The sequence below is a fragment of the Chroicocephalus ridibundus genome, chromosome 9, assembly GCF_963924245.1.
Source record: "Chroicocephalus ridibundus chromosome 9, bChrRid1.1, whole genome shotgun sequence".
Taxonomy (NCBI): Eukaryota; Metazoa; Chordata; class Aves; order Charadriiformes; family Laridae; genus Chroicocephalus; species Chroicocephalus ridibundus.
Genome location: NC_086292.1, coordinates 21,043,326 through 21,184,074, shown reverse-complemented (window position 1 = coordinate 21,184,074; position 140,749 = coordinate 21,043,326). Strand labels below are relative to the sequence as shown.

General features: G+C 51.3%; 1 protein-coding gene and 1 long non-coding RNA gene across 4 annotated transcripts; both read left to right on the top strand.

Annotated features, from left to right (window-relative positions):
* The first annotated feature begins 24,653 nt into the window (after positions 1-24,653).
* LOC134520637 (uncharacterized) lies at positions 24,654-118,172 on the top strand. 2 transcript variants are annotated; one of them, XR_010072484.1, is made up of 4 exons: positions 24,654-24,842; positions 113,623-113,719; positions 114,861-115,037; positions 117,808-118,172. It is a non-coding gene; the product is annotated as an uncharacterized LOC134520637 (long non-coding RNA). The 2 variants fall into 2 exon arrangements; XR_010072483.1 differs by having other exon boundaries at positions 113,623-115,037.
* Positions 118,173-132,901: 14,729 nt separating this feature from the next.
* Positions 132,902-137,783, top strand: ZIC3 (Zic family member 3). 2 transcript variants are annotated; one of them, XR_010072618.1, is made up of 4 exons: positions 132,902-134,021; positions 134,674-134,786; positions 135,334-137,292; positions 137,674-137,783. XR_010072618.1 is itself a non-coding variant. In XM_063347184.1 (3 exons), exons 1-3 carry the CDS (start codon positions 132,980-132,982, stop codon positions 135,514-135,516), a joined length of 1,389 nt encoding a protein of 462 aa, XP_063203254.1. In that variant the 5' UTR covers positions 132,902-132,979; the 3' UTR covers positions 135,517-137,174. The 2 variants fall into 2 exon arrangements, 1 of the variants encoding a protein (XP_063203254.1); XM_063347184.1 differs by lacking the exon at positions 137,674-137,783 and having other exon boundaries at positions 134,674-134,837; positions 135,334-137,174.
* Positions 137,784-140,749: the final 2,966 nt, after the last annotated feature.

Here is a 140,749-nt window from a genome sequence, read left to right as displayed (position 1 = left end):
GCATTTTCCCAACTAATTTCCTACTGATGCTGGCACCGGGCACCTCGGGATGATCCCCATCCTGCCTGCTGGAGCTACTCAGCTCCTGGTCTGTCTTGGCCAGTCTCCTGTTTGCCGTGGACACGTGGGGTGCATTGAGTAGATGTTCCCTGATGCCCCCAGACAGCAGCAGGAGCCACCCTCTGGGTTTCTCCCTGGTCTGTGAGCAGAAAGAGAAGGGTTGTTAGTGTCGGGTGGGCCCTGTGGGGGGCAAGCAGGGTGAAGTGGCTGTGTGTGGTCACTGGGTGCGGGTGGGGTGGCAGTGGGGAGCCCCCAGCCAGGCTGGGGGAATGTGGGGTCACGGAGGCGGCCGCGAGTCCTTCAGGCTCCACACAGGCTCAGCTGGCTTCCAGCTTTCTCCCATCTCTGCTCTCCAAACACCACCTTTGGAGGCTGCATCAGCTGGGGAGCTTCGGTTAAGGGGGAAGGAGAGAGGAAAAAAAAAAAAAGGCAGATGCTTCAGCTGAAACAGCTGCCCATCATCCTTCCTGTGTTGCAGGGTGGGAGCTCGTGCTGCAGGATGAAGTCCCCTGGGAATTAAGGAAGCCAAACAGAGGAAAAGCAGGTAAAATGGTCTCACAGGAGTCTCGGGGGGCTCCTTTGTGCAGGAGCAGGCTGGGGGAGCTGAGCTAGCTCCAGCATTGGAGAGGCAAGTGGTGAACTGATGTTAACTGGGCAGCTGAGGGTGGTTAAGTGGCAACACCCACAAGACCCCGTGACCTTCTGAAGTGGTTTGGGCTCTCAGGTGTGGGGGGGTGGAGTTGGGGAAGGATGGGGGTGTTGGGTTGGAGCTTCTGCTGGTCCTCAGCCCAAGCAGCAGGATGAGAGGTGAGCTAAACAAACCATAGTTGTTGAATTTTCTCTTTCTGAAGGGAGTTGCAAGGGGAAAAGGGGCGTTCGTGGCAGTAGCTGTGGTGATGTTGCCTTGGGCTGGGGGTTTCCTGGGCAGAAGTGGGCTGTGTGGTCAGCTGGGAGGTGGGAGCTGGTTTCTGAGGCTCTCTGGGAGCAGGGAGAGTCCCTGGGTGGGAGAGGTGGCTGCGCTGTGGTGTGTCCCACCCAGCAGGGTGTCCTCGGGCTGCAGTGCCACTGTCACAGCAAGCCTGGGGACCCCCCAGGCCAGGTACCTCCCCAGGAGCTGGCAAACACGTGCTTTCTGGAAAACAGCAGGGCCCTGGTGCTGCAGGACCTGTGGGGGGGGCAAAAGGATTGTCCTGGGCTCAGCCAAGAACAAATGGCTACTTAGAGAAGTGTCCAAAATAAGAAATTTAGAGCAGGGAGTGAAACCCTGCAAGTGTCCTCTGCCGGCTGGGGTGTTTCTGTGCCTTAGGTACGAAACCAGGAGGATGACGCTTGTTGTGTAGTGGCAATGGGAGAAGGTGCTTGGCTCTCAGATGGCAGGACAGGCTGTCCCTGCCGTGGGTGGCTGAATATTGCAGGTGGCACCAGTCTTTGGTTGCACAGGAGGGGCCCTCAGGACATGTGTCACGCTTGGGACCTGTGCTTGGGTCTCTGGCACTATAGGTCTGTGCTGTGGCGGGTGAGATACGTCTGTAACGTGTTTAGGGCTTGCACTTTGTGGGCATGGAGAACTCCTACAGGCTTTGTAGGACAACGTTGTGTTGGGAGATGTGGGGAGGAGGGTACCTTTTACCTCCCAAACTTCTGACTCCACCCCAAAGCAGGCTGTGAGAAGGTCCCTTTGAGGACCTGGAAGAGGTCCATAGCCACCCAGCGGGTGGCTGTTATCTCCAGCTCCCTCCTCCCATGGCAGATCCTGTGGCTTGTGCTTTGCAGGAGCAGCCGCGCAGGTATCCTTCGGGAAGCGCAGGTGCCTTCCCATGCACTGCATCATCAGTAAATTTAAACCGCTGTTCCTGCATACTGTGTGTACTTCTCTTTAGTAGTAACTAGAGGTGTCCAGGCTTCAGAAACGTGCTCGCCATCTACGACATCCCACGCCGACGGCGATCTCATTAACCAGCTCCTTGGGCCCTTGCCGTGGGGCGCATGGGACCGGGCCTTTTTATTCCCCCCTTCTTCCAGCTTTGAATGACTCCCAAGTTTCCTCCTGCTTTTTCCCTTAATGAGTTGCGCTGTGCCGGGACAGACCTCTCGCTTGAAAGAGTCTAATTGCTGGAGTAAGGATGAAATAGCCATTAGAGTCTTTGCTACTAGTTAATTATTGCCTGTTGCTGCTGAGAAGTGGAAGGGCACAATTGCGATGTAACAGGCTTACTGGTGCTAAATAACTCCTGTTTACAGCTACGGGGACCTGAGGGCTGGTGGTTACTTGCTGCTTGTCGCATCGGTCTTCTGGGGACTTGGGAAGGGCTGAGCCCCCTTGTCTGTGTTACACCTTTTTTTTTTTTTGGCAAATTCTTGTGGCTTCTTGCTCATCCTGAACGTTTTCAGTTGGTTTAAAACGGATGGCGTCTCCCTCACCAGTCCAACCTTGCGCTCTAGGAAATATCAAAGAACTAATTAACCTGCCAGATTGCTGAACAACATTACAAAAAGATTTCTTGTAACTAAATACGGGACGTATCTGCCGCTGACTTCGCTCGTTTTTAATTTAGAAAAGGTGGAAAGCTGGTGGGGAAAAGAGGAGGGATCCGCGCGTCCAACTGGAGGATTGATGGTTGGCAACTGAGCGGCGGTGATTTACGGCTGGGTAATTTTCCAGCTGCCGTAGTTTGTGTTAGCGCAAATGAGAATTGATGGCAGTTGGAGTTAATAGCCGATGCAGTGAGGAGCTGGCACATGCTGGCTTTGATCTCCTCTGCCACGGGAGCTGCTGCTTCTCAAACCACCCAGGCTCGTCCGCCGAAACCCGGAGGAAGGCGTGGATGCCTGGGAGAAAGGGGGAAGATGCCAATGGATGGGGACAGGCCCTGGAGAGGGCTGGGAGCTGGGCAGCGCTGTGGGAGCAGAGCCCAGCCCATGTCTGGGATGGCTGGGAGGAAATTTGGATTTCTCTCTTTGTTCCCCCTTTCCAACGCCTTGCTCCTCCGCTTGTCAGGGCACCCCAAACCCTGTCTGCGCTGTGCCCAGCCTTAAACACAGAATCACAGAATGTGTTGGGTTGGAAGGGACCTCTAAAGGCCATCTAGTCCAACCCCCCTGCAGTCAGCAGGGACATCTTTAACCAGATCAGGTTGCTCGGAGCCTCATCCAGCCTGGCCTTGAATGTCTCCAGGGATGGGGCCTCCACCATCTCTCTGGGCAACCTCTTCCAGTGTCTCACCACCCTCATTGTAAAGAACTTCTTCCTAATGTCATCTCATGCTGCTCCTCCAAGTACTGATAAAACAGCCAAGGACCGTATTGCCTACTAAGGTGTGATGGGCCATGCCACCAGGCATCATGATGATGCTGAGAGTACTGGTGTGCTGAGTTCCTATCTTCAAACTGCAGAACATCTCTATCTGCAGGAGGCCATGGGCTAGGTAGCCACAAAGCTAAATGAGAATTACTCCTGAGGTGATAGGAGCCAAGAGGGATACACCAGTGAAACATCCCAAAGGAATTAAGGGATGTTCCTCTAAGAGGGTGACGTGCCCAATGGCCTGGCTGAGGTGCTACAGCATGGGCAACAAACGGGAGAAGCTGGAAGCCACCGTGCTGCTAGAAAGCTCTGACCTGGTTGCCATTGCTGAAACCTGGTGGGACAAATCCCATGACTGGAGTGGGGCTGTCAATGGCTCCAGGCTGTTTGGAAGGGGCAGGCGAGGAAGGGGTGGTAGGGGTGTTGCCAGGGTGTTTGAGCATGATTAAAAAAAAAACCCAGGAGGTTTCCCCTCCTTTCCCTTGCTAATAATATTTGGGAGCCCTCTACCCGGCCCAGTCTCCATCGTGCTCCTCTCCAGAGGGATGCAGAGGCTGGGGCAGGAGCATCGTTCCTGTGGGACAGGAGCAGGGCTGGTCCCAAGGTGACTGGAGCAGGGTGTCAGCGTGGCGGCGGGGGCAGGACCGCTGCTGGCACCATGGTGGTGGCCACCCTGCGTGCACAGGGCTTGCCTGGTCTCAGGGAGATGCCAGTGGCCATCGGAGCAGTGGAGAGGGGTTAGTAGAGCAATAATGTGGTGCACGGAGAGAGCTTTCACCAAACACGAGGACTCCTGGGGCTGCCCCATGCCAGAGCATCCCCAGCAGCAGCCCGGCCCCAGGCTTGTGCAAATGCATTGGTGTGTCCCCAAACCAGGCGTTACACTCTCTATAAGGCCTTTCTAATTTTTCACTGAATTATTCTCTCAGCTCTAGTGGTGATAGAAAGAGGGTTGTATTCCAATGTGGTGTGTTTGCAATAATTAAGGGGGATATTAAGACAATTGCTGGCAAAGTGCATTGCTTGGAGCATAAATACTCTTTGTTTTAAGGTTTTCCCCAGTGTCAAAGTTCTTCAGTGGCTTCCCATCAGGAAATATAACGCACGCCAGTCTCTGGCAAGCGGCAGAGAGGGACACGTAGCCTAGTGGGAAGTATCTAAAATATTGAAATATATATTATTTACCTCCGGAGTTGACTCTCTGAATGTTTCTTGCTGCGGTACCTGGCTAATTATCATGTTATCAAAGGAGTGTGCAAACCTGTAAGCCTCGGCATTTGGAGTGGTTTGAGAGATAAGCCTTCCTGATGGAAAGAAATGTAACTTCGGTGTTATCGGTCTGGTTCGCTTTTGGATTTTGAATTACTTTTTTTTAAAAAAAAAAAAAAAACAAACAAAAAAAATCAACCCACCCTAATAGTCTGTTTTATGTAAACCGCTCAGAGATTAGGAGTTGATTTCAAAGATCATCCTCCATAAAGTCTCTTGATCATATTTTATGGTTCCTGTGACTCACGGGTGTAATCTTGTATCCCTGGGATATTCATGACATGTTCGCCTAATTCCCCATGGTAGCTAATCTCACTTCTGTACCTTAAAAAAAAAAAAAAAATTAAAATATCTTTAAAGCAGGACTGGTAAAAAGGCAACTTTACAGCCAGTCTTCAGCTCCAATTGCTCCTGCTGGGGAAGTCATAATGATGAATTTATGACATAATTTCTGCGGCAACATGCTGGGATTTCATAAATGGGGATGGTGATTATAGAGCAGGATCAGGTGAAGCTGGATTGTGATGGAAAAAGCCCCGATTCAAATGCAAATTGTTCAATAATGGCATAGGGGATACCAGAAATTACTGGCAATTTATTTTATTTGGGTTAAGCTCCTCATTCAGTCTTCTCCAGTTGGAAAGTCACTCTTCTTAAGGACGTAAGCGAAAGAAACGGCTGGAAAACATATCTTTTCCCCTCTCAAGAGGACAAAATTGTCCTAATTTAATAATAATTAATCAGTTAGTGTAATTAATAACAATGTTCTGTATTTCTGTGGTTCCTCCTAGCCAAGAGTCTCCAAGAGCTTCACAAACCCTAATTGATTCCACTTTCCCCCTCCCTGCGGCAGAACCCCATCATTTACCCCATTTTCTGGAGGCGTGTGGGCCAGGAAAATCATTTTAACCAGGATAAATGATTTGGCCAAGGTCAGATGAGGAGCCGAAGTCGGGACAGATCTGCATTTCAAAGATCAGCCTCTACCCAGTTGGGTTTTGGCTGCGGGACAGAGTGCGCAGCTATTTCTTGGCCAGTTGAGTGGCAACCACCCAGTTCAGGCCTCAGAATAAAGCTGGCAGTTTTCTGGTGTCCAGCACAAGGAGTTGAGAGTGAGAACAAGCCCCAGGGGCACATATCGGTGGTGAAACCAGCAAAAATTGGCTTTTCGTTACTTATTCCCATTGAAATTGGAAGCGAGTTGTTTTGGTTTTGTGGTTCAGTTTTCTTTTCCTTTTTTTTTTTTTTTTCCCCCCTTTTCTCCAAATCGCTTGGAATTTAAACTGTTTAGCCGAGGATTAAACTAATTGCTTCTGTAAAATGCTGTTCCCACACCATCTAGTGTACATCTGTTAACTGGGGAGGGATAACTGAACCAGTTGCCAGATGGCCTCTTGGATTTGGGTGGCCGGGAGCCAAGGAGCTGCCAGTTGGCGGTTTGCGGGGTTCTAGCAAAGAAGTCACGCTACGTGCGCATTCCCCTCGGTTACTCTTCTCCGCCTTAATGAAGATACTCTCTAATGCAATAAAGCGGCCGTTAGCCCCCTCCTCGCGCTCTCCCCTCCCCAAAAAAAGGCGAGTTTATAAGTCCGATTTGTCGGACCGAAGCTGGCTTTTCCAGGAGCTGGGGTTCTCCGCACGCTATGTCTGCGAAGGCGCTTTCTGGAGTACGGGGGTCGCTCGGTTCCGTGCCCACCAGCTGCCTCTTTCCCTGCAGCTGTGGAAAGATGCTGCTCTTTGAAAGGGGTTTCACCTGTGCTCCCAGCAACTCATTTGACTTCAGCCTCTTCGCCTTGATTGTTGAATGACGGGTCCGTAACACACACTGGCTCACACCATGCTGTACCATTTTGATAACCCCAACCTGAGGGCGAGATGCTGTGCTTTGTATTTAAAAAAGCGTGCAATATTTACCGGGGCTTGGAGGAGGACACAGCTCTACCCTGTTAGGTCAGACTCCAAATACCTGAAAGGGGCCTACAGGAAGGATGGGGAGGGGCTGTTGGCAAGGGCATGTAGCGATAGGACGAGGGGCAATGGTTTTAAACTAGAGCAGGGTGGGTTTAGATGAGACATTAGGAAGAAGTTCTTTCCAATGAGGGTGGTGATCCCCTGGCCCAGGTTGCCCAGAGAGGTGGTGGAGGCCCCATCCCTGGAGACGTTCAAGGCCAGGCTGGATGAGGCTCTGAGCAACCTGATCTAGTTGAAGATGTCTCTGCTGACTGCAGGGGGGTTGGACTAGATGGCCTTTAGAGGTCCCTTCCAACCCAACACATTCTAGGATTCTATGAACAATGGGTCCATAGTAGGGTAACACCTGCCCAAAACTCGGAGCATCTTTCCCAAGGCTGTGCCAGTGCTTGGGATCCTCAGAGGTGACAACTAGGCAGTGTGTTTTGTGTGGGACTGCTGATGGGGGACAGCTGTGGCATCTGGAACCCGGCCTGGGCCTTGCTCTGTTTCTCTGGTGCTAGGCAGGGGTGGGAATCGCATCTGGTGGGTGGTGGAGTGACATCCAGGTGTGGGAAAGCCATGTCCCGGGCTGGTTTGGAGCGAGAAGGGGCACCCCATGCTGCAGGTGGAGTACAGAGGAGGCAGAGAGCAGTACCGGAGCTGGTGGCCAGCTTGGCCTGAATTCCTACTTAGACTTTGTGCTGGTGAGGTTTCTCTTCAGGGCACACGTCCTTGATAGCCATGAGAAGCTATTGTAGGAAAGGACAGAGCTGGGAGCAAATCCAGCTTTACCGCAGTGTTTTCTTTTTGGCAGAGAGTGGATTTATTGAGAAATATTAGGCTTATGTGACCTACACTCAACGCTGCAGCATAAATACTTTGCTGGATCCTCCGTGGTGTAAGTGCTTCCTAAGCCATGGTGCAGCTACTCTCCCACCTGGGCCGGAGCTTGCACGCAGTAACGTGCATGTGGCTGTCCAGGTGAAGCACCGCACGGTAAAAATAACTAATAAAAGCACTTGGAGGTGACGATACAACCAAATCCAACTGTTCTTGACATCCAGAGCGTCATCCAGAGCCTTCTGTAGCCTGTGGGAAGATTCCCACTCAAGCGGGTGGATTTGGAGGTGGAAATTTCCTGCATCTGGAGGGGTTTGTCTGCACGCCTTGGCACAGGGCTGTGGTGCCCATAGCTGTCTCAATGGGTTGTGGAGTGGAAACCACCTACCTTGAGTTAGTGACAATGGGGCCTTCTTCTAGTTGAGGGGATCTGGGGTGGTGTAATGTGGAACTCTTCCCCCGCCCCATCTTACATCACAAACCCTTTCTTCCTTGGCTTGATGAGCTCTCTGGCTTGAATGCTGCAGCTCTTACAGAGCTCTCCTCGGAGGTGGACCCCAGCAGCAGCATGAGGGGAACTCAAAGGAGGGGGAATTTATGGCTTCACCTTTTAAAAACCCACTTTGGCAGCTGAAAACTTGGTGTTTGGTTCACTGTCAGAAAGGTGGTGGACGTGGACAGGTTCCAACTGAAACCATTTGTCGGGGGGAAGTCAAGTCAGCAATGGCTTCCTCTCCCTTCTGTAAGTGAGATGGAACGACAGCACCCCCAAACCTGGGGTCAGACCCTGGGGCTGCGCTCCCGTCCCACCCCAGCCTGTGACCTGATCCAGCAGCAGACCCTTGCTCTCTCCTAGCGTTATGAGAGGAAGCTCAGCTTGACAAGGATGTTGGGGTCTTAGGCTTTGGGGGATGATTTACCACCTTGCAGGAGCCCATGCCCATGGGGTCTTTGGGATTTCCCTCTCGGCTGTGCACGAGTGATTCCCTCCCATGCCTGGGGCAGGCGATGGGGCCTTCTCTGATGGCAGGGCAGCATGGATGGAAGTGGTGGTTGCACCTCTGGGTCTGCATCACCTGGAGGGTGATGGAGCCTACTTCCATTCATTTCTGGAAAATAATCTTTTTTCTTAACTGTTAGAGTTAAAAACTACTTTCCAAAGTCAATGATCGACAACTTATGGAGTTTTTCTGCTGTGCAACACAAAGCAAATAACATAAAGGCTAATGAATCTTGCCCTCTGCCATACCCTGACTCTTCTTCACCCAGGATGGACTGAACCCTTTGGCTCCATTAATGATGATGTTAAACGGACTGCTTAGCAGTTGCTGTTTCTTTAAGAGTTGAATTTATTTCTTTTTCTTAAAAGGAGGAGTTTGGCAAGGGGCAAAAGTGGTGTGTGCCCCCGCTGTTGGCCTTGCACAGCTTGCAAACCTCCCCAGGGTGGGGAATCTCCTGCCGTTGCAAAGCAGCGGCTGTCTCCAGATGCGGTCTGTGCTGACGGGGAGAGCTGATACCCTGTCTGGGGGGAGCTGGGAGCTGCCCTGGGCACGAGGAGGTCAAAAACCCCTTTGCTGTGTGCATGGAGAGATGCTTGGGAGGACCACGAAGATGATCCGAGGGCTGGAGCCCCTCTGCTGTGAGGACAGGCTGAGAGAGCTGGGGGGGTTCAGCCTGGAGAAGAGAAGGCTCCGGGGAGACCTTCCAGCCCCTTCCAGTCCCTGAAGGGAGCCTACAGGAAAGCCGGGGAGGGGCTGTTGGCAAGGGCATGTAGTGACAGGACGAGGGGCAATGGTTTTAAACTAGAGCAGGGTGGGTTCAGATGAGACATGAGGAAGAAGCTCTTTACAGTGAGGGTGGTGTGACACTGGAACAGGTTGCCCAGAGAGGTGGTGGAGGCCCCATCCCTGGAGACATTCAAGGCCAGGCTGGATGAGGCTCTGAGCAACCTGATCTAGTTGAAGATGTCCCTGCTGACTGCAGGGGGGGTGGACTAGATGGCCTTTAGAGGTCCCTTCCAACCCAACACATTCTTTGATTCTATGAAGTTGTGCCCAACCTTTGGTGGGGCAATGCTTGCGTGGGGGCTCTCTGGGGACGTGGCATCGCTTGGTGAACGTTTGCAGAGCTCCTGGTGGAAGCAGGGCTGGGATCTGCGAGGAGCCCTGCATGGGCATGGGGAACAGCCCTGGCCCCATGGAGCTTTCTCCCGGTGGCACGCTCCTGGCGAACCCGTGCCTCTCCTGCGGCACATCAGGCCAGCGCGGGCAGGGGCTGCCTGCCATGAGCATAACACACAGCTATATACGGACATGTCTGTGCCGCTGTTCAAACCCCCGCCCTTTTGTTCCTCCTCTGGAGGAACGGGGACAATCCCTGCTAAAGCGCCATTCCCTGGAGGAATGACACCCCATCCTGGAGGCCCTGTGCCAGAAGCAGGCAGCTGCCTGTGCTGCTCCCTGCCAGGCAGAGCCTCCGGAGATGTGGGGCATCTGTGTCTTTTCCTTTTGCTCCAGCTTCAGGGTGAAATGCCTTCTAGGAAAAAAATATGCCTGGGCTTTGGGCCGGGACCTAGGGAGGAGAGGGGTCTCTGGTGGATATTTGTTATCATCTTGGGATGCTCCTGCTCCGCTTGAGCTCCTTCATCCTCCCCATCCCCGGGAGTACCACGGAGCTGGCTTATGGATGCAACCACCACCACTGTCCATGTGTTGCAGGCTTCCCTCCCCAGCAGCCCCGCACGGCGCTGGATCTGTCGCTGGAGCTCTGGGCAGCTCATGGTTTATGCAGTCAATGATGCAGCTTCACGGCGAGGAAATAAATAAAATTTTTAAAAGAGGCATTTCTGTTCCTGGCAGAAACCTGGGAGGCTGCGGGTGCCTTGACACACCCCCTTTGCCTGTGTTTCCAGAGGTGTTTTGCTGAGCAGGCGGTCCCACAGGAGGAGTAAGTAGCGGTGGGGACTGGATGCAGGAGACCTGTTGGGGCTGGGACCCCTCCTGCGGCTGCCAGGGCTGGGGACAGGCAGGAGAGCACCGTTTCAGCTGGACTTTTCAGCCGTCCCAGCAAGGAAGGGTGTCGGATGGGTGCGTGACGGTGCTGGGGGGCAGATGACTTGAGTCGCTTGTCTTCTCCGCTGGCAGTGGGTCGGGGCTGGGCTGCAGGAGGACCTGCCAGGTCAGACCCATCGCTGTCTGCAGCTCTCCTGGGACCATGCAGTGCCAGCCCTGCTCCCAGCCCTCCCGCTGAGCTCCACCTTGCCCCTTTGTCTTGTGCCTCCTCAGCTTCTGCTCATGTACGTGCAACACTGAGGGAGGACAAAATGGGCCTGTGGCACTGCAAGAAGGAGGAGGCGGCGAGTGGAAATTTGGGCTCAGAAGGGAGTTTTGTCTGCTGTCTGCATACAGGAATGTAGGTGATGCCTTGGGGCTGGGATTCCCAAGGAATATAAAGTAGAAAATGGCATGTTTTCTCGGGAGTGGAGAAAGCAAAGCAAAACATCCTGAGCAGGACCCACCAAGAGCGTAGTGTTGTTGCTTGGATGTTCGGGGCCCGGAGGCTGCCCTTGGAGCAATATTAGACATATCACCAAGTCAAGATACGTGGATGTACCAACTCCGTCAGTGCAGTCGCGCTCTGCCCTGCCCATCCCCAAGGAGCTGCTGCATCTCCGTCCTTGGAAAATTTCTCCGTCCTGAGAAGTAGAGGATGAAATGTGGAGCAAGCCTTTGTGGCTGTTTTTAAGGATGAATCAAAGAGATAAAGGCAAACCGGGATGCTGAGAAGGTGCACATATGGAAGAAGCTCCTTTATTGAAATTACAGGCCCACAAATCCAGAAAAGCCTCGTGGGTTGGGTCTAAGAAGCTTACCAAAATCAGCACCTAATCAGCATGATCCCTCCTTGCCCGGGCTACGGGGAAACTGACCTTTAGAAACCTGGGTCCGGGATGAGCGTGGCAATCCCTGAGGCTGCGTGGTGGCACGCGAGGGGCCCCTGCTCCATGGGGCTGTGACACAGGGCAGAAGAGTGAAGGAAATGGTCAAGGGCAGAAGACAAACCCCCCAGCTCCTCAGAGTTCCAGTTTCCCGAGACAGTGCTGAGCTGCAATGCTTAGAGAGGTCCTTTGGAAATGACTGACGGCGAAATGTCGGCTTTGGTTTCTGTACCCATCAGTTGCTTTTTTACCTGGTCCAGAATCACAGAATGGTTTGGGTTGGAAGGGACCTTAAAGACCATCCAGTGCCACCCCCTGCCCTGGGCAGGGACACCTCCCACCACACCAGGCTGCTCCAAGCCCTGTCCAGCCTGGCCTTGAACCCCTCCAGGGATGGGGCAGCCACAGCTGCTCTGGGCAACCTGGGCCAGGGGCTCACCAACCTCACAGCAAAGAATTTCTTCCTGATATCCCATCTAAATCTCCCCTCTTCCAGTTTAAAACTGTCCCCCTTCATCCTATGGCTCCCCTCCCTGATCCAGAGTCCCTCCCCAGCTTTCCTGGAGCCCCTTTAGGGACTGGAAGGGGCTGGAAGGTCTCCCCGGAGCCTTCTCTTCTCCAGGCTGAACACCCCCAACTCTCTCAGCCTGTCCGCACAGCAGAGGTGCAGAAGCTCAGGTTTACCGCAGCCCTTGGGCAGAGAGGATCCCTGGAGGCTGCAAAAGCCATGGGCAGCTCAGAAAGACCAGCCTGGCTTTAGGACGGTGCGTGGCTTTGCAGGGAGCCACCCTGCTGTGCCGAGCTGCGTCACTCCTTTGCTCCTCCAAGCCGTTAACGTGCAAGGAAATTTGGGACAGCATCATTCAAAACTCCGTGTCTTCCCCCTAATGGCCTTGATTTCCCCGAGCTTGTTTGGAACGTGTCTGGGGGTCAGATGAGAAATGAAGCGGGATCAGAGCTAGCCTGAGGGAAGCTCCCATTTACGTGCACTTCTCTCTTTCCAAAAAGAGGTCTCCAGCAGATGCATGTGCAGCAGAGAGTGGTCTGGGCAAAGAACGCGCCCTCAAAGCAATTCCAGTTCTGTCTTGGGGATGTGCCTTGCGTTTCACACAGGCTGAACTCGATCCAATACGCTCTGCATGTTCGATTATGGCTTCGCGAGCACGTTCAAACGCGAGACTAGCATTAGTAGGCACTCGCGCTTCAATTTATGCTAAAAGCCAACAGATGGGGAAAGTAAATGCCAGGAACCCAGGCCCCGATCAGGTGGCTGGAGCTGTGCTCATACTGTATTTAGACAATAGGCCGTATTGCATATTTGGAGGCTGATCTTGTGAAAATGAAACCCTGCTGGTGCTAACCCACAGAGGCTTTGCACACTGGGAAAATGGCCAAATTCCTCTGGAAAATGGTGAACCTCCAGCTGGGGGAATTAATGAAAATTCACTTTTGCCAAAGAGCAGAGTTTCATCTTTTTTTGCATGACAAAGATTGGCTCTGGCTGGCGGAGATCCCTCTCTCCTGCCACCCCACCTCGCACACATGCAGGAGGAAACATGTGGCCGTCAAATACCCAAAACTGCTGCAAGGGAGTGCGAGTAATTTGTTCCCCGTATCTGCTAGGGCTAAGGCAAGAAGTTGGGACCTTGGGCTGCAGTAGCAATGAGTAGGCTTCGTGCTCAGAAACCCTTCCTAGATGTAAGGAGTCACCAGGGATGGGGTTGCCCAGGGCACCTGTGGCACCGGAGGGTTTGGGAACAGCACGGTGAGTGTGTTTGCAGACGTGCAGGCTTACACAGCCTGTCTTGAAGTGGGGGAACAGAGTAGGGCATCTCTTCTAGCTCCGTTTCCTATGATTTCTGACACCTGCTCCTCAAGCTGTTGGGCAGCTTGAGCTCAGTTGGTGGAGGAGATGGCTGGTTGCACAGCTCTCCTGAGTCTAGCGCTGGCCTTGTCCTGGAGTTTCCTTGCTTTCTGTAAAGCTCTGTAGTCGTTTGGCTGTTCATCGGTTGAATCTGGCTTCACTGGGATGCTTCCCTAACTCTTTTTCTCTGTCCAAAGCGAGTCCAGGCTTTTCCTCTTTGTACCAGCGGTGGAAGTGAGCTCCCAAAAATCCCCTGCTCAGTCCTATCCCCTTGCCCAGGCTGACTTCAAGCAGATCAAGTTCACACACAACATGTGCTTGAGGCAAGATCTCTAGAGGGCAACACCTCCTCAGTCCTCCACAGGTCGAGACTTCCAGGGAATTTTGGCCTGGATAATTTTCGAGACCAGTTTTCTCAAGTTTTCTTGTCCGATCTCCAACACCTGGTTTCCGAGGTGGGTGTGCGGTTCCCCTCCTCACTATCTCAGCTCCTCTTCTTCCCAGCACAGACCCAATCCCTGCTGGTGGCACAGGCGAGATAACCGAGAACCTCATACTGACACCGATCCAGGCAGTATTTCAGTTTTTAAAGCGCAGTAAAGAGTGTTTCACAGATTTTGCACTTCTAGCAGAGCTGTCTGCCTGTTTCTGGGTGGAAACCTCATCCTTGTAAAGCCTCGTGCTATTTTCTTCAGTAGCTCAGTGGTTCAGTTTCTTGACAATATCTCTTAGCCAAACTGCCTGATAATCACAAATGGAATAAGCGAGAAGGCCAGTTTATCTCCAAATGCAGTAATTCAGACTAGGTGACCTTTAAAGGTCCCTTTCAACCCAACTCATTCTGTGATTCTGTGTTGCTGTGGTGGATCTCGCTGCCCTGCCGAAGGAGAACAGGCAGCAGAGTGAGCCGAGTGCTGCTGCGTGGAGGAGGGCTGGTTTTCCTCTTGAAATCCAGCCTTTGGCCTTGCCGCTGGATTTTAGCTTATGATGGGGTGGGGGGGGGGAAGGGGGAAATTCAGGATCTTTTGTCGTTTCTAACGTGAAGGGGAACAAAATGGTCTGGGATCGCTGATCGCCAGTCTGTCTTGGAGGACCTACAACGGGTTGCGTTTAGGGAAGTCTGTCTAACTTTAAAAGAAAAACAACATCTGGGCCTAAACTCTTAATCTCCTTGAACAACATTGCTGGGCTCCCTGAAGAGTAACCCGTAGAGGGGTTTCTTTTCTTTAGGGAAAGGCACATCGCAGTGCTGTTGTAGCCAGGGTAAAAGAATTAATTGCTTCTCGTGCAGGTACGTAACCATCGCCCACTCCTTGCATGGCTCCAGCAGATGAGGTTCCCCAGCCACATGGTTTTTTGCCTGCTGTAATATAAGTCTGTTGACTCCTCTTAAAAGCCAAAGGCTGGGGACTTCTGGCAAGTGATGGAAAGGACTGTTTGGAGCCTGGTGCCCATTGGCACATGGAGAAACGGAGGATGGGTGCAGCATCCTTGGGGCATCAGGGTGGCCAGGTTGGGATCTCCTTCTGCACGGAAGAGGCTTCCAAGCCGCTGGCTGGGGTGGCCTGGGTGGATGTACAGCACCTCGCTCTGGGGTTCCCTTGCAGGTCCCCAGACAGGGAGGGCTTTTCTGGGGTCATGGTGTATGCCTAGCCCCAACCCTGGTCCCCCGGGGGCTGGCACCCCGCTTACAACCCTTGGGAACCATCTCCCCGCGTCTGACAAATATGGGCTGTAGGGGGAGATGAGAACATCTTTAACCACCCCAGAGAGATTTGGGTCGTGCTTATGAGTTGGAATGTTTACTTGATGAAGGGTGAATTGATGTGGTCCCCCCCCAGCCCCCGCGCCGCCCCTGCCCCCTCGCAGCCCTTGGGAACCACTTGTGAAATGAATAGCAATTGTTCTCTGCTCAATTAGTCATATATAAGTGAATGCCTCGTGGTGGCCCTCCCCAGAATGGTGCGTAATTGATGCATTTCACCGACGGTTACACCAGAAGGATCTCACTTTCTTTGCATGGCAAAGGATGGGGAAAAGATACGATGACGGCAGCGTTGTCCTTGGCCTCTGGAGAGGAAGCGTGGGGATGCTGTACGGGATGCTATTGAGCCCAGCGCGGTGCTCTCGAAACATATTGAGCTTATTAGAAGTGCATGTTGACTCCGGGACTTCAGTCTGACTGCGTGGCAAAACAGTTAGGCCAAGGAATATGTGATAATGTTTTTTATAAATGTGATAATTAGATAAAAGGAGGGGGAGTTGGAGTTTAGACTCGAAGACACTAATTAAATTCACATTGACAAATCAACATATTGGTCTCATATGGATTAAAGCAGCCCTGAAATGCTTCTTTTGTTTAGATTACACTAATTAAATTCACACATTTTGCCAATCCACAACAGTTACCTTGAAACGCAGAAGGCTGATGCTTCGACATGCATGCCGGTGAACGTGCCGAAGCCGGAGCCTTTTTACAGGGCTAATAACTGGGAATTTTAAGAAATTTTGGGGCTAAGGTTTGGGAAATTTTTATACCCTCGCAACCGAATGCTGTCAGAATGATGCATGCTTTTACTTAAACGCTGAGTGCTTAACTGCAGTTTTAAATTATGCTCAGTGATGAGGTAATAAAGTATTTCAGTAAATATGTCTCGGAGGAGAACTTGAGGAGGAAAAAAACACATCTATTCCCAGTAGCCAGTCTGTTCAGGTCAGTATTTAAAAACCCTAGGTCAGCCGTCGGAGAATTACGGCCTGCTGCTGGCAGTATTTTTGGAAGTTAAGACTTCATAAATATCTCAACTACTCGACGCAGGGCTGCCCCACCGCAGCCGCCGCCGCCGAGCAAAAGCCAGGGAACAGGAGTTCAAAAAGGGCGGGGGGGGAAGCTAATATTTGTGTGTTTGGTAGTGAGTTTCTATTGGGTTAAATCTTGAAAACTGAGCTCACCGATGTGCGCATCGCCCAGAAATGGGAGAGGTGGTGTCAACCCCGCGTTGAGCTGCGGGTGACCCTGGTCCCCACGGGGCAGGGAGGGGCCTCGGGAAGATGCTTTTAGGGTGGCAGGTCGCCTTTGCAGCCCCCCCACCCCCTGGCTGGAGGGGACCCCAGCAGCATCACAGGGTTGTGTTTTCATGCCGAACAATCCGGTCGAACCCCGTCTTTCATCTTTTAAGGACAAAAAAATCCCAGCGCAACCGTTCCTGCCTCATCTCCAAAGCCTGAGGTGCAAGACCCCCCACCCCCGCAACAGTCCTGAGTCATCACCGTCATTAGCGAAATATTCTATTTTCTGTCAGTAAACACAATTTAAGCACTTAGCAGTTAAGCTTCTTAAGATTCATAGCTGATGAGGGAGCAATTAGGACAGGATTTTAATGAATACACACAAACTGGGGGGTTCCTGCCGGGGGGGAAAGGAGAGGTTCAAGCTCGGTCTGGAAAAATGTTCAGACACACGGCAGTAAAACATACTTAAATGATAGCTCTTTACTTTGGGGCTAATTATACTAATCTTTGCCATGTTATCTGGTTAAAATCTGGCTGTCAAACAGGCAGCTGGCCCCGTAGCTGTCCGAGTTGAGGGGGGGCGGTGCGTGTGTGTGTTCCACTGCAAGCGGTGCTGCGTTATCGCAATAATTTACTCTATTTCCTCGGTTAGAGGAACGCTTTTTGTCTGTCCTCCTCCCAGAAGGTTTGCTAGTTGACGGTTTGGTCGCTAGTCCAAGGAGGGATTTGGGCTTTATTTCAACACAGGCCGGGCTTTAAGCGTTTCCAGCCGCAGGTGGAAGGTGAGGGCGTGTGGGAAAGCCAAGGCAAAGGGCTCTGCCAGGAGGAGGGGGGGCTGCGGAGGCTGCCAGGGCTTTTTACCAGCGGGGTTTCATCTCTACTGTGTGCTCTTGTAGGTTTTTTTGTGGTTTTTCTTGTTGCTGTTTTTTTGTTGTTTTTTTTTTTTTTTAATCAAAGCGTTGCGATGCTGGTGCTACATAAATGCAGACTTCATTCCCTCGGCCGGGGTGCAGGTGAATCGCTGTTGCCGGGTTGGGGAGGGGTGCGGGCGCGTGGGGATGGATGAGCATCGTGGGGAGTAAAACCAGCGTCTCTGGAGCTCTGCTCTCCCTGCTCCGCTTTAAACAGCCGGCGGGGTGGCACTGTGCCCCGGGAGCCCTCCCAGCCCCAGCTTGGCTCGTATCCGCAGGAGGCAAAGGGGATGGCGTGGTGGCTTTCCGTGGAGTGACCTTGAAGGTGCGCTGGAATCCAACAGCAAATCCTTGTCCTCTTCAAACTCCTTTACAGATGTTAATTAATTAATCCTGCCTAATTTGATCGGTTTGTCAACGATTCGAACTTGATCCTCGCCAGGCAGGTTTGGTTGCTGCTGCGTGGGTGAGGGCCAGTAGCGGCCAGGGCTGGCTGCCAGGAATTGCCTGATAGCAGTCCTTGTTTTGGGGGGGAAATATTGGTTTATTACAATACTGGGTTCCTGACGTCTATCTTCGCCCCGGGTGGGATTTCTGGGTTGCTCCTGCCCTGCAGTTGGGATGCTGGTGCAGAGGCTCGGGCTTGCAGGGCGCCCAGTGAGGAGGTGGCACTGGGTCCCCGCGTTGGACCCAGCGGGGGACAGTCCCTGCGCACAGCTCTCGCTTCTCCGGGGCGGGTGAAAGTTTCTGTGTGAGCACTGAAAGCTCCTTAAAGCCTCCGGCTTTGTCCCTGCGCACCGCGGGGCTGCTGCTGGAGCTGCAGTTCTTGCTTAGCTCTGCTGGTGACAGTGTCGTCTGAGCAAAAACCCGCTGCGGCTCTCGAGGGGGGCGAAGCGCTTGGTGCCCTTGTCCCAGCCCCGTCGGGATGGGGGGGCCACATCCCTGGGATGCAAGTGGCTATGGACAGACGGATGGCAAGGGTGAGGGCCTGGGACACGGGAGGAGAGGAGGTTGAGTTGGGATGGGAGGAAGCCAGCGAGGAGGAGGGATGAAGTGCAGGAGGCTCGGCTGAGTGTTGCCTAACTCTCCAGACACTCAAGCTAGCCAAGGTTCAGACTAATGCTGCGGTGAGTGGTTTAAAAATGCCCCTTGCCCTGGAGGGTGCTCAGGTCCTCAGCCCACCTCCAGTGATGTCCCCGGGGAGCTGGGCTGGTTTAGACCTCTGATTGCAGGGACTTTTGTGGGGATGCACTAAACAACCGCCCAGAGATGGTCATACGATGGAAATAGGAGGTGGCGACTGTCCATGGCAGCTGCAGGTCTGGATGTCTGGAGCCATCCGAACTCTGGAGAGCACGAAAGCAGTTTTGGTTCTTCTGTTAGATCGTAGCAGAGCCCTGTACAAAACCGGGCACTTGGACAAGCCCATGCCTTGCCATGCCCGCTGACCTCAGCTGTGTCATTACGTTTGCAGAGGATGTGTCAACCGCCGTGTCCCAGCCTGTAGCCCGTCTGTAGGAGACCGAATTTCTCCACCGCTGGAGAAACGAGCTGTGCTTTTAGGCCAGTGGTGGCCAGTGTCCTTGAGAAGAGAAACGCTCGGCTGTGTGTGAGATGCATCAGAAAATTGCACAGTAAATGAAGCCAAGTGGAAACTTGGATGGGAAGGGATTAGTTGATGAGCCAAATAATTACACACTGCCAGTCTCCCGTCACGTGAGCGTAATGAGTGGGTAATTCAGGTAATGAGCAGAAACCATGGGCCCACCCTGCCTGCTGGTGGGCTGCAAGAGCAGAGGAGTCCTCGGGGCTCCATCTGACCCCGGTGTCATTCAGGTTGTTGGTGTCACCTGGTGCTTCCAGACGTCTGGAAAACTAGCTGCTCTTAATTGTAACCTGCACCATCCCAGGGCAAGTGACCCCTCCTTCTGATTACCCCCCGATTTTAAAAATAAAGAGCATCCACTGTTTGATATGAAGATGATGGGCCTTGTTGCACTTCCAACCTCTGTTGCTCTTGGTGAACCGCTCACACCTTGTGGGAATCTGGTGGCCGTGATGTCCCCAGGCTGTGTGGGGGCCAGGGATGCCACTTATTCCACAAGTCCCTACTGGTGGAGAGGGGCTGGGCGCGCTTCCATGCAAAACTCATTTTTTCCTGGAGCTTTTCAGCTTCAGTGTGGCTCTGGAGATAAGTTTTCCCACCCTAAAGGAGCCTGGCAGGTATCTCAGATGTCTTTGGTGGGGGCACAGCAACTCTTTTTTGGGGGGGCTTCTTGCAGGCTTCCAATCCCAAAGCTGTCTTTTCTTTTTCAAAACAAGCTATTCTCTGAAGGGTGGCGGGGGGGTGAGACCAACGGAATAATTTGCTTAAGACTCAGATTCACAGCAGCAAGTAAGATATAATTGCACCCTTTGATCTTCAAAGATCTCATCCAGTGTCTGCTGAAGTCAGTGAAAGCCACTCTGTTTGACTTCAATGAACGTTTTATAATATACAACTCGGAAATATCCTTCCATTTTATCTATACGTGTCTGCTGCCTCTCCGGTGAAAATAAACTTCAGTGTGTAAGTTTGGGCATTTTAACATAATTTTATGTGGCATGAAAGTGTTTCATATTTGAACATGAAAAGAATAAAATTTGTTTGCCCAAAAAAACCCACACAACTGCTATTAAAGAAGCGTGTGGCATCAAGCCCGGATCACTTAAGGGGAGTTTATGCAACACTTGTAGCTGCATCAGCATTGCCGAAACAAGCGCTTGGTTGCTAATGAGCTGCCAGCCGAAGCAGCGATGCTGCCATCTGAAAACCTGTCCGGTCCTCAGCGTCTGCCCGTAAAAGAGACGTGCAAGCCCAGAAAATTATCTTCGTTATGCCAGATTAATTCTGCGCGCAGGCCGGTGGTTTAGCCCGCCGTAAAACTGGAACTATCTCTATGTAAATGCACCAAATAATTATCTGAGATTTGCCTCTATGGTGGGGGTTTGGTGTTTTCCATCCTACGTACATCCTCAGCAGCAAATGTTACGGACTAGTCCGGAGGGGAGGGTTTTAGCAGCATGAGGAATTTGTAATAGAAATCAAATATTAGTACAAGCAAGATGATATCTTGCCCAAATGAGACTTGATTACATAATTAATCTTGATAGTTATACATGATTTTGTGTGCGTGTGATTTGAATACTGGATTAAAAAGTCACTGAGATGATTTGGTTTCTCGGGGAAAACCAGGCGAAAAGGTGGATTTACCACCGAGGAAAATCTGCACGGGCTGTGGGATAAGTTTGCAGGATTTTATCCTGCTTGGATGCTGACGGAGGCCTTTCCCTGCAGAAATCCCGGACCGGAGCTACCCACCGTCCAGGTCACACCCAGCAAAGCAGTTCAGCAGGTGCTCGAGCACCCCGGCCACCGAGGGGAACTAAGCCCCTTGTGCTTCTGACAAACAGGAGCGGCTTTAATGATGCACTAATGATTGCCAGCATCACCGTGTCAACGCATTTTCTTCAAACGTGTCATCACCTAATGATGACAGCTCTGCAGAGAGGGACCTGGGAGTCCTGGTGGACCACAAGTTACCCATGAGCCAGCAATGTGCCCTTGTGGCCAAGAAGGCCAATGGCATCCTGGGGGGCATCAAGAAGAGTGTGGCCAGCAGGTGGAGGGAGGTCATCCTCCCCCTCTGCTCTGCCCTGGGGAGGCCACGTCTGGAGTGCTGTGTCCAGTGCTGGGCTCCCCGGTTCAAGAAAGACAGGGAACTGCTGGAGGGCTACAAGGGGTCTGGAGGGCTATGAAGGGTCAAGGGCTACTGGAGAGTCCAGTGGAGGGCTATGAAGATGATGAAGGAACTGGAGCACCTCTCTGCTGAGGAAAGGCTGAGAGCCCTGGGGCTGTTCAGCCTGGAGAAGAGCAGGCTGAGAGGGGATCTCATCAATGCTCAGCAATATCTAATGGGAGGGTGTCAGGAGGATGGGGCCAGGCTCTTCTCAGTGGTGCCCAGCAACAGGACAAGGGGTAACGGGCACAAACTCGAGCATGGGAAGTTCCACCTCAACATGAGGAGGAACTTCTTTCCTGTGAGGGTGGCAGAGCCCTGGCACAGGCTGCCCAGAGAGGTGGTGGAGTCTCCGTCTCTGGAGACATTCCAAACCCGCCTGGAGGCGTTCCTGTGCCACCTGCTCTGGGTGACCCTGCTCTGGCAGGGGGTTGGACTGGATCATCTCCAGAGGTCCCTGCCAACCCATTCTGTGATTCTCTAATGGGACATACCCTTCTGTGCGCAGCCATCGCTACAGTACCACATCTTTTCTTTTTCCCAGCCTAGCTTGTGTCTCATCCTCTTCCTCTGCCATTATTGTTGCCTACACCCCTCTCTGTCTTACAGAGTTTTCGGTCAAGGGAGCACCAGCCTGTGGTCCTGCTCCTGGGATGATGCACCCCATGGGGTGGGTGTTGTGGGAACGTTCTCTCACCAACATCGGTCTCTGCAAGCTCAGCCAGGGCTCCACCAGCAGGGAAACCCGGAGCATCTCCAGCAGCAGAGATGTGTGTATTAAGGATCTGGCAGACCATATCCCAGACGTTTCAGAGACCTAATATCTCATACTTGGGGTGTTTGACATCTGATATATTTTTTTTTTAATAGCCTTTTTATTATGTATTTTCTTGTATGGACTAGTTGTAATGGGGGGCAAGCCCGCTGTTTGGTCCTTAGATTTACTTTTCAGTGGGATCACTCTAGTTCTCCCACCTGCTTTTTGAACATCATAGAGTGTGTTGTTCAGCAAAGCAGAACATTGCAAGAAAAGGTAAATCCTGTAAAAAAAAAAAAAAAAAAATCACTTGGCAGGCTGATTTTTTTAATTTTTTTTTTTTTTTTTTTAATTACAGCAGGATAGTTGTTACTCCTCCTTAAGTCCCCTAGAGTCTGATAGGAATCTGCTGTGAATGGGGAAAAAGCCTCTAGAGAGTCCTTGGAAAAGCAAACACATGCCTGTGTTCAGTGCGTACGAGCGGAGTATGATAGAACATAGCAGCTGTTGGAATAGGAATTACCAGCGTTTCTAAAGAGGCTGAGGTTTTGGACCATGCAGAGGGAATAGTGAGTCCTAATCATTATCATCACCTTTGAATTTTCACAGAATGGGTTTTGCTATTGAAGGTATCTGCTAACTGTTAATTTTGATGTAGAAATGGTATGAATTTAACCATGTCCCTACCCGGGATGTGATGCAGCAACGCTTTGGAGAGCTGAGCCCGAGCCTTCCATGGGACCAAACTTTAAAAAGATGACTGCAAGCAATTATTTTCACTTGTTTTAAATCCCTGAGAGTTATTCCACTCTTTCCCCACTCTTTAAAACCCAAGCCCGTCTCGGTGCATCCCACAGGGACGCTGGCCCTCTGACAGTTCCTGCCTGCCTTGAGGACAGATGCTGCGCACACGATTACCCCACCAGAAAGGTGCGGGCAGGAGAGGGGATGTGGAAAAGCCCAGAAGATAAAGAAAGCTGGTGAGAAACCATGAGCACAGGCACTACAGGTCAGCGGCGGGGTATGTAGAGCTGAGCGGGATGGATTTGGTCCTTACCGAAGGTTTTGTGGATGAGAGATTGTTATCGCATGGGCTGGAGTCGGAGCAAGGCGAGAGGAGAGAAGAGGACGGAGCAGGAGGCGCACAGGGGACAGTGCTCGCCATGGTGTTGGAGATGAACGGAGCAGGGAAAGGAGCCTGTGTGGATGGAGTAGCTTGCAAAATTTAGGTGACTTCTGTAAAGCTTGCTATTATCACCACACGTGTGAGACTTCCTTATGTTAGGAGAAACCTTAGGAGCTGGATGCAACCATGGTGAGAGATGGAGGTTGTGCCCATTGGCGTCTCTGGTGTTGTATGTTAGGATCAGTTCAAGACACAGACACCTGATCCAGCATCGTAATAACCCAAGAGTGTAAATGCCACCATGTTCCCAGGAATGCTTTTGAGCTCCTGCCATCAAGATTGCCGTAGGTACAGCTGGGATCAAGTGGACGTAGCTCAATTTTAATGGTGCAACAGTGACAACCAGTGGCCAGCTGGGCTAATCCGGGACAAGTGCCATCCCTCCAAACCAGGGCTGGGCACCCTGGGGTGCTCAGTCCCAGAGGGCGCTGGGATCACCGTGGCACAGGTCTGCCCGAGTGGTGGGAGACACCCCACTAGAGAGGCTCCCGAAAGCAGCAGGCTTTCATGTTTCCTTCTGCAGGGTCGGGATCCTGTGCTGCTAACGGGTGAAGCGTCAGCGTAGTGGTTTTGGGCTGGATTTCTGGTGCCAGGTACACAACTGCTGTAACACAGTAAGAGGACAATGTTTGGTGTAAATGGTCATTGAGGGCAGAGCATGCCCCCCGTGCTTCAGGAAGAAGGGCTCAGGTTAAGCCTCTGATGCTTATACATTTCGAGATGTGCTTGCCTCCAAAGCCTTTATTTCCTTATCGCATCCCTGTGTGCTGCAAATGGACATGACCTCATGGTATGTGGTTGAACATCTCATATAAGACTTTGCTTTGTCTACCCAGGAGGGAGGGAGGGAAGCAGCAAATGCCTGTTCCCCAAAGGTCTGTTTGTAACCCAGCAGCTCCATCAGCCCCCGGTGAGATTCGTATCCTGTAGATTTACAGAGTATGCTGGTTCAAGTGGCCTCTCCTGGGGCATCTTCCTTCTGGGGAGGTGAGGGTCCTTGGGGCCAAGTGGGTCCTGCACTAGAAGGCGTAGTCAGGTCTTGTCCAACATGTGACCAACTCTGCTGGCAACACCCCTCCAGAGGCGGTATGTTGGCTCCCTGTGCCTGCTTTGTGCTGGCCCACCAGGGTCCATGAGCACTGGGACATCCCAAGTGATGTACCCACCAGAGCCTTCACACTGGGACATCCCAGAGCAAAGCTACTCTCCAAAAGCTCAGTTTTGACTCAAACTTGAAGAGCATCAACCCCTTTTCTGTTGGTGCGAGTGCGATGGTTTTGGGCAGGGGCGAAGCAGCCGCATCCCGCCTGTGCTGTGGCTCGGAGCAGCTTCTCCACAGCCTCAGTTCACTCTTTGTTTGCTCATTTTGGTTTTCCCTCCCTTCAACCTCAAAGTAGTCATTTAGACCCCAAAGTGCTTGTCTTGCTCTTTGCGCGCGGAGGATCCTGCCATTGACCAAAGGCTTTTATCCCGGGAAAAGCAGAAATCCCACCGCCTGCCTCCACCTGGGAGCTGCAGCATCCCCGAGGACTCGGTGCCGTGTCTAGAACACCACCTTACTGCAGCCTTTCTCCTCCCGAGAGAAGTTTGGGGCTGCGTGGGAGCCGGCGGGGCTCGAGATCCTCCTGCTCCGCATTTGCCATCTGTTCAGGGCAGGCCTTGGTCCCTTTCCCAGGGAGGTGGCAGCATCCGCTCCCGGGGCCACCGCAGGGCGGGCACATGGGGGAGGGCAGCCTTTGCTTCCCCCCCGCCACCAGCACGTTTGGCAGTTCAAAGGCTGCTGGTCTCCTCGTTGCTGCTCGCGAATGGGTAGATAAATGCGGAGGTGCATCCCTGGTTGTATCGCAGAGGAAACCGCGGTTCCGTAAGCGAGGGTTTGCACGGCTCGAGGGATCTGGCCGAGTCACGGGACTGCCAGTAAGTTGCCATTTGCAAGATCTGGACCGATTTTTGAGAATTTTGGGACGAAGGTAAGCCCCTTGTGAGCTGGCACGCGCCACCCAAGGGTACTGACCCTTCCTGGGTGGCGGCTAGTGCTGGAGCAAGCCGCCCCGCGGTCATCTGTGATGCCCCTGAGATACCAGGCACCACTTCGGGCCCTCGGCAGGCAAATTTTGCTGAAATCCCAAAAACTCTAGGGAAAGCACTTTGGTCTTCCTTGGCCCAATGCAAAACGCGTTGTGCATCCCAGTTTGGGGTTTCTCGGGTGAGTTGCAGCTCCCAGTGAAGCGGCGCTGCCTTCCAGCCCCGCTGCTGGTCTACTTAACTAAGACTAACCTGTCTGATCGGAGTTTAATAGCTTGTCAGATCTTAAATTCTCGCCCCGTTAGCCGTTGGGACCTCTGGGGCCATTCGAAACAATTCTGTTTGGAATTTAAAAAAACCTTAATAATTGATTTAAAAATGTAAGAGTTTGGGGCATAAGAGCACCCGAGCGTGAACGGGGAGGGCCGGGATGGAGCCGAGGTCGCGGCAGCGCGGCGGCGTCCTCTCCTCCGGGCGCCCTGGGCTGGGATCCGCTCTCCTCCCGCGCCTTGTTTCCCTGACCAGATTGGGCTAAATGTAAAAAGTAAAACAGGAGGTGAAACCCTTTACTTCTGTTTGTTAATCTTTCTTCTTCTATCTTTCTTTCTCCTTTTCCCCCCCCCCTTCCTTTCTTTCTTTCTTTCTTTCTTTTTTTTTTTTTTTTTTTTATTAGCAGGGCTCCTTTTTTCTCTCTCTTTTGCCTCAATGGAAAGAAAAAAAGTTTTGTCAGCACTCCTGTTTCTTTTGTTGTTTTCTTTTTCTCAGAAGTCTTTTCTGCTTTTATCCTAATCCCAGGCATGCATGAGGGAACAGTTGTGCTCTGTTGTTTGTCTGTTCTGCTAGTTTTGAACCAGTAGGGCTCCCGCTTTGTTCTCTTTATTTTCTGAACACAGAAAGGTAAAAGAGTAGGAATAGCGATTGAAACTCTTAAGAAGAGAAACCTTCGATATTTATTTAGATTTAATTCTTTTTTTTTTTTTTTTTTTGGCCGTGTTGGTAATAATTAAGGGATGATGACAAATAAAAAAATAAAAAAAAAAAAGTGGGGGGGGTGGCCAAAAAAGGAAGGGAAAAGGAAAGAATCCTCTTTTCACCCCTCTGAGATCAGAGTTTTGCTACCCGGAACATTTTAAACTTGTAGCCCTCAAGAGGCTGCGTTTTCAACTGTGTTGTCCAATTTATTCCCTCTCTGGAACCAGACAACGACTTAACATATGCCGGGCTTGTTGGTTTTTTGTTTTTTTTTTCCCCCCTACCCGCAGAATTGCTCCTTTATAGAGACGGTTTTTACGATTGAAGCGCGTGTTTGAAAAGCGGCGTTAGGCTGCTTTACCTGATGCGGCGTCAGCCTAATTTTCAACCCCGACCTGGGTTTTAAGCTTTACATTTACGGCTTTAAATCTACTCTGGCGCTTCTCAGCTTTTTTGCGGGGGTGTGTTGCAGAACTGTTGACGAAGCTTGTGCAGGTTTTATATATACTTTTTTAGGTGTTTCTCTAGTAGTTGGGCATTCCGTCTGATAAATTGCCTGAAACGTTTTAACAAATTAAACTAAAACTAAGCACGGATCCATCTGTTTCTGTTTCATCCCTGCAAAACAAACCTTTTATGATTTTGGTATCCAACATGTGCTTGTTCTCTGTTGCCATGGAGATGCTGTAGGCCCGAAATTTATTTTTTTTTTTTTCCACAGGCTCTTACGATGAAGTTTTTTTGTTGTTGTTTTTTTTTTTTTTTCCTGGAAAACTGTTTTGATTAATTTTTCCTCCACTTCAACTTCTCCCTCGCTTAAACTGTTTTCCCCTTTTGTTTCCCGCTTGATTTATGGCAGGTCGCTGTCATTTAAATAGATGCGCGTTTTGAAATTCCTTCTTTCTGTTCGAATGCAAAGGGGGGGAAAAAAAAAAGGGGGGGGGGAGAGTGGGGGGAGGAAAAAAAAAAAAAATAACCCATGCAAGTCATGCTCAAAGACTTGGTTATTGTTGCTTGTTGGATTTCTGCTCTCTGTGGTTGTCGGGCCTAATTCAAAGTAATTCAGGCTACTCAGTGGGGGCAGTGCATAGCTCCACAGGAAATTATGATAGCAAAAGTCTTCCTGTAGAGCTCTACACTTGGCACTACAAAGTGCCTCGGGCTGCGGTTACCTGAATAGGGTTGAATTAGACCAGACAACCGCATCATCCCACTTCTTAATCTATTAGAGCGATATACAAGTGGCAATTGTTGATTGCAAAAATGGGATTAAGAGGCTCTTCAAGTGAATTGATTTTCTTGTGAGAACAAAAAGAGGAAAAGAGAAGGCTGGGTTTTTGAATCACACAGCCAGAAAGTTTCGTGAATGGGTTCCACTCCAAATGTTAGAATTAAAGCAATCAGTGTTTCCCCATGGAGCACGCAGGTGAGAGGAATAAACTGCTGAAAAATAGAAAATGATGTCTAAAACTCAAAAGTTTGCGGTGCTCCGGCCAAATCGTGGCTCTCCCCCCCGCCACCCCTCCCTCCCCCCCCGCTCCCGGCAGCAACAACAAATCCTTGTTTCAGCCAAAGACTTTGTTGCTCTTCGTCAGCCTCTGCTTATTATTCTTTAATCTTGATTTTTACCAACACGTTTCATTCATTTATTTTGCTTTCACTCGGGGGAGAAAAGGGAAGAAAAGCTGCTTCGACGACTTCTGCTTTTCCCTGAATCTTTCCTTCCCCCGTGGAGATCAAAGCAGCGCCGTGTCTCTCCCAAGGGACCTCCAAAACGTGCTCCTGGGGTAGCTCCTCGGGGGTTTCACCCAGCTCCACTGGTGCTTGCTTTTCCCCTCGGGGCTACTATTTTCACTGCAACTACAAGTTTTGCGTGGTCAAGTGTCGTAAATCTCCTCTTAACCTCGGTGCATCATCCATTGGGAAGAGCAGAGCCCGGTGTTCGAGCCTCACTGAGATGGGTCCTGCTGTTTGTTTTCAGATGCCTCTCAGTGATGCTGGAGCCCGTTCTGCCTCGGCTGAAAGACAAGGGGCTGAGCGTACGCGTGGTGGCTATTGAGCCGCGCGGGCGAAGTCGTGTTCCACGCTGGGCGTACCGGAGGACGACGCTCGGGCAGGGCTAGCTGTCAGCGGTGTGGAGAATAGAAGTGACACCCAGCGGGGAAAAGGAGCTGCTGGAGCAGATGGAGGGAGCCTGGCGGTGGGACTGGCCAGGAGGAGGTAGCAAGGAAGGGATGAGAAACCTTCTCTCCCACCATAAGAGCATGAGAGCTCACCCCGGGAGCAGGCGCTGGGGCAGGGATGGAGGGGGTGAGCCACTTGCAAGAGGCTTCAAAGACTGGGAAGGGGAAGAAGTGAGTGAACTAGACCTTCCTGCATGCATTGGAAGAGATGTGTCCATCCTCATCACGTCATCGCCAACGTGGCTGCTCAGGGTTTATCATGGGGGACGCTTCCATCCTCATCACATTGTGGCCAGCCTGGCTGCTCAGGGCTTGTCGTGGGATTGGTTTGCGCTTCTTTAAATTTGTTGTTGTAGGCTTGTTTTCTCACCTGGCCCCCGCTCAGCAAGCAGCTTGATGAGGAGCATCTTGGAGCAGAAAGGGCTGATGGAGTCATTGCTGTGAATTGCCATGGTGCCTCACCTCCAGTGAGGCTTTTGCCTCGCCGCTTTGGGAAGGGGCAGAAGCAAATCTGGGGCAAAAGCACCACCTCGACGCTTTACTTGGTAACTCTTTATTTCAAAAGGTAGTTACGTTCTTGAAAAACCCTTTCATTTTGGGTAGATGGTGGTTGGAGAGGGCTGAGTTTCTGTGGCACCAGCGACCCCTCATACAGCCAAAGCACCCTACGTGCCCTGTCCGCAAGTGCCACGAACCCAAATGGAACAGTAAGACAAAATGTGCCTCCTGTGGAAGGTTGCATTCCTCCTTCCCCGAAGCCTCCTCCGGGGGCAGCCACCTTAAGCCTCTTCCCAGCAAATTCCAGACCTCCCTGCGTCTCTCTCAGCTCCAACAGTTTTACAGGGTGTAATTTCCAAGGACTCAGTCGTGCGGATTTTCCCTTTTCCTCTCTTCTCCCCCGTGGGAGGATTTTTCCCAAAATCTCAGTCGCGGGATGCCAGGAGCACCCACCAGGCGCCAGCGTCCACGGGCAGCAAGCGGGCGCAAATTCCCCCTTTTTGCAACAACGTCGCTTTCTTTAACTGCAACCCGTTAATTGCTCCGCATTTAATTACCCCAGATTGCATCAGGTCCGCGGAGCGTCTTTGCGTGCCCGCTATCAATTATGTCATAATAAATGAATTTCCTTTTCAGGATTCCCTCGCAGCCGATGGCCGGGCTTCTGTTCCTCCTTGACTGTTCTGACTTTGAACAGGTTTATTCAGCTGTTGTCTGCTAAGCCCTACAGAAAAGAACAATAGCTTCTGATCTGCCTTTTATGGGTTATTGGGAACTGGTGGTCCGCACTACAGCTTTGGTCAGTGATTAACCAGAGTGAAAACAAACTACACAAGGCTAAGTTGATGTTGGAGGAGGAATGAACCCACTTCATTAAGGCTTTAAGAGGAAACCTTTTCTTCTTCAGTGCTTGTTCACAACTTTTCAGGTCTCTATTTAATCACGTAATTCTCTCTAAGTAGGAAGAGAAGCTTGCCTCACAGCGAGAGGTCTTTTGCCACATGACAACTTAGAAAGATAAATTATATATAAATATCTTCATGGTTTTGTGGAGAGGAAGCCAAATTCAGTTTTACTGCGTGCAGCTAATTTACCGGTGCCGTGGGCTTCCCGACGTTCTGTTGCAGGAGGGGAAATCTTTGCTGCTGTCGCCTTAACTTTTAGCGGGGGGTGTGTGTAGGGTAAGTAAATCATATCTGGCCAGCGCCAGACGCGGGCGGCTGATGGGGTCCAAGGGCAGATGAAGAGTTAGCAATAACAGCAACCCTCCTTCACAACACCACGGAGCCCCGATGGACGTGCTCCTTAGGATGGGGGTTTTTTATTCCATCGCCCGGAGAAGTCGCACCCTCCTGCCTCCCGGGGTTCTCCTTGAGGTTGGCACCCCTGGGGAGCTCAAACAAAGGGCAGGAGATTTGGGGTGGGTGAATTTGGTGCTGTTGATCATGGCGAGCGTCTCCGGCCTGCGAGGTCCGAGCAATCGCACAAAGCGCATCACGATGGGGCGGCCCTCGTGCTTTTGTTTAGTGTAATTTATTATTTTTTTTTATATATATATATATAATATTTTTTTTTAGTATGGCAGTTAATTATGGTTTGGGGAGCGTATGACTTTGACCCAAAGCACAGCAGTAATAAATCAACCCGCCGGCTCTTCTGGGGGTATGCCGCAGCAGAGAAGCCTGTTGTTCCCGCAGCTCCTGCTCTTCCGACGGTGCAGGCGGCAGCCCCTCCTGGCTCTCGGTGCGTGGACAGGCAGGGATAACATGGATACCTTGGGAAAAGCCAGGGAGATGCTTGCTGGGCACTTTTGGCATCCCTGCTGAGCCCCAGGTGGACAGCAGAGCTCTTTGTTGGGCAGATGCCCGAAATGCGAAGGGGTTGTGTGAATCTGGTGATGTGGGACGGGCATGGCTGGTCCAGGCTCCTGCTGGGATAAAGGGGGGTTGGCTTCGGGGCCAGGATGGAGAGGGGTGTTGCTGGGTGGATGGAGGTCACCTGGTTTTCTCATTTTGCCCTCTGAGGGCTGCAGCGGGGACATGTAGGAGATCCCACTCAGCAGAGGTGACTGTACCACTGGGCACCTTCTGCTGGCAGGGCTGTCTCCTGACCCACCTGGGTACAGCAGCCGACTTTCACTGCAGTTCACTCAACGCTCTGAAAGTCCCTGCCCAATACCCCAAATTCGTCATGGAACCTGAATCTGAGCTGTCAAAATTGTCAGCTGCGGTTGTGGGGAGACCAAGGGTGGCTTCCCGAGAGCAAGGCGCACGCAGCACCAGGAGAGTCCCTGCCTGCACCCCACCACCCACAGCTTCTCCAGGGCTCTCCCCTCTCCTGCTGACCCCAAGCCACAGCCTGGTTCCTAAATACCCTTCCCAGCTACCAGGAGGGGATGTGCGTTCCTTTCTCCACCTGCCCCGAGTGATCTAAACCCCTCCTCTGCACCCATCTGTTAAACTTCATGGGTAAAGCATGGACCTTGATGAAAGGACATTTGAGGAGAAGCAATTTCTAGTCCCAGTAAGGCAGGAGGGGAGGAAGAAAGTGGGTCTTGCCTGGAGGCCTCTCCACACTGCAGAAGCCATGGATAAGGCTTGGCTCCGCTTCTGGTGCCACATTGCACCGAGGAGGGATGGACCCACCTGGGGTGGGAGCAGAAAACCCATTCCTCTTGGGGGAACGGGGGCTGCAGCTAAACAGGTTGGGAGATACGGGGGGGAAGAGAGGGTAAAACATCTGCAGAGGAGATCTCCCACTTCTCATAAAGGCCAGAAAAGCAACAGTTGATGGTTTCCTCGTTAAATTGAACAGAGAGGACACAATTTTTGGAACAGGGTGCCCAGGGAAGGGGTTGAGGCACCATGCCTGGAGGTATTTAAAAGATGAGTAGACATAGTGCTGAGAGATATGGTTTAGTGATGGGTTTTGTCAGCGTTCAGCTGATGGTTGGACTCGGATGATCTGAAAGGTCCCTTCCAGCCTAGGCGATTCGATGATTCTAATTTTCCCTCCAGCGATGCACTGCGAAGCGTGAGTTTTGCATGAAACCGTCGTTTGGTTTTCTCCGGGTGTTTTGTAGATTGATTGATTTGGGGTACAAAAATGTTTAAATACTTCATTAGCCAAATTCTTTGAACTCGAATTAGAGGAGCTTGTTGAAATACTTTAATGAAGTGCTTTGGTAGGAGTGGAGGGCAGGGGGGCCGGGGCGGGAGCAGCGCGGGATTGCAGCAGGTGAGGATCTGGCCCAGTGCAGGGTTTGGCTATTAAATGACAGCACTAAGCTGTCTCAATTAATAATTAAAATGTATGTTTAAATAATGCATCAAAGGAAATTGCTTAAATTGCAAACTTGAGATTTTGGGGGTAAGTTCATGTTCAGACTCAGGCTTCAAATGTGGGAGGAATTCAGATATCTAATGTACCGACATGAAACGGGGATTTCAAAAGCTTTGGCTTTTGTGTTAAAATGATGAAAAGCGAGTGGTAGGAAAAGAGACTGCCGAGCTCCTCAGAGTGTTTGTGAACAAAATAGCACCTTTTTGGGGAAACAAAGGCAACCCTTCAGAGTCTATCAAACAGTTTATGCCCCAACTGCTGCAAAAACGGGGCAGCAAAAAGTATGAGAGATCCTTTAGATGATTCCTCCGGAGGGAAGGCTAAGCTACAGATTGAACAGAGAGAAAAGAAAGGCAGATGTGCCTTGGAAAAAAGGATTATCAGACTAGTGTCCATTTAGGAGTCTGCAGCTGAATGAGGAGAAGAAACTGAAGCCCGGTGAGACTTCCCACGATGTTTTCTGTCTGGCGTGGAGCTGTCCTGGGAGACAGCGCCGGGTCTCGCGGCATCAGCTCGGGATGCGCCGCGTTCCCTGGAGCTGCGGGGACCCTTGTGCATCCTTCCTGCTACTGTGGTAGCCGACACCGCTCGGTGCATGGCTGCAATTGGCTGTTCTTGGCTTTTTCCAATGCGTGTGGGAACTGGCTGCTCCAGCCCATCCTGGGCCCCTCGTCTGCTGGGTCCGGCCCCGGAGAAATGTGACTTTGCACTTGGAAATGTGGCATCTTCATGGCAGCGCGGCGGGACAGGAAGCGCGGGGGAAGAGCCCCATCCAACGCAGCATTGCTCCAGCATGATGGCATCTCTCTTGCATCGTCACCGGACTGTCCCCATCCCCTCGAGGCTTCTTGACGGTGGAGAAGGGCCATGGGAAGCCTTTTCAGCAAAAAAGCTGGAGACCAGGAGAAGCCACCGACTCCTTAATCGCTCTCTGTGCCCTGGTGCAGGGGATCTATCCCGCTCCTAAGCAGAAAGTTTGTCTGAGTGACAGCTTGTCAAAGCCTCGCCGGTGCTCCCGGACACGCAGCCAAATACCCGCGCATCTTTCTTTTTCAGTGAGTGCTTTGGGGCCGAGGGAAGCAGAGCCCCCATTGTAACCATTGCCATCCCAGGGAAGGGATGCTGCCCACGGGGATGCGATGGACACAGCCGCGCTCCTGGCTTAAAGTCCTGGGGTGGGAAGGATAAACTGGGACACCAGGGTCACTACCTTTCCAGACCTTGCAGAGTGGTGAGGATTATATCATCCCATAGCAAATGGGCCAGTTTGGATCTCCTTAGGAAAATCTGCCCTAAGGGAAGTTGGCACTCAACCGAAATAGCGATGGATCCATGTGCTTTGTCCTGTTGGCATCAGGCTGTGTCCAGGGCTGGTTTGGGGAGGAGAAATTGGGCGGTGCTGGATGGTTTGTGCTCTCAGCTGTCTTGTCTGCACCAGGGCGGTGGCAGAGCTGCTTTGAGCAGCCTGGAGAAGCAGCAAGGTTGGGCTTTCCCAACACCTCGTCCCAACACCATGGATGGCACAGGTTTCACCCATCCTGCATGAGCCTGGGTGGGCTCCTTCCCCTTTGGGTGCTTGCAGGGAGGCAAACCCACCTCCCGCTGCCAAACCCCAAATCCTTCTCTCCCCACGCCCCCCAGGGATGGGGCTGGGTGGCAGTGGTGTGTTCTGGCTGGTTGTCACCATTGTTTCGCTCCCACAGTGGTAGGGTTTGGCCGTGTTGACGTTTGTCTGGTTTGACTCCAAACATAAACGTCTGCCGGGCTGAATAGCGAGGATTCCATGGTGCAAAAGGCCGGCTTTCCCTTCACACATGAGGGGTTTGCTCCATTATGCTTTGACGTCCTGCAAAGAAGCTGCCTCGGCATCAATGGCATCTAACACGGTGACACATGTAGGGTCCGAGGGCTCCGGGAGCAGGTTTAAATAGGACTATTGAATCCGTCCTCCCGTGTGACTGTCGGTGGCAGGAGCCCAGCCATCAATTGAGCTGTCAGTGCGTGCCGATGGACCAAAGTTTGGACTTTCCGGCCCATGCGAAATGACTGGTCTTGATGCATCGGGTCCGATTCGAGCCTTGGAGCAATATTTGGCTCCTCGGGAAGGGACTGTGAGGTACAGGACCCGTACAGCGTGTGTAATTACTGCACCGTGGCTGTCTCAAACCTGTGGAAAGGAAATAATTTAAACTGCAAATTGTTTCCCTCCATAGCTGAGCGCTGCACAAAGGACAAAGTCTCTGTTCAGGGTTGTTATGAGCCGCCGGGGCATTGGAGATGTTCTGTCTAATGGAGAGAGAAGTAGGTAGTGTTTAACCAACAGAGGAAATCGTGTTTAACCATAAGCATGTCTCTCTAATTTCTGCTTACAGTTCTAATCGTGAGTGGGTCTGAGCATCAAAGGCGATTTTGCTGGTGCCGACGCCGCAGGGATTTCACCCTTTTTACCAGGGGATGAGAAAAGGCCCTGATTACCAGACCGTTGCTGCTGGTCCAGACTTCTCCAGCCGGAGGTGGCCTCGGAGGCTGTGGTCCAGCACTGGAGCACAAGGGCTGCGCCCAGGCATCTCTCCCTCCAGCTCGCACCCGCTGCCACGCTTTCCAGCAGCTGCCCAAGTGCCACCATAGCCTTTTCGTACAGCAGGCATCTGAGCAGGCCTGGCTGCTCCAAAGGCGCCTCTTCCAGGTGGGGACGTGAGTTTGTGTATGACACAGCAATGGTGCTGATGCTTTTTTCTCCCGTATGCCGGTGTTTGTCCCTCTGCGAGGCGCCCATCAGCACTTTCTGGAGCACACAGATGTGATGTTTGGAAAACAGGACCCATGTGCTCAATCTGTGAAATGACGTCCACGCATGCCTATGGGGGGGATGTGGTTATGACCCAGATTTATTAAGGTCGTCAAGTGTCTATTGATTTTGGCTGCTCTCTGTGGCTTCAGGACCTCACTCTTCAACGGGGAAGAGCTGGATGGAGGATCCCGAAGAAGAGGGGTTTTCTGCATCGAGCAGCTCTCTGCGTCTCTCCAGAAGCGTGTCCTGCAAGTATGGTGGAGCTGCTGGTCTAGGACGTTGTGGCTGTGACTCTCTCCGGGATGGAGAACGAGAAAGAGCGTATGGCAGCTTTGAACCACGCTGGGTCAATGAGGTAAAGGGCAAGCTCTATTTCCTTGTGAGCAGGAGCACTTTTTACTCAAAATCTGCCTTTGCACAACTTTAGCAAACGTACACAGTGGACCGTGTTTGGGGAATGGTTTGGACGACGCTTGTCCGAGAGGTGATCGGTGATGTTGGGCTTTCCTCACCCTTGCGGGAAGCCTTGAACCTTGCCGGGGTGCTGCTGAGGTGCGGCCTGGAGGGTGACGCCGTGGTCTGTGGGACTCCCATCGTCCCTTACGGTGGGAACAGCGTGCCAGGGAGCCTCAGGAGGGACGACCAGAGCGCTGCCTTGGCAGCGCAACCCCTCCATGTGCAACTAGTTGCGACCCCTGCGGCGAAGCACGGGCTCCCACAGCAGCTCCCTGCCCAGCAGGTTTAATCCTGGCCAAGGGCTTGGATTTTGGCCTCGGGCTGATCCTGGCCAAGGAGAGCTAGCCCAGGGTGTCAGCACCCCGAGGAACCCCCGTCAAAACCCACCGCCTGCGCTGGGATCCATGGCTCCGATGGAGGGGATGCTGCGGGGAGACCCTGCCCAGGGCTGGATTAACTCCAAACCCAAGAAGCAGGGGCGGAGGGGGGGGAATAAAGAAAAAAACCAAAAATAATCGCGTCTCTGGCCATGCAAGGCGAGTTTCGGGCTCCGGTGACTCAGGATTAGTGCTCCACAAAGGGAGGGTAGGAGCATTATAGTGAAATGTAGACTCTCCATAGGAGGCACCCATACATCCCAGCGGTGCAGGGAGGGGAGAAGGAGGGGGAAAGGCATCTGTGGCCCGGCCAAGTTTGCCGAGGGAGCCAGATCGGCCTCGCCGCTGCTCAGACGCAGGTGTCAAACTTGAATAAAGCGGGTGGAACGCGCGGCGTGGGTACCTGCAGGTAACATCCCTCCCGGCTGCATCCCAGGGGATGCCCAGCCCCGCTACCCCACGGCACAGAGGGAAGGACTGGAAAGAGGGGATGTGTGGGAGGGAGGTGGGAAGAGAAAACCGTGTTTGCGTGCGTGTCGGTGTGTAGGGGTAATGTCTGCTGGGAACCGTAGTTAGCGGGTGCACGGTTAAGTGTGAAAGAAGTGCCGAGGTTAATGCTGGAAAAGCTGGCGCTGTTTTCTCCGCACCCGACGTGAAGGCGCAGCGTGACGTAGGGTGGTCCCGTGGGCACAGCGCCTGCAGGAACCCACCCGCAGCCTCCGCGCGGGCTGGGGGAGAGGAGCCTGTCGCGGGAGTGGGTTTTTCCCCACGTTCTCGGCGTTCGATTTCATCACGAGAGCGCTTTTCTTCCAAAAGCAAAGTGGGAAGCTCTCCTGCTGGGTCGAATGCTGTTGCTCCTCTGCCACTGCTCCTTGCAGGTTAAGTTTCTATCAGCCTCTGGCATCAACACGGCGTTCCCTAAGGAGATGCTTCATGCTGGCAGTGCCTTGCTGTGGGAGCCAGCACCTAAATAAAATCTCTGTCTTTCTGGAGGATGTTAAAGGGGGTGAGGGCTCTGGGGGCACAGAGATGTGTAGGATGCACAGCTTTGCAGCTGGGATGGGAAGAAAACACCTGCGAGTGCTGGTGATGCCTCCTTGGGTGCCTCTTTGCACCCACTGCCTCCTCCCAGGGCTCTGGGGACACTGGGAAGCAGTGGTGGGGCTCTGGGGAATTAGTTAATTGGGTTTAACTCCCTTCATCTTCCGCTGGGAAAATGGCACGCACAAGCACGTATGTAATTATCTATATAATTATATACGTATATGTATATAAAGTCTGAAGACTTTTTGTGAATAGGGATCTTGGAGGGTAAATACAGGACTGAGACCCAAGAATCTTAATTTTGCCTCAAATTTTGGCTATACTGTTTCTATAGAGACCAAAAGGAAGCTTTGGCTCCCCCACTCAGCTATTAAAGTTTAGTGCATTGAAAACTGTCTTCATGCTGTGATACCCTTTCACGGAGTAGAATAGGGTCTGAGCTAATCCATGAAAGTTGTCATGCTATGAACTAGTAGTCAAGCTTTTTCCTTTCAATTGAGTCTAAAACTATACTGTACTTCACACTTGATTGGCCCTTCAGATGGCAGGACTCAATATCCCTGCTGGAAATAAGCTCGTCTTCACACAGTGATGTTGAACGTGGAAATCTCTTGTTTCTGGGGCATAATTACTAGTGCCGCGAGTTGAAAGTCATCAGGATGAGGTTTAATTTTTTGGTGTTTTTTTTTTTTTGGTTTTTTTTTTTTTGGGAGGGGGGGTGTCTAATCGATAGTTATCAAACCTTTGCTTTCCTCTTCCTAAAGATCGTCGGGGTCGAGGCGCGATGCTAGCCGCACGCGGTCCGCCGACAACCTGGACCTGAGCGAAGGGTCCCGCTCGCTCGGGAGTTTTTTCACTCCTCAATGTTGCACGCACAAACGTAGCGAGGCAAAGTTATCATCCGCACACCAGCCTTCCCCCACTGAGTGTGCTGTAGCAAAGGTAATGAATGGGTCGTCTTTTTTTTTTTTTCTTTTTTTTTTTTTTTCTTTTCTTCTTCCCCTCTATCAAGATAACTGTATACAGCAGGATTTTGGCGCTGGGGCAATTTTTTCTAATGGAAATCAACCCCTTCCTTTGACCTTCGCCGCTACTCGTGCGTGTTCCCAGGGGCTAAATCGATAGCGGGGACACCGGACCCGTCACTATAGGTGGAACAGCCACGATGGTCTCGATTAAGACTTCACCAGTGAAAAGTTACTGGATTTTTATGATTAAGTTTTGAAGCGGGGGGAAAAAAAAAAAAATTGCCTTGAACTGTACAGACCAAAAGGGGGCACCAAGGTATTAAAAAAAAAAAAAAAAAAAAAGTGATGCTGGTTTTGGTAGTTTACCTATATAAACTGCGACGGTTTCTCCTGTAGCTTTCTCAGCGTAGTTACTAAACAACCAAAAAAATCTCCTCCAAGTTTATGCGAATCTCCAGGATTTTCGCTGTGCCAATGTGACGCTTTGATTCAGCTGGGGAGGCTGCTTTGGGGATTTCTTTTGGTCTTTTTTTTTTTTTTTTTTTTTTTTTTCTGGTTACTCTTCGTCAGTTACTTTTTTTAAGATTTGGAGAGTTTTTGTAAATGTAGGGTTGGGTTGTTGCGGGGCTTTGCGGGGGGGGGCTTGCTTAATTTAGGAGTGATGCTTTTAGAGCAAGAGCACCAGGTTCATTTAATGATATAAATCTTAAAGTGCTATTTGCCTTTTCTGGAGTATATTCAGTATCGCCTCTGCCATCACCTTTAAGCACAAGTTTGCTGTTTCTTTTTGGCTGCATTTACCCCCTTTTCTGGCTGTAAGAGGGTTTCTCCTTAGCCGGCCGTGGGATGAAGCGGAGGGCACAGGTAGGGCCAGCGTTTAGCCCCCTCTCTCCGCTTGGCAAAGCAGCTTTAATTACAAACAGCCTCATTTATGGGTCGCTCAGCCCAGCGTCGTGCTCGGGACAAGGCACAGACCTTGGAAGAAATTCTGGCTAACGCAGCCCCCCGAGTAGCTCTTCTCCCACCGCCGCGAGAACGGGACCAAAGAGCAGAATAAACATCTATTTTGGGTGTTTTTCTATCCCCGTCCTGTCGCCAGATTTGGTTAAAAACCCTCTGGGTGGGAACAGCTGCAACGCAGGGAGGGCGCGGAGGAATTGTGCTCTCCAGGCTGGGGGTTTTTTCTTCCCCCTTCTCTCGACTACGCGGGGTTTTATGGTGCGCGGTGCATGTTTATAATCTCCATTTTTTACAAGCCCCTCGCACGTAAAACGCCAGTCGGACGATTATAGCTATTTTGTGATCGCGGGGTTTTTATTTGCGCCTCTGTAGCTCTGCTCCCACGAAGTCCTTTCGTAAAATTGTCAGATTCAATTATTTTTTTTTTCCCCCACCAAATTGGAACAAGTTTGTTTTCCTCATTTTATGGAACCGCTTTTATTGGTTTTGAAATTATAATTTAGAAATGAAAGATGAGGTGTTTTCAAGCACCGAATATGATGTTTTATAGTTTAATTTGTACCGAGACGTAAGCCTTATTTTTAGTTTTGTTATGTTACCTAATTTATTGGATCGTATATTATATAGCGCAAGGCAACTGGATAGCTGAGGTTACATTAATAATTTTGATACATGCGGCTAATTACTTTGCATGTTCTATGGATCTCAATTTAAAAGAAAAAACACAACTTACATATCTGTTTTAGATTTCAGCAAGAATGTTAAAGGCAGCAGGTACCTAAATAGAACTACTTATAGGAAAATTGTGCAATTTACTTTTTAAGTATAAGCGAGTGGACATTTTTAAGAAGCGAGTGTCGATGTGGTATCTCACAATTTGCTCGCAAAGGGGATACGGTCGTCTCATCCTGCCCACCGTTTATTAATGACCCCTTCGATGCTGCCCGGCAGGACCCGGGTTTATTCGGTGGTTTAAAAAAACAGCGGTTTTGATCCCACCGGCTGCCTGGCAAGGAACGAAAAGTCGTTGCTGTTTTGGTCGCAAGGGCTTTACGAGAAAGCGTGGAAAGGAGGAGAGAGACTTGAAATAGCACGAACCAGCCTCAGTAATTCCCTTGAAAAAGTCGTTTGTTGAATATCTAATTTTCCTCTTTCCGTTTTGTTGCAGTTTTAAATTACTCCGTGCTTTGAGTCTGTTTTGGCTGTGTTATTCTAATTCAGCTTCTCCAGCTAACTGGCTCAAAATAGTTGCTGGATTTAAACCAGTTTCCTTCTGTTTCTGCATTTTACTTTGAGAAGCGATCACTAAAAAGTGTTAGACTTCGGCTGTTCTTTTGATACAATTAATAATAATCATAAAAAGGGTCCTCCTACCGACAGCACTGAAATATTGTGGCTTTCCCTTCCGCTGGGCTGTTTGGCTGGTCGTAAATCTGCCCCGTACAGCTCCGATCGGGTTTTAAAGGTCTGTCATAATTTATTAAACCAGTTAACAAAAATGTGTAGGTAAAGAAAACCCATTCAAATGGCAACGTGAACTGCTTCCAGCGCTATCTGCAGAAAACTGATTTATCAGGTTAAATTCCCTTTCTGCGGTGAAGAGAGTTTTGCTCTGGAATGGACTTGCGAACTGAAATATTTTTTTTGCCTTTTTTATTTTTTTTTTGCAGGGAAGTAGAGAAAGGGAAAAAAAAAACCAGGCAACATAGTTTTGCCTGCGTTATCATGCCATAATTGCGAAAAAAGGTTTTCTTTCTTCGTTTCAGAGGCGAGGAGGTAAACGTTACCTCTGTTGCGCCCGTGCAACTCGGATTAATCGAAAGCGCGGATGGAGAAAATGTGCACGCAGAATTTGAAATACAGATTTCCCCGCCTTGATTTACAATTATAACCTATGGGGGGGGGGAAAAAAAAGAAAAAAAAAAAAGGAAAAAAAAAAAAAGATTTGAAAATTGACTCTTAACAAATGCCTCAGATTTTATTTTTTTGCCTTTTTTTCCTTATCCCACGTGTGTGCGCGTGCGTTACGAGGGACAGGAGGACCCGTGCTGCTGCTTGGGGTGCTGCGCTGCGGAGCGAGTTGTTACCCAAATTTCTGTTTCTTGTAGCCCAGAAAAAGGGTAAAAAAAAAAAAGAAAAAATAATAATCTGCCTGTGTGGTACTTTCCGGGCATTGCCATTTCGCTCACCCCGGCTTCCCTGCCGATGGATATATACCGGCAGATGGATTCACTGCGTGCTCTGCGTGAACGGGAGCAGGGTTTGGTGTAGTTTTTTTGGTTTGGTTTTTTGGGGGTTTTTTTTGGGTTTTTTTTTGTTTTTTTTTTGCTTTGTTAAAAAGCAAACCAAGGAGCAAAAAGCCAAGCAAACCATTTCCAACTCCCCGTTGGGTGAAACGCTGAGGGTGCGAGTTCCCCGCGCCCGCGGGGGTGCGTCGGGAGGCTGCGAACCCCGGACGAGCCGGCAGAGCTCATCGCTAGGGCAGCGATCCAGCCGTAGGTGAATTTTCAGGGTACAGCAGAGCACTCCTGTGCCGTCTCTCTCTCTCCCTCCCTCCCTAACGTTAGCGCAGAAAAGGAAACTTAATCTCTCCAATGACCCCGCTTCTGTTCTTCAGCTCATAAAAGCCAAAAAAAGTCAAGCGGGAGACTCCGAAACGTTGGCAGATCCTGTAAATTACCCTGTGGCACCCACAGGATAACACCTTCCAGGGAGCAGATTTTTTTTTTTCCCCCCGGCTCCGAGTTTTATTCCCTTCTGTGAGTTTAAGAGACGCTCTCGACACCGCTTCGACACACAGGATTTGATCTATAACAAATTGTTTTATTGCGCACAACGACTGCAGATAATTGTGACGGAATACAAATTCTTAAATGAATTCCAGGGCGTCGGATGCCTCATTGCCTTCGCTTAGAGGGAAGCTGCTGTATTTCTGGCTGCGGAAGCAGGGACACAATTTAATCAACACATTTAGAAATAAAAACCCAAATGTCTCCTCCCAAAAGTGGCCAAATGAAATGCTCAACAGAGGAACAGTTTTAACGTTGCCACGTGTAATTAGCGACTCAAATGTAGGCAGATATCGTTATATTGTTTTGCTTACCGCTGTATTATCGCCAGGGAAGAAGGGAAGACATGGTTTTTTGCGGGGGGAGGTAGGACAGAGGGAGCCTCAAGGACGAGCTGGATTTGGTGGTTTTATAAAAATGTGCGAAGGAAAAAAAAAACCAAAAAAACCCAAACCCAAACCCCACCATTCCTTTCTTGCTCCTTGCTTTGACGCTGCCTAAATTAAATGCAGAGTTGCGTTGGCTTTGCACGTTGTTTTTCGCTCGTTTGACATTTAATACTGTTGTATCGGGACCGCTCATCTTAGCTGAGATACCGGGGGCAGGGGGCGGGGGGGGGTGGAAAAATACCCAATTTAGACCAAATGTGAGAGGGACTGGCTGAAGGCAGTGTCTGGGCGAGCTGCTGAGCGGGGAGGGAGGTGGTGGGACGCAAGAGGCCAGTTGTCCCCAAAACGGGGCTGGGGGGAGCGTTGGGGACAACGCTGGTCCCCAGCACCACCGCCGGCGAAGGCTCCTCGTTTGGGAATCGCTGATTCCCATGGCAGAGGGCTAAAACGTGCCTTCCTCATAAAACTCGCATTAATCCGGTGTATAAAGTGTATTTTTAAAGTTGGTTGTAAACAACCCGGTTCTCCGGGCTTTTTAACCATGGCTGCGGCTGCAACGCCAGCGCGTTCAATAAATGTCATGTTATTGTATGTCTGAAGTTCAAAAAAAAAAAAAAAAAAGAAGGGGGGGGGTTTAGTTGCAATCTGTAATTAAATCCAGCGGGAAGTATTTCCTGAATGGCAGAGACCTTTCACACTCTGTTACCTAATTCTTTACAGGTGATTTCCCCCCCCTCCGCACTTTCCCCCACCCCCCCTCCTCTTTTTTTGGCGCTGGGAAGTGGTAGTCATAGCAAAACCCGTTGGATTTCGGAGCGAGAAAATGCCCTCTGTGTAGTGAAACTGGTAAACGCAGTGGCTGGTCCTCAGAGCGAGGAAGAAGTAACTTCACATATTATATTTTTCCTCCTTAAGAAGGAAAATGTGATTGCAGGGACTGGAAGGTAATAATAATGATGATGATAATAATAAAGACAACAACAGCAACAACAATAATAATAATTTTTATTTTAAAGAAACCCAACCAAAACCTCTTTTGGTTGAAAACGAGCTCGATGCAAGGCTCTATTTTCCCCTTTTGTGTTGGAAATGACGGCGGGGGGCGCAGGGAAGGGGCTGCCCCCTTGGAGATGCTCCCTCTGCCTCCGTCTCCCCACCCTTGGGTCCCTCCAGCCCCTCGGGACCTGGGGGGGGCTCGGGGCCGGATGGGGCTCTCGCCCTGCGCCGGCGGCTGTGTAAACCCTCGCAGCGGCACGACGGGGAGCAGCCCGCGCACAAGATGGGCCTTTTCTCTCCCGAGGAAGAGTCCGCCTCTCCCCTCCAACCTGCTTTGCCGGAAAAAAAAAAGGGCTTTCCCAGGCGAAATAACTTACTTACATTGGGAGGAGCCTTTTGTGGCCGAGCTCGCGTATTGTTCTTTGAAAAAGTGGCCCTTTTTCACTCCCCCCGCTTCCCCGCTCCCTGAAGAATAAAGAGATGCAAAGAAATAGAAATGGCAGAGCAATGACTCGGGCTGTTACATGCAGGCCTGATTTGATATACGAGACCAGTTCCTATAGTATAAATCTCTGGTTTCCTTCCGAGCTTTGTGCTGAGATTCTCGCCCGATGTTTTGATAATACTTTCTGAAAAGCGAGCGACTCGAGAGTCACTTAAAACCATGTTTCTTCCGGGCAAATAAACGTATAAATGCTCCCCAAACGCGCTTGCAAGCCGAAATGCCAGCGAGCGCTCTCCAGATATTTTGATGCCAATGGAATAACATTTTGCATTGACAAAGACGGAAATGTGAAGTAACGACTTGGTGCAGCAGCCCTCAAAACGGCAGATAAAAATACGGCAACATTTCCTTCCTGTTGGTCAAATAGGTTGCTTTAATTTTAAAGTATCTAAATAAAATAGTGGTCGCAATCAGTTTGGCGACGTTCCTGGCCTCTTGGCAACATCCCTTGTGGCAGGGTTTCACCACCAGGCCTTTGAGATGTTGGTTGCCCCAAATGATGCTCCTCTTGTTTCGTGTTGGCCACCCAAAGCCCCTCTCATGGAGGTTACCGCAGCTCCCTGGCTCGGGTGCCTCAGAGCAAACTTGGGAGCAAAACTGCCTCTTTGAAGTCAACAGCTCCTGGGGAAACCAAGTCAAAGTATTTTTTCATAAGAAATGGCGCAGAAATTCCCTCCTGCCTCAACACCGGCGTTACCACTCGCTCCGTGGCTGTGGATGGTGATGCTAAAACCAGGGCCAGGGGTTCTCAGGCGGGGAAGGACTGATGTTCATCATGTCCCGCACGGAAACCAGGAGAGCCGCCGCTCTGGCATAGCTGTAGTTGAATTGATGAGTAGGTTTGCCCCTTGCGATGCTGGGGATGCCCAGAGCTTTGCAAGATTGTGGGAGGAAGGGGACAGTGGTGCCTAGCAAGGGAGCTGCTTTGTCTTGACCAGTCCATGGGCAGAGCATCATCTCGCTCGTACAAACCATGGCATTCGTGTGTGCGCAGGAGGTTCTGGGGAGGACTCTCACGCGGTGGGAAGGGGACGGACACCGCCTCTCCTGCTCTTGCAGCTGTGGGATGGTTATAGCGGTGTGCAGGAGTGAAACTCACAGTGCGCATCACGTCCGGGGGTTGTCCTGCAGACATGTCACCAACTGCTCCATCATGGCCACGTGCTTCCCGGAGGGTTATGTGTATGTCAAAGCTGCTGGGTGATGTTTTGCACTGTGAGTGGCCCCGTGCCCCGCAGGAGGCTTTGCCTGCAGCTTGCGTTGAAGATCAATTGATAACAAACACCATTGGTAAAATATGGATGGAAAAAATGATGGTCACAATGCTCTCGTGAAGGTGGCTTGTCTGGACTTAACCACAGCTGGGGTATGCGGTACTTCCTCCTGGTCCCCCAAAATGCAGCCACTTCCCACCCCTTTGGTGGCTCCAGACCAGAGTGTCTGCTCTCTGGGGAGCAGCAGATCTCTTCGTGGTAAGTGCAGAGCCCAAGCGTCCCAAACCTAGGATCGGAAAAGACAATCAAGCCGGTTGGGGACTTTGCTATTATTATCTGTTCTCGGCACAAAGAAGTACCTCGTCTACACCAAGCCCCCATCATTTACACTTTGCTTATCTGCAAATCCCATAATCTGCATACACAAAACAGCGCTTTTTCCACATTTATTAGCACTGATTAGTAGCAGAACGCTGCGGCGAGCCCTCCTGTTACTCCAACTTCATTACTTCTACAAAGTAGACTACAGCCCACTTAAACGAAGACGCTTTGCTCGGAAGAATTATCGATGATTAAAACCAAGCTACACTTGTCAAAATAAATTACCCGAGTACGTTTTGAGAGGCAGCAGCCTTCCCCCATTCGGCAGTTGCCTGCCTGGCTAATTTGCACCGCGCGGGGACTTGCGGTGGGACGGCGGGGCTGGCGGAGGCCGCGTGATGCCACGTGGCAGCTCCCTGGCGTGGGAGGGGGTTTGTGGAAGCGATTTGGATTCTCTTGTATTTCCTCAGACGTTACCGATATTATGCCAGCCGCGGGCGTAATCAAACTCCGCCGGTCGAGGAAGGTAATTTGTTCGTTGGTTTGCAGAGCTTGGGTTCCCCGGGATTGCCCCCGACCCGTGTGGCGTCTCTGGCTGCTGGAGATGATGCGGGAGTCAGCTGGGAGCCGGATGGAGATGCAGGGAGCTCCCCATTGGCTGTAAGATGAGGTGGCACAGAAGTGCCTTTATTTTCATCAGTGGTGTGTAATGAATTATACTCATGAAATTTGCTCCAGCTCTTCCTTCCAATACATAAACAAATGGGGCGGAGTGCCGAAATGTCCTACGTTTCCTCCCAGGGGAGACCTTGGCGCGGTGGTAGGAGACAAGATGCAATGTGGCAAGTGCCTTCTGCTCTCCTGTTCAATGGGGCAGAGGGGGGACCCTCCTGCGCTGCTGCTGGGCAACACAAGTCTATAGGAGAAAATATTGAGGCTTCTAGTGAGAACTCTTTGATGCCAGGGCAGGAGGGAGGTCTGAGCGATGGTGTGCTGCTCGTCTGCTCACCACAGTGCTGGGGTCACTGCCTGTGCGAGGACCGGTGGGGACAAATGTCCCTTCAGCCTCTCTGGGCAGCAAAGGGGTTGCGTTGAGGTCTTGTGAACATGGTCCGGCTGCTTCACGTGCTCGGCGAGGGACTGTCGGTGGTGCTCGTTGATGCTGCTCTCGGGGGTTTCTGGAGGGGTTGGGGAGGATGCTGATGGCTGTGGTCTTCCAAAGGACTCGCTAGAGCAAAGCAGTGCTGTGGGTTGGTTCCTGCTGTGCACCATGACCACGTGCATGGTGCCTATAAGGGGTTTCTCTTGGTAAGTGGATAAGGCTGGGAAATATTTGTCCCCAGAGGCAGCGCTGGGAGCCGTGGGCTCTAACGTGGGGCTCGGTGCCATGCAGCAGGTGCCACTTGTGTCCAGGCATGGTCTGACCTGGTACCAAGGAGGACTTGCGTCCTATGGAGAAGCAGAAAGGAACTGGAGACAGCTGGTGAGGGGGCGATGCAGGGACATGGAGATGGAAACATGTCCTGTAGAGCCGTGTCTGGGGACATCCCTCAATTCCTGTTGTGGGTGTAACCAGCTCGCTCACTTCGCTTGGCGTGGGATAGTCCCTGCCACACCTGAGAACATGCCACCTTCCATCTACAGCATGGCTTGTCAGAGGCGGGTTTTGGATGAGCATTCGTCTTGACTCCCAGACGCGGTGGTGGTGATACGGAGATGGGTATGAAAAGGACTTGTTTTTCAAGTGCCAGCATTAGGGTGTTTGCAGCGTATCTGGGGATGATATTATAGGCAAAGTAGAACTTTCCAGACCAAGCTGCCCTTTTGGACTAATGCAAGGGAAGATGCATTAACACAGGTATTAATTATGCTTTCAGTGGCTTTCAGAGGGCTGGAGCCCCTCTGCTGTGAGGACAGGCTGAGAGAGTTGGGGGGGTTCAGCCTGGAGAAGAGAAGGCTCCGGGGAGACCTTCCAGCCCCTTCCAGTCCCTAAAGGGGCTCCAGGAAAGCTGGGGAGGGACTTTGGATCAGGGAGGGGAGCCATAGGATGAGGGGGAACGGTTTTTAACTGAAAGAGGGGAGATTTAGATTGGATATTAGGAAGGAATTCTTGCCTGTGAGGGTGGTGAGGCGGTGGAACAAGTTGCCCAGGGAGGTTGTGGCTGCCCCATCCCTGGAGGGGTTCAAGGCCAGGCTGGACGGGGCTTGGAGCAACCTGGTGTGGTGGGAGGTGTCGCTGCCCAGGGCAGGGGGTGGCACTGGATGGGCTTGAAAATCCCTTCCAACCCAAACCATTCCGTGATTCTATAATCTCACAACCTGACTCAGGCAGGCAGGAAAGAGGGGGCAAATCCGAAATATCTTCTGGCACTTATGGCTTCAAAGTGGGGGTGGAGGAGGAAGAGGGTAAAAATCACCAGTGCCTTCACTGAAGGAATCGGAAAGGGTGTAGGCAGAGAGATATTTTGGCATTTCCTCTTTGTGCATGGAACTGGTACAACGCTGCGGAAGGCTGCCACGGGATAGCAGCAGGCTGGAGAAGCGGAGCTTGGCTTTCTGCTGTGGATTAGATCCTCGCCCAAAGTGCTGTTCCTCATTATCGGGCTTGCAGGAGGTGAGGGGCTGTTTCCCAACCGCCCCAGAAACTCGCTGTCGGGCTGGATGGCGTTTCCGTGAGAAAGGCGTCTGTCGCAGGCAGCGAATCCTCGGCCGTGGGCTCTTGGGGGAGCCCAGCGCTGGGAAATCATGGCAGGGGTTCATATCTTGACTCAGTTACAGCGACTCTCGGGGTCCGACTTCCCTGGCTGGAGCGGCAGCGGGAATCCTCAGAGGGAGGGGAACAGGACGAGGAGCCTCTCCTTGAGGCTCCTCTGGAGGGGCGGATGGGATTTGGCAGCCCCCGTGTTGCTGCAAGGTGATGCAAACCCCGAGGAATTCAAATTGCCCATCTTGGCGTAGGGTACCTAAAAAGATGGGTGCGCTAACTGTAAATACGAAGAAACAATAAATTGCAAGTGTTTAGAGGAACCGTATTTTATCAGGCAAAATTAAGCCTTTTTTTTAAAAAAAATAAAAATAAATAAAAGAGCAGAGCAAACGGCATGGGGAATGGAGGAGAGGTAATGGAATAGCTTAATTGAAAAATTAACTGGAGTTGGTGGAGATATGACTGCTGCTCTCTGGATTGAAAACTGGCCGGAGGAATGTAAACAAAAGACAACGAGAAACAGGATTTGGGTGGAGGGAGGCTCTGCGTTGCTGCAGGCGCGTGGGTGGCGTGTCCCCTCCCAGCGGCACCCCGAGGGTGGCACGGGATGGCGAGCTGGGGGGGGTACCCCATCAGCAGTCACAAAAATATTTGAAAAAGACCGCGGAAGCGTAGAAATTGGCATAAACCTTCCCCGTATTATTGGGAAAACCCTGGCTAAAGAAAAGCAGCCCTTCCTGGGTGCGCTCGGTGGGAGGGGAGCTTTGGGAGACCATGGGCAGGACCGGGATGCTGGAGGTGATGCTGAGCACAGGTGCTAGGGGTGGCCGGAGCCCTCCCGAAATCCCCACCCTGGCCAGCTGGCCTCTCGGGGACCCTTCCTCTCGTCCAGGTGGGGTTTCCCTGAAATGCCAGTCATGCCCAGGGACCACCAGATCAAACAGATCCTTTCATTTCCCCCCCTCCCAAACCCCGGTTATCTATTGGAACCAGATGCACGTTGCTCGGCAGGAATTTCCAAGCGGGGAATGCCGGGCTACCTTATTGCCATCAGAGAGGTGACGGGGTCTCCCTCTGAGTTTTGGCTGTTCCAGGCACACGGCCTTTTTCCTTGCGAGGAGAAGGGTTTGCCAGGAGCCCCGTTGGAAGCGCTCGGCGGACACTTGTTGTCGAGCAGAGGGGGCTGCAGCCTTGCGAACTTCACCCACCCTACTTAACGAGACGTTGCAGATTAATTCCCCTTTGTGTACCTTAGTAGCATTTATTTTAATTTTTTTTTTTAATCACGTCGAACGTGTGGGTTTGTTTTCCTTTCCTTTTTTTTTTTTTTTTTAATATATGGCGTTTATTTCATTTAGAGCCGTTTTGAAGTGACAGACACCTTTCTAGGTAGCGGCTTCTTACAACATATAAGCCCGTTTATCAAAGGCAGGATTTGCTGCTGTTGTTTTTCTATTAGGGAGGAATTACACTAAGCCTGTAGCAGACATTTTGTGTTACCATGGCAGCCCATATTTCCTACAGGGTTGTGACCTCTAATGACTACAGTGGAAAGCTAGGAAAAATGGGGACTCTTTGAAGATTAGTAAATAAATGCATACTTATGCAAACTATCCGGGAGATGACTAAACTATAGAGGGGGAACGGCACGATGCCGAACGCTGAGTAAATGGCTCTATGTAAATACCTGTGTGGGTTGTTTTTTTTTTTAAAAAAATCACCTTTCATTTCACCGTGCTTTTAAAAGGCTGTTTTGTTTCCATCAAAGTGGTACAGCGAACACATTTTCTGCATAGGGCCTGTGTTATTCTTCGTGTAATGAAACAGAACTACAGAGTTCAGGATTTCAGCGCAAGATGTTTCTTACCACCTAAATCATTCTTTTTTTTTTTATAGCCTTTTCAAATATTATTGCCGTCATGATTGAATTTTCAGCGTTCTTTTAGTTCATCATTGCTAGATAAAATAAGGCAGCAGAATGTACTGAACTTTTAAACAGACGTCTCAGTGGGAGCTGTCTTTATTCTTTTAAAATAGCGTAGTAAAAAAAAAAAATAAAAAGTCTCTGTTTTTAAAAAGAACAGATTGATTTTTACGCATGGAATTTAGCAAAAAGGAAAAATTGCACCTATCGAGTAGTACACGGTACTTGTTTTGGACCGTTAAAATACCTGCAAAGGTATTTTATAGGATTTGTTTGTGAATTTTAAATGATCCTGCATTGTAGTCTGCAGTGATCTCCTAAATTGTATAAAGCCTCTGTAGACATGCTGCTACTCCGTGCATCTTCAGTTAATGGCCCTTTTCATGTAAGCACAGCTGTTGCAATGTAAAAAAAACCCAAATTAGCAAAATGTGCCTCTCCTCCCTGCATCTTTCCTTCACTTTTCTGTGGATTTCAGCGTTTTTCCCCCCTCAGTCAGTAACTTTCCAGACTCCTGCAGCCCAGATACGTGGTACGAAACTCTCCCATCGATGCTGTCAGCAGAAAAGGAGCAGATCAAGGTCTTACAAAACAAAACCGACATCGGCCGGATCCTGGATATCTTCCTCTCGCGTCAGAAACAGTGCTACTGCTCCTTACAATGGAGGTCATTTTAACCCTTTTCTTTTCTTTTAGAGAACAAAGCGAGACCCTGTGCAGGTAACCCCACAGCACTGGCTTTCGGGGAGAGCGCTGGAGTCCCTTGTGTTGGAGCCACATCTCATGAAGGTTGCAGTGCTGCCAAATTGATGTGGGTCCTCCCACTCCAGGGTGGGATGCACTGGGGATACATCGCCCCGGTGCTGAGTTTATCCGCTGTGGGAAGTCCTCTTTCCATGGAAATCATGGAATCGGGATGGGACGGGGAGTGGTTTTATTGTGCCCCGGAAGGCACAAGCCCAATATCCACAGGGATATTCCCTGCTCCCTGCAGACTCCCCGACATGTTGTGTGCCCGCATAGCATGGGGTACCCTGGGTGGTTTTGTGACCCACCCTCACATCGGCGTCTAATATTGTACTGAAAATGAGTGAGTTTTTGGGATGGCTGCTGGGCAGGGGTACGTACCATGCTCTCGGATGGCCTGCTTATAGCTCTTACTATGTCTTAAAGGTCCTTCTCCTGGGAAGCACTCAGATAAGTCACTATTTTCTCTAGCTTAAGCAGCAGTGCGAGGTGTGTTGCCAATCCCTGAGGCAGCTCAGAAGGCCACAAAACCCATGCCACAAGGTGTGCGGTGTGGGGAAAGGCCGTGCTTTCTGGTGCATGGGCAAATAGTGGAGACTGGAGGCAGAAGGAGATAAAGCATCAGTTTTGGTGTTGGCTTTGATTTCTTTGCAGATGATTTTGCTTCTTGATGACCACGCTGGCAGTACAAACTTACAGGCTCTTTCTAGGGATGTGGGACACCAGATGCCTTCTGGGCTTGTTCGTGTCACCAATCACTTGGCCTTATTAATCTTCTTGGAATTGGGAAATCTAATTCAAAATGAGAGGCTCCTGATGCCACCAACCCTACTTTTCTTGCGCAGTTTCACAACATGCTTCCGAGCCAGGCTCTTTTATGTTCCTCTTTCTTCAACTCTTGGTACCTTTGAGTTTTGAGAGCGACCTGACAAGGGCCTCCTGGGGAAGTGCCCTCTCCTCGGGCTCTCCTCCCCTCTGGTGTCAGTAAGGGACCTAGATGATCTCAAAGGTCCCTTCCAACCTAGGCGTTTCTATGATTCTAATGAACCACCCCCTGGAGCAGGGATGGGGGTGTGCGGTCCCACCTCCCAGACTCCTGCCCTCCTCATGTAGGGACGGTCCTGCTCCTCTTGCTCTCTGCGTGGCCCTTAAAGCTGTCTGTAGCAACTGGAGATCTTACAATGCGCAGGTCTGCTTGCTGAGCAGCCTTGCCTGAGGTGTGGGCTATGCACAGATCTGCCCTTTACCTGATCTCAGGCTCTCTGGAAACCCTGCCGTTGGCTTCCTGGGCTCCCACAGGACCTGTTCTACTTTTTCAAGCTCAAAAAAAAGCTCGGAGCGAGAGGGGCCGAGTGCGTGGCCTCCATCTGTGTGTTGTGGGGCGCTTGCCTCAAACGTGAAGCAACCCTATCCCCCTCCCTCCCCATCCTTGAACGCATAGTTTCCAGCCCAAACTATTTGACAAATCTGACCCAGACTAGCTAATAGTTTCAGGGTGACCAAAACCGCGTATCTGATGAATTTACGATTCAACTGAAAATTCTTGCTTTGCTGAAGTCCAAACATAGAGAGGAAGCTGGTGGTTAAGGCGGCTGGGAGGAAGAGAGGGAAAGCAAGCTGGGGAGGAATGCTGGGGAGGCTGGAAGGGGATCCCGACGTGAGCTGCGGGGCTGGCAGAGCCCTTCGGAAAGGGGGTGTCCCTGGTGGAGGACCCGACCTTCACTTTGCACATGCTGGTTGGGGGGCCCCAGGTCCTGGCTAAGGGGAGAGCCCTCCCCTCCCTTCCAGTGGGTCTCAGTGAAACTGCCCTGCGCTTCCTCAGGTTAATATTCTTCTTGGTTTTTTTTGTTTCGGAAGGAATTTTTCACTGCTCCTTGAAAGCAGAATTTTTTGGCCCCTGCTGATGTGAGGACGGAGGGACGCCCGGCATTCAGTGAAACGGAGAGCGTGCGCTTCCGAGGAGGAAAGCGGAAGGGTTCTACATCTGCTGGGGTGGAGCAGCGCTAAATCGCTACTGGTTTTGTAGTGCGGCAGCTGGCTCTGTGTTTTCCCAGTCCCGCTCCCAAGCCACCGTCACTTATAGAGCCACTGCAGTCCCCAGCCCCCTCGTGGACTCCCACCTTCGCAGAGCTCCCCAACTTGCCGGCTGGGCGGTCGCGGTTCGCAAACGCGGTGGGACCGGCAGGAGAGGACAGTGAGAAAATTTGGGAAACGCCATGATTTCTGGATATCTCGCTCCGTGCTTCTGCTCGCTTAGAGCCTGCAGAGTGAAGGTAAAACAGGTGGGTTTTGGCCCGGCCCCGAGCTGAGCATCCCCCGCTGCAGGCAACGGAACAAGCCCAAACGCCACCAAAGTCGCACCTTCTGCGTGTGGCTGGGAGAGCCTTCGGGAGCCTAAATTTCTGCCTCTCCCAGGGCAAGCTGGGCTGCTCTTGGCCTCCTCCAAGAGAGCACTGTGGTGCCACCAGCCTTTAAACCGAACCGCGCAGGAAAGCCCCGCATCTGAGCGGAGTGGCGCTGCCCGTGCTGTATTTCTCCTGTCGAAGCTGGTTGTCATGGAGCCAGTTCCAAACAGGACTTAGAAGTTCAGGTGAGGAATGGATGGGCCGGTGGTTTTGCAAGGCTCAAATATAAAGGAAAACAGGGGAGAATGATAGCTCCAAACCAGGCTACTCGCAAAGAAAATACTTCTCATGGCTTTTCCCCGTGGCTCTGTGGCAGCAGAGATGAACCCTTGGCATTCCCGGTCACGATTGGAGGGGTTCTGGAAGTCGGCAAATACACCGCATTCCTCATCCCAAATTCAAAGGGTTTTTTCTTTTTCTTTTTTTTTTAAGATTGAACGTAAACGTAGTGTGCTTTATTGCCCAGAGTACAGAGGAGACCACAGTGCGGCTGTGACAAAGCTTTCTGCTTTCCAAAGTACGGCAGTGATTAAGGAGAGCGAGTCTCTGAACACCGATGGGAGTTAGGTGCTTCATTGCCATTTCAGCCTTTGAAAAATCTCTCTCTGATTTAGCCAAGTAAACTCCTGTGCCAATTATCTCGCACAAGTTTAAAAAGCCTGTCTGTCTGAGCTGCAGAAAACTCAACATATCCAGGGACTTTCGCTGCTGTGAGGACAAATCTATATGTCTCTTTAAAACAAACAAACAAAGGAAATGGATTAAGAATGAGCTTGGAAGATATATATATTATTTTTTATATATATGCGTGTGTGTGTATATATGTGTGTGTGTATATATATAAAAACTTCTATCATACATATGAAATGGACATATAAAATATATACAAATTATACCCGACTTGCATTCCAATTACCTCCACTTAGATCTCGTAGGAAACCAGGGAGCGGGGCTGGCTGGTGATTCCCCGCTCACATCCCCCATACCGCGGTCCCCTCGCAGTTTTGCATCTAACATTTTGTTAAGGAAGTTCTCATTTAGGGAAGGACCATGACTTTTAACTGGGACCATGGCTTCTAACTGGAGCCGCCTTGCGTCTGGAGAGCTGAAGGTGCCGGAGGAGAGCCGTCTCTGTGGAGGGTGGAGTGATGCCCGTGGGGGAAGGGAAATGCCTTCCTTGCGTTTGCTGCTCCGTTTCCGTACAAAGTGCTTCAGGAGGCTGCTGGCATCCCTGTGCTTCCAGAGGTGAGAAGCATTAAAAAAAACCCAAATGAGAATACAATCATTCCACGACAAACCCCAGCTTCTCAATCCAACCTTCTGCTTGGCCATGGCCACGCACCCCTTTCCCACCCCGGCTGGCTCCGATGCCGCAGCCGGTGCTGGCCCGTGCTGCTGCTGGGGGTGACGCGTCTGCTTCTCCTTTGCTTTGAGACTTACTGGTTTGTCAGGTCTCAAAATCAAATATGTACGTCCAGTGTGCTTTTTATCTAGTTAACTAAACACAAATAACGTGTTCTGCCTCTTCACTTTGAAAGCTTTCAACCCTTTCTCTTTTATCTCTGCCTGAATTGTTCTCTCGCAGCCTGACAGTTGAGTATTAAATGGTTTCTCTTTTTCCTTTATCCTCTGCCCGTAATTTTCAGTGATTTTTCGCTGGGCATCACTTCCCAAAGCGCCTTTGTGTACTCAGAGCTAGGTAACGTTGGACATTGATATCTACATTATCCTAATTTGGGCCACGTCTAGATATCTAGACATTGATCTAGACTTCTGAAACAACGCAGGAACTTCCAGACGGTGTTTCTTCTTCTCTGGGGCAGTTAATTTGGTCCAGTGACTTGAGATTTACCTCCAAGCCTGCTGGAGAGGAGTTTTGGAGAAATGTCATTGAGTTGAAGTGGCACGTGCTTACTCCCAGCCCGGTTTTGGGCATATTGTACTTTCTGCTCCTTGTTGTGCTGCTCCTTCAACCCCCGTTGTGACCTGTGCTTCCTGATGAGTAGGGGCAACCTCTTTGAGATTTAAATTGCTTTTACATGGCTTATTAGCTGCTGTGGGGGGTGTCTTTGCCTGCCGGTACCTATGTTGGACCTGTCCCCATGCATGAAGTCGCCATGTGTACACCAATGTTCTGATATAAGATGCTGCAGAGGGCATTTCTGGAGCTCCACTTTCCAACTCGGGAGTTTTGACCAAAAATGCTGATATGCCTCCTAGACCTGTGCGCCCGCTCACGCCGCAGGTTGGTGCGTTGCTTTTTGCTTATTTGCCCAAATTAGGGTAAAAGCCAAGCTTTCTGCCTGAAATACTTGTGAATCTTGCAAAATATTTTTCTTTCTCTCTTTTGGATATTTTGGTGATCTTATTTTTCTTTGTACACCCGTGTCACCAGTCTCCGTGACTTTTGCTGCTGTGTTGGGCCCGTTGATTTCAACAGTTGTTTCTTGCCTTTCATTCCCAGTGAATAGTTGTGCTTTAGTTATTAGTTTTCTGGGAAAAGTAGGATTTTGATGACTGCGATAGCCATTTCCACATTAGGTCTTGAATTTGCACTGAGAAGCAACGGTCAGAAGAAACAACTTTGTGAAAATCACGCTTTTTTTTTCCAGCCGTCTCCTTGTACAGAAGTTACTACCACAACTGCTGCATAGCTGCGTGTCAAATGTGGACAGAAGTATTTGTAGCAACCATGCGAGCTGGAATGATGTTATGGAATTCCTGCTATGCTGAGACACTGAAACATGGTTTAAATTAAAACTGAGGCTAAGCGTATTATTTACTTGATGAGGTTTGTTCCACTCCTTCTCTTGGGATACCTAAAAGCAGGCTGCTATTTCCTTTTTTTTTTAATTCCTCTGAGGTGACTGATGTCCCCTTAAATCAAAATGACACTGAATATTTGAAAGTGACCTTCATTTGGTTGCATTTGGTCATGTAAATAAGCACGGTGGTGTTACTTCTGGTCCTTAAATGGCCATGGGTTGTTTCTTATAAGAGGGAAAGGGCAAGAAGAACCAACGGGGAAGTTCAGCCTCCCAGGGAGATGCGGTGCAGAGAGAAGAACAGGGTCTTTAGCAAACATCAGCTTTTCCCCCCTTGCTGGGGCACTGCATCCTTCCTAGAGGCATCGTGCGTGCCAGAAGGGACTGGCGGTTTGAGAGTTCCTAACCTGAAGGTGGGATCTGGATTTAATTTTCTCTCCCTCCAAATGTATGCGGTAATTGGGTGTTTGTAAGTGCCTTGGGTAGTAAAAAGTATTGTTGCATCTCTGTCTGCCTTCTTTAGGAGGGTTTTTTTAAGGCTGGGAATGGATCTTTTGAGTATCCGGTCTGGTACGTGGCACAGGCTTCACCCAGGAGACTTCATCAGCTTTGGCTCCGAGAAGAGCCACTGTCTTAAAAGGGACGTGGTCCTTAGTCACCGTTACAAATAACTTCGCGTGGCCCCTCCAGAAGCTGATTCACTGCCCAGTTGCCCTCGCTTGCAGATGAGCAGTGTTTTCTCCAGTTTACAACTGCGTTGACCTCCAGGGCTGGGCTGCCCATGCAGGACTTCCCAGGCAGAGATGGGTGGGTGTGCAGGGTGGACCACGGGTGCAAGGAGCCGGGGCAGCCGTGGGCTTTGCTGCGCATGGATTTTGTGCAGTAGCTTCAACTCTTCCTGGCTGTTAGATCCAAGAACCTTGCTGGATTCACTCTTGCTGGGTTCCTATGTGTGCAGGAACCATCTCCAGGACTTCCCAATGTCTACTGCCTTGGCGTTGTGTCTTGACAAAAATTTTAAGTGCATAAATAGGTCATGTTGGCAAACTCATGCGCACCATGCCCTCGCTCCACCTAATGAATTAACTCTTTTTCCTGGCTCTTGCAAAGGTTGGGCCTATGGAAACATTGCTGGCATGAAAGGATTTTATGGGCAAGGGTGAACCAGCCTTACATTATTATTTCACCATTTTCTCAGCCCAGAAATGGTGCCAATTTCTGCCTGCATGAAGCCGTTGTGCAGCAATGTTTATGAACTCGCTGTGCTGAACATCTCCCCGGTGCACGATTAGGCTTTCTTTTGGATGGTACTGCGTGTCCTCCTTCACTTTCTGGGCTCAGACCAAGCAAGGGAAAAAATATGGCTTTCTTCTGCTTGTTGTTAGAGAAAAAAGTTCAACAGGTTTGACGTGAAATCACTGGACTATTGAAAAACAAAGCAGGAGATTCTGATCTTGCCAAATCATATGGCTTTTAAATAGAAACTATCGCTGTCTTTCCTGTAGTTGTAGGGCAGGGAGAAGGCAATCCAAGTTGTAAATAAATTATGACTAACCTGGGGTATAAGCGGGACTCGATACATAAGGACTCGCTGTTCTTGGCCAACCCCGAGCCCTGTCAGAAGCTCCAAAACAAACCCGCTGGAAAACCCCGACGGGAGATTTCAGCACGTGCCCTGCCGTAGCAACCCGCGGGCTCTGGGCTCTCTTTCTGTGAGAGGTAGAAAAGGTCACGCCAGAGTGTCCAAAATGCCTGGCTGATGTGTTTCTGGGCAGGGGAAGGGCCAGGGGCTGAGGCTGAGCTCTGCTGCTGGCAGCGGAGTTGGGGTCCCCTGAACCCCTCCAGCCCCACGGTGCTCCATTCCCAGGATGTATTTCTCACGGCTTTCGATGATGTTTCTAAGCCACTGATTGCCAATTATCGGTTAATAATGAAACTTTCCGAATGAGGTCAGGATAGTGTTTCTTTTTTTATTTCCTTCTTTTATTTTCGCACACCTTCGTGCCCAGTGGGGCTCTCTCCTGCCCGCGCTGCTTGCGGCGAAGGTGACAAACCTGCGCCTTGAACAACGTGGAAGTGGTTGTTGTGGAGGGCAAATCTGTACCAAGGGACAACGGGCCTGATTGCAAACTACTTACTCTGGAACAAACTCAGAATTATCATCGGTAGGACCAGGGAGAAGAAAAATAACTAGAAATCTTTCCCTGCTAAGCTAAAACTTGTTTCCAGACTTGATAATTTTGCAAGGAGATACATTTGTAATTCTACCTGCAAGCCAAAGAAGAAGTTAGTGCACACGCATCATCAAACCCAAAGCTGCAGAAAAAGGAATTCCTGAGATCAAGAAAAATGAATATCAAAGAAACATAAGGGTTATGCCCAGGGGTGCTGTTCTAGGTCAGAATACTCGTTGTTTGGGTGCAGGGCACAGTTGCTCTTCTCCCCTCTGCCCACTGCTCCCCAGTACGTACCCTGTACTGGGTCCCCGTGGTGGGGGGACCCAGTCCCTGCTCCTGCCTGGGCAGCAGCGGCAGGGTAGCCAGCACGGAGCCACAGCGCAGGTGTGGGGGGGAAGGTTTTGCCCAAAATGTGGAAGAAAAGAGGCAAGCGTTAGAACGAAGACTCTTTTTTGCAGGTTGACCACAACTTCTTGTCAATGAATTCCAGGATGCAAACTGGTTGTGGGAAGCAGGCTGACATGGGTACTTATTTTCTGGAGCACTTCATTTATTTTCCATAACCTTGTACCACTGACTGTCTTCAGTGGCTGGGGCTTTTGAGTCCATAAAGGTGATGTGTTATCCAGCCCTCCTTGACTTTTCATGTGGAAGGAAAAATGTCCATCTCTGGACTGATGGAGGCTGATTCACGTAATCAATTGAACACCTGGCAGTCATGGGTTGACCTGACAGCTCCGGCCAATGACCATCCTGATTAGATGCCCTTCATGTTCTCCCAAGAGCTTGTCAACCAGGGCTTTGATGATGAATCACAGAGAGGGCTACAGCAACCCAGAGTTCCCCCGACAGCCCTGTCCCACCATGGGCTCCAGAATAGAGGAACTGCATCTGGGACATTTTCATCGCTTCCTTAATGTGTGGTTGGGCAGAGGCTCCGCTTTGCAGGAGATGTCTAAGGCTGGAGATTGTTGCTATCAGGAGTTTCTACTAACCCCAGCAACAGCCTCCTTACTCACCAGTCCCACTTTTCTTTGTCCTTCATTGTGCTGAAGACAGGTCTTGGTGGGTGACCTGGGATTATTTGCAAGGAGAAATCTGTGAAACTTTCTTCTGGACAGCATAATCTCTGCCCCCTGTCTCTGCGAGATCTGAATGTTTCTTGTGGGAATCACAAAAGGGAGTGTCAGAGAGCCTCAAATCTATTTTTTTATTTGCATGCAATAGCAGGAGCAATGGTGTGTCATGGGATGCCTGATATACCTCAACCTGCCTGAGAGTCACCCATCTAGTTGAGGATCTCAGTTAAGAAGGGACTCTCCAGGGAACTGTACGGGACAAACATCCTTCTGTTCTCACCGGAAAGCTGTAAAGCAGCTTTTTTTCCATCTACCAAACTATTTTCTTTATGAACAGAGGAACTGCGGAGTGAAAGCAGCAGCAAGACATCAAGGCCAAGCAAAACAGAATGGAAATCAGGCGGCCCCTGAGCTGCTGGTGCAGGATGTGTCTGGGTGGGTGGGCCCAGGGCTGAGGACCAGTGGTGTCTGGTGGCAGACTGAGACACCACCAGAAGTCACAGACACTCCTAGAAGTCATGAGAACTCCACAGAGATAATACCTTCTCCAAATTTCTATACACCTTGGCCAAGGCAGCCTAGGGTCTGAGCTTCCCCTCATTGCGTATTTATGAGATGCTCCCTGCTCTCCCAGGTAGTCTGGCTGAGTTCAAAGGCGCTGCTGCAGTTGCCTGGGTAAGGATTATTCTCAGGAGTAAATCTCCACAGGATCAGGCCCTAGGTATGCATGGTAACATATTTACGCTTTGATTTATTTCTTTTTTAAATGCCTGCAGTTTAAGCCTGTAGGTGCGTTTACTCAACAAATCCTGCTTGCTAATATTTTCTTGGCAAAAGCTACCTTGGAAGGAAAAAAACCCAAAACACGACCCCCCAAAAGCACAGAAATGGACAGCTACTCAGCTGCTACAATAAAAAGGGTCACCTGGAAGGCAACCTCTCCAGCCAGAGCTGTCCCGAGAGCCCTGTCTCTGTCCTCGCATGGGATAAAAGGCCCCGTGGTCAGATGGGCTCTGGCTGTGCCTGTGAAAGGGAAAAAAGCCTTGGGTCTGCTGGATCAAAAAGGACTTGAATCTCTGAGAGCAGACAGCCTCTAAAACCATCCTTGCTCATCCTCCCGTGCTGGCACTGTGTCACATGCAGCTCTGCACAATTTATTTCCCCTGCTGTCCACCCAGGGACGAAGCTCCTGGCAGGGCTGTGATGGGTGTGCCATCCCTCTGCCCCTGCTGCCCTGGGCACCCTCGACCCCACTCCAGTGGCAGTTAATCCCTGTAACTGGGCTTTAGGGAGCCTGCTTTTCCTGCGTGGGCAGACATGTGCATGGGTCCCAGACGTGTGCAGGCTGAGTGGCACCACATGACATGGATGGTATGGCATGGCATGCATGGCATGGTGTGGTATGGTAAAGCATGACATGGTAGGGCATGGCATGGTATGGTATGACACAGTAGGGTATGGTATGGCATGTTATGGTAGGGCACAGCATGGTATGGCATGGCAGGACATGGCATGGTATGGTAGAGCACGGTATGATAGGGCATGGCATGGTATAGTAGGGCACGGTATGGTATGGTAGGGCATGGTGTGGCATGGTATGACACGGCATGGTAGGACATGGCATGGTATGGTAGGGCATGTCATGGCGCAGCATGGTATGGTGTGGCATGGTATGGCATGCTATGGCATGGCACAGTAGGGCGTGTCATGGTGTGGCATGGTATGACATGGTATGGCATGGTAGGCCGTGGCGTGGTGGGGCACAGCAGGGTGTGGTATGACACGGCATGGATTGGTAGGGCATGGTATGGTGTGGTGTGGCATGGTATGGCATGGTATGGTAGGGCATGGTATAGTGTGGCATGGCATGGATGGCATGGTGTGGTGTGGCATGGCACGGTATGGCATGGCATGGGAGGGCACGGCATGGTATGGTATGACATGGCATGGTATGGCATGGTATGGTAGGGCATGGTGTGGCATGGTATGACATGGCATGGTAGGGCATGGCATGGTATGGTAGGGTACGGTGTGGCATGGTATGACATGGCATGGTAGGGCATGGCATGGTATGGTAGGGCATGGTGTGGCATGGTATGACATGGCATGGTAAGGCATGGCATGGTATGGTAGGGCATGGTGTGGCATGGTAGGGCAAACATGGTATGGCATAGCATGGTAGGGCATGGTGTGGCATGGTGTGACACAGCATGGTAGGGCATGGCATGGCATGATATGGTGTGGCACAGTATGGCATGGTATGGTAGGGCATGGCATGGTATGGTAGGGCATGGCGTGGCATGGTATGGCAGGGCATGGTGTGGCATGGCGTGGCATGGCATGGTATGGCATGGCACATGACGGAAGCACACGGCTGGACACGGCCCCCCGTGGGAGGATGCTGGCGGGTGAGAGGTGCCTCTTCCCACGCCTCCGGCCCTGCCGCCCGCGGGCAGCGCTCGGTGGAGCCCCTGGGGACCGGCGCCAGCCCCACCGCCCCCGGGGCTGCCAGCGGGCGGGGGCCGGGGACCCCCCGTCGGGTCCGGCCGCCGCTTTCGAGGGCGCGATCTGTCCGTCCCCCCCCCGCCTCCGCCCCGACGTGCGGCCCCCGCCGCTACTTTTGCCCCGGGAGTGCAATTAGGGAAACAAACGATTTGCAGTGATTAACTGACTCGTCGCTTTGCATATTAATACGGCGGGGGCGGCTTCTCCCGGCCGCGGGCTCTGCCGGGGCTCACAGCCCGGTGGCAACTACGGCCGGGGGGGGGGGCACACACTTAAAAAAGTCCCGGGGGGTCGGCTGGGCACACACACAAGGGGATTTGTGCTCCGGGCGTGCCCGCGGGGGGGTGAGGGTGCTGAGTGGGGGGTCAGGTCCATGCAGATGCCGCGGAGCTCCTGGGGTTGCCCCTCCCGGGTTTGCAGGAGGTGTAGCTATTCCTGTGGTCGAAGGTGTACGGAAGGTGCCTTGCAAGGGCCGCTGGGATCTAATTTAGGAACCTAAGGGCTGCCCAAAGGGCTGAGGCGCTGTACAGGGAGCCCAGCACCCAAGCGAAGCGCTCGTATGGCGGCTGGGAGGGACATTCCAGTACTTGTCGACAGCTCTGTAGAGTTCTGGGTCTACCTACGCCATCCCTTCCCTCAATGTCTTTAGAAGTTTATTTCGGGAGTGCAGCCGGGATGGCCCAGCTCTCTCCATGGGTGCTAGGAGTGCAGGATGAGCCCTGGGACAGCTCGAATTTTGGCAAAGTTGGTGTTGCTGGATCCCTGTTAAAACCTCTAGCCTCACGTCTAGGATTTCGCAATGACCAAGGTGACAGTGGTAAGCAGAGAGTGTTGCAAGTTGTCAATGAATAAGAATAAAAGAATAGGAATAACGGAAATGGTGATAATGAAAATAATAAATAATAGATTGAATTTCTTGTATCAAAGCGATATTCAGAAATACCACCCAGGCAATTCCAAGTCTGCTTCCAGAACACTTCACCTGCCCCCACAGCACCCCGGGCAGCCAGGCTGGGGACAGCTGGGGCAGTGGCATTTGGGACAGTGAACCTGAGCGCTCACAGGCTCTGGAAAGGAGGCAAAGCACCTGCACCGCTGGTGTTTCCGAGTTCTTCCCTCCCGATGCTCCAGTAAAATATAGCGTATCTTCTCTTTTTAAAGCTGCATTGTGTTCAATGAGAGGAAAACATATTTTTTTTTAAAGGCGAACCATGTTTTCTGAAGCCATTTGTGTGTTGGGATGTGTTGTGTCAGCTGAGAACAAATGGGCTGGGTTAGGGCTTGCGATGCGGCTGCTGTGACCGATGCGACCGCGTGTCCCGCCTGGGGGCTGTGACGGAGGCAAAAGAGCGCTCCGAAAGTTGAAGGAAGTCAAAAATCATTTTTGGAGGGACACAAAAATAAAGCTGGCATGTATCTGTCCGTCTGGTTTTAATATACTTCCCAAGATGAGACTCTGGTTTGTGATTTGGGGTTGCTTTTTTTCCGCTCAGCACATTTTATGGAGTATTAAAACAGCAGTTTTAAAAGCTATCCCTTTCAATAGTTATCTCTTATATATAGATATATATATCTTATATATATATATTTTTATATATATATATTATTTTTATATATACTATAAACTGATTATTTTCCAGTATATTACCTGGAATGCTTACAGAAAACGAAATATTTTAGGGGTTAAAAAAAAACGATACTTGATAGTTCCTAAATACTTTTCTCATAAGAACGTGTTTTCTGTAGAAAGTATCATTGATAAAAAAAAAAACCACCCTAATATCCACCTGGAATTTTTTTTTTTAACGATTCCCCCCTCTTATATACATGATGCTGTCTTCTTGCATGTCAAGTATGCGTGACTGTTTTGGATGCAGTCAGATTATTTAACGTGTGCGACAAAAAGGTTTAAGGAAATTTCTAAAGCTGGTACCCACGTTGGTGTGTCGGCATCGCTCTTTGGACGTGTGCGCATTTTCTTATCATGTTTTGTCTTCTGTTGATAGCCGGCTCCCGTTATTGATGGGAGGCAACACAGGCAGGGCCCCAACAATCCGGCTCTTTATTTGGATGTGTAACTCCAGGCACCGCAACTTTGGCCGCCGATGCTTGGCCGCCACCCGTGTTATGCAGTCGGCAGGAATCTTAAATTACGATGACGGGTATTTATTGTTTGTGTTATGACATTTTCTAGGGATCCAGCTGAGCGTCGTGCCTGGAAGGAGCAGGCATGGCTTGTATGTGTGGGGAGAAACGGGGTTCGCCCTTCCTCATCCTTTGGCCAGATGAGGGGCAGGAGGAGTCGGCAGGACCAGCCCCGCACTGGCCATCCCCCAGCAGGCTGGCCAGAGAGAAGTGGAGATTTTAAGGAAATTAGTCCAACATCACTCTTTAAAAGGAGGTGGCCAGGCAGGGAGCTCGGAGAGTTCATTATGGCCACAGGGAGAGGAGTTTTGGAGGTCAGCGGGAGTTGCAAACAGCCCCCGCTGTTTGTAACAGGGGTCCCTGCGGGGTCCCCCCGGCTCGGGCCGTGGGGTGAGACCCGTCTTGCTCCGTGCTGCTGTCTGATAAGCTCTGTCCCAGCTGGTTGCTTTCACAAGAGTTATTTTCAACCAAGCAAGAGTATTAGGCAGCCAGATTAGGGTCTAAGGTTTGGCTATTTCATCTAGAGCAATTAGAGCAATTTAGTTTTGCAGATGTTACGGGAGAGCAGCCTGTTGGCTTCATTTGGAGCTGCGCTTGTGTAAGGAATCCCAGGCTTTGGTGGGTAAGATTCAGCTTATCGCTTCTCTGCCCCCTACTTAGACTTCTCTTTGAATCCTGTGTGTGCAAAGCATTTGCAGCTCCCATCTCTTGCCGTTGTCCTTCTCTGGCCAAACCTCTGGAGTTTCTGAGGTTTTGGGGCAAATGTGAGAGTCTTCGATCGGAGTTATGCTTTTCTGCCCAGTCTCTGGAGAGGGCACGTTGTTCACCAGCCATTTGCACATTAACGCTAAATAATACAAACCCGGGAAGAGCATCTCCTGGCATTTCTTCTTCTGACCTCCCCTTCAGTTGCAGGTCCTGATTCTGAGGAGCCAATGGCCCCAAAATCCTGATGTAGGCAGCTCTCCCAAGAGCTACCTTGGCTTGGATTCGAGGTGCAACCCCTAGCTTTGGAAGAGTTGCCCTAAAAGTCCAGGTTATTTCTAATAAGTAAGATGCGGACCAGTTAGGATGACCGTCCTCTAGAAATGTCCCACATTCATGCTGTTATGTGCAGTGCTGTAGTAGAAATGCCTACGGCTGTCAAGGAGGAGTGACAAGCTAAGCCCATGTGCAGTCATTAAGTCTTAACTAGGCAATGTCTGGGGCAGACCATGGCTCAGGCTTGGTGCTGTGTGTCACCCTTTGGGTCCTGTCTGCCATCCTCGAGGTCTTGAGTGTCATTTCGTGGGTCCCGCATGCTGTCCTCTGGGTCCTATGTGCCATCCCTTGGGTCCTGTATGCCATCCTCAGGGTCCTGAGTGTCATCTCGTGGGTCCTGCATGCGGTCCTCTGGTCCTATGTGCCATCCCTTGGGTCCTCCATGCCATCCCATGGGTCTTGAGTGTCATCCCTTGGGTCCTGCGTGCCATCCTCTGGGTCCTATGTGCCATCCCTTGGGTCTTGAGTGTCATCCTTTGGGCCCTGTGTGCCATCCCTTGGGTGTCCTGTATGCCACCCTCTGGGTCCTGCGTGCCACCTCTGCTCACTGCTGCGTGGCTACACCAGGGCTTTTGATATGTGTAAGTGAACCCATAGCCGTGGAAAATACCTCTCCTTAAAATAAATCTCAACTTAGAGGGGCTCTCCCTGAACACACCTTGTGCCTTGGGTAAAGCCTGACTTTCCAGCTGTTCTGGGGTATTTATACCTTTCAAACTGTTTCAGCCACCTCCTAAAATGCAGCTTTGGCTTCCAAAAGCAGAGTGTCAGGGAGGTTGTTTTGGTTTCCCTCTCTGTCTGCCTCTGCTTTGTCTGCCCCTCTGCCGCCCTCCCCAAGCCCGACCCAGCCATGTGGCCGGGGATTCATGCCTTGGTTGGAGTTCTCTCATTTAATTTTCATGCATCATTTATAGCTTGCTGCGGTGATTTCATAAAGTGAATGTGTGTAGTTAACGCAGGGGGCCGGCTGGGAGCCGGTAATGCAGCTGTGACAGAATGGTTGCTCCCTGCCTTTGTCATTATTTTCTGTGCTTGGAGCGTGTTGGTGAGAAACTGCTTCTGGACCGAACATTCAGACTTATTTTACCCCGTAAAACTTGATTGCTTTCCTAAGAAAAAAAAAAAAGAGTCACCTTCCTTCTCCTGGAAATCTGGAAAATTTCCCACACCCATCTTGCCCTTCAGAGGGACGTGGTCATGGGGTGACACTGAGCAGGGAGCCCTGGAGGTGACTAATTTCAGAGGAGTGCAGGGCTCTGCTCCTGGGAAATGGTGGCAACTCCTGAAGCCAAGCTGAGCAACAACGTTCCAGCTGCCAGCAGGAGTTTCCGCAGGAAACCTGCTCTCTGGGGCAGGCGGCTGCGCTTGCAGTCCTTGTGTTGTCCCCTCCGTGGGCCACCTTGCGTGGCCTTCGGTGGGCAAAGGTAGGCTTGGAGGGGAGCTGGTGGAGAGGTCTGGAGGTTTAGTTGACAGCAGGTGTCCTCCCTTGCCTGCCCTTTCCCTTTTCTTGGGGCAGCCCCTTCATTTTACTAATTTATTTGATATATTTAATAGATTTGCTTAGGCTGAGTGAGAGCATGCACTGTTTGGATTTCTGCTCCCGTTGCTTGCATTAAGTTGTTTGCTGGGCTGATGTGTATTGTGTCAGGCTAGAAATGACTAATGAGGAGAGGAGAGCCTTATTGATTTCCATCTCGTTTGACTGGCAGCGGTTGGAAATGGCACAGGAATTGTGTCCGGTCTGAAATGCCAGATGTTCACGGGCTCGTGCCACCACTGGGAAGGTGATGGGGCAGCTGCACAGATGGCCTCGAGCAGGGGTGGCAAACCAGCCACCACCGAGCCCAAAACAAAGGTGGAAAAGTTTGATTTGTTGTTTTTATTGGGCCAATTCAATGCAGCTCCCACCCTTGGGGTCCGTGGAGCTTGGGCACCCATTACAAGGAGGACCCTCGTGCTTGCTGGAAGTGATATTGCGTATGGTTTGCACCCAGGACAACGCCTGACGGGCAGGTTTAAACCCAGACAATGCAGTAATGCCTTTGAAGGCAACCCAGGGGCTGTGCTCCTGCCGTGAGTCTTGGCGGTGGGAATCCTTTGGGAAGACAAGAGGTTAGCAAGTACATCCGATCTCTCTGCGGGATGACACGCAGTAAAAGCTGGACCGGGGTAAGGAACATAAAGCAGTGATAAGGAGACGTGTGATGACCTTGTCTGCTGTTAGCAGCTTACGCAGCCTGCCGAGGAAAAACCAGCCTGCATTACAGGGGCCATATGGTATTCTACTAACTCGGTGTATAAATCCCTAATACAATTAGAAGATCCACGTTCCATGCTGAATTAGAGCTTCTGTGCTGCTTTATTTGAGGAATTTCTGGATCGCTCAAGATTGTCGATATCAGGAAGGAAAAAAAAAAAGGTATATGGATGGAAAAGGGGCGGGGGTCCATCAGTCTGCCGGGTGGAGCAGCCCTTTTGTTGGCCTCCGCTGTGAGAAATCCTCTTTCTGGCTTGCACGGCTCCTTGGGGGCTGCCTGGAGCTGGCCCTTGGCTACTGGCTGTCCAACCTCATGGTAGCAGGTGTCCGTTTTATCGGAGAGAGTTCGTGGGGATGCCTGAGCAAGGTCAGGATTGCTGTCGGAGGCCAACAGGAGCTATTGCTACCAGGGCTTCCAGTAGGGTCAGGAGAACAGAAGAAGCCTTGTACTCTCGGCTTGCTGGATTTTGTCCGGATCAGACGTGTGAGTGCAGGTGGGAAAGGGATGTATGGGGATGGCTCTAAGCACGCCAGAACCAACGGTGCTTGGGCCCAGAGCATGGGCTGCAGGTGGTGATGGGCATTAAAAGGAGGTACCAGGGAAAGTGTTGGGTGGATTTGAGGGTGTCTGGCTAAAGGCAGATGTGTGTGATGTAGTCAGTGGAAGTGCAGCGTGTCCAGGACTGGTGCTTTCAATTGGGCAGTTGGTCATCAGCTGGGAGAGGAGAAGAGAAAGTCAAACCAAGGAAACAAATAGGCTTGATCAGAAATTTTTCTCCAAATCTGACTTTCACTGGTAGGGAAATACAATTGTGGAGCCACAGGCTTGTTTTGTTCGCATCCCTTTTTGGTCCCCATATCTCTGTCATTCCTCCCTAGCCTGTCCTCTCCACTAACGAAGGGTGGCTGTGTGGTGGAGCTCCCTGGCACAGGGCTCTCGCACGCTGCCTTGGAGAGGTGCCTCCATGTCCGTCAGAGACTCAGTCCATCACCACCTCTGGATTTCTCTTTGGACTGTAGTTTCAAATGCCACCCCCTGCTGGTATCTGCAGTCATGACTTGCGTTCCCCTCCACAGGAGGGAAAATTGAGATCTTTGGAGTCCCATAGGAGTCATCCTGCAGCCCGTTGTGTGGGGAGTCTTGTGAGACACTGGTGGGCACCATAGGGTGATCTTTGCTGCGGTAAGCTTGAACTCCAAACCTTGTGGGTGGGTGGTTTGAGAAGCAGGGCATGGCTAGAGCCAGTTCCCAGCAACTGATCTGCTTGAAGATTTCCCTCTTAAAGAAATTAAAAAGGGGGGAAAATTTGCCAAGTTGGGCCATTTTTTTGGAGAGGCTTGGACCGTTCAACACCGGAACCTGCTGCTTTGTAAAGACCAGAAGAGTTCAGCAAAAAGTGACTCTTAAAATGTGGGTGCTCACAGCTCTTGCGTGGGAGAGACATGAAGCCACAGTGGTTTCTCCTGTGCTGAGCACCGCAGCTGAAGGAGGGAGTGCTGGGCTCCAGGTCCTTTGCTCAGTTCCCTGGGACCCTTGTTGGGCCATCTACTTTTCTGGACTGTAGCAGCCTCCATGTGCTATGATCATGCTTCTGAGCATAGACCCTTCCTTAGTCTTTTGCACCTTTTTCTTGTCTGGCTTGGCCTGGAGAGGTTTACCATGACGTTATCCATGTCTTCTCCAGTGGTTACTAGAAAGGCCTCCAGGAACATACAAATTTCCCTCTTTATTCCAGTGTATGAACTTCTCCAGGAGATACCACTTTATTTGCAGATGAGAAGGCAGATGACCAACTTTTATTAATAAGCCCTATTAAGTACTATGGAGGGGTGTGACTGTGCTCAATGATATCAGTATTGAGGGACAGCTTTGAAGCGGGTTGGGACATGCTCTCATCTTCCCTACTGCTGTTGCAGCTCGTTTCTCCCTGCCTTGGTTTCTTCCTTTTGTAGAGCTGGCTGTGGAGTGTGTCCTGCCCTGCTTTGTGCTTCTCGTGGAAAGATATTATTGCTCTTATTTTCTTTGCTGTAAAGTGCCAGGGAGGCATTCAGTGGAACAGCCTCCCTTTTATCTGGGTTGGAAGGAACACAGCTTTTATCTGAATGGTTATAGCTGTGTAATCTGCTCAGATGTCTTCTATGAGTACACGACGCCTGGTTTTTGGCTGTGCCATCTCTCATTCTCATGAATACCTATTTCCAAGCGAATCACTCTGGGCTGGAGCATGTAATTGCAAAGTGTGGCCCCGACTCTTCCCACCCGCTGGAGGAGACCAGGAGATGGGAGCGATTTACCCAGGGGCTTGTCAGGTGGTGGTTACCATCGATTTAGGTGAAGGAGGGAAGTGCTGTGGGGCAATGAGTGCGAATAAGTTATATGCTTTTAGCAAGAGCTGGATCCTGCAGGCGGTACAGTCCAGACCTCAGCCCAGCGAGTCCGGCATCCCCATGTCCCCTGCAAGGGGTGATGGGCTCATCTCGCTGGGATGGGAGCCGCTGTCTCCAGAGGGATTTCACATCTTCTAGGCTCCCGTGGCAGCCCCATGTTGGGATGGGGCGACGGCGATGCCAGGCCACTTTCCCTTGCTCCCTGTGGCCCCGCGGCGGGCGCTGGATTAGGGGCAGCCACTTCTCTCTTGCCGTGACCATCTGGCAGCGGGTTTCTGTGCCCAACTTGCGTTTGTTTTGGTGGCTGGCCCTGCAGTAATGCATTGGCTACCTGAAATTTTCATCCAGAGGAGACATTCAGAAGCCTCATTTGATGGTGCCTCCTGTTGTAATTACTGCTTGGCTTCTCTGAGTCTGTCGTCAGCCTGTCTTGCCTTTTTATTTTTAAAAGCTGGAGAACTTCTTAGATGTTGTTACAACCCTGGAGCATTTTTAACATGAGTACAAGTATATTTACATACCATCAGGGATGAAATTGTTGAAAGCTCCTGCAATGAAACGGCCAATACGGTGGCAATAAATTCAGAAGAAATGGACATTATCTGCTGATTGACCTTCTTGGTACGTTAAACAGCTTTTGCTTTTGCCTTGAGGCATCTGGCTGCCTGACATGGCCAATTATCCTATGATAACATCAACTTCATTGGGTCTTATTGCTTCATTATGAAACTGCTTTAGCTGATAACGCGTTGCGATTAGCGGGCAAACATTCTTGGGAAGGGAGATTACTCCTCGCCCACCATTCGGCCTCAGAGCGGTGCAGTTTTGTGTCTCTGTGGCGCAGAAGGCAGCGATGCAGGGAAGGTCCTTTACAGATCCCAGGAGAAGCTCACACGGCTCTGGCAGCATCGATGCTGCTTCCCCCCTCTCAGCTTTTCATTGGCACCCTTGTTGTTGGGACTTTTTCTTGCCCAAGCTAAATAATTTGTAAATATTCTTATTTAGGGCAGAAAAATGCTTCCCCCACGTAGCTGCCACTGGGGGAAATAAAAATACCAGCGCTTAGCCCTTGCTTGTCTGGAGCACTGAATCCTTTTCTCTCATAGAGCTGTGCATAGCGCTTTGGGCCACCATCCAACCTGGCACATTCCTCCCTTTCTGTCCACATCACAAAAGCTCATTACCATAGGATCATGGAGTGGTTTGGGTTGGAAGGGACCTTAAAGCCCATCCAGTGCCACCCCCTGCCCTGGGCAGGGACACCTCCCACCACACCAGGTTGCTCCAAGCCCCGTCCGGCCTGGCCTTGAACCCCTCCAGGGATGGGGCAGCCACAGCTTCTCTGGGCAACCTGGGCCAGGGGCTCACCACCCTCACAGCCAAGAATTTCTTCCTCATATCCCATCTAAATCTCCCCTCTTCCAGTTTGAAAGCGTTCCCCCTCTTCCTATGGCTCCCCTCCCTGATCCAGAGTCCCTCCCCAGCTTTCCTGGAGCCCCTTTAGGGACTGGAAGGGGCTGGAAGGTCTCCCCGGAGCCTTCTCTTCTCCAGGCTGAACCCCCCCAACTCTCTCAGCCTGTCCTCACAGCAGAGGGGCTCCAGCCCTCAAATCATCTTCGTGGCCTCCTCTGGACCCTCTTCAACAGGTCCATGCCCTTCTTGTGCTGAGGACTCCAAAGTTGGACACAGCTTCTCCTCCTGGCCCGTGGTGGAGGAGAGCTTATGGCCATGGCAGTGGTTGGTGCCGGTGCAGAAGGACACACTACACACCAGAGGCCTGCGTTCTTTGCTTGTTCCTAAAACGATGCCAGCACTTGGAGTTTTGCTGTGAACCCACTGTGGCTTTGCCCTCTGCCCCATTCCCAGAGTCCTGTAGGCACGAGAGACTCCCCACTTCCATTGAAAAAGGGAGAGTAGTCCTTGGGGAGGGTGAAAAAGCTTGAAAACACTGATTGTCTTTTGCAAATTGTTTTCATTTTCTGTTTGTAGTGGCCAGCCAAGTAAAGGGCTCTGGTGGGGGTGCAGCTTCTCTTGAGGAGCCATGGGGAGCTTGTCCTCCCTCTGCCACCCACTGCAAACCTACCAGCCTGTTATGGGGTTCAGCATCCATGGGGATAAGTTACGGGGCCCAAAGTGTGCATGCGTGGGGCCCGTGGGAGACAACAGGGAGATTATGGGGACCCAAACGGCCTTACACGGTGAATATAATGCAAGTGTGTGTGTTTGCTGGGCATCCTTCTGGGACCTGCTCTGTGTCTGGAGTCACCAGCCCAGGCTGTGGCTCTGTCCTCGCACCCTGGGTGGTGGCAGCACCCACCCTGCAGGCAGGACAGGGCAGGGCAGAAGGTATTTTGCGGTTTGAGCTTTGTGCGTGGCTGGAGGACAGCGCGGGTGCAGACAGGAGCAGCTGAGGAGGGGAGATCAGAGTCCTGCAGCAGCTGGGGGGGGAAGATTGGATTAGCAGTTGGGAGATCAGAAGCCCGGATGGACCGGGGAGGGTGGATCAGACAGAGGAGGAGCAAGGAGATCAGAAACCCTCCTAAACCCCGACACCCTGCTAGCCCACGGAGGTGTTCAGGTGGGTCGGGACAGCTCACGGGGGTGACACCAGATGGGGCGAGTGGTTCGCAGGTGCTGCCTGCATCCACTGAGCGTTACCATCCATTGGCGCATCGGGATTGCATCCCCCCGCCATCACACCGTGTCCCCGGCGCAGCGCCAGGAGCTCCCACCCCACCGAATCCACGCGATGCAACATGCAGTAACGCAGCGGCTCTGCCCAGGGCCACCATCTGGGCGAGTGGCTGTTTGCAGCAGGGAGGCACCACGGCAATTACGCCGTGTTTCCAGTCAAGAGTTCCCAAGAGCTGCTAAAATGCCGCGATCCACACTAAGAACCCCGACTGCACCACTGCAAAACGCTCCCTCCCGTCCTCCCAAGGCTGTGTTTGGCTAAAAGGAGCGTGGACATCCTTGCTCCTGCCCATCCGAGTGTGGAATGCAGCCCAGCAATTGTAAGGGAGAAAGAGCTGTTTAAGACAAAGAGCCGATCAAGCAGCGGCTGTGCTGTTTCAGCCCACGCGTGGCTGCGGAGGTGGCACACCAGCGTCACCGTGCAGCTCTACCACCCCTGGTCTCATCTCCTCACCTCTTCTTGGAGCACCAGCTCTGGACAAACGTCCCCATTACCTGTGCTGGCAGCCGTCCCCCTCCTGCTGCGATCTTGGGGACCACCAGCCCGAGGAGAGCAGCCCCCCGGGGAGGGTGGGCTGGGGCATGGGGAGGGGAGACGCGGCTGGCAGAGGGGGCAGCCTGGGGGAAGGTGGGCTCCTGCTTCTGCTGCTCCACTTGGGCAGCACTTAGGAGGTTTGTGCTTCTCCGCCTGGTTTTCCCAAGGGAGAAACAGGAGAGGAGATGGAAGGAAAAGCTTTCTAGAGAAGAGAGCAATGATCACTTCTCCGGTGTGTGCTGTCCTGACAGTAATTGCCAATTAATATCCTCTTTCTTGTGCCTCTTCCCCTCCTTCCCTCAAGCAATGTGTCTTCATTTCCCAGTGCTGCTTGCTGTGATGGCAACGCCTGAACGCAACACAGAGGTGTTGGGTCGCCTTCCAGAGCTGCAGCCATACCCGGGGTAGGGGGATGACTGGGGTCGCTCAGCGGTGTCCCTACCCACACTGACCCTGGTTTTGGGATTGGTTGCTGATGCCTTAATTAAAGAGATGAATCTCTGGCTGCCTGGTGCTCCAACCTTCAGAGGTGTCATCTTGAACCATTGCCTCGTGGACATTTGCCACCACAACTGGTGGGGACAGTCTATGCTGGGCTCCTGCCAATGCAGCTTTTGGTGTCCTCCAGGTGCTGGGAAGAGGCGTGGGTGGCTGAATGGAGGCAGCTTTATGGAGCGTGGCTAATTGTTTTGTTGTGCCTTTCAGGCCCCGAAGGTGGCTCAGGAATGGAGCAGGACCATTCAGAGCACTCTTGGTTTGGTTTTGCGGTCACAGAGAAGTCGTGGATGAACTTTGTAGGGTATTTCCTGATGTTTTCCTGTCTCCTCACCCATTTTCTTCTGTTTCCAGCTTGGGTTTGTTATTTTCTGATGTTTCACTGGCACGGGAGATGTGCCCAGCAGTGATGGAGGGCACTGCGGCACGAGCTGAGCATCCCTGCAATGAGGTGCGTTGGAGCCAGTGGGGCTCAGTCCCTCTGGACCCGCTTCATCCTAGCTCAGCCCAGCTGCTCAGGGTGGGCTTCTCTACAGTCCCGGTTACAACATCTCTGCCCCGCGGGAAGCGTAAAAGGGAATGTGTCGGCACGTGGCAAAATACTGAGATGATGGATGTTGCAGTTCGGATGATGTTCTGGTTGCTCAGTCAAAAGGGTTTGATGGCAGAGATGGGAAAATAATTATTTATGTTACATGATTATTTATGTTATGTGATTATTTATATTATATGATTATTTATGCACAGCTGATTTAAGAGACAGAGTGAAAGAAAGTGTTTCGCCTGGGTGAGGATGGCAGGGTTTTGGCCATGTTGGGTCCAGCATCTGAAAAGCTAAACTTAAAACAACCCATGGGGGAGATGTTGCCAATACCACACCTGGCATCTCGTGTACCCACCACCCCGAGAGCCTTGTGTCTCCCTGCCCTGGTGGCACATAGAGCTCCAGTCCACACACGTGGAGTTCCTAAAGCCGCAGCAGATCCTGCCCCATGGAAGCTGCGACTGCCAACTCTTGGGGCTGGGGCTGAGGATGTGCCTGGAAGGTGGCTTAAAGGGAAAGCTAAGACAACCTCATGCCAAAAGGTAACAGCTGGGAAAGCGGAAACCTGTAAAACCTTTGAGCCATGTTATTTGCTAAGCTGATAAAAGGTAGAGTGCATAAATTCATGAAGAAGGGAAATCCCTGCTATATTCACGGGAGCTGCTCACGGTTTCATAGTTAACTAAATATAGTTCAGAATAAGAACAGTTTAAAGGGAATTTGAGAACATAATGAAGCTCAGAGAATTAACTGAATAGCTTTCATTTGAGATTATAAAAACACAGTGTAATTTAACGTTTAAATACCAATGTGGCTTCAATATTACATAGAATAACCAAACAGAGATAAAACTGCTGTTCTGTCCTAGCATCGGCTGGTAATCGTATTACTGAATTAATATAACCACATACTTTATGATCACCGTTTTTCCCTAACTTGACAGACTAGGTGAAGGAATAAAAAAAGTGGCAGAAAAGGAGTGCATGTTGGTTTTGAAGCTTACCAAGCTGCAAAGCCTGATGTGAGGCAAAGCCTGATGACCCACACTACACCGTGCTACCAAAATGCTGCCACCCCAGCTTTGGATGGGGCAGGAGAGACATCTTGATTTTGGGGCAGCTGGAAGGGGCTGGGAGGATGCTTCATACTGCTGGTGTCGGTCTTAGAATCATAGGATTGTCCAGGCTGGAAGGGACCTTTAAGATCATCGAGTCCAACCATCAACCTAATGCTGCCAAAACCACCACTAAACCATGTCCCTCGGCACCTCATCTACCTGTCTTTTAAATACCTCCAGGGATGGTGACTCCACCACTTTGCTGGACAGCCTCTTCCAATGCTTGATAACCTTTTTGGTGAAGAAAATAACCCTTTTGGTGAAGAAACAACCCTTTCAGTGAAGAAGCACGGGGAAGCCTTTGTGTTCTGGGTTGGGAATGTGAGTTTAAACTTCTGAATTTGATGTAGGAGGGAAGAGACGTGAGAGGGGTGAAGGTGTGCTGCTGGTTTTCAGAGGGAAAGTCCAAGTTTTTTGGTCTCTCATTGGTGCATGTGGCTTTTGGGCTGAGGCAGGGCATCCCACGGGCCATCGGTGCAGAGACATGTCCCATGATGGATTCATTTGACACTCCGTTGCATCCTTTCACATGGTCCAAAGGGAAAAAAGTGAAGAATTTACTGCAGTTTTGTGGCTTTGCTCTATCAGTCTATAAGTCCCTATAATGTATTGGGAGACTGAAAAATCCCCCTTGTTTGGGTGCCAGCTTTCCCCGAGCGATGTACCGTTCTAACACAGCCATCCGTGCTGTGGCGTCCTGGGGGGACTGGGAGGCACATCCAGGAGGAGCAAATGCTCCCCGGCCGCATCCGCATCCATCCACAGCATCGTTGAAGTCAGCAGAGTCCCAGCGCGAGGAAGCCAGGAGGAAGTAACGAGCCACAAGCATCAGGAGGATAGGGGGAAATAAGTTATAAAAGAGTAACAGTAATAGAAATTAACTGTGTGCTTTTTCAGTGGGGTTTTTGCCCAAAGGATCACCACTTATGGCGGTGATTTGGGGTAAGAACCATGCGTTGTGGTCAAACCAGGGGCTACTGGTGCTCCAGTTGGCAACAGGGACCAGCCCCAGGGATGCTTGTTCGTGGCATCCGCAGATGTGGTGTCAGCAGGATAGTGGCAGGGCTACTTTGGGACCATTTTTTCCTGTTGTACAGGAACGGTGGCCAGTATTTCCAGTGCTTTGGCATCCTCAAGGTCTCCCACTGGTACAGGCATCTTCTGGCTGCCTTGGTGGGGGCTCAGCTGCGAAGGGTGGTGGAGCCCATCACGTACCCGGGTGCGTTCCGGATCTCGTAGTGTTAGTTGCAGAAGATGCCAAGGTGGCTTAGCCCAGGGAAAACAAATACCTTCACATCCATGTTGATAGCCAAAATGATTTGCTCAGCTTTGAATTATAGAAACGTTTCTCCACGTGTTTTGAACTCTGGAATAATGCTGCTCACCAAACCTAATACCTAAAAGGCCTCTTTTATGTGACTATTACTTTGGTGACCAAAGTGCCGGGGTTTTACAAGAGCTGCTTATCCTTTGATAAAACAAAAATCAGTGAATTTATGCTGACAGCTTCAGATGCTGCGGAAACCTGAGCAACCTTTCACCAGCATATGTTGCTTGCTGGATCCTTCCTTAAGAACAAATCGCAGAAGCATCTTTAGTAATTTAATGAGCAATAAAGACGACTATAAAAAAACAAGGATAATTAAATGCAATGATAGATTTTAGCACCCTAAATGGTTACCAGAAGTGCTTAATCAAAACTAAGGTTTGTGCTAGGCAGAATGAATAGCTCTTTGTTGCCCCGTAATAGGAAACATTTAAAAATAAAATGCACAGGAAGATTTGGGATAGCATTGGAACAACAGAATCATTAAAAATCATCACAGCCTGCCTCCTGATGCCCCTCTGGTGCTTGAGAAAAACAAATAAAACAAAGCAAAATTAGGGAGCTGTTTTATATATTGCTTTGATCTTTGTTTCACCTTTCGAAAATATTTATGCCGGGTACCTTGATACAATTTGGCCTGTAATTTTTTCAGTTTGGAAGAGGAAGAAATAGATTGACGGTGCTAAAGGTTAGTCAGCGAGGTGATGTTGGTTTTATTATTTTATTTTTTTTTCACCTTCAGCCTACTGTTCTGGGAGGTAAATCCTGGAGTGTGAAACACTGGCTAGCTAGGCAGAACGAAGGGCGACGTGGGTGCGTGTGCGCTGGCAGGATGGAGTGTGCAGAGACTCGCATTTCAGCAGCGCAAATAGGAAACGCGGGCAGGCGCCAGCACGGCCACAGGTTCTTTCCTAATACAGTAGTCTTTGGGAAAATCTGTGGATTAATTACACATCTTCATGCCATAACATGATGCTAATTGTTTACACTAAGCCACATTTGCCTATGTAAATGGTCTTAATTGGAAAATTCTGTAGTGCAGACTTGTGAGAGAGAATTGAAGAAATGAGGAAGTAGGAAGGACGTCAGTGCAATCCTGTGCAGACGGTCCTCTGGTGTCATTCAGGGTGACCTACTCCGTTAACTCAGGCAGTAATCTCTCAGATAGGTACAAAAGTGCTTGAAACACACTTTTTCTGTAATTCTAACAGTTAACGGCCTGATCCTGCCTTCTTTCCCTCCCCATGTCCCAGGAGGGAAGGGACGAGGAGGGCTGCAGAGGGGGCCTGATCCTGGCTCTCTGCTGGTGGGACCGCAGCAGCTCAGCTCGGTGGTATCGGAGTGAGCGCAGCATTTTTCATGAAAGCGTCTTGTTTGCAAAGAAGTCAAGAGGGATCTCTGCGCTGGGTTTGGGTTACTGGGCTGTACGCCACTGGCCAGGGTCATAGAATCATAGGATTGTCTAGGTTGGAGGGGACCTTTAAGATCATTGAGTCCAACCATCAACCTAATACTGCCAAAACCACCACTAAACCATGTTCCTCAGCACCATGTTTGGGTTGGAAGGGACCGGTCATCTGCCTGTTGTTGGAAATTTGTAATGCCCAGTGAAAAAATGTGATTTCGGAGAAGTCTGAGCAGATATCCAGGGCAGAGCTTAGGTACGTGAAGAAGGTGGGCGAACAGCCTGGCCTGCAGGTACCAATGCACTCAGCACTGCGGTTGGTGTGAGGAGTGAATGGGATGGTCTTCCTCAATCAAATACGATCACTTTCTCGTCTTGGTGGTTTAGTGAGCAAGAAGAAACCCCAGCAACAAGGAAACCGCAGCCAACTTCTGCATATGCCATGGGTGAGGTATTTGGGCTCAGTTCTCCTGATTACCCCTTTACAACTCACTTTGCACCCAGGCTAATTAGCATAGAGGTACTTTCCCAAGGCTGTAGGTTGTCCTGGTTGCTTCAGGATAAACTGGGATATAACCAGGAGCTGCCTTGGAGACTAAGGTGGTGTAGTGCTGTTGAGGACATCAGCAGGGCCTGTTAAATTAGGAGAGAAATGTATGGAAAAATGCAGAGCAGCCTGTTTTGTCTCAGAAAGGGCAGATGCCAGTGGGGGAGGCAGTTTCTCCACAGGAAATGTCTCTGTGCAACAACCACTGTTGGAGGCCAAGCGACCCCTTTCACAGCTCTGGGGCACGGCCATCTCACCCCATGTATCACAGAGTCACAGGGGTTGGAAGAGACCTCTGGAGATGATCCAGTCCAACCCCTTGCCAGAGCAGGGTCACCCACAGCAGGTGGCACAGGAACGCCTCCAGGCGGGTTTCGAATGTCTCCAGAGACAGAGACTCCACCACCTCTCTGGGCAGCCTGTGCCAGGGCTCTGCCACCCTCACAGGAAAGAAGTTCCTCCTCATGTTGAGGTGGAACTTCCCATGTTCGAGTTTGTGCCCGTTGCCCCTTGTCCTGTCACCGAGTCCCACTGAAAAGAGCCTGGCCCCATCCTCTTGCCACCTGCCCATTAGATCTTGATGAGCATTGATGAGATCCCCTCTCAGCCTGCTCTTCTCCAGGCTGAGCAAACCCAGGGCTCTCAGCCATTCCTCAGCAGAGGGGTGCTCCAGTCCCTTGGCTGTTTGTCCTCCTTGCCCTGCTGCAGACTTGTCCTGGCTCTTATCCTTAGAGTGCTGCCACAAAGCACACTCTCACCCACACACGTAGGATTCCCAAACCTTGTCCCCACCACCCCGATGGGGCAGGATCCGTGACTGCGGGACCTTCTCCTTCCCCAGGGAGGTGAGCCTGCAGAAGGTGCATCTCTCCATCCTGGTGCAAGGTGCAGAAGACCTCAGCAGCTCTTTGAAAGAGCTTGGCAACTGCTTTCACCCACTGGTGCACAGCACCACCGGGCTGGGAAGAGCCTTGGAGAGCCTTGGAGAGAAGTGGGGACCATTGTGGCTGCATAAAGGACTCTCCTGCCATGGTCCTGCCCGTTGTGGGTGCGTGCATTGGTGCCGAGGTGGGTGCAGCAGGGTTCTGGCATGGGGACATGCACATTGGTGCCGAGGTGGGTGCCAGCATTGTCACCGTGGTGCGGCGCAGGCAGAGAGTACCGTGGGGGGACGCGTCCCCCCGCTTTGTTCGAGGTGTAGGGTGGAACCAATGGAGAGGACTTCAAAGCTCCCCTGTGTCGTCCAGCCTGGAGCCGCCTTGCTGCAGCCTTTTTCACCAGCGATTAGACACGTAGGTAGGTAGACGAGGGGAAACGCCGTGCCGTGCCCCCCTCGCCCCCCGCCAGCCCTTTTGTGCTCCCTGCCACAGCCCCGACCAGGAGCAGCCCCGGCCTTTTTGCCCGTATTATTCTCAGCATCTCCCTGACAGGCGTAGTAATATACCGAGCTATCTCAAGCTGGGACTGTTTGAATGAGGAGAGATTTATAAAAAAAAAAAAAAAAAAAAAGAAATATTAAGAATGAGATTTCAAGTGTCTCACCGGAGCTTGGTGCTACAGACGGCTGCGTGGGGAGGGTGCGGGATTGGGGGAGCCAGCGTGGAGCTGCATCCGTGTCTGTGGTATCATCGCTTCATGCTTGTTATCCAGCAGAGCGGAGTCTGCTTGTGATCGGGTGGGACTCTCCTTCTGCACTTCAAATGTTTTTACCGGGGTTCGGCAGCTCCTCTAACGGGAGGATGAACATCACTCTTTAGGAGCTGAGATCTAGTTAAGTCTTTTTCAGCACAAAAAAAAAACAAAACCCAAGCAAGGTCTTCATAGCCCACCGTAATGATATTTCACTGTATCGTATGCCCAGAAGAGTTGTATCCTGGATCACTGTCACCGATCAGAATCCCACCCCATTTAAAGGGGGAAAAAGGCAAATTTCCTTTTTTTTTTTTTTTTTTAAATTTAGACTTTTTTTTTTTCCATTTTGCTTCTTGGGATTTCGTTTTTCTTCTTGGGAGTCGCATCGTATTTTCTTGAGACAGTCCACTCTTGACGCTATGTAAAGACTGAGCATCATAAAGAAGATATATCTGAAATATTTGCTCGGTCAAGTCTCAGAGGCGCTGGGCTGTCCGAAAGTATTAATGCGGGCAGGCTGCAACTAAAGGAGCTTTCGCAGCTCCAACAGACATATTAATTTTGAAGGGTGTTTCTTTGAGCATTAAGCCTTTCTCATGCTACATGCTGTTTGCGCTCTTTTGTCTTACAAACCTTTTAAAATTTATCCCAGGACACTTCAAGTTGAGGCTTTTTTTTTTTTGGGTCTTAACTCAGTAAACTAAGACTCAGCAAAGGGCTGGGTGAGAATTTCAAACTCCCTGCGGGATAGTTTCGGAAAAGAGGATATGGGAAGAGGAAAAACAAAAGCACATGTTGCCCAATGTGTGCATATTTTACATCGGCGTTTCGTGTCATAAAAGTGGCTGTTTTGTGCGTATTTTTGAGGCATAGAGGGAATTCACTAAATGAAATATTCAAACGCTTTGGCAACTCCTGCGCACTATTTTTTTGTTATCATAAAGCACTTGTTCTGTAACTGGGTATGACATTTATTAAAGAGTAGTGGGGTTACCAGTTCTCCTAAACAATTTCCATGGTTACTAAGGAGACGTGACTAGAGAAATCAAAGTACTTATTAAGATGTTAAAAAGTAGATTTCTTTTAAATGAAAGCAGAGGTGAACTGGGTAACTTCTGTTTTTAAGTATTTCATTTCAGGAAGCTTAGGACTTGATCTGGTGCGAGCGGGTCCAAGGGCCCTGCAGCCAGGGATGCTCGTGGCATCGCACCCGCTTATAGCAGGGGGAAACCTGTCCCTTGGCTCAAACTCTGTGTCCCAACCCACGTCTCAAGCACATCCCTCTGAGGATGCGGACATTCCTGCAAACCCCGCCAGCCTGCTCACCCTTCTGAATGGTTGTACGTGCCCAGCCAAGGCCACTGGAGTCAGCCGGAGCTGCTGATTTTGTGGGGCTTTGGATCCAACTCTTAGAGCAATGCAAATATTTTGGGTTTGCACTGTCACGAATCCTGAATGTATTTTTTCTGTCTGCCACCAGCAACAGCAAATGTCACAAATACATTCAACAAAAGAAAGAAACCTGGTGTCTTATGATGATACTTGAGAAATGAGTTATGATATTGCCAGTCTTTGAGGTCTGTTGGAGTTACAATGAAGTTCTCAGCACAAGAAGGACATGGACCTGTTGAAGCGGGTCCAGAGGAGGCCATAAAGATGATCAGAGGCTGGAGCCCCTCTGCTGTGAGGACAGGCTGAGAGAGTTGGGGGGGTTCAGCCTGGAGAAGAGAAGGCTCCGGGGAGACCTTCCAGCCCCTTCCAGTCCCTAAAGGGGCTCCAGGAAAGCTGGGGAGGGACTCTGGATCAGGGAGGGGAGCCATAAGATGCAGGGAAATGGTTTTAAACTGGAAGAGGAGAGTTTTGGATGAGACCTGAGGAAGAAATTCTTTGCTGTGAGGGTGGTGAGCCCCTGGCCCAGGTTGCCCAGAGAAGCTGTGGCTGCCCCATCCCTGGAGGTGTTCAAGGCCAGGCTGGACGGGGCTTGGAGCAGCCTGGTGTGGTGGGAGGTGTCCCTGCCCAGGGCAGGGGGTGGCACTGGATGATCTTTAAGGTCCCTTCCAACCCAAACCATTCTGTGATTCTGGGCCATATATTGGAATCTCTGCTTTTAGGGTCAAAAAACATGATTTGGAGAATCAAAAAAGCCAGAATACTTTTAAAGGGACTAAATACGTTCTTCAGAAGGAGCTGTGTGATTTTGAAGCTTAATTTAACGAATCAGGAGGTGTGAACTTACGTTCCCAAGACGTGAAACACCCCCCCCCAGCACCCCTGGGTCTCTCCTGCGCATCAGGCAGTGGCTGTCGCAGATGCGTGAAGACGGGGTCTGCTGCCATGGGTTGTCTTCTAGAGGAAATCTCAGCCCCCAGTATGGCAGCTCGTGTCCGAGAGGACCTGGAGGAGCTGTCACAGAAAGGCTGCCTCCTCAGCGTCTGCTCTATAAATAGCGCTATTAAATCTGACTTTTAAAAGCACTGGAAAGTTCTGTGAGACGAGACACACAGCCAGGAAGCACTTACAGCTGGGGCGTATCTGCCTACCAGGGTGAAATGCCGAAGCATCTGCTGCTCAGCTGCTCGGAGGCTACTGCAAAGCCCAGAGAAATCATGAAAAGCCCCAATCCCCGTAAGGGGACGTTCTCCTGCCTGTCTGCCACCGGGGCGCTGGGACGGCACGGGGAGGGCTGGTGGGCACCCGCTCCACATCTGGGCTGGATCTTCAGCATTCGGGTCCTGGCCTCCCAGAACTTGGTGTATCCACGCTAGTCAGCGACACCTTGGTTGAATATATACTGCAACAGGTTTTCCGTGCTTTACATATAAAATGCTGTATCAGGAACATATTAACGTTCTCGAGCCAAGACTATTTGGGCAGGAAAATGCCAACGAAGTGTGACGGAATCCATGTGAAAAATGAAGTGTTTGCTCGAAGGAATTAAAGCAAATTTAAAATATTGAAGCTCACTGATTAGAAACGTTATTACATCTTTCTGGTGGTGAAATAGCGAGCCGCAATTCCTGCTCCTTTCTTCACAGGCCCCGCGTTAGCTCGAGGGGACTGAGAGGAGTTGCGGACTAGAAGGTAACGGTCTGGGAATGCAGAGAACTTCAGTTGCAATAAGGGTACCTGTGTGTGGTTGAGTTATTCCTTTATATTTATTCCCATGTATTTATTCCTAAATATAAAAATGTCAGTAGCGTATTTATGCCACCTCTCAAGCAGAGGCAGCGCTGCCTCTTTGGAATTGGCAGTTTGCTCTCCAACTTCTTTATGCCCTTGCAAACAGGGAAACTTTGGGAGTTTCTTCAAAGGGAAGATGCTAATGGACTGGGAGTGATTGCTAATATACAACTTTCTGGGGGTAAACAGTTTCTTGATATTCACCTGGGATATTCTCCTTTATCTCACTCTTTTGCATCGCTCTTCTCTCCCCGCCAGGGAGAGTACACGGGTTTGGGCGTTCATCTTCTCTGAGGGGACATCATGGGCTGCTTGGAAAGGTCTGAGGGGCATGAAGGTGGGGACTGCGGGTGCTGAAGCCGCCCTGTCCCCAAGAGCTGAGCTTTGCGGGAGCACGGGACAGAGCTGCCGAGCCCATGGGTTTGGGTGTCCGCATGGGCAGATGGGGCTGGAGCAGGAATTGCCGCGTTCTCGGGGGGCACCAGCGTTGGGGTAGAGCTCGGGGCTGCCTCCAGACCCCTTCACCAGCCCATGCTGGGGGCCATGGTGCCTTATGGTGTCCCACTGTGGCTCTGCGGAGGGGCACATGTGGGGACAAGCCCCCCTAGGGTGACAGCAGAGCAGTCCCAAGGCCGGCACAGCGGGGAGCCTTGCCGCTGGTACCCCACCGCTCCCCCAGGGGAGCAGGCATGTCTTGTCAAGCCCCAGCACAGCCTGGGGTGGCTTGTGGTTGCCACCGCACGGTGTTGTCACCCCCTACCCCATCTTCGGTCCAGCTCAGGGGCAGGGAGGGATGAAGCTGGGCTCGTCCCAGCCCTGTTGCTGGCTCCCGCCTGGGAGGTGGCCATTCCTCTGCTTGGGGAGCCTCGTAAACAGAGGGGGCAAAGCTATTTCTTTCCCTTCTGTTCCTCTGTTGCTTCCTGAGGCCCATTTCTCCGGCAGTCGGTTCTTCCTGACCCCCTCTTTCCCTGCTCTCTGGCAACTGTGTGGCTTTATGATGGCAAAAAAAAAAAAAAAAAAAGTGGTCCCCAGATAACTATTTGGTATACGCAAACCATGCGGCTTTAATGGAATTACCTCAGCCCTGCCAGTAAATAATTTATAGGAGGCAGTAAATAAAATATGTTTCAGTGTTCTTAAAAAAAAAAGAGTTGTCAGCCGGCAAACGCCCGCTGCGGGGGAGTTAACCCAGAACCTGCCCCACCGCAGAGATCCTGGCCAGGGACGGGACCTGGTGGGGAAACCATCTGAGTCCAGAAGAGCTGTGGGGAAGGGGCTCAGAAAAGTTGTGCTGCTGGGCGGGGGCCCTCAGGGTGCCCACTTACTGACCATCCACTGGCTGTGCCCATTCATCCGTCTGTCCGTCCTTCCATCCAGGGGGACATTTCCGAGGTTGCCTCCTGGTAGCCTTGACCATGAAACCCAGGTCCCCAGAGCTTGACCTGAATTTCCGAGGCACCCGCCGCAGCCCCAGCAGTGTCACTGAGCCCTGATTGAAACCCGACCTCTGTCACTAATGGCATTAAGGGGAGCTGCGGGGCCTGGGCGAGGTGGCAGCCCAGGGGGTGCCCAGAGGGACCGGGGAGGGATGCTCGGAGGGGTGCACCGAGGGGGATGCGGGATGCCTGGGGCGGGGGGATGGATAAAGGGTACTTGGAGGGGGATGGAGGGATGAATGGATGGATGGAGGGAGGGAGGGAGGGTTGAAGGGAAGGATAGAAGGATGGATGGAGGGAGGGAGGGATGAAGGGAGGGATAGAGGGATGGATGGATGGGTGGATGGATCAAAGGATGGGTGGATGGATGGATGGATGGATGGACGGACGGATGTATGGATGGATTGAGGGGTGGAGGGAGGGATGAAGGGAGGGATGGGTGGAGGGATGGATCAAGGGATGGAGGGAGGGATAGAGGGATGGATCGAGGGAGGGATGGTGGGGTGGATGAATGGATGGATGGGTGGATGGATTGAGGGATGGAGGGAGGGATGGATGGAGGGGTGCCTGGCTGTCTGTCCTGCCCCTCCTTGGAGCTGCCCCCTTTATGGGCACAGAGACCCCTCAGCAGTGTGGCCCCCAGGGATGCTCTGCCCGGCAGTGCCGCGGCCGGGGCTCGACCCGGTCCATCCCGGCCCAGGGAGGGGAGCCGGCGGCAGGGGGCCGGCAGCCGGTCCCCCGCTGGCGTGGGGGACTTCGGTCCGGGAAGGCGGCAGCGGAGATTTACGATGCGGGAGGACAGAGCGTGAAAGCAGTATATCATCATCAGGTTGGGCTGAAAGAAAGAAAACATATCTTCAACAAAAAGCGAGGCTTCGCAATTCAGCTGCGTTGTTAGGACAACGCAAACTATCCTTGAAATGATTAGTTCCACTTCAAAGGCATTTACATTCAACAGGGGCAGACGCAGCCTCTTTTTATGTCGCCAGAGGAGGAGGAGGAAAAAAAATAATAATAATAAAAAAAAAAAAGGGCAAGGAGGAGGTGGGGAGGTTTTGTGCTAAGGAGAGTCATATGTTTGCTTCTTCTATTTATTTTTGCTCATTCAGGGGACACTTGTGTAAGATAAACAGAGCACTTGTGGTTGCAGGGCTCTGGGGCCGCTGGCTGGGGAGGTGGGCAAGGGGTGGCCAGGCAGGCGGCTCCGGGGGCTGTGTTCCGAGTCCCCCGCCCCTTCCAAATGGGAAGCAAAAAGACAACAGTAAAAAAAAAAAAAGAAGAGGGGGAAAAAAAAATCCCTGACCTCAAGAGCTGTCTGTCCTGGGACATCTGTTATTAACTTGAGGAAGCGTGACATACGTTTGGTAGGATCACAAAGACTCAGGGTATCCTGACAGAGTTTGGGAAAGATGTGAAGCCTGAGGTGTCCCCACACTGCTCAGGAATTGGCTCCCATGGGATGGCCTGGGCTGGGAGGAAGTTTTTGCATCTGAAATCATGCACCTAAACCGCTTCCCGGAGGCCTCCGCGTGGGGAAAACCCGGTTGGTGTGTTTCAGGTTATCCTGAGATGCAGAGGGTTGAATGCCAAGGAGGAAAAAGATGCTGGAATTAGCCCAGAGGGAATATTTACCAGACCCTTATTGCTGTCCCAAAACCCAACCCATCTCCCCTGACCTTAATCAATTCTTACATTCAACTGAACATAGTCTTCTTTCCTATTTCAAAGCAGATCACTTATTTTAGCTCCCAAATTACCCACTGTGCTTGGTGTTGGAAGCCAAAAGGCAAGGATAAAAATATTAAAATGCAAACTATGAGGCCCATGGAGTTATCTGTGCTGACGGGAGGAATTCCCCACCCCCTGAGACGTGTTGCACCAGCACACGTGCGTGTGGATGTACGCGTGGGGTCTCTGCTGTCTCCCTCGGTTCCTATTGCCGGTTTCTGCCTGACGTTATGCAGCTCATCCTTGGGTTAGACCTCAAAATCCTGTAGGAGAAGAAAATTGAAATGGTAAAGGATCCCGGGCAACAGTTTTCTAAACTATTTTGTCTCCCACAGCTATCTCGGCGCATATGAACTGAATTATTCTCAATACTGGTGCTGATCAAAAATCTTTCTTTCAAGTCGCTTTTGTGGGGAGGTTAACACTTTGCACATTTGAAACCTAACAACTATATCTGGGTTCTTTTTTTAAAAAACATTTTTAAAGGTGTTGTGAACATTTTAATGCCCGTACCCACCAACCGTCTGCTTTAGCCCCGTTGGAAAGCCAGAGATGACGATGGCCCCAGCTTTATGAAATAAATAGCAGCGTGCGAGTTAGCGTTTGGAAATGAAATCCTTATTCCAGCTAAGCTGTAGATGAAGTCAAGGTTTAACTGTTCAGTGATCCTTGTTTTAGGTTATGAACACGCGTGTGAGTCATTCCTCATCAATCCAAGAAGTTCCCTTCCCTTTCTTTTTTGTCTTTCCTCTTTCTCTCCCTTTTTTTCATTGACCTTTTTCTCACCAGTATGGGAAGGTTTAAAGATTGGAGAAGTCAGCGCTCACTTTTGGTTACCTTCATCCAGTTTTTGGTCATCTCAGATACTTTGTTTGTTCTGGAGATGTCAAGGAGGACCGGTTTGGTGCTGGGTTTCGTTTGGAAGGTGTGAGCTGAGAAATAGTGTGCTGCTGCAATCAGTGTATAGAGACCCAAAATGGGCCTTTCTGTGAAACCAGCTCTGCTGGTGGTGGTGGTTACTGGGAGAAATGAGGCTGAAAGAACAGCAGTGGCATTAGAAAGAGAAAAGCGGTGACATTTTTTTTTTCTTTTAGACGGCCAGAGAGTTGGTGTTTTGGAAAAAGAAAGACATTAAATTTAGAAAAATCTTAATAAAAACAAGAAAGTCTTGAAATCAGAATTGGGGAGGCAGATGGGACCTCTGTGGGGAGAAGCGGGCCACGGGGCGAGCGCTGGCCGCGGGGCGGTGTGAGGGGGACCAGAGTCTGCTGAGGAAGCCGAGAGCGCTGCCAGCCTGGGACACTTAAGCCGGCGGTGTCGGTTTTCATTCCTAAAGATAAAGAAATGTTTTCAGGCAGAAAAAATGCATTTTTATTGAATTCCCTGCAAGTTCATGCTTTAAAAATGTGTTTTCCATTTCTGACTTTTCTTGTTTTATGAAACACTAGAAACACGAGAGCTTTTCAAATATCCTCGAGAGCGAAGGGAGTTGTACATTTGCTCTGTCCTTTACTCCGTTGTTTACAGGGACGTTACCGGGAAACTGAAGCTGATGTGTGTTTTAGCTTCACAGCATCTTCTGATGTGGGCCTTTCCCTTCTTCTGAGTTTTATTGTTCTTCTCCTGCCCTGCTCCGAAAATATTGGCGAGGCTGCCGGGGCCGCTTGGCTGCAGGAGGGAGGAGAGGATCTCCCCCTGAGACCCCCTGCTTTAGTGGGGTGCTTGTAAAGGAGAAACACGCAAGTGGAGAGGGAATTGTTGGGCTCCTTCAGGAGGTTGGGGCTGAGGGGGGAGACAACGAGTGGTCCGGTAGCATCTTGTCTTCCCCGGGCTCAATTTTGGCTTGTTTGTCCCAGCTGATCCCTGCCTGTCCATAAGCTGGCGTTAATTGGGACCAGCTCTTGGGCTTGCAGGCGGGTGCTAGTGGCTGTGGCATTGCCCAAGGTGCGTTTTGGGGAACAGGAATGAGGAATATGGACGTTGGTGAGAAATACACCCAGTTACTCCAGGGCCCTTTGCAGACCACGATGCAAAACCTGGGTGAGCGGTAAAATCCTCTCGGATTTGGGGGTTCAATCCAAAGGTCTGATGCTCTGGTGTCCTCGCGCGGGGCGAGGAAAGATCAAGAGGACCAGCGAGGAGAGGGGGCCAGGTGAGGAATGCCCTTCCCTATGTGGTCTCTTCCCCCCTTGTTATCCCCTTGTCTTTCCCTTTCTCTGATTTTTGTGTGCCTGCGTGTCTCCCTCCCCTCCTTCTTGTCTGCGCGGCTCCTCTCCCATTCTTGTCTCGCTCCACCCTCCCTCTCTCTTGTCTGGCTGCCCCACACCCCTTTTGTCCTGCTCGCCTGCTCGGCATCGCTTTTGTGTGCTAATAGCAGCCGACTGCCACCGACTCAAAGGATCCCAAGGCCGCTGCCATCCCCTCCGCTTTTAATTCAGCTGCTGAGGACTAAGGAGGGTCCTCTGTCCCAGCCCCTTCGCCATGCAGCGTGGCTGATGCCCACTCCTGGGATGTGTTTGCGGGTCCCTTCTCTCTGGGTACAGCATCTTGGCCGTGATTGCCCTGGCCTGGAGGGGATGGTCCCAGCATGCACTACCACCACTCTGCCCCCCCCAGGTTAGCTTGAAGAACCCATGGAGATAGTGGTGGCAAGGCAAACTGGAGATGCAATGAGGTCTTCCAGGCTGCTTTGGGCCACGCCAGGCCTTCCAGGAGGTGCTGGCACCCATGTGGCAAGAGCCAGGAGAAAGAACTAGCTCCTTCATGGGGATGGAGGTGCCTCTCGCTCCCCTCCAGCCCTTGCAACTCCATCCTCATCTAAAACGTTTCTTATTTTGTGTTACTTCCAGCTTAAAACAGTCGGGGAAATAGTTTCCTGTGGGAGCTTTTCCTTTGAGTGTACAGAATTTGCTGGTTATTGTGTGACAGAAGCTGATGGCCCAGGGCAGGCTCTGGGAATTGTCCTTTCCTGCCTCCGAGCATGTCCCCGTGAGGACGAGCTCGTCCTTGGGCTCCCTGGGGTGGGAGCGCTCCCCCCTGTTCGGGGATCGGGTGCTGCTGGGGCAGCAGGTGACAACATTGTCCTGGTCTGGGCGACACAGGACTAATTTCTCTTCTAATGCCTGGGAAAACTACACTTTTAGAAGACTCTACTGTCAGAATTTGTGACAATATTTACTTTATTGCCAGCTCTGGATGTGGGTTTCAAGGTCTCAGTGTTTCTGATCTCCCCAAGTGCAGGGATGAGGAGGAGCAAGACCTGGGCACTTGCCCCAAGCTGCCAACAGGGTTACCTCATACCATGAACGGCACATTCAGTATAAATTAGAAAGTTTGCTGAGGAGTGCTCACTATTTTATAATGTCTGGGATCCTGGGAGCTCCTTGCCCTGGTGCCGGAGCCCTGAGCCCTTCCCTTCCTCCCGAAGCCGCAGCGCTTGCAGGGTCCCACATTGGCTGTCCCTGCAGGGAGTGCACAGCTTCTGCTGGTGGAACAGGCTGAGTATAGTCCTTGTGTATTTTATATTGATATCGGGATCAATACTGGTTCTTTAGTGTTACAAAAGTTAATTATCTGGTCTTATTCTGTTAAATCTGCTTATGTTTCAACCCTTGGGTTTCCTTGTTTTTTCCCGATTCCCCGTCCTAGGTGGGTAGGGCTCATTGGGTGAGAGAATAATTGTCTGAATGACAATAAATTGCTGTGGGTTCCTCAAACCATAACAAACATGCACCACTGGCTCATTCCCACCCCACGCTTCACCCCTCGCACCCCCGGTGCCGGCCCGTCAGGGTTTTGCCCGGCGCTCCCCCCCAAATCCCCTGAACCACAATTCTCGCAGGAGGCATCGTTGCCCCTTTTTCCCCCTGCGGTGACAGCGTGCCACATGCTTTATGGCTCCTGTCCCTCCTGGGATGCCTCTGATGGCTCTCAGGAGCCGTCGCGCTTGGCCAAGCGCACCCCGCGGCCATCCTGGTGTGTGGGTGGGTTCCCCCTTCTTGGAGCAGGGAGAGGGGAGCTGGGCTCCGGTTTGCACGGCTGCATTTTCATGTCCGGATGATATGTGTTGCAATCTGGTGTCACATGTGGTTTTCTGCCCTGGTTTTGTCCTGGGAAGCTGCGGCCGTGTGTCTGTACCCAGGTTGGTAGAAACCAGCCTCATCCTCTGAGCGTCAGGAGGACCGGGATGCTGTGCCGGGATGCTGTGCCGGGATGCTGCATCCCAGCCAGGTGATGCCGAGACCTTTGGACACCACAGGCTGTGAGGGGTGATGGCACCTGCCTCCGGTAAACGCAGAAGAGTTGAAGAAAATGCTAAGGAGGCTGAAAAAAAAAAAAAAAAGCAGCCAGTTATGAGAATAATTATTTCTAAAGAAACAAACCTGCGTCTCTTCGAAAAGGAAAATCTGGAAAGACGGGTGGTGTTTCTCTGTGGCCACATATTCCCTCTGAAACTGTGCAGGGTCATGTGTAAGTGGACCCCGCATCCCAACTACACTGAGATTTAACAGGGGCAAGAACGAGAGCGAGTGAATGCATTTTGCCTAATTACTCATCCTTTTCATGAGTTGTTTGAAATATTATTCCCTGGCACTGTGTTTTCTTGCCTCTGAAGAGAGCAAGTGAAAAAAAATTTAATAGCAGAGAGAAAGGGAATAAATGCTGATGAGGTGTTAAAGGAAGTATTTCTATTACGTGCTGGTGGGTTTCATTTGTACACCTGGAGTATAAATACCCAGAGTAAAAATAAAAGTAAAGATATATGTGTATAAATGTATGTATACATATATAAACAGCTTGAGAGCTTCTATATTTGCAGATGAGTGTTTGCACGCACAGGTAGGTGGAGAGAGAGAGGCAGAAATCCACCGCTGCCGTAGCTTTGATTTGTGGATGAGTCGGCTGGAGTGAGCGACTCCCTCTGTCCCTCATCCACCCCACAGCTTGCTCTTTATTTAGGAAAAAAAAAAAAAACCAAACAAGCTCCCTTAAAAACCCCGCTGCAGGCTGGGGTAAAACTGGGCGGATGCTACCGAGCACCGAGAGGCTCACAGCCCCCCAGGGAGGAGCTGCGTGCGGGTTTCCACAGCACGCTGACCTTTTATGCGAGTGTCCCCCTCCCCTGCCCCAGAGCCAGCCTGACCTGACCTTCTGGAGCGGGCAGGAATTGCCGTGTCCTGGAGAGAAATCCCGACCCTGCCAAATCCAGCCCCCCGCCAGCCAGAGCCGGGGATGGCATCAGCACCGCTCGTTTTTCTGGAGATCACACGCCATCGCTGCTGTTGGATATAAAAGCCTGGTTTTATTAATCTAGTACAGCCTTCCACCTATTAAAAAATAGTTGTGCCATTAATAATGAATTTGTCACATTTCTCTGTCAGTTCCAATTTGCGTGGCTTCCCGGCCGGCAGCAGGCTTTGTAATCTCCGACCTGGCGTCTCGGCGGCTCCGCTCGGCCCCACGCCGTGCCTCCAGTCCCCCGGAAACTCCAGCCTCGCCGCCTTTCCAGCACCCCAATCCCTAATGCCATAAGGAAGGGGAGGCTGGCTCAGCCAACAAACATGATCTGAAAAGTGGTTTCTATTCCTTGCGGTACCAAAAAGAATCAGAATGGCAAATATACAGTTTTTTAAATAAAAAGACCTGGTAAAGATTTTTTCGCTCTAGCAGTTAAGTAGCCGAGCGTGGATGTCACTGGGTAACTGGGATGGCAGTTACTTAAACATTCCCAAACAAATCTGCTTGTCCTCTGCTGAGACCAGATTTGAATTACAAGTGATGGAGCGCAGGGAATTGCCTCAAATGTCTGTTGCGGCCACCACCATCTCCTGGCAGCGGCCGTTCTGGCGGTGGGAATGGTGAGCTCCAGCCCATCGCCCATCGGGTGGCCCTTCTTGGAGCAGGTCTGATGGATCTGATGTGTCCCTGCAGATCGGGTTCCTGGGGAGCCCAGGACCGGCGTGTGGCTGCTGCTTGTCTCCATCGCTCTACGAAATGGCACGTGCCTCTGACTTTGTCACCTCCTCTGGTTTATTTTAAAAAACAAACAGCCCATGAAGTCTGGAGGTCTCTGTGGGTTGTCTCTTGCCATGGGAGATTTTAGGTTGGATTCCAAAGGAGATGAGGTTCTTGCTTCTGAGCTGCTTGTTGGTCCCAGTCCCCCAGCTTTGCTAACTCTGAACCCATGAGTCGGAGGCATCAGGCTTCATAAAGGAGGGTACAGTGAGGTGGGGGTTGGTCTCTTCTCCCAAGGAACAGGAGATAGGACAAGAGGAAATGGCCTCAAGTTGCGCCAGGGGAGGTTTAGATTGGATATTAGGAAAAATTTTTACACCAAAAGGGTTATCAAGCATTGGAACAGGCTGCCCAGGGAGGTAGTTGAGGCACCATTCCTGGAGGTATTTAAAAGACGGGTAGACATAGTGCTTAGAGCTATGGTTTAGTGACGGGTTTTGTCAATCTTAGGCTGATGGTTGGATTCGATAATCTGAAAGGCCCCTTCCAACCTGGGCGATTCTATGATTTGATGATTAGCTGTGCTGGTCCCAGCGCTAATTGGTATTGCCCTTGAAATCACAAGTCGGGGCGTGCAACATTGTGGGAATAGCTTAAAAAGCTTGAAACAGAGAGGAAAAAAAGAAGGGAAAAAAACTGGCCCGGGGTTTGATTTTCTCTGGAACCTTTAAACCCACGGGGATGCAATGCAAGGTACCGTTATACAGATGGGGAAAACGCTTGAAAGTGGCAATGTAAATATGTACTGCGGGTGTTTAGCACCATGTGGCAGACAAGGGTTTTGACAGAAACCTCTGTTATTGGGAGTGTTTGGGGTTGTTTTTTCTCAATTGTCATCGCTTGCTTTCTTTCCCAAGTCCCTAATCAAAACATTTGCTTCTCGAGAGAGCAGGCTCACGAGCTTTTTGAGCTTCGCTGTTATTGCTTGTGCCACGTGCTCTTAAATTATTGCTCATGCCACGGTGTGGCTAGCTTTCGCTCTCACGCTGCGCTGTTGTAAAACCTTTTTTTTGTTGTTGTTTAAGATCCCAAAATCTACCCGAGAGCAAGTGTGGGTGCCAAGGCATCGGCTGTGCCACCGAGCGTCTGCTCCATGGATCCAGCCCTCAGCGGGCACAACGGGCAGAGGCAAGACTTCCCCTTGTTTTTAGAGAAAAGCTACCAAAAAAGGAGGAGGAGACCAGTGAGCTGGAATGATAAAGTGGTTTTTTTCACGTAGATACGCTTGTGTGTGGCATGGGTGCTGGCCAAATGGCTCTCGGGAGGTTCAGCACAGGACAGGCTGATTTAGAGATACTTGAAACTGGCATCGTCAAAGGGCTGGAGGAGCGAATACAAGCGTTTGGTGGGAAAATATTGTTCTGAATTGTTAACCTGAGACGGAGATGGAGATGTGGTGGAGGTGTTTCCTGGCTGTACCACACACCACGGACTCTCGGGGTCTTTGCTTAACCCTTGGTAACGGTACGGGAGTCACGGCCAGGCTGGGAGGGCATCCCGGCAGCGACGCTCCTGCACCGCGGGGCTCAACGGGCATAAAGAAGAAAAAGTTGGAGAATTATTTTTATTAGATCATCTGTTACGTGAGACCCGGGTGCTTTTAGCCAGCCATCCGTGACAAATGTGTTTGCAAAGATCTAGACGATAACAAAAGAGTTTTCTGGAATGATGGTTTCAAAAAGTTATCTGTGTAGGGAAAAAAAAAATAATCTATGAAATACGTGTGTGTCCATTCACAGAAAGCTCAAACCTTATCTATAATTTGCTGGAGAAATACAAATGCGGTGGTCGATCTTTCCTTTGAACTGAATTGAATATTAGCATTCTAGGCTGACTTTTCCATCCGTGTCCTGCAAAAGATTATACAGGAACCTTCTCTGACTGCGATGCGAGCAAGTCTAATGAACGTCTGTGTTCAGCCTAATAAATGAATGACATTTTATTTTTAAAAAATATGTGTTTTTTCAAGAGCTTGTGCTGAAGCACTCAGAAATTCTGATTAATCTATCAGAGTTAGCTTTCTAATTAGTGTATGACTGCTATTTTATAGGAAATGCCAGTTGAATATTACGGGTTTTTTCCCTGAGAATGACTCCTGGGCGCCCATAGAAGTTTAATGAGAACGTATGGGACTAAACTGGGGCAGAATTTGCCCCCAAAGAGCATTTTTCTGAAAGAAAAGGCAAAGAAAGTTCTGAGAAGCAATGCTGGATGCTGCTTTAAAATTCAGTTATTGTCCCAGTGATTGACTGCACTAACTGTATCCTGCCAGTAACGGCTGGCTTTTAAAATATATATTTGTGATTAGTTTAATTCATGGAGCCTTTTTCCTCTGAATTGATTTGATGAAATGAACTAGGCAAATAATAAATTTTTCACTGGAATGAATCTGCTTAATCAATTTAGACAATCAGTTTGTTCTTTGCTTAATAACATTTGCAAAAAGAAAACAAAGTCTTTCATTAACCAGGGCGGCCAGACATCCGTAATGAGAGGTGGCATCTAACATCAGGTTACGTCTTGCTGTACGAGCAGAAAACAGGATTAAACATCTGGTGCAGGTACCTGGCTCTGAAATGCCCCTCCTGCTGCTCAATGGGGGATTTGTCAGGCTTTTTTTCCCCCCCCTGGCATGAGTCCTGTGTACATCCCCGGACATTTTGCCAGGGCAGGAGTTAATGACAGGTACACGGGTCCAGATCTGAACCTAAAAAACCCTGGAGGCCTCCAGTCTGCTTTTGGTGGGAGCTTAGGCAATAACGCAGAGAGCAAAGAGGCTGTCGAGACCCTGGCGGTTGGTAAAGTTCCTTCATTTGCTTTTTAGAGAAGGAGTTTAATGCGGAGCAGCATTAAATAACCGCCTTCTTACAACGGGCTGCAAAGTAAGAGCACACCTGAGGAGCCGGGAGGTCACAGCATCTCCCTATGGGGAAAACAAACACTACTCAGCGGAGAGCGATCACGCTTGTTCCGCAGTGCAGAGGACGGGTTGGTCTAGTAATTGGAAAGACATTATCTCCTAATGTTTTATTTTCCCTGTGTTCTGGATTTTATGTTGATTTTCATTATACCTCTTAGGAATAATATCTGGCAAACTCATTTTGGTGAATGGCAATGAAAAAGCATTTTCCACCTACGGTAATTACACTTATTTCTTAGTCCCTCGATAAAATAGTTTTACTTAAGCCCCGCTACAGAATTTATAAACTCTTTTTTACGGAGTCTGCCAGTGGAGTTTCAGATAATAGAAATCTAAAATACTAATCCCAGCATCCCAGACGGCCGCCTCCAGGAGCACCACAAACTCTTTCCCCCAACAAATTTCCTTTTGCAGCCTCCTCAGGAAAACCCAGCGAGCCAAACCAAAGACATGCAGTATTTCCCCTCACAGTTCCTATTAATTTCATAACTTAGGGGCTAATCCTTCTGCCTTTGAAATCAGAGGGTGTTTGGGTTTTTTTGCCGCGGGGTGTTGCTGCCGAGTTTTGCCCATCCGATTGCTCTCCGGGGCGTGGTGTAAATGCCCGGCTGCCCGCTGATGGGCGTTTTGGGGTGCTGCTCAATATATATTAGAATTTTAATCACCCCTTCTTACTTCCACTGATGCTTTAGCCTCTCTTTATTAAACCCAATGTCCTATTTAATAAACTGAATGCTCCAAAACTTTATTTTGAACATGTTGCTGTGAAATATTTTAATAGAATCGCCTCTTCTTCCCCATTTCTTCATAGCATTTGGAAGCAGACGCTCAGGACGAGCAGTTGTTTTCACCTGTGGGGGAAGTCTAATGACTGATAAGCTCCTCCTGGGCCAACCTCCACCTTGCTCCACCACTGTTGTCTTCTTTGAATCTCTCCTCAAAGCGTGTCCTTCCCCCAGTGCTTTGCAGGCAGATGTATGTGGATGTACTGGGCGAAAATAAAAAATAAACTGGAAGCAAAGCCTGGGTGCCTGCTGGATGGGGCCGGGGACAGCCATCCCTGCTCCTGGCTGACTGCTGTGCCTCCTGCCTTCCCCTGCACCTCTTGCAGCTCCCACTTGCTCCCAAAAACACCATGCGGGTTTCTGGGGTTAAAGGTAAGGAGTTTGGGACAATAACCCAACTGTGTGATCTTTTCTTTGGTACCAGAATTTCCTTTAGTTTGATTTTTTTTTTCTTTTCTTTTTTTTCTTTTTCATTCTTTTTTTCACCCTGAAAATCCTTAAGGAAAGCTGGGTCAGGAAGCCTGCGTTAATGTTAAGAGTCCAGCAGGCTCATTTAAGAAAGTTACAAAAATGGTGTAAAAGATGCATAGCAAAAATTAAGGAGAGCCAAAGGCAGTAGCCCAGAGAGGGAAATGAGGGGTCTTCTCCTAGCGTGGGTGTCTCCATCGGGGTGGCTGGGTGAGTGGCTGTGTCACACCTGGCTTGGGGACATCCTGGTCTTTCGCTGGCCCCGGACCTCCTCATAAACCCCTCCAAGAGCCCCTGCTGCTGGTTAACATACACCCATCCTGCTGCTGGTCACCTCTACTGAGGCTTCTTTCCCTTAGCATTGATTAATGCTAAAGACAAAATTCCATCAGTGTCTTTAAATTATTTCACACAAATTCCCTTTACAGCCAGATTTTACCCCGCTCTTGAAATCCATGGTGAGTACCTGCAAGCCAGCCTCCTACACAGGCAAGAGCTGGTCAAATCAGCTGCTTTATTTGCCATTTCTGCTGTATTTTGAAAAAGCAAAAAGCAGGGACACAATACATGAGACCCAGCTTCCCTCTTTAACGCCGTACAGGCAGCATTTATGTTTTAGGCTAAACTGGGACCATTATACGGCCGCAATGCCTGCCCTTTGGCAAGATGGGGCTTTTGTAGTCTGCGAGATCAAGCAATGAAAAAGCACCGCTCCTAATTCTCGCCTGTGAAAAGTCCCCGTCAGCTCACATTGTACCTTCTCCAGTGGAGATAATGCTGGGAAATGATCCAACTTGAACTTTTCCCCCTCCTCCGCCGCCCGGCTTTAAGCTTGTGTTTAAGGGAGTTCGGTTTTTTTAGCCTAAAATTGGCAACGCTGGCAAATGGAAACTCCCCTTCTTTGCTCTTTCTGACGGTGTCGGGGCTGGGCACGCCTGGGGGTTTGGGGGGGGAAAGGGGAGGTTTTTCTGCGCCTGTTTCTGGAGCATCCAAAGAGGTTCTCGAAAGCCTGATTTTGACCTTACTGAACCCGGCAAAGGGCTGCTCTTGATTAAAATGGGAGAAAGATCAGCTCCGTTGCTTTTACTGAGCGTTTTATATAGTGATTTCTACTGGATGGGAAGCTGAAAAGGTGTAAGATTTATGCGCTGGTCACCAGACATCTGCAATATCTAATGGTGCGAAATAAAATAGTGGTCTGAGGACAGTGACTCCTTGCACGATGGATGCTTCATCTGCTCAGTCAAGGTTTTCCAGTGAAGAAAAGTATCATGGGATTTATTTTTTTTTCTGTCCATCCATTCAGTCAGTCTTGTCTTGAGCTCTTTCTGCAGTCTTGGGATATTTTTATTTTCACTTTTAATAACGGTTTAACTATCAGATGTAAAAATATATACGAGATAAAGAAAGCACAAGAAATCCCTAGCTGCTGCAAATAAATGTCTTAAAAATGAGTCAAACGCCTTTAAAAAACAAAAAAAGGCAAAAAAAACCCCCAAAACCTTCAGCCATTCATTTTGCAACATTTGATTGTTCAGGTATTTAGAAATAAAGGTAAAAAGCAATTGTTAGACAGAATCTAACAGAAAATATGTTCTACTACTGAACTACGTGGTGTTAGAAGAGCAGAATGCAGCAAATCTCCAGCCTATACAAATCAAACTGGTTAAAAAGTGTAAGCCAAGAAATATTTTGTCCCAGTCAGTGGCTTTGAAAGAAATAAATAGGGAATTTTAAGTGTGCTCTGTGCTCTAAAGAGATGATATATGCTTTAATTTTAAGGGTAATCTATGCTGTTGGGAAGAACTGTTGTTAGCTGTTGCACTGCTTCGGTTTTGCTTGGAAAGGTTATTTCGGAAAATCCATTTCTTGAAATAGATGAAACTATTGTTTGAACTCAAAGCTGAACACAGAGCAGGACTGTCCACGGACAAAATTGAATTTAATTTTGTCGCCGGTCTCTCATTAAGCGTGAGGGAAGTGTGTCTGTCCCCATGCCGGGGACCTGGCACTTGGTCTGGTGTCGCACTTGGTCCGAGTGGAGCCGACCTGGCACTTGGTCCGAGTGGAGCCCACTCGGGCTCGGCTTTAGCGTAGGTTTGCTGTGTCTGTGAGCAGAAGGAACGTGTGAATCACAAAGCAAAAGCGCAAACTCTCTCCCGCCTGGTCTGTATTAACTGTCCTCGCTGGAAATGCCTACTTCCCTGCCTCCTCCAGGAACCCCTTCCCAACGGTCCCTGTGTTTAAGCAGCAATGTAACGTTTCTCAGAAGACGCTGGAAAAGAGATTGAGCCCTTTGTATGTTAAATATCTGTGCTGTTAGTTGTGCACGTATTTTTGGGATGAGCCAGTCGCCTCTGCAAATAAACACCCGAGCTGCAGGCTTGCCCATTTTGTGGGAGAAATATAAATTCCAGCATCGCAAAGATAGTTTGCATTGTGGTACTTTGTGGCTGCAACGTTAACCGTCTGTTATAGCATGATTTTTTTTGTTGTTGTTGTGGGTTGTTGTTTTGGTTTTGTTTTTTTTTTTTGGTGGTGGTGTTTCTTATTCTTGTTTGTTTAAGCGCCCAGAAATCAAATATTAACCTGATTAAGAATTCAGCGTTACATGTAAGGCGGGGAAGAGCTGCAGGTGGTGACAGACAACTGGCTTGTGTTTGATCTGGCAGTTTTCATCTGTGCCACCATTTTATTCCTGCTGTGGGACTGCAGCAAAATGGTGGTTCGCTTGTTCCGTACCTCGGCGATGAATAGAGGGGTGTGAAATCCCAGCTCCTGCGTGCCAGGGACTGCGCTCACTCCGGAAAAGAGCACGCTGAAAGATGTACCCTTGCTAGTGTGTAACGTACAATAGGATCTCCTACTGGGGAGCTCCTGGTATGAGAGCGAGGAAAGAGCTACATTAATTCTTCTCATGGGATGAGGATTTAGGAATTTCATCGTCCAGTGAGTTCCACACACACACACCCCCGCCCCTTCCCCTGTGCTTTTTGGGTAGGGGAGGGAGATAATCTCCTTGGAGCATATGTACGGGGATGTCTCGTCGTGATGTCTCTAAGACAGCCAAGTGAAGTGCCAGGGACGGCTCCACATCTTCAAGCACCCCCAATCCTTCCTCCCGTAGGCTCCGGGATGAGTTTTACTTGGGGATTTTGCTTGGAAGAGGCTGGGTGTGGAGGGAGCCCTCAGGTCATGCAGAGCCAGGCTCACCCCGGGGGTACCACTGGGACAGCCCTGGTCCTGGTCCCAGCCGGCTGTAAGAGTAGGGACCCTCTGGAGCTGACTGGGACCCCAGTCTGGGAAACCCTTTCCAAGCAGAGACCACTGCGGTTCCTCTGCTGACCCAGGAGCGTGTCAGCCCTTCCCTGGCCATTCCTGACATGCCCTGAGAAGGTGGCAGCAAGGTTGCGTGTTTCCCCTACACTGAAGAGCTGTGCTCAGTGCTGGTTTCTTTGGCTGATGACAGCAATGTCCATCTGCCAGGGATCTCCCAGGGCTATCTCAAAATCATCAACCAAGGGTCTCTTAAATGACCTCCAGGATGGAAGCAGAGTTCCTTATTGGTATTCTGTCACCTGAAGAGATGATGCTTGGCCAATGCCTGAACCAGCAATTGGCCTCTGGAGATCCATGGGAAATATCTGGATTGCTTCTAAGAGAAATTATGCCTGACTTGGTTTCCCTAACCCTCTCTTGGGCTGTGACCACCTAAGGCTGAAGGAGCTTGTTTCTGCCCTGGGGTGGGACAAGAGGTGCTGCACCAGGCCCTGTTCTCAGCCAGCCTCCAACATGGAGTGCGCCTGGGTCCACCCAATTAATCTATCTAGATTAATTCTAGATTCTAGAGAATGGGCAGCATCTAAGTAGGATTGCCTTGGGGAGGCTCTGGAAACCAACAGCTAAAGCTGGCTTTGAGCTACTGGGAACCAAGAAAGGCAAGACACGTGGAAGTGGCATCAGTAGAGCTCGAAACAGAGACCAGGTGTGTTGATGTACTCCTGTTAGACCATCTTTGTGCTGGGCCATGTGGCAGAGGAACACAGGATGTGTGGGGTTTGCTTTTTGACTTTAACTGAGGGACCTGGACAACCCCCCTCTCTCAGCTGGCTGTGTCCCAGCCTCGCTACCAAAGCAAGCAGAGAGTTGGCAAAGAGGAGTTCACATTGCTTTGGGCTTGTTGGGAAGCTGGGCTGGGCTGTGGGGGTCACACAGCCTGAAGGACCTTGCTAGTTCTGTGGCCAAAAGCTCAAGCTGGTCCTGGCATTTGCCCTTCTTTGCCAGAAGAGAAACCATTATCATGAACGGTTGACATGTGCAGTCTATATGGGTAAGCCCCCATGTAGAGGGAGGACAAGCTAAGGGGTCTCGCAACCATCTCTGGACAAAAAAGGACCTTCTGGTCCAACTGAAGTGTCTCTTGAGGGAATTCTGAGTCTTGCTGTGACCCAAGACAAATAAAACTCTGTGGGCCAATAGAGCTCAGATCCCACCGTGTCCTGCCCAAGCACTTCCGTAGTTGAGTTCCGTGGCTGAGAATGTGTTTATCCATACAACAAGCTGGATGAATCGAGGCAGGGATTTGCTGTCTTCCGAGCTTAGAAAGCACCTTGCACAACTCTGGGCTGACTGACATAGTCAGTCAATTCGTTGGGATTGCTTGTTTGCTAGTAACTTAAAAAGGGATTTTTGTGCTGGGATGAGCTTCAGAAAAGAAACAATTTCAGCAAGGACTTTTTTTTTTTTGGTCTCAAGTTTTCTGCAGGCTTCAGCCTCACAGTTGTGCCTAAAACTGTTGTGTATCGATAAGAGTTTCCTTCCACCCATAATCTCCTCTCTCCTTCTGTTCCCTGCTGTAAACAAGCCATTAAAAATGTGTTTATGACATCACAGTTGGTGACCATGGAAATGACTTTGATGTTAGAAAGACAAATATAGCGTCGTGATTTCACGGCAGGATCAAGGCAGGAGAAGACCCTTGTTCAAATGGCGGGTAATTAACAAAGGTGGTGGAGGGGAAGCTTGAAAAAAAAAAAAAAAAAACCCAAACAAACAAAAAAACCCATGATGAGCCAACTGAGTGAATATGATACATTTTAAAGTTTTCCCCAGTGTAAAAAATAAAATAAATAAATAAAAAAATAACCCCCAAACCCTCTTTCAAAAGGAAAATTGCAGTGCTCTGTCTGTACTATTTTAAATAAAAGCCTATAGGGTAAAAAGAGAATTGGGAGGGAAAGCTTTGGAATAAGAATTATACATATGCAAAAAATCCAGCAGGCGTCTTTCAAGCGAGAGTAGTCTACGCTTAAAACAAGCTTGGAGCAGAAGGGCCAAGCTAGACCATGGGGCCAACCTTCCTCCAGTTTATACCAGTAACGAAGTCCTGCAGGCTTTGAGTGCAAACAGAGGGAGCTTGGATCTTTATCTAAAATCCCCATCCCTTGCTGTGTTATACCTCCCAGACTCCTCGAAGGAGCCAGAGGAGCCAAGTCTGGCAGTGAAACAAAAGTCTTTGGCTCCAGATTTCGCTGTGACTCCAACTCCTCCTCAATCCATTAGGCCAATGCTGATGGCATGGCTGCATCCATCATTTACACAGCCTGTTGAAAATAAGCCCTTGTTTTCGCATACATTTTATTAAATCATTAGCATTCCACACTCCGGAGGCGACGGGACCAAGCCTGCTAGGAAAGGATTGTCAGAATCCTTTCTGGGGTCACTTTTTGAGCAGTTGTTCCAACGTATGTAATTATGAATAAAATAGCCTCTGAAAAGACCTCCTTGGATCCAGGGAGAGATGAGAACAATAGGGTAGAGATTAAAAAAGATGGTTCTTCTCAGCTAATTGTTTTTAATAAAATGGCAAAAGTGAAGAAAACACCAGGAAACGATAATTAGGATGATAATGCTTTGTTCTGCAGAAATATGTGCCCTGTTGCCTCTCCTATTACACAGCAACAAAGGGAACGAAGTGGAAGGGAAGAGCAAAGTGGGGATGAATGGGGGTTGTTAAATACCAGACTGGAAAGGTCAATAATCTTGTCTCGAAGGTAAAGCTGATAGAAAAAAGCCCTGCAGCGGGGCTGCTCCCAGCCTGCTGGAAGGGTTACCCAAGCACTGGGGCTGGTGGGTCTCCCTGGTTGCCCCGTGTCCTACGTCCTGGCTGGGATCAGGGCTTATGAACGCTGCTCGGGATTCCCAGGTGCTGCTGCCAAAGTCCACGCTTCCTCCCGTGAGAGGAATTCCCTGAGGTTTGGGGGATTCGGGTGTTCTTCACGACCAACTTCCCGCGCCGCTGAAGGCTCAGCCCGGCAGGTAGAGGAGGAGGCAGTTCCTCCGCCACGTGTCCTGGGGCTTGGCCTGACTGTATGTGCCCCCTCTGTCCCCTGAAACATTCCTGGTCCCGTTTCCATAGACCTGTCGCAACTGTCTATAGCAAATCGCACAGAAACCCAAATTGGCCCCTCTCTGGGCTTTGAGTGATGTGGGGACAGGCTTGGCCAGCTGAAGGCTTGCCCAGTGACACCGTGTGACAGTCCTGGGCTACTGTCAGTCTCTCCCCCAGTCAACAGGGATTCAGCACGTTGTTTGTGAGGGGGTTTGGTGTGTGATTGACTTCACAGGCCACCAGGAAACAGTTTTGCTTGTGAACCAGGTGATGGCGTTTTGACTTTGCTGGGTTTGCAGGGGTTCGGGGCTGAGTGGTACGGGGCCACTGTGGCGTGTGTCCATGCTCTGGTGGCTGCTCTTCACCTTCCGTCAACTCGCTTGTGAATGCAAATGTACAGTTATCAGAAAGAGTTTTTTCAGACCAGTCTTTTGCGGTATTAACTCTTTTTTTTTTACCCCTGTGCGCTGCCCTTTGAGGTATGAAACCTGAGGCTGGTGTCACATTTCTCTTTCCTCCAATTTGGGATGGCAGCAAATTGCTACAGAGACTAGTGATTCAGGTAGCCCCCCGGGTGTGTTTGGGGTCCTCACCTGTTGGATGAAAGCTGGGGCTGCAGCCTTTATATTGGGCTTCCCAGGGGAGGCTTTTATGCCCCAAGATTAACCCCTTGAATAATCAGAGAATGATTAGAGTTGGAAGGGACCTTAAAGATCACCCAGTTCCAACCCACACTTCCTACTAGATCAGGTTGCTCAAAGCTCCGTCCGGCCTGGCCTTGAACACCTCCAGGGATGGGGCAGCCACAACCATAGGAATTTAATGAGGGTAATATAATTACTCATAGAAATAAGCAGCCTGGCCCTGGGATGGGCAAAAGGCGCTGCTGGACAGTAGCTGCCCTTTGCTTGAGACTGTCAGGTTGTGTCTCCCTTTGGGGGACAGCCACCGCCGTCAGGGTGACATGGGAGCAGGGACACCTCCACCTCTGCTGCGGGGCGGCGAGAAGGGCACAAGGGCATATAAAACCAGAGGAGTTTATATGCAACTATAAAGAAACTTAGTTCGCCTTGGATTAGAGGACACTGCGGTACCTGGGCAGTGTAAAATTCATAAGGGAGCAAAAGCTCAGTTACTGAAGGGGAAAGGAAAACTTCAGAAATATCCAGGTTTGGGGTTTTTTTGTTACACTTATGTCCAGTGCCCAACTACCAGTGTGGGGAAGGGAAGCATTTCTCATCCCACGGCCCCCTCGCTTTATCTCCTCTAGCAAGGCAAGAAAGACCAAATTTTACGTCTATGAAATCAGTAAAGTAAATCAGAAAATAGCATCTTCCCCAAAAGAAGAAAAAATGAATCCTTTCTGTCTCAAGAAGCAAGAAAGATCGTGAAACCGAAACATTTTAAAATACTCCTGGGTTGCATTTAGCAGCTGGCACAGAGCAGCAGGGAAGCGCGAGGTGTAGTTATTGTTTATTCTAGGTACTTTATTATTTTGTTTTGTTTTGTGGGTGGTTTGTGTTTTGTTTTTTTTCTTGCAGGCTCTGGATAGAAAATGATTCAAATTTGCCTTGTGAGAAAGGGAGAAAATTTATATTGAGAGGTTGCCGAGGCGTGCCTGAGAAGCCAAACTGATCGGGGAGGGGGAAAGTCTCTTCCCTTGCTGGCAAACTTTCTCGACCGAGTCCTGTAAGGGTATGAAACCCCTTGGTCCTCTGTCCGCAAAGTGCTGGTGATTTCAGATATATTGTTCCAACGCATCCGTCGGAGGACAGGCAGAGACCACCAACGCTCTCGCCCCAAACAGCCTTTTTCAAAGGGAAAAACGTTGGTGGATTCTCACCACGGTGATTATAGGGGGATTATTCGAGGATTCTCAGAAGTATCTGAAAACCAATCTTTCTAAGTTATTTCTGAATAGCTATTGAATGGATAATTTCCATACCCATTATCAAAATGATGTGCTGGCGGTGAAATTTAGCTGTATTGTATTTGATCAGTAATTGGGGAAATGTTTTCCGAGGGTTAAAAGTAGTGTCGGCAACAGCTCTGTGTAGGGATTTACAAGGTGTTTAGATACATTTTTATGTATTCAGTTGCTTTATGCTTTCCAAATGCTTTGATGGTGTGGAGAAAGCTAACGGGATTTATCCGAGTATTTAAAGACAAACTGCAGAGACTTTTACCTTCTGAGACCCATGTTCAGAGTTGCGTTGCTTCTGTTCATTTAAAACGATGTACAGCCTTAAAGTCTCCGTCATTTATGACTTTTAGGTCCGGAGAATAGAGCAGGCTCCAAAGAAATCAATGCAAATGCGCTAGAGCAATTACTAAAGAAAACGTCAACGATAAAAGTGTGAAAACTTTCCTTAGAGGAGATTGTTTCTCTCAGTCTGTGGCAGTAATGATGAAGGTGATGCCGTATCTTTGATTTTTATCTTGGACCATGTAAAATGGGAATTTGGTAAAAAATCCCTAACTTTTTCAACTGGAACAAAGAGAAGGGATTACAGCTGTGAGAGAGTAAAGAAAAAGAAACCTGGAAGGAAGGAAAAAAAAAAAAACCAACCCTAATTTCCAGTTAAAGGTGAACTGAAAAGGAGAGCTGCCGTTTAACCCTGGTTTTGATTTCGGTAAGGTGACAAGCGCATGGTGGGTACGAGCCCGTCGAATCCGAGACAGGCAGCGCATCCTCCTCAGCTTTAAAAACGTGTCTGCCTTGTTGTGGGTAGCTGGGGTCGCAAGTAATTTTCTGGAATTATATCTCCTCTGTGAGGTGCTGGCAAAGGGACAGAGCTGAGCCGCTTCAGGAGCGAGGAGGGCAATAAATAAAAACCCAACACATCCATCCCAGCACAGAGATACCTACGTGTTCCCAGCAGAAGCGAAACGTCTCTCCTTTAGCCCCTGCGTGGCTGGTGGATGTTGGTACGCTGCTCTTCCCCGCTGCATTCCGGATCCAAAGCTGCCGGTTCATACCGGTGTCTAAAGCCGTAACGTGTCCCTGTGTGGATGGAAGATCAAGGTAGCCGGGAAGGTCTGGGCACCCGACAGTCCCCACCTGGGGCATCTCTACAGCTCTAAAAACATCAAAAGAAAGAGCCGATTCTTAGACTAATATTTAAATATTCCAAATTGTCACTACCTGCCGACAAAATAACCCCTCTGATTGTTAAATCTGACAAATATTTAAGTGGCGTTTGATTTCAGGGTGGTCTATCTGTCCTGGTGTCCCTGCAAGCTCCGGGTGGCTGAGCCCGCCCCAGATGTTATGATGTTCTCAGCATCCTCCGAAGACCCGAGTCCTTTCGCAGCTGGAGGGGACGATGCACCAAGAGACTAAGAGTCTTGCCTGAGGCCAGAAAGTCGGTAGCTGAGGAAGGAACTGGAGCCTGGTGGCTCAATTCTTGGTCTGGCAAGTTGGGTCCCAGACTGTCCTTCTCCTTTAAGCAACGAGACAATTTGGTCTATTTAGAAATAACCAAATAAAAAGGGAGAAACCTGTTATTTTAATATTCCTTGATATAATACAAAGCACCTGGAGCCAATGTAAGCAATGAAGTCAGATATTACAGATAAATGAAAGCTTACCTAATTTACTAGATAAGAGATAACCAAACTAGATAATAACTAGATAATAGAAAACCAAACTTTGCGTTAACTAGATAGGGAACAAAAAAAAAGCTTCAGGCTGATATCAACGGTTTATTACTGCGTATTTGAGGTGAATTCCCTTAGATTCAAAACACTGTATCTGCGGAGTGTTTGTCCTCTTGTTTTAAGGTGTATTTAGCGATGACATTTCTTGTAACAAACCCCACCGGTTTGATCTCGAGCGGCTCGCTCTCGTCCTGCCCCGCTTGCTCTCACCCAGCGGCTGGTGGTCCTCGCAGACATCCCCACGCCAGGGCTGCGCCCCAGCAGGAAAAAAAAAAAGTTGGATAGGAGAGGGGAAAAACAACCGGGAAAAAAAAAAAAAGGCAACCCATCCATCTTGGATGCCTTGAAACGCGTATAAGCTGAGGGGAGCTGCCAAGGGAAAGCCATTTCCATACGCTCTCCTTGTCAGAAGAGCAAGCAGGCTGAAAAAGTTGGATGTGCTCAGTAAGTGGAAGCTGACCCGGGTGGCCTTGATTTACATAGCGCACACTTGGGACCTGCTCATTACCACAACATCCCCCTAATCATCACCTCCACACGATGGGCACACGGATGCGAATATGCCCCGGGATCCCCAGCGCTTCATTTTCTGAGCAGCACCCAGCCTTTTGCAGTTATTGTGATATGACAGATGCACGTATCATTGAAAGCAGGTCTTGCATGGCATTACACAATGTAAATCAATAATGTGAAAATACAGCCGTTAACACAATGTACAGTTTTGCCTATTACTACAATGCCCTGCTTGTTCCAAAGGAAAAGCAATTTTATGCTCCACTGAAGCATGGTTTGCTTAGCCTTCAACTAGCGGCAAATGCCAGATACTGCAAAATGTTACTGTTACGCAAGCAGTGTCCTGGATTTATTTATACGTACCCATGCAAAGACTAATTTCAGCAAGGACTAGGACTGGAGTCCCTCTGAATACGGGGCTGAACTGCTCTGACCCTGCGTTTCCAGCTCTACTGCCTCGTCTCGGCACCCAGGTCCTGCCCGGCCCCGTGCAGCTCAGTGTGGCTGCCCGTGTTTTGAGCTGGGATGAAATTCTCCCAGGTCTTAGGGTGTCCTAGCACCCAGTGGCACCTCTTGATCGAAAAATCACACCAAGGTGACTGCCTGCTGTGGCCATGCCCCTTGTATAAGGGTACTAGCTGCCTGGCTCGCACGCTGCTCCAGTTGCCTTCCCCTTCTCTCCACCCATCTCCGTCATACTCCTTTCCTTGGATATGAGGCGTGATTGCCTCCTTGCGTGGCAAAAAAGTCAGCACTTCTTGGGCATTTCTTATCTTTGTTGGCTGAGAGCATCTCTCCTATGAGGACAGGCTGAGAGAGTTGGGGGGGTTCAGCCTGGAGAAGAGAAGGCTCCGGGGAGACCTTCCAGCCCCTTCCAGTCCCTAAAGGGGCTCCAGGAAAGCTGGGGAGGGACTCTGGATCAGGGAGGGGAGCCATAGGACGAGGGGGAATGGTTTTAAACTGAAAGAGGGGAGATTTAGGTTGGATATTAGGAAGAAATTCTTTGCTGTGAGGGTGGTGAGCCCCTGGCCCAGGTTGCCCAGAGAAGCTGTGGCTGCCCCATCTCTGGAGGGGTTCAAGGCCAGGCTGGACGGGGCTTGGAGCAACCTGGTCTGGTGGGAGGTGTCCCTGCCCAGGGCAGGGGGGTGGCACTGGATGATCTTTAATGTTCCTTCCAACCTGAACCATTCTCTGATTCTAGGTATGGGTACCATATCATGAAGCCTCTGAATCCATAATTATCAATATGGTCTTTATCAACTGCTCCTGCCATTTTCAAGTCTGGTAGAAGTTCATTCCTTTTAGCTGATAATGCAAAAGGAAGAGCTGTAAGGGCAAGGTGAGAGTTCTGCTGAGGTTGCTTGGGTAGCAGGAAAGAGGTACAATATTGCTGTGCAAAGGTAATCCCTCCTGACCCTCTCTGAGGGCAGAAGTTGCTCAACGTTCACTTCTGAGCAAGGAAACCTTGCCGTGTTTAATCAAAACAAAGACACAAGAACCAAAGATACCAGAAAAACATGTTGTTGAGGTGGAAAAGCTGCCATTCCTGAGCTTATCAGCTCAGGGTAAGGGGGCTCGAAAGGACACTACCACTTAGACTTTATCTCTGCAGCCATACTCAAGTGCGAGGACATGGGATGTTGATTTTCCCATCGTGCTCGAGCGTGGCTGGGACGTGGCTGCAGCTCACACCACACCCTCCACGTTTTCTGGCAGAATTGGTTTTCACTGGGAAAAAGGCAAATTTGCCAGAGACAGTCTGTTTAGCAGAAACAGATTAATTACCCTAAGAGCGTGGACAGCAAAATGTGGAAAATGAAAACGGGTAGGAACCCCCGTGGGCTCGTGTTTTACCAGCTCTCTGTGCTCTGTCTCCTCTGTGGAAGCAGTTGGGTAGCCTCGAGAGAAACTTTTTTTTACTTGTGTTCATTTTGGGGCAATTTCTGGATCTCGACTTGTCCCCGCCTTGGAGGGAGAGCACGTTTCCAGATGTTAAGTTATTGCACGGAATAGAAATTCTGGCATTGCTCAATTCTGTCTTCTGCCCACACGCTGAAGCCGGGAATCGATTAAAAGCTCCTGCCCGTTGCGCTGGCATCTAGCCACTGCAGGTATGCTTCTTAATGAGAGCTTAATTAGGAATTGAGACTTTTGCTGGTGATGAAAGGGCGCAGATAGCGACTTCTTTCAGTATGACCATGGCCGGGACTCCACATGCCCATGCTGCGGGCAGAGGGGCCGGGCATGGCACGGCCATGCTGTGTGGGGGCAAAGGCAGAGCGCCCTTCCTCCTCCCAGAAGCATCACATGGGAATAGGTCAAAAATTAGGATTTTTTTTTTTCTTCATCTGGGGACCTCCTTGGAGAGCAATACACTGCCGGGCAGCCTGGCCCGACCTGCTCAAAGGGTGTGTGGCAAACACGAGAGGGTTTCATCCAGGAGAAACCAAGCATTTGGGTTCATCCCTGGGGTCTTCTAAACCTTGGCCTTTTTCTCGTTTGTTCTGCTGTCAATTTGAAATGCAAATGCAGCCTTAAAATGGGAAGTGGGAGCATTTTGCTTTTGAAATGTCCGCGTAAAATATTTCTGTTTTGTTAAAATATACCTCTTTTTTTTTTTTTTTCCTCTGGAAACACTTGCCATGTTTGGCCCGAATTCAGGAGTGTGTTGGTGCCTGTCCCCCTCCCTTTGCCATTGCGCTTATTGTTTGTTTGGGGGGAAAAAAATGCCCTTTCCGTTGTGCCTCTTCGGTCCGGGCCATGGTGCGGTACCTCGATGCTGCTCACGAGATGCGGCTTTGCTTACGGAGGGCAGAGGGAAACCTTCTCCCCCTGAGGCTGCAGCTGCCCCTCCACACCTGGGGGCTTTTGCTCACGTAGGAGGAAGAAACCAATCCCATCCATTTTAATATTTCTATTATAATTAATATTTCTATATATTAATTTTGATTTTTCCTCTTTTGACTCCTTTGTTGTGTTTATTTCAAGGGATTTCTGTCACCTGCCTTCTACGCTTCCATGTGCCCGAAAAATTTCTGTCAGGAGTGATTGTGTATGACTTGAGGAAAGTGCAATTTTTAAGACTTGAGTTCGCTTTAAAATCCCCTCTGCTTTCTACTCTTCTTTTTCTTTTTTTCCCCTCCAAATTAGTGCATGTCCGCACTGAAGCTTCCCCATCTGACAACGCCGTGTATGTTATTGCTGCCACAAGGCCTTTTCACCGCCGGGTTTCTCTCTCTTCCGTTTCTTGCTATGAATACGCGATTTGCAGGGAATTGCCGTGTGCTGAATATTTGCATCACGGCCCAGGATGCTTCGAATAAGAAGACTTCAGGGAGCTGAAAGAGACTTGGGGCCAGTCCAAAATGCTCCAGAGAAAATTGCCCTAAGCCAAAGAAAAATATTTCCAAACATGATTATTTCCACCCTGGCAATTCTCTTTAAATATATTATCGCGACAGACAGACAGACACATACGTTTGACATTAGCATGTAGCTTCTGCTGTCACCCCCAGACGGGCTGCGTGGCTGGAATGATGATGTTTCTGTCCTGACTTTGGGGAGTTTCACATATTAGACAGTACTAAAAGAATTTTTAATTGGGCTCCTTTTACTTTTTTCTTTTTTTTTTTTTTATCAGAAATGAGACAATGCGCCCGAACCCCTGTGGTTACTGTAGTCTCCATCAGCTGCCAAATAATATTATAGGAGTTGTGATTGGATTAATGAAAAGCTTGTAACAAAATTATGGTTGTGAGGAAATTATCCTATTGGGGGCTTTAATTTAAACTGGTGGGATGAAATTAGTTCTAAATTAAAGAAAACAACTAATTGTCTAGATATCGCTCGGTTGATAAATGCACTAGTAGGATCCCGCTTCCTGGGTGTCACTCTGCTGTTTATAGGGTTTGCAAGGGAAAATGCACTTGGCAACCTTGTTCCACTCCCTTTTTGCTTTTTCCATGGGTGTTGTGGGTTGGCCCCGCTCCTGAAGGCACCAGGCCCTGGAGGTCCTGGAGGAAATCACAGAATCCCAGACTGGCTGGGGTTGGAAGGGACCTTTGGAGATGATCCAGTCCAACCCCCTGCCAGAGCAGGGTCACCCAGAGCAGGTGGCACAGGAACGAGTCCAGGCGGGTTTGGAATGTCTCCAGAGATGGAGACTCCACCACCTCTCTGGGTAGCCTGTGCCAGGGCTCTGCCACTCTCACAGGAAAGAAGTTCCTCCTCATGTTGAGGTGGAACTTCCCATGCTTGAGTTTGTGCCTGTTACCCCTTGTCCTGTTGCTGGGCACCACTGAGAAGAGCCTGGTCCCATCCTCCTGACACCCACCCTTTCAGTATTTATAAGCGTTGATAAGATCCCCCCTCAGTCGTCTTTTTTCCAGACTGAAGAGACCCAAATCCCTCAGCCTTTCTCCATGAGAGAGGTGTTCCAGTCCCAGAGGGCGTGGTTTGGGACAGCCTAGGGGTTCCCAGTGCTTCCTTAGGGACCCAGCCCCTCAGCTAGGGTGATCCAGCACCCATCTGGGCTTCCACCACTGGGATGTTCAGACAAGGTGAGGACTCATCCCTATCATCCCTCGTGTCCCATCCAGTGCTTCTCGTCAGTGCTTGCGATGGAGCAGTCTAAGCCACATTCTCCATTAGCTTCTGATTCCTGCCCCACACCATGGTTTTGGGAACTGGCCCTTTCCCTCGGTGTCGTCCTTCTCCCAGTTGCCCCAGCGAAGTGGGACCCCCAGCCCACCACCCTAGCTGAGGGTGTTCCCATTTCAGGGCAGAAATGGGCATTCCAAGCCTTGCGAGTCCTCAGCGTGGGGGAGAGGACAGTTGGTGACACCTTTCTGAAGAAAAAAAGCTTTTTTTTTTTCTGCTGGAGTAAAAAAACAGCCACAGATCTGTAAATGCAGATCTGTGCCTCATGCTGGGGAAGGGCTGTATTCTCGGGTAACAGTTTTGTCCGTATTCCATTCAGGAGCAAAGCTCAGTTTTCCCTATAGCTGGGAGACTCTAAGTTTGACGTTTAATGATGGCAGAGGTGCTGGAGGCAGCGGAGCACCGTGGGACACCACGGGAGAGCCGGGGGTGGGTTTCATCCCACTTTGTCCTGCTGATCCAGATCAGGTGAAGAAGGTTTTGTGAGCCATGGCATTCACCTGCTGTGTGCAGCTGCCGGGTGTTGGGAAGCGCGAAGTGGGATGTGGTCAGTATTTGGGGCACCAGTTGCATCCCATCAGGAAAATCCCCAAAAGGAGGGGAGTACCATCAAGGCTGACCCTCTCCCTGATGCAGGTGGCCTGAGCCAGGTTTCCCGGTGCCACCGAAGGGTGTCGGTAAGCAAACATTAATGCCCTTGTACTTGGGGGCCAGTTAGACCGAATTTTCCCTCTGTTTCTGAGGCCCCATTAGATCCCAGTGGTTTGCCGGTGCCTTAGGCTGCTTTTGCCAGGTCGGTCGTCTAAGAAAAAAAAGCTCAGTTTCCTTCAGAAATTTTTCCTCTCCTTCAGGAAACCATTTCTGTTGCTTGCCTCTGTCGCTGGCCCTCAAGTGGTAAATCCCAGGCAAATAAATCTGTATTTAAAGCAATAAATTCAGTGCCTTTCCTCCGAGGCTTTATTTTCTCATTTAGTGACCCCTTGTTCCCCATGTCTTTGACACTTCTCCGATGTGCATTAAGCAAATATGCAATCATCCTTTCATTCTCTATCTTTGCTTTCATTATGATTTTTTACACTTCATTACATTTCCCTCTATAATTGCAACTCTTTGTTGTCCCAAAGTTTTATGGCTCTTTCCTCTCTTCTCTCACTTCTTGTGTTTCTTTGTTATTCACGTTAGCTTTTCTTGACACTGTGTTCCTAGTACATTTTCTAGATGTCAAGCAAACTCTTAGGCCTAAACTCATTTATCTTTGAACACTTTCCATTTCCACTTCAGTGCTCTACCCCAATGAATTCCATCCAGAACTTCCTTTTCTTCTAAAATTGGCTGTGCTGCTTTTATTCAGCGTTCTTCCCTTTTTAGGCCTAATTATAAATCCGATTGTTCGGTCCTGAATGCTTCCACGAGCTCCATTCATTTCCGAGCGCGGTTCTGCCATAACTGCTGGGGGAAGTTGCGTGACTGCCCTTTCAAAATCCTAATATGATCTAGATGAGAGAGAGAGATGTTATTTCTAACTTAAATTAAACGCTAGCGCGAGATCAGGCTGTTAAGTCCCTCAGCTCTGCTCTCCCGTGGCCGCATTTACCCGCCCGGGAAAGTTGGGAGGAGATGGAGGATGCTCCGTGGTGGGTTCCTGGGGTTTTCCCAGCGGAGCTGCCGGGAGAAGAGCCGATGGGCATTGCCATGCCCCCCGCCGGCATTAAGTGCGGGGGGCTGTTGAAATCCCACTGCTCTGGCAAAAGGATCTCAAAGTGGCAAACGGCCGATTCCCACCAACACACCCCACCGCTTTCCTTAGGAATTTTCACCGGCTGCTTGAATAACTGCGTGTTAATTCGTGAGCAGAAAGCGTGGCCCTTCCTGGCTTCATTTGAGGCATCTCTGGGATAAGTGGCCGAGGGGAAACGCTCAGGGTTTTGCCGCAGCTCTCCACCTGGGGATTGCCAAGCGCTTAGGGCTGAATTTTGGCTCTGCAGCTGGGCAAGGGCTGGCACCAGGTAGCCTGGGGCTGGTGAGGAAAACCCACCCGCAGTTCGTGAAGCTCACCCTGCTCCCAAGCTTTAGGTGGACCTCAATGGTTCAATCTCAAGGCAAACCATGCCCATCACTCCACAACCAAACGCCTAATTCTAATCTGGAGTCTTGGAGTCAGACTTCTGGAGCAACTAAATGACGTGATGGGTTTGATGTACCTCCAGATGCACCTGGCAGTGTTTGCCTTTAGGTATGTTCAGGTGTTTAGGCCGCTTAAGTAGCTTCGTCTGGGTTGAAGGTCCCTGGGAAGGGGACACACAGGGCTGGGAGCACTGTCTGAAATAGAGAACAAATAGGAAGATGATGCTCTTCCTGTGGAAATGTTGGCAGGGTTTGCTAAGCTTTAAAACGGGCAAGGCAGCACTCTTCTTTCTCCTCCAAAATTGCCCTGGGAGGGAGGTGGTGACAAAGAGAATCGCTCTTGTCTACTTACTTACTGATTTAACCTGATTTCTTCCTGTTGTTCGAGCATCTGAAGAAAAAAAAAAAAAAAAAAGTAATGTGGTGAAAAGGTTCATCCTTTGCTCCGAGTCAAGGAGGAGAATGTCAGCGACTTTGTAGACCTGGGGCACCCTGCCATCCCCAGCTAGCGTGGGGGCCGCTCTGCTCTCTAGGCATCGCTTTCTCTAGAAAGCCCGAGAAAAAGCGACCACTGCTTCCCGGCCTGCCTTCTTGTGACCTTTCAGAGTGGTGCTCCAGCAGTGTCAGCAAGCCCAGATGATGTACAGAGGTGGTCCCGTCGGAACGTGAGCAATAGCGGTGCACCCTGGAGTGTATATAGAGGTACGGCGGTGCAGGGTGCACCAAGCACGTCATTGAGCATCAGTCATTTTGGGTCCTGTCTGTGGAGTGGGATCACTGGCGGGGCTGCAGGCAGATAAACTGTTTGGGTTCTACTTCCCACCTGTAAAGCGGAGCGGGTATTGCTGGCTGGGTAGTATGTATGCTGACTTTGCTGTATGATACTTAACTCTGCTGAAGGCTTTAAGCTGCCTCACGGGTTGCTTTGTGTTCAGCTCAGTGCTCCAAGGAGGACTTGCCCTTGTCCAGCTTTGCTGGTGTAGAGTAGATGTGTCCTGGGTGGAGAGGGGACAGACCAGGATGCACAAATGACCATGTCAGGGGTTGCCACATGTAGCCATGGGTGGGTGCCACGTAGTATACAGTAATGGAGAGCTGAGGAATAAAGCTCCTTTGGCCTCAGAACGCCATCACCTTCCTCATGGTTCGTTGCATCGGGCTCCTGCTCTTTGCCGAGACAGTGGAAGAGGGGTTCAGACTCCCCAGGCGCCAAACGAACTCTTACAAATTACCCGACCTTAGAGGCTGAGCCCTTTTGAAAGCTGTACATTGATTTCTTAAAAGTTTGGGGGGTTTTTTAAGAACTCTCTTAGGTGAAGCCGCTTGAAACAGCGGCCTTCACCATGAACTGATTGGTTATGAGGTGACAACTGTCCCCAGGGAGGGCAGGGCATGGCTGGGGTATTTAGAGTGTGTCTGGAATTTTTATCCTAGTTTGCAGAACCGTTAGTTTTTTGAAGCTTTAACACATCCGTGTGTGTGGTCAGGGTCCTCTTAAAATATCTGACAGAGGGAGACAGGCCTCTTGCAGCAGCTTCTCTGTATCAGACCAGTCACAGGAGACGACCTGGAAAAAACCAGCTATCACACACCCTATCATGTAAATAAATACATCTTGCAATTTTTCTAAGCATCCACAGTCGGCTGTATATGCCGGATGGATATGACTGCATTATTATAGTCTGTCATTTCAGCATGAATTCCGACACTATTTTAAGTGAGTACTATTTAATAGGCTGGAAGAAGCCTTTGGAGCTGTTATTATCTCTCATGTAAATGCACGTTAAAGCAATTTGAAGAGGCATATCATCTTCCTGACGGACTGTATCGCTCTTGTGGAAAGGCTGGGGGGTTTGTACCCTGCCACACCGCAGCTACCCACCCCCTGGGATGGCAAACGGGAGGAGCTCGGACCCCCGGGATGGCAGACGGAGAGATGTCGGGCTGCTGCAAGGACCGGCCAAGCTGCTGCTGGGGCTACGGCCACGTGCCTAAGGATGCTTTGCTTGGCATGACCCAGGTAAATAAGTTTAAGCCGAACTTTAGAGATGATTTCAGAAAGTTCTGCATGGCCTGCCCGTGTATTGGTGCTTCATGGCAACACGATGGCTGCCTGCGGGTTGCAGATATGTTGGGAACCTGGATCCCGCTGTGGAGGGAAAAGTTTTCAAGGTCCAAAGAGCAACCCCTGGGAAACCGCTGGCTTTGGAGGGCTGGGAGCCGTGGGGAGGGACCGCACGGCTTCACTGTTAATTAATGGACAGCAGAGAGCCGGGGATAGCGAGCGGGGAGGAGGGATAAAATCCCACGCAGCACAAAAAGCTGCTTGGCGGGGATGCTGCTGTGAGAGACGTGCGTGGCAGGGGAAAACAGGGTCTTCCGATTACGGCATTGAAATTGCTGTAAGAGTAGGTTCCATTGGTGCTTGTTCTCCATCCCAGTCCCAGCCTGGAATAGCTGCACCGTGCCTGGCTCCTGGCCTCAGCCGGCGGGCCACCCTCGGAAGCAGGCAGCATCCCCGGCTGCCTCGTGATAGCACTATTTTTTTCATTCGCCTCAATAAAAATCTGTGATTTATTAAGTGCTTGTCATGTTTTGATACGTGGATCAGGAACTGATCAATAGCCAGCCAAATTTAATAAAAAGGAGCTCTATTCTTGGGAAATGAGCTTGTTACCATGCCAACTATCGATCTTTCCTGACAGGCTGCTGTAAGTCGCAAAATGGGGTCCTGATGGGCAGGTCGGTCTCCCTGCCTGCCTGCCTGCCGGGAACGACGCCGATTGCAGCACCGCATTTAAAAGACTTTGGAGACAACCCTGTTTTTTAATACCGCTTCTATGTAATTCTTTGGCAGAGGCTCTAGCTCGCCTGGAGCTAGCGGAAATCATCCAAAGGCTTTGTTTTTCTCCCTGGCTCGAAGGTGGTGGAAATAGAAGGCAGTGGGGAGCAGAGCTCTGGTGCTGCACCGGAGCCTCCCGGGATGAGGCGGGATGGAGCCCGACACTAGCCCATGTGGCCACCTCGCCGGTGCAGGTCATGATGGCCATCAGCTGGCCCCTGCTTGACACCGACACCCCGGCATCTTTTCTTGCCTGGTTCATAACCTAAGATGTTCATGACCCAGATGGTGTTAAAGGGCCTTGCCCTCGCCGTGTTCATGACCTCTCCATGTTCATGACCCAGATGGTGTTAAAGGGCACCAAACCGATGCCCCGTCAGGTGGATTTCTCCAGCTGACCCACGGTAAGCAGGAGACATTTGCATCCCGAGGAAGAGAGACGCTCCAACAAGGTCGCAGGGTCACTCTGCTCATCCAAAGTCCCTAAATTTGACATGTGGGCATTGCAGCCGCTCTCTGGCACGGGTGGCACTGAAAGATTTGGGACCAAAGGCTGAATATAGACAAGGAGGAAGGGGTTTGTGAAACGCAAATAAGACATCCCCAAGGTTTTGATTTGCCTGATCTCTTTGCAGTGTTCCTAGAATTTTATTTGCACTTTATTCTCCTTTTATTTCTCTGACAGAGGGTGGGCAGGGCTTTCTGCTGCCAGGGGACCGGGCCGTTCCTTACCCGTGGCAGCCCAGCACAAAGAGGGAGCGTTTTTCCAAGTACAAAACACACTGTGAGTTTTGTCCCCGTCGTTCTCCTTCAAGGCTTCGTCCAAAACACACCGGGATCAGCAGAGACAGATTTCAGCAGGCTCTGGCCCTCTTCCAGTCCAAACCATTTAAATACGGTGATCCACATCCTTCTCCAGGACAGCCCCGTAGGTCGGTGCTAGAGGGATTAAGAATGGATTGCGAGTTGTACTTGGGGCAGCAAAAGCTTTATAGGCTTAGAAAATCCAATTTATGCTCAGTACAATCCCTGAGACTTCCCTGGAAGAGTTTATCCAGCCAAAAGTGAGACAAAGGTAGAATTTGATGAGGAAGATCTCACCAAAGTCACCTGTGGAAGAGGGACTGCGATGTAATTCCTTCCTGGCTTTTCCAGATTGCGTACTGTAAAGCTTATTATGATTTGACGTTGGCTTTAGCCCTGCTTTGGCAGGGGGGAGGGTGGCCTCAAGACCTCCAGAGGTCCCTTCCAACTGAGACCTTTCCACGATTTCATCTGAGATGCGATGTGAGGTCTAACACCGGCAGGAATATGCAACCAGCTTTCTTGGGCGTTCAGACTTGGAGAGCAGTAAGATCTGACACCAAAACCTGAGTACTTCTCAGAGCTGTTTGTGTGTATGAGGTTTCAGGACAGCCGTAGTCCCTCGAGCTGTGTGAAACGGGGGTTGTGGAGCTGTTTGCTGCAGTTGCCAGAAGTGCTGCCAGCAGCCAGCGCCTGCCCTTGCGTCTGCTCTCCGCGTTCCTCCCCCTCGGGCTCAGCTCATCCCAACACCCCCACCCCGCTTCTCAAGTTTCCGTCTTTCAAAGCTTTTGCTCCGGCAAAAATCAGCAAATGTCTCCATAGGATCCGTTAACATGACTCGTTTAATGGAAATGTCCTTCAACATGTGGCAAAGGCCTTCAGTAAAGTTGAATGTCCCCCAACCTCTCTCTGTCCCTGCGGCATTTGACGCTGGCGTGGCATGGCAGCGGGTGCTGAGCAGAGCCAGGATGGAGCAGCTCTTTGAATTAAGCCTACGCCTGCCAAACTAAGCCTAAAATAAAACCTTCCGAAAATCCAGAGAAGGTTGGTTTGGGGAATGGCCCTCTGGAGATCCCCGCTGCCCGCGCGGAGCCCAGCAGGGTTTTCGCCCCATCCCCACCATGTTTTCTCTTTTCTCTTGCAGTTTTGCGCTGGAGTCTTGAAGACAGATGAGGGCAGTGGGGTGCCAACAGCAGTGGGACACCCAGGAGAGCCAGGGGCCCCTCCGACGGACCCCCTTCCCCACTCCTCCAGCCTGGCTTCCCCCTCTCTGACAGCGGAACAGCCCGGCAGCTCCAGCGGGGGATAACCAACTGGGAAAACACCTCTTGCTTAGGAGCAAAAAGTTTTCTTTTTCTTTTTTTATCTTCTTTTTTCCTCTTTTTTTCTTTTTGTTTTATCTCTTCCTCTCCTTTCCTTTTTTTCTCCTTTCCTTTTTTCTCCTTTCCTTTTTTCTCCTTTCCTTTTTTCTCCTTTCCTTTTTTCTCCTTTCCTTTTTTTCTCCTTTCCTTTTTTCTCCTTTCCTTTTTTCTCCTTTCCTTTTTTCTCCTTTCCTTTTTTCTCCTTTCCTTTTTTCTCCTTTCCTTTTTTCTCCTTTCCTTTTTTCTCCTTTCCTTTTTTCTCCTTTCCTTTTTTCTCCTTTCCTTTTTTCTCCTTTCCTTTTCTCTTCTTTTCTTTTCTCTTCTTTTCTTTTCTCTTCTTTTCTTTTCTCTTCTTTTCTTTTCTTTTCTTTTCTTTTCTTTTCTTTTCTTTTCTTTTCTTTTCTTTTCTTTTCTTTTCTTTTCTTTTCTTTTCTTTTCTTTTTTCTTTTTCTTCTCTTCTCTTTTCTTTTTTCCTTTTCTTTTCTTTCTTTTTCTTTCTTTTTCCTTTTTTCTTTCTTTTCTTTTTTCTTTTTTCTTTTTTCTTCTTTCTTTTTCTCTTTCTTTCTTCCTTTTCTTTTTCTCTCTTTCTCCTTTTCTTTCTCCTTTTCTTTCTCCTTTTCTTTCTCCTTTTCTTTCTTCTTTTCTTTCTCCTTTTCTTTTTCTTCCTTTTCTTTTTCTTCTCCCCAGCAGTAGCTCGACGGGCAGCTGCCTTCCCTGCCACGCCAGCACCAACCCCAGCGAGCGGACAGAGACCTAGCGCCACAGGGTTTTGGTTTCTTTTCCTCGTACACCCAAGGAGCCCACTCTTGTGGTTTTTCAGAGGGATCAGCAGCCTTACGGCGCATCGTGATTTGGCTGCAAGTTGAGCCGAGTGTGTGTTATCTCAGCAGGCTCATGGGGTGTCTCTTCTCCCTGCCTAATACGCGAATACGCAGCGAGAGTTTTAGGGACAAGATAATGGGTTCTGGCTGCGTGAAATAGTAACATTCTTCCTATAGGAGAAAAAAAAAAATTAATTTTGCTCTGAATTCCACTCTAACCAGCCAGCTCTCCGTTTATATCCTGGGTAATAAATCACGGCAACATGAAGTCTCGTGCACAGAACTGAAGTGGTTTCTTAAAGCAAATTTGGCAGGAAATAAGTCATCAGCTTTAAGGGGCTGTTCGCTCTCCATGCACAGTACACCCCCGACTCTCTGCAAAAAACTGCAAGCAGGCACGAAAAGTCATTTGGGGAAAAATCAAGAGAAATTTGTGCGCTCTCGCGGGGCTCTGTGAGATAGGCCATATGATTCTGTTATCAAAATAACGCAGAACTTGGTCGGAGAAATCACCCCGTGAGTTCTCTTCGGCTCCCAGGTTCGCAGCACCAGGTACTCAACTACCACACGGGTCATTAGTTTGGCTTCGTCTAAAAAAAAGGTGATGCTGGTGCCACATCTTCCCACTGTGCTTTTCCTCTTTCTTCTTGCCTCCTCAGTTAATATTGCTATTTTTTCTTAGTTTTTTTATTTTTTTTTCCTCCAGCTTTCGTTTCTAGTTTCTATTTCTATCGTGCAAACATGCCATGGCAAAGCGATGTAAGCAATGCATAATATATTTGCAGTAATGTATGATTCATTTACCAGCTTTCATAATTAATGGGGCTGTGTTTTACATACACAGTACTTTCTGTGTGCATTTTATGATGTGAACACTCTTCAAAAATCTAATAAAAAGAAATCCATTAAAAACAATCGTCCTGTTCCTGTGATGAGATTCGCGTGCAGTTTTGCAGCAGCTACAGCAAGAACTTGGCGCCGAGTTTATATTCCAACCACCGATTTTATGCTGCTATTTTACGCAGCTCCTAATTCTCAAGGTGGAAATTATTGTAATGATATATATATATTATTATAGCGATACCACAGTTGGTCTGGGTATCATCTGCTTTCGTCCCCTGAAAGCTTTCCAATGCAAATAATTTTTCTATCTGCTGTCTGGAGATATAAAATACAAATTTATGAAGAAAAACACACACAGCGGCATCTGTAAAATATCAGCTAAATAATGCCAACTTCTGCACTTCCGAAAAACCCGTCCTTGCCTGGGGTTTGAGTGGCTGAGAGCACACACAGCCTCACAGTCCGGGCACCAGGACCCCCTTCCCAAAGATATTTATGTGTCTAATTGCCATCAATATTAGGAACTGCCGAAGAGCTCAGGTCATGTGCTTTATTTACACCTTATTCTCTTCCTAGCGAGGACTTGAGGACCCCAAATTATTTCGCACCCCACAGAGACAAAAGGCGGTGGCGCCGCTTGCGTGTTGTTTCCTGCCACGCTGCTTCAGGCACATGGATTTGGGAGCTTTTAGTTTCCTACCTTCCTATTGAAAATACGCGTAAAATAATTTCCGACCACAAAATCTACACTTAAGAACGGGTTGATCTAATGTCAAAAATTTAAAATGGGTATGAAAAGTTGATATAATTTCCAGGATAAGCCTAGAGTTCCTGTTCCCATCTCTCCAGATACCAGGCTGAAATTTTCCCTGCTGTCCCCCAGCCCAATCCTCATTAAAGCTGGTGGGTACGAACCATCCCAGCTCGGTGGGTTTACCTCTGCCGAGGCTCTGAGCTGAGGCTGGGGCAGCCCAATGAGCCCCATGCTGCTCCTGCATTCACACCTCACACCCCCACAGCACCTCCTGAGCCAGCACCAGGTGAGGAGCATCGCTGATTTTAATAAGTTAAACCTGGGCTCATGCCCTATGGGGTAAGTTTTGCCGTGTGGGGAATAGGAAAAGGCAGTGTTTTCTTGATGCTGTTGGTCAGGAGAGTGAGGGGATGGCTACATCTTCAGTATGACTCCAACCTGCTGGTTTTGCTGGACTTGCATCGCCCTGGAGTATTTGAAATGCATTTTTTTTTTCCCCCAGGGTATTTAAGAGCTGCTTCTGGACTTTGCTGTATCCCTACCGGTGAGTGTTTCCCTGCTGGGGCAGCCCCACGGGTAGCTTTGGTGTTTCTCTGCCAGCGAGATCCGTGCAAACCTATGGGCAACTTGCGCTGTGGCTGATGCTGCTGCAGGCTGGGGAGGGGGTTCTCCTGCCAGCCCTGCTCAGCAGGGAGAGCTGCCGTGGCCGGGAGCCGCTTCCCTTCCCCAGCGTGGCACTGGGGGAAAGGTGGGGGGCGGAAAAAAAAACCCTTTTCATGTGGAAAAATTAGCTAAAGACCTTAAGGCCCAAATCCTACCATTTAGAGAGATCGATACCGCCGTTACCGTCGGGAAGTGAAATGTTGCGTGGCAGCAGCACGGGTGCGATGTGCTGTGTCCCTGTCTAGAGGGAACTTGGCAGCCCTTCGCGGGGGGATTCTGGGCTGGGGGGGGACACAGACACAACGCGCAAACACACCCCCAGTGCACTCGGCCTCGTGCTCGGCCACGTCTCGCTTCAGGCACTGCAGGGAGGTGGCCCATCAGTGGCAAGGGACGGCTGGCACAGTGCCCTCCTGGCAATTCCGGATCAGGCTGAGAAAACTGGCCATTTCTAATGTTTTCTAGTTCTGATCAGAGAGATGGATTATTATTTTTTTCCCCCTGCCTTTGAGGAGGCTTATTTTAACATTGAGTTGCTTGGATCTTTGGGACTGGAGGTTATCTTGAATTTTTTCCCAGCTTTTTGATTAGTTTTGTGTGCTTATTTCTACCTTTGCTCTTTTTCTTTTTTAGCAATTGCTAAATTAATTATTTAGAGGGGAAAAAAAAAAAAAGGTGTATCTCTGTACCTTGTAAAGGTTCAAGAAATGCAAAAAAGTGAAGGGGGAAGGGATGAAGCAGCAGCGCTGTTCCAAAACACTAGTATTTGAAAACTGTTTTAAGTGAGTCGCTTCAATATCAGAGACCTGGCGGTGACTTCTGCCTTTGGCAGGCAAGTGCGGGTGATGCTGAGCCTTTCCTGGTACCTGCAGCCGTACCCGTTTTGCTGCAATCCCAGCAGGTGCTTTTGTCCCTTCTCCTTCTGCCAACAAAGCTGGGGGGGGGCTGCTTGCCTGGGCAGGCAAAGCCCCTGCGTTATATCTATCCAAAGCCCCTGGGAATGGCAGTAGGGGCAATATATCTGCATCAAGGCATGTGACAACAGGGGCTGTCAAATGGCCCAGCTCCAGCCTCAGCACACGTGTGGGGCTCGGTGTGGGGTGCTGCCCCCCAGCCTGCTAAGTGCCTCGTCAGGGCCCCGCTCTGATGGTGTCTGAAATGGGGGAGAAGCTCCTGGGGACATGTGTCTACCCAGGTGGCCTCTTGTCACCAAAGACTGACCTCTGGCTGGGAGGTCTCTGCCCCTCCAGCCACCCCCCTCAGCGTGGTCTCTGCCCGGGCCCCCCCCTGCCACCCGTGCCACCTCAGCTGGGATGAAGGGGCAGAAAGCCACCTTTGGGGGGGGTTTGGGGAGGGAGGAAGAGCCCAGCCCGGCTCAGCGTGAGCCTCCCGGGAATGCAGCAGCTCCGGCACACGCGGGGGGCTGCGGATGGTCCCCTTGCACAGCCTGATGCTGCCAGGAGGGCTGAGCCCCTGCCCAAAGCATCGCTTATTGAGGAGGGTCAAAGGGACAAGGTTTTTTTGGGGGGAAAGGGAGAAGCACAGGACAAATGCTGGAGCTGGAAGACCTTTACTCTGCCTGATGTGGAGGAAAACTCACAGGGGCGTTCAAAGGAAAAAGATAATTACTGCTCGTATGGCGGGGGGGCAGGGGGCACGACACGACTGGAGTGAGGCTGGAAGCTGCAGACCCATATGTGGGGCGCGGGGGGGGAGAGGGACAGGGGGCTTGGGCACCGCCGGCAGCACCCCTTGCTCCTCCGAGCGCCGAGCCGGGGGTCCTGGGTTGGGGGAAGGAGGCGGGGGGGCGCCGGTCCCCAGTCGTGTGCAGTCGTGCTCCGGCAGAACGGGAGCGGGGGGGATGCGCGCAGGGGCTTTCCGCGGGCGCGGAGCGACGGCGCGGATGTCCGAGCGTTTCTTCCTGCAGGGCAAATGGGGCGGGCACGGGGTGGCTCCCGGCATTCGAAGCGCCAGGGGCTTTAAGTATATAAAATATGTATATTTATTTTTTATATATATATATTTTCTACCTGCACCAGTTAGCCCCGGCTTCATTTGCACCTTTAGCTCTCATCGTTTCAGGGCGGGCTGCGATGCAGCAGCCACCGCCTCTGCGTTAAACGGGAAATAAAATAGAAATAAATGTCCGCATCTGTCCCGCTTTTAAAGCAAAAGGCAAAAACATCTCCTGCCTCCCGCTCCGGCCAGATCCGTCCAAGGACCTTTGGGGACACCCCAACGTCTGGGGAGAACTTGCAGCCCCCTCCCGCAAAACGAGGGGTGCAGAAATCTTGGGAGATAAAAACGCTGGAGCCGAAGAGGTGGTGGGGAAATCTCTATAAATGGGTTGAGCGTCGGGAGCCTTTGTGCCCAGGTCGCCTCGGAAGGCGGAGGGGCGTCGGGGATGCCCGTCCCTCCCGGCTCCGCTTTCTCTCCTCTCTGACACAGTCGCATCAAAGGACCCGCCGGGGAGGTCTGGGCACAGTCCCCGTCCCCCAAAATTTGCCCTTGGGAAGAGAGAGACAAAACCAGGCGATATTAATATATGACCGAAAGGCGAAATATTGAGTGTTTCTCTCCGTGCGCGTTGCCAGAGGTTTGCACAGTTTGTCTGAAAACACCCGGAGTTGGAGGCGGAGGAAAGGGAGGGGGATTTTAATAAAAACCATTTGCCACTTGTCTTCAATTAAGGTCCAGAAATTTAGCGAAAAGGAAAAAATGTCTATTTTATTTTTTTTTTTCTCACTTGCCGTCGGGATCAAGAGGTAAACGCGGCGCCCCTGCAACGATTTCAGGACTTCGCGTTAAAAGGGGAGAGAGAAAACACAGGCGGTATTGTCACGGGGGGAGACAAGCCCGGCTGCCCCCCCCGCCGCCGGTGTCTCATGCACACACCTCGCCGCTTCTCCCCCCTGCCCTCCCCCTTTGGAAAGGGCTTCTCCGCCCGGAGCCCGACCCCCGACGGGCGAAGGGACCCCCGCGGGGCTCGGGAGCGATGGGACGGGGAGCTCCGGGGGCCGGGGGGGTGGGGTGGGGGGGCTTTGCACCGCCGCTCCCTGTAGCCCTCAGCCCGGCGTGCAGCGGAGGGAGGCGGGGGGGCATTGCAAGGTGGGGTGCCCTTAATATTTTTGCCCCAATTTTGTCCATCCCCCGGGTTTTGCGGCCGCGGAGCCTCCCGTCACCGTGTCCCAGGCAGGTGATGGGCACTTCGGGGGGTAATACCACCCCCCACCCCCCCGCCCCGATATTCCCCCGCATCTTAGTGTCCATGACAAATAGAGGCAGGAAAGGGGGAGGAGGGAGGGAAAGACACGCAGACAATAGCCAGGCAAATTGTTAGCAACTCCAGCGTTTGGGGAAGCCGGTACAGTAACTGCGCTCTCATCAGTCACCGCTCCTCAAGTGATAGTAAAAATGCATCCAAACATGCTGCGGTGTGATATATAAAAGCACAGCGGGATGAGCTGCTTTCCAAAAAGGGACTTGGTGATTGGATATGCCTTGGCATGATTGACAAGAGCTTAGTTTGGTAAAGAGAAGACACGCAAGCTTTCACAGCGGGATTTCTTTTCTAAAATATATCACACTAGCCTTTGAAAAGCGCCGCACACTATAAGGGAAATAAGGTTGCTTTATAGTGCGCTGACATTTCTTTAAAACACAACTAAGATCAAAAAAAGAAATAAAATGTGTTCCAAACACAATGTTTTAATTAGTTTATTCTGTGCATTTGCTTTTATCTGGTGTATATATCACGGATCCCCACCCTTTAATTAAAACAACTGGCTGCCTATACAACGGCAGAGACAAATGCTTAACTTTCTCCTTTGTAGCTACAAGCAAACGCAATTTACTACAGAGGTTTTAAAATAAACGTGGACGCCTTGAAAGCTACCGGGGAAGGGGCGAAGGTAGTGGGGAAATGGCTGTTTCCTGGCTTTGAAAACTTGATGGGGAGGACGTGAAGTCCCGCCGACAGCCCTGCCCGCACCCCTGCCCGCACCGCTCACTCGCCGGCCGCGCCGGCTGGTAGCCCTGCCGAGGGCATTTAAATGCAACGTGGGCACGTAGCTGTGAGCCGCAATCGAAGGGTTGCGATGGGGCTTTCCGTTTGCTTGGTTGCTTTTTGGATTTGTTTTAGTTCCTCTCTCTTTTCCCCCACCTTTTTTTGTTTTCATTTTCCTTTTTTTTTTTGTTTTCATTTTTCTTCTTTTTTTTTCTCCTTTTTTCTTTTTCCTTCCTTTTTTCCTTCCTTTTTTCCTTCTCTTTTTCCTTCCTTTTTCCTTCTTTTTTCCTTCTTTTTTCCTCTTTCTTTTTTCCTTCTTTTTTCCTTCTTTCTTTTTTCCTTTTTACCCTTCTTTTTTCTTCTTATTTTTTCTTCTTATTTTTTCTTCTTATTTTTTCTTCTTATTTTTGCCTTCTTTTTTGCTTCTTTTTTCCCTTCTTTTTTCCTTCTTTTTCACCCTTCTTCTTTCCTTCCTTTTTTTTCTTCTTTTTTTTCTTCTTTTCTTTTCTTGTTTTTTTTTTTTTTCTTCTATTTTCGGTGCCGTCCCCACCGAAGTCCAGGTTACCGCACGCCCTCCCATTTTCCCCGGCACCTCCCGCTCAGGGGTTGATCACTCGAGGCACCTTTTCTTCCGCGATCTCCCCCGCCTCTGCCCGCCGAGGTTCTTGATACGGACCCTATCCTCCCGGCTGGGCAATAAAAGTCCTTTAAAAGGCATCGACTCCTTCACCCCGGGGCAAGCACCCCGCTTACAGGGGGGGTTAATGGTGCCGGGGGGCCCCGTCGTTGACCCCCGTGCCGGGTGTGCCTTCCCTGCGCGCCCGCGTCCCGCAGCGCGGGGCCTGCGCGGGGGCGGCGGAGGAAACGCGCTGCTGGGGGTATTCGATAGGAAAAACAGGGAAAAGGAGGGGGCAGATCGGCGGGGGGGTCCTCTATCGGCCCGAAATCTGGGTGTTTCGGCAGCAGGAGGGGAGCTGGCTCTCCCCGAAGCCCCGCGGTCGCAGGGAGAGGGTCGACAGCCCTGGAGCAAACCTGGCACCGGGCGACGAGGGGGGAGCATTTGGGCAAGACCCCCCCACACCCCACGCCCCGCTGCTGTTATTCACCCCTCTTTGGCCCCAAGGCTTCGATTTTACCGGAGAAAGCGGCTCTCGTTGCGGGGGTATTTAACCCAAGGGAGCGTGCGGGGGCTGAGCCCCGTTCCTCCCGGGGGCGGCCGGAGCCCGTCGGGGCTGCGGGCTGGTCCCCTCGTTGGCGAAAGGCGGGGGACAGGCGGCGAGAGGAGCGGGAAAGACGCCGCAGATGTGCGGCGGCACCGCTTTTCCCGGCGAGGAAAGGAAAAAAAAAACCCACGAGGGGGAAAAAGGGAACGGGCAGATCACCCCAAGGGGACCGGCGGGGACGGGTCCCCGGGCCGGAGGGGCCGAGGGGAGCTCGATTCTCTCCCCCACACCTTGGGGAAAGCCCCCGATGGCGAGGGGAGAGTCGCTGGGCGATGGTGCCGGAGGAAGGATGGCGAAAGGCGAGCGGTGGGAACGGCACAGCCTTCCTTTTAATTTTTTTTTTTAAAGACTTTACGTCGTTCAACACATTGTTCCAACACATCCTCGGGGCTGGCGAAATCGTGTCCCCGTCTTTAGGAGTTGCTGGGCGGCGGGGTACACCCTCGGTGCCCGCTGCCGGTGTGCCTGTCGGTGCCCCGGGACGGCGCTGCCGCAGCCGATGTTGGGTGCACGGCCCGACCCCGCGGGCTGGGGCCGGAGCTACCCGGCCCCTCTCCGGCCAGCCCCCACCTGCGGACCCCCCAGGGCCCTCTGCTCCACCGGGCCGCCCTGCAGTCCACCGTCGGGGGCTCCGGGGTTTCCCGGCCGGTCGCAGCCCCCAGCCCGGGGCCGGGGAGAGCGGGGTCTCCCGCTGCCGACCCTCTGGCTCCGGGCCAGTGCTGGGGAATAAACTGGACGCGAGAGTAAACCCCACGTTCCGCCCCCCCTCCCTCCACTCCCGGCGGCGGGGAGAGCGCCCGAGCCCTGGCACACCCCGGGGCTCGCAGTGTCGCGGTGTCCCCGCAGCCGCCCCGGGCTTCAGGCTGGGAGGGGGGTCCCCAGCACTGTCTTGGGGTCGCCCCCCCCGGAGCCTGGAAGCTCTCCCCGCTTGGCCCCCGGTCCCTGGGGGTGCCGCTTCAAACGGGGCGATTTGCACCCGGCGACCGGGTTTGTCATCGGGTTTCACACCTGCTGCGAGGCCCCGGGGCGGCTCGACTCGGCGGGGAGAGGCGGGCGAGCCCGCCAGCAGCGGCGGGGCCGCGGGCCCGGGGACAGGCTGGCCCGGGCTTTCTTTGCGGTCGGAGCCCCACGTCCCCCGTCTGCTCCGCGATGAGCCCGGGGCAGCGGGACGGGGTGCGGGGGACTCCGTCGTGTCCGGGCAGGGTGGCGAGGCAACAGCGGGGGGTGCCCGGAGCCGCCCCGGGGCCCCGGCAGCCGTCGGGGCCCGGTCGGGCCGCTCCGCAGCGCCGCCTCGTGCCCGGCCCCGCTCCGGGCCCCGCCGCAGCCGCCACCGGGCAGGCACCGGCGGAGGCGGCTCCCGCAGCCCGGCTCCGAGCCCCGCTCGTCGGGTTTCTGGTACCCGGGCCGGGTACCCCGGATGCGGGCTCGGAAACAGGCAGGGTGCGTGGGGGTCAGGGTGCGGGGCGGTGGGGTCAGCGGCCCCGGCACGGCGGAGAAAGGGCGGCTCTGCCCCGGGATGCCGGGCTGGCGGCTCCCGAGGCCAGGATGCCTCCCCGGAGCCCGGGGCTTGCGGTTGCCCCTCAGGGCTCAGTCACGCAGAAAGGCTGACTAAAGTCTGTGTCCCCCGCAAGAGCGGGACAATAGAGCCACCCTCCGGGTCACAGGTCACCTCCTCGCTGATTGAGATATTCGCCACTTCCCCCCCCCATCACCACCCCCTCCGCTCCTCGGAGGAGCGGGGGGATTTCAGAGGGGGGCGGCCGGAGGGAGAGGATGCTCTCGGCCGGGCGGCGGTGCCGAGGGCCCGGCTTCGTCCTCCGCCTGCTCACGGCTCTGCACCGTGCCTCGTACGAACGGCTTCGCGGGGGGCATTTTCCCCCTTCCCGGGGGTGGCCTGACCCGGAGTCACCCCGCTGCGTGGCCATCGAGGTTCGTGGGCACCCCAGGGGGGGAGGTCCGGCGGCCCCCAGGGCTGCGCCCCCCACCGTCCCCTGCCCCCGGGTTTGCCTCGGCCGCCTTCGGGGCGACCGGCCCCATTTATTCTGCACCAGCTCTAACTCGTCCTCGCGGTTTCCCCACTCGCTTCCGAGCCCCACGCGTGTTTCCCACGCAGCTGAACGGTGATTTTAAGTTTTTTTGGGGGGGAGTTGGAACTTCTCCCCGTCATCACCAAATACGCGATAAACCCCGACCCGGAGGCGAAGATGCGGTGCCGACCCGGCTCCCCAGGCTGCGGGAGGGAGCCCGCTGGCACCTCCATTTCCTCGCCACTGAGGTCTTTCTGCTCGCCTCCGCCTGGCCTTTGATATTCCTCGCCCCCTCCCCTCGCCGAAGTTCAGACCTGTTTACTCCAGCCCGTATCTCTGAAGTTCAAATGTACATGTGATTCCCCCTCCGCTGAGTGACAGCTACAATGGAAATGTCTCGTTCGCTCCTGGTTTGCATTTAATTACGCTGGAGATGCAATATGTTTATGGCAGGAGAAAAACTACTTGTCTTTACGCTTGTTAGGGATATTCATTTATCCGCGATACAGCGCGGTTTAAAAGCTATTTAAGGCGCATGAAATATCCCCCCTCTCCGGCAGGTCGGCGCGGGGGGATTTTTGTGGCTGTTTCCCCGGGTTTGTTTTCCCTTTTCCTCGCACCCTCGGTGTAAGGGACGAGGGAAACCCACGGAGCTGCACACACACATACACACACACACCCCTCGATCCCCGAAACTTCACCTGCCCCGCTCCGAAATCCGCCGCCACGGGTGGGCACCCACTGGGGACCATTTCCCCCTCACCCCCCCCCGCGCTGCAGGGCCCAGACCTTGCGGGCTTCCCCCCGGCGAAGCTCCCTGCACCGCGCCGGGGTGGCGGGACGGGGCATCGCTAAGCCCCGGGAACCCCCGGGGCAGGGAGATGGGCGGGGGGGCGGGGGGAGAGCAACACCGGGGTGTGGGTGCGGGGGGAGCCCTGTGGGGAGGTCCGGGTCCGCCGCCGAGCGGAGGGACCCGCACCCCGCTTCCCAGGGCATTTTTTGCGGTTGTTAAATTCGCAAATCATCCCAAAGGCAGGGAAAATAATAATAATAATAATAAAAAAAAATTAAAAAAGGGGAAGAAAAAAAAAGCGGTGGAGGAGAATTACAGGAATATCTCTTCTTGACGTAAAGCAGGGTGTTTTTCTCCGCCTTCCCCTCGCCTTGGCAGCACGACGGGAGAAGGGAGCCTGCGAGACCACTTTTTCCAGTTGCCGTTGTTTGCACGTTCGCAACTGGGATAGAATTAAAAAGGAGAGGGATGCGATGTCCCCCCCCCCGCTCCCGGAAAATAAATTGGGATCGGCCAGAAATACCGCTGAATAAAACCGTAATTCAGTGAAGTGGGTAAAATACGTAAAAAATATATTATACTTTTTTTTTTTTTTAATCACGAAAGTACAGGGGGAAAAAAAATCATAGGCCATACCGACAATGCTCTTAAAAAAAAAAATAAACGCCTTTTTATGTCATTTTTCGTCCCCGTGTCGACAAATTCCAGCCGGGAAGCGGTCGGGTGTAAATAGCGCCGGTACGCCCGTGCGGATGTTGCTGGGCGCGCAGAGGCGCGCAAAGTTGGCAGAGTAGAAACGGGAAACGTATTAAAAAAATAAAGATTTATGGGTTAATTGATGTAGCCCGATCCGCAGGTCCACCGCGGCGTGGCGGGGCTGCGGGCGCTGCAATGCCACGGATCCCCCCCCCCCGAAACGGCGAGTCCTGGGTCCAAAGCCACGATTCCTATTCTTTTTCACCCCCCCTCATATCCCCCCGGGATGCTTTTCCCCAAGCCCCGCGGTCTCGCAGGGATTTTTTTTTTAGGCGAAAAACCGAATTATTTTAATTTTTTTATTATTTTTTTCTTTTTTCTTTTTTCTTTTTTTTTAAAAAAAAAAGCTTCTGCCGCCGTGGAGCCACGCTCGCTCCTTCTCTCTGTGCCGGGGCGTTTCTCGGTGTGTGTCCCCCCGCTTCTCCATCCCACGCCGCCCGGCCGGGGCAGCAGCAGCAGCCCTGCGTGGGCACCGGGGCCGGGCAGCGCGGCGCGGCTACCGCTGGCCCGCCGGCTCCTCGCCACCGGCCGGGCCCCGGCGCATCCCATTAGGGACAGACAATGCCACACGTGAGGCCTCCCGCACAAGCAGGGGTCAGTCGCCCTCGGTCGCCCCAGGTCGGCGACTTCAGAGACGCTGCCCTCCCCGGCGCTCAGCTGACGGGCTAATTGAATTATGCCCCTTTTTTACCCTTTTTTTTTTACTTTCTTTCTTTTTTTTGGGGGGGGGGGGGGGCGGGGGGGGGGTGTTGCCGAGAAACCCCAACACGTGCGGGAGGTAATTAATTACCCCACCGCAGCCCTCCGGAGACAGGCAGGTAGAGCCGCGAAGCGGAGGGGAGCGCGGCCCCGGGGGCCGCAGGTCGGTGCCCGCTTGTCCCCGGCCCTGCCCCGGTTCCCGAGCTCCCGGCTCCGATCCTGACGGGTGTCGCCGTCCACCGTCCCCTCTCCCCGCGCAACGGAGGCGGCCGCGACCCCGGTCCCCCCCGGCGGGGGCCCCTCCCAGCTCCCGCCTGGTGGTGGTCGGCTGCGATCGTGGGCTAACGGCGGCGGGGAACTCACCTTCCGAGTTTGGGACTGCTCTTGGCGGCCGTGGCCTGGGAAAACTGAGTGTTTGACGGGCACCGGTGTTACCTCTCGGGGAGATTTTATATCTGTGGCTTTTTTTTTTTCCCTCTTTGCTTTTTTGTTTTTACCCTCTTTGCTTTTTCCCCCCTCTTTGCTTTTTTTCTCCTTTCTTTTTTCTCCTTTCTTTTTTTCTCCTTTCTTTTTTTCTCCTTTCTTTTTTTCTCCTTTCTTTTTTTTTCTCCTTTCTTTTTTCTCCTTTCTTTTTTCTCCTTTCTTTTTTCTCCTTTCTTTTTTCTCCTTTCTTTTTTTCTCCTTTCTTTTTTTTCTCTCATTTTTTTCTCTCTTTTTTTTTTTTTTCCTCCTCCCCCCCCCCCGCCTTTTTTTTCCCCCTTCCCTGCAAACCCTAAAATAAAGAATGCCAAGCCTTTCCCGGGGCTGATTGGGGGGAAGGATGTGAAAGGGCCGCGGTTATAAAGCGCTGCTTGAAGCGGGCTCTCAATGCGTCTCTGAACTTGATCAGATTTTACGTTTCCTGCAGAGAGCCGGCGGCGAGGCTGAGACCTGCCCAATAGCCAGACTTGGGGGCTCAGCAAATCTCAGGATATTACAATTACAGCCATCTTTCTTTCTGCCTTTTATTTCCACTCTTGCTCCCCATAGTTCTTTGCAAATGCTTTCCAGAAGAGAAAATGAGTGGATTTATAGCGCTGTCTGCAACTGATAATTATTCCAAGGCAGAACGTTGCCTTTGCAAAATAAAATTAAAAAGGAAAAAAAAAAAAAAAAAAAGAAAGAAAGAGAGAGACGGGGGGTTGAAAAAGAAAAAGCTAAAGGAGTGTAGGAAAAACGCGGCGCGGGTTGCGCTGCACGGCCGCGCTCCGCGGGCCGGGGGGAGGCAGGGGACGGAGCCCCGCTCCCCGCCGAGCGGGGTGCGACCCCCCCCCCCGCCGTGGGGCGAGGGGGGGGAAAGGGGGCGACTGCGCCGGGGCCGGCGGAGCGAGGAGGGGGGACAGGAGGCTGAGGGGGTGGAAAGGGGAGGCAGGAGCGGACTCTGCCCGCCCGGCTCGGGGCGGCTCTGCCCTGGCGTGTAGGCAATAAAGACAAAATAAATTAAAAATTAAAAATTGAGACTAAAAGTTGAAATTAAAATGTAAAATAAATTGGAATTCGAATTTGGAATTCTCAATGGAAATAAAGAGAAAAGCCGCCCCAAAGGCGCCGGTGCGGGGTTTAACGTGTTTTTTTATTTATTTTTGAAGCGGCACGGCGGCTTCTCGCGCTCCCCACCCCGCGCTTTTCCCCCCACTCCTGGGGGAAACGACCCGGGAGGCGTCTGGGGCGATGGCACTGCACGGCGGGACACGCGTGGGGTGCGGATCACCCCCACCGCCCCGCATCGGGACCGAGGGGCAAGCACGGGGCTGTCCCCGCCGCCCCCCGCTACCGCGGCCGGTACGCGGGGTTCCCCCCCCGCCCCGCCCCGCGCCGTGTCCTACCGCCCCCCGCCCCCCCCCGCTCCGTTTTACCTGCGGGAGCTCCCGCGCCCAATCAGCGTGCCCCGTCGGAACGGGGCGGGTGCCAATCAAGCGCCCGCCCGCCAATGGGAGGGGCCGGGCCGCGGGTCAGGTGACGCGGGCGCGGCCGGCGGGGCTCCCCATTGGCGCGGTGGCGGCGCGGGGCCGGGCGTTGGTTTATGTGCGAGGCGCGGGCGGGCGCCCCGTCAGTGCCCCGACGGCGGCGGCGGCGGCAGCGGGAGCGGGGCCGCGCTCGCCTGGCCCTGCTGCGCCGCCCTGCCCGGCCCTGCCCGGCGGGGGGGGGGGGGGGGGGGGTTGGGGGCGGGGGGGGCGCTGGTTGTGATTTTTTTTTGTTGTTTTTTTTTTTTTTTTTTCTGACGGACGGGGGGTGCGTTTTGGGGTGGTTTTGTAGGTTTTTTTTTTAAAGAAGGGGGGGTGGGGGGAGCACCAGGCTGCCGCCGTCGCCGCGCCGGCGGCCCCGCGCCCCATGACGATGCTGCTGGACGGAGGGCCGCAGTTCCCGGCGCTGGGGGTGGGCGGCTTCGCGGCGCCCCGCCACCACGAGATGCCGGGCCGTGATGCCGCCGCCGGGATGGGGCTGGGCCCCTTCGGGGACTCCTCGCACGCCGCCGCCGCCTTCAAGCTGAACGCGGCCCCGCACGACCTCGCCGCCGGGCAGAGCTCGGCCTTCACGCCGCAGGCACCGGGCTACGCCAGCGCCCTGGGCCACCACCACCATCACCACCACCACGCCGGCCAGGTGCCCTCCTACGGCGGGGCCGCCGCCTTCAACTCCACCCGCGATTTTCTCTTTCGCAACCGGGGCTCCGGCATCGCGGACGCCGCCTCCGGTACGGCGCAACACGGGATTTTCGGCGGCTCCCCCGGCGGTTTGCACGGCCCCGGCGGCATCCCGGACACCCCGGGCTACCTGCTCTTCCCGGGGCTTCACGAGCAGAGCCCCAGCCACACGTCCCCCAACGGGCATGTGGACAACGGGCAGATGCACCTGGGGCTACGCGGGGACCTCTTCGGGCGACCGGATCCCTACCGGGCCGTCTCCAGCCCCCGCACGGACCCTTACGCCGGCGCCCAGTTCCACAACTACAACCACATGAACATGAATATGGGGATGAACGTGGCGGCCCACCACCACCACCACCACCATCACGGCCCCGGGGCTTTCTTTCGGTACATGCGCCAGCCCATCAAGCAAGAATTGTCCTGCAAGTGGCTCGACGAGAGCCAGCTCAGCCGGCCCAAGAAGAGCTGCGACAGGACTTTCAGCACCATGCACGAACTGGTGACCCATGTCACCATGGAGCACGTCGGGGGGCCGGAGCAGAACAACCACATCTGCTACTGGGACGAGTGTCCGCGGGAAGGCAAGTCCTTCAAGGCGAAATACAAACTGGTCAACCACATTCGGGTGCACACGGGGGAGAAACCCTTCCCCTGCCCCTTCCCGGGCTGCGGCAAGATCTTTGCCCGCTCCGAGAACCTCAAGATTCACAAGCGGACCCACACAGGTAAGGCCCCCGGGGGGCGGGAGGTGGTGGTGGGGCACACACCTCCCGCGGGGCTGCGCGGAGGTTGCGCGGCCCCGCCGCCGCTCTCGGCCCCCTGCGCGCCTCGGCGGAGGGAGCTATAGAAATGCTAATGAAATCTCGTTTTCGGTGACTTCCGCTCCTTTTTATTTTATTTTTAAGGCCTGATTGGCGTCTCTCCTAATTGCATCAGCGATACTTTTGTCAAAGTATTTTTATTTGCAGCTCCGTTTTCCCTTCAGCCTTCCGCACGGGCGGAGGGAAGGGGGGGCCTGGGGGAGGCAGGAAGCAAACGTATTTTGTCTTGTATCCTTGAGTAAGTCTTATAAAACTGTCCGAGCTGCTGAATTTATCTGGGGTCTTCTCCCTCCCTGGGCTCGCCTAGCCTCCATCCCCACCGGAGCACGGCACGGGTCTGGCGGGAGACAAGGGAAAAGTAACAAAGGCTGACCCGAATTTATCCAGCACGTAACAAACCCCTGCTGTCCATCTTCCCTTTCTTCATATTTATTTTTTGGGGGTGCTTGCGCATCCCCAAGGTGGGCCAAGCGGGGCAGAGGTCGTCCTGGGAGGAGGCTGGCAGGGATGGAGAGGGGAACGGCCCTCCTTCCTTCACCCTCTCTGAATTTCACAGGTGAGAAGCCCTTCAAGTGCGAGTTTGAGGGCTGCGACAGGCGCTTCGCCAACAGCAGCGACAGGAAGAAACACATGCACGTCCACACCTCGGACAAGCCCTACATCTGCAAGGTGTGCGACAAATCCTACACCCACCCCAGCTCACTTAGGAAACACATGAAGGTAATCACCCCTGCGCCCCAGCCCTTTCCTCCCTGAGCAGGGATGCTCAGTCGCTGGTGCGCTCAGGGCTCCTTTCCCCAGGGCAGGGCAGAGCCGAGCGGTTCCTGCCGCAGAGCTCCGTGCTCCTGCCGTGCCCCGTGCCCTCCCCCGTCTCTAGGCCGTGGCTGGAGTGCAGCCCGGGGAAATGGCGTAGTTTCTTTTTGTGCTTTCACCGTCCCAAGCGCTGCCCGGTTTCCAGAGCATGGCTGGGTGCTGGAGGGCTGTGCAAACATAACCTGGCCTGTGGATGCAGCCCCCCCACGCTGGGATGCTCTAGCCCCCCATGCCGGGACACCACAGCAAAGTGGCCAGGAGCGGAGGCAGGCGTTTGCCGCCAGTGCTGAGGGTGGCCAGGCAGGACCCCGGTGTCCCTCCTGCATGGGAGAGCGTCCCAACCCGGCTCAGCGGGGTGGCAGGGGACCCCGGGCTCATTCCCAACTCTGCCTCTTGGTTTTAGGTGCACGAATCCCAGGGGTCGGACTCTTCCCCTGCAGCCAGTTCGGGCTACGAGTCCTCCACCCCCCCTGCGGTGGGCTCCGCCGGCAGTAAGGACTCCACTAAAACGCCGCCGGCCGCCCTGCAGAGTAACCCCGGCCACAACCCTGGACTGCCCCCCAATTTTAATGAGTGGTATGTGTGAAGGCAGCTGCTGCCCGGCCAGAGACTGGACCAAATGCGTTGTGAACAAGGAAAAACAAAAAACAAAAACAAAACAAAAAAAAAGAGGACAAATCAAGCCAACTGCAGCTCGCTCCCATGGAAATGGAGTTTCCACACCGACGACCGCATAGGGCTACACCTAGTTAACTGCCAGGATCTGGAGGGGGGGGTCTTTTATTATTATATTATAATTATTACTATTTTTTGCAAGCCCAGACGCTGGACTAGCCATGTCCTTTTCTCAGGATTGGATTTCTTTTTTTTTGTTGTCATTTTTTGCAATCGCAGTCGTTTCTTTGATAATTTTTTTCCTCCTTGCCCCAATCCCTCTTCCTCCGATTCCCTACTTTATTTTTTTTTAATTCTTGATTTGTTTTGTTTTTCCTTCTTTCGGTGGGATGTTGACATGAGGATGAAAAATTCTCCTTCGCCTTAGTGGTGATTGTTTAAACTTACAGTCTTAAACCGTGCCAAAGTCCTGTTATGTCTTGAACTTTCCTCTCTAGCTCTCCTGCTGCTTCTTTCTCTGCTCTCCTCCTCTTTCTCCTTCTCTCTCTCTCTCCAAGCATTACACTTGTGAATGTATTCTCGTCTGATGGGGTCGGTCAGTATTTTTCAGGATGAGGATGTGGTGTTTATTCTACCCAGATTGTGACGTTTAGTATAACAGTTGCCTTTTTGTAATAACTTTTTTTTGTAAATACATATCCATGATGCCATATTTATCGTTCGTAATTTAATTATTGATACGAAGTGCCGGGAACTGAACAATATTTATGGGGGAGAAAAAAAAAATTGTTTTCTAACAAAAAAAAAAATACAAACAACAAAAAAAATAATATTCCAACTCTGTACAGCTTTTGGTTATAACTGCTTTAGCATTAAAAGTTTATTGTTTTGGAAAGAGCCGTTTTTTGACCTCCTCCGGGGGCCGGGCCGTTGTTTTCGGGCTGGCGATGCCGGATGAAGCCTCCTCCTCGCTGCTGCTTGCTTCTTTTTTTTCTTTTTTTCCCCCCCTCCCGTCCCCTTTGTCCCCGCCCCAACGGCTTCGCTTCCCCCGCCGCCCTCCCGAGCGCAGGGAGCCCCCGGCCGAGGAGCGCCGGGGGCCGCCCGGACGGGGGGGGGTCCCGACGGTGAGTACCGGGCCGCGTCGCCCGCCGCCCCCCGCATGCATGGCAAACCGTCCCGGGATCGTGACGGGGTGACTCCCGGAGGAGACTCCCGGGGCGACCTCGCGTCACGACGGATTTTCTCTGTTACCGTCTGTTTTTTGTTGTGTTGGTTTTTTTTTCCTTTTTTTTTTTCTTTCTTTATTTCTGATCAGGATGCGGAAAAGCCTCCACCGTCCCCAGAAGAGAAAAATGGTCGAGAAGAGACGTCTTACCCCTGAAACTTCTTCTCCGGCACCGCTCAGGAGTCCCCAAGCAGCCAGAGCGACGCTGGAAACCGGGCCCCCCCTCCTCGGCAAAGCTCCGGGAGCCGCCCGTGGCCCCGGGGGGGCTGCAGCCCGGGCGTACGGCTCCGCATCCTCCCTCCCTGGGACGGCAGGGACCCCGCCGCGGGCTCCCCCCAGCTCCGGGGGGAGGCGGGGACCCGCACCGCGGGCTCCGCACCTCAGCTGAACGGGACCCACTCCGGACGGGCCCGTCTTGAACTTGACTTGGGGGCACTGCGGGGGTGGGGAGGTACGACGGGGCGGCCCGTCCCCTCCAGCCTGCCGCGGGGGCCGCTCGGGCGAGGGACCCGCAGAACCTGGGTATGCTTTAAAAAATTAAGTTTAAAGAAATTTACCTTCTCCTCTCTCAAAAAAAAAAGAAAAAAAGAAAGTAAAAAAAAAGGGGGGAAAAAAAGAAAGACAGAAAAAAGAAAAAAAAAGAAAAAAGTAAGAAAAAAGGAAAAAAGAAGAAAAAGGTTTATCGGGCAGAAAAAGACATGAGTAAAGTGGATTGCAGCCTCTGGGGCTGCACATGTGAAAAAAAAAATATATGTAAAACATATATATTTTTTCCCCCAAGTGCAGGCAGGTTTCCCGCTCCTCACTTCCCAGCCTGGTCCCTTAAAATAGTTCCCTTCGAGGTGTCCCGGACCGACCTGTATCTCCTTTTCCGCTGTGAACTCTCTCTCTCGCTGTGCGCAGAGCCGAGCCCCGGGGGCTGGACGCGGAGCGCTGCCGGGCCCGGGCCCGAGCCCTTCCTGGGGGGGCGAGCGGGGCCGCCCCGCACCGCGGCGGGCGAGGAGGAGCGGAGCCGCCCGGGGGTCGTCGGGTTTTCCTCGGACACCCACCTGGGTCTTGTCTGCGTCTCTCCGGACCGCGCCAGGCTTGGAAAAGTGCCGGTAGGCTCGGTTTCGTTACTGCTTTGCTCGGAACCGGGGAGGCGCGGGGTGCGCAGGGTTCCGCCGGGTGCGCAGGGGTTCCGCGGGGTGCGCAGGGCGGAGCGCCCCGGGGGACGGACGGGTTTCTGCTGCTGTCGGTTCCCGAAACGCCGTCCCAGAACTTTGGTGGGGGGGGTGGCCTGTACTCTGGCCGGGGTTGCCCCGTTTGGGGACCCCCGTGCGGGGGCGGCCGGAAGGTTGCAGCATCTCCGGGCCCCGCCGGGGACTGGGGCCGCGGCCCTTCCTGGCCCCGCAGCGGCTCCCCGGGGCTCTCGGGCCGGGCTGGGGTACCTGCTCTCCTGCCTGCCCCCGCGGTGGCTTCCTTGGGCTGGTGGCACAGCCCCAGACGTATTTATAGCAAGGACTTTAAACCAGCATCCTGCATCGTTTGGCTTCCCGCGGGTAGCCAGCCGGCCCCTCACCCTGGGGCCTCCGTGTCCAGCCAGGGCTAGCACCCAGTGCGGGGGGGCAAACTGGTGTCTGCACCCCACTGAGGTCAGGGTTCCCCTTTGGCATAGCCTGTTCAGGTTGCCACTTTGTGCCCTCCCCAGGGGCAGCTTGGGGGGGGGTGGTGGTGGTAGTGGTTTGGGATGGAGCGATGGGTTTGGGATGGGTGCAGAAAGGGCCAGGGACCTGTTTGGCTGTGAAATGCTGGCAAAGTGCAGCGTTCAGCACCGGTGTCCCCCCCTCTAGCACAGCACGCTGTCGGTGCAGTGCCTCGGCCCACCCCCCTGCCTGCTGCTGGCCCCGAGACCTTGGCGGGGGGCGAAGGCCAGGGAAGAGCTGGCTCACTCCGAGTCCTCAGCTCTGATGGACAAATAAGAAGGGTTTTTCTGGAAAAAGTAAAAAGGCTCTGTTCCTCACCCTTGCCCGTTGCAGGGTGATGCGGGGAGTCCTTGAGCGGAGAAAGACCCTGCCTTTTTTTCCCAGATTTTAAAGCTGTTTCCGTGAGTCAGGGTGAGCCAGCTCATGTTTTCTGATGGCAGCGGGGACCGAGCCGCCAGGACGGGGCTGGCAGAGCAGGTGCCATGTTAGCTCAGCTTTTGGTGTGTCATTAATAATGGAGCTTGTGTCGCACCCCAGAAGAGCCCCAGGACCGTTCAGAAAAAGGGGCCGTATTCTGCCGTCCTCTCCCAGACTGGCAGCCCCCACTTGAAGTTGCTGTGCTTGCTTGTATGAGCGGGATTAGGTGGATTTGTCCCCAAATGAGCAGAATTCGGGATGGTTTTCTAAAAGGGGTGATGTTGATTCATTGTGCTATAAAGAATCTAAGCAGGGGCAGGCGATGAGCTGGAGCCATTCCTTCTCTACCACGCTTTATGAGCCATGAATATTTTGGTTCCTTTGGTGCCGTTGTTTTTGCATAGCTGTCTCTGTGGCTGGTGTAATCCTCTGAAAATAATATATATATATATTTATTTTTTTTTCCAAGCTCTGTGCGTGCCATTAGCAGCTCCTGGTTGCACAGTCCTGAAGGCATTTGATCAGGTTGCGCTCGAGTGTCTCGGCGCCACGGCACCGGGAATTAAGTTCCTATAGTAACTCTGTAAAAAGGCTGTAAAGCTCTGAAGCAGCGGATAGGGTGTAGTATTGTGTGTTTGCGTTTTTTTTTTTCTTTTAATATCATGTTCTCGTCTTAAAAGCACCATGCGCTTTTCTCTGAGCCTAACTTTCAGGTCTGTTTGATAAATTATCCCTGGTATTTAGGCTGGCAAGGGTGACCAAACTACAGGGAAAAAATATCTCTGCAGGGATGCGCTTTTGGTTTGGAGAGGTAAAACGTGAGAGGAAGCTTGAAATTCTGGGCAGAAATCTCGTTTTCTCGTGGGGTGTGCAGAAGGAGGTAATTTGTGTCGTACTGACTGCTCTGCACACCCCTTGGAGCAAGACACTTGGTTGGACTCGCTGTGCCGTTGCCTTAAAAATATAATTTACGTCTTGCAAGTTCCTGCTCACCTGGACATCGCTGCAGGCGGTGAAAATGCTGGCGCAGGACTTCTGGCTGGCGAGGGTGGCAAAGCAAGGACCTGCCCTGCAGCCTCGCCGGGAGCCGGGTTAGGATGGCTGTGCCGACATCTGCTCCGTACTGGGAAAGCCGCGGAAAAACCCGCTGTGGAAACCGGGGGAGGCAGCTGTCTGAGGAGGCGCGGATATATTTTAATATTAAAGATGCTAATTTTTATTCGCGGGAAAGAAGGTTTTGTGCTGCTTAGCTTTTCTTTTAGCTTGGGTAGTGTTTCTCCGTCTCAAATGGTGGTGTGAAAAGAAACTTTAATTAAAAGGGCCGGGGGGGGGGGAAAAGAAAAAAAGAGTTTAGCTGAATGATTTTGTTTTGGCAACTTGTTCAATAGTGGCAGCTTTGAAATTGCCAAAGCTCGACTTTGAAATGGTTGAATGGGCAATACGCGAAGTTCCCTCCGAGGGAAACCCAGCCGGCAGGTTGGGGATTCGCTCCTGTGCCTGAACCGGGGCAGCCAGGAAACTGGGAGAGGGGAAAAGTCACCGGCCATCCCGCCGGCTGGGAGGAGACTGGGGAGACTGGAGAGGCTTAATGGCTGAGCAGCATGAAGGATACGTGCAGAATAGGGCTATTCCCATGGTTTTGTCCTTTTTCAGAGCGTCGTATAATCCCACGTCGGGCCTGTGTAGTCCTGCAGATCCAAAATGGCTCTTGGGGTGGGGCGGGGGGGGGGGTGCGGTTTGGGGGCACTTGGCACCGCGGAGCAAGGGGCTGGGCAGAGATCCCGAAGCTTTGCGCCTTTCCCGTCTCCCAGCACCTCAAGCTCCGGCGTTTGGGCAGCAACTGGTCTGCAGGCAGGGAAAAAAGGTGGAACATCAGC

Coding starts and splice junctions, on each gene's coding strand:
- ZIC3 (XM_063347184.1), top strand. CDS start 132,980: ATGACGATGCTGCTGGACGGAGGGCCGCAGTTCCCGGCGCTGGGGGTG. Junction 134,022..134,673: donor TCACAAGCGGACCCACACAG/GTAAGGCCCCCG, acceptor TGAATTTCACAG/GTGAGAAGCCCTTCAAGTGC. Junction 134,838..135,333: donor CACTTAGGAAACACATGAAG/GTAATCACCCCT, acceptor TCTTGGTTTTAG/GTGCACGAATCCCAGGGGTC.